Source organism: Lolium rigidum, chromosome 3, assembly GCF_022539505.1.
Source record: "Lolium rigidum isolate FL_2022 chromosome 3, APGP_CSIRO_Lrig_0.1, whole genome shotgun sequence".
In the NCBI taxonomy this organism is placed as follows: domain Eukaryota; kingdom Viridiplantae; phylum Streptophyta; class Magnoliopsida; order Poales; family Poaceae; genus Lolium; species Lolium rigidum.
Genome location: NC_061510.1, coordinates 164559871 through 164690824, shown reverse-complemented (window position 1 = coordinate 164690824; position 130954 = coordinate 164559871). Strand labels below are relative to the sequence as shown.

Here is a 130954-nt window from a genome sequence, read left to right as displayed (position 1 = left end):
GTATTGTATGGAAGATGATTGTTTGCAGAGAAAATAGTAAAAACAAGTATTGCAAGCAGATTTGTATTTCAGTATTAAAGAATGGACCGGGGTCCACAGCTCACTAGAGGTGTCTCTCCCATAAGATAAAAGCATGTTGGGTGAACAAATTACGAGTCGGGCAATTGACAAATAGAGAGGGCATAACAATGCACATACATGACATGATAAGTATAGTGAGATTTAATTGGGCATTACGACAAAGTACATAGACCGCCATCCAACTGCATCTATGCCTAAAAAGTCCACCTTCATGTTATCATCCGAACCCCCTCCAGTATTAAGTTGCAAAGCAACAGACAATTGCATTAAGTATGGTGCGTAATGTAATCAATAACTACATCCTCGAACATAGCATCAATGTTTTATCCCTAGTGGCAACAGCACAACACAACCTTAGAACTTTCTCATCACTCGTCCTGGTGTCAATGCGTGCATGAACCCACTATCGAGCATAAGTACTCCCTCTTGGAGTTAAAAGTAAAAACTTGGCCAGAGCCTCTACTAGAAACGGAGAGCATGCAAGATCATAAACAACACATGTATAATAACTTGATAATTAACATGACATAGTATTCTCTATCCATCGGATCCCGACAAACACAACATATAGAATTACAGATAGATGATCTTGATCATGTTAGGCAGCTCACAAGATCCGACAATGATAGCACAATGGGGAGAAGACAACCATCTAGCTACTGCTATGGACCCATAGTCCAGGGGTAGACTACTCACTCATCACTCCGGAGGCGACCATGGCGGTGTAGAGTCCTCCGGGAGATGATTCCCCTCTCCGGCAGGGTGCCGGAGGCGATCTCCTGGATCCCCCGAGATGGGATCGGCGGCGACGGCGTCTCGCAAGGTTTTCCGTATCGTGGCTCTCGGTACCGGGGGTTTCGTCACGGAGGCTATTTGTAGGCGGAAGGGTAGGTCAAGAGGCGGCACGGGGGCCCCACACCACGTGGCCGCGCGGCCAAGGGGGGCCGCGCCGCCCTATAGTGTGGCCCCTCCGTGGCCCCTCTTCGTCCCTCCTTCGGACTTCCGGAAGCTTCGTGAGAAAATAGGCCCCCGGGCTTTGATTTCGTCCAATTCCGAGAATATTTCGTTACTAGGATTTCGAAACCAAAAACAGCAGAAAACAAAGAATCGGCACTTCGGCATCTTGTTAATAGGTTAGTTCCGTAAAATGCACGAATATGACATAAAGTGTGCATAAAACATGTAGGTATCATCAATAATATGGCATAGAACATAAGAAATTATCGATACGTCGGAGACGTATCAAGCATCCCCAAGCTTAGTTCTGCTCGTCCCGAGCGTTAAAACGATAACAAAGATAATTTCTGAAGTGATATGCCATCATAACCTTGATCATACTATTTGTAAACATATGTAGTGGATGCAGCGATCATAACAATGGTGATGACATGAGTAAACAGGTGAATCATATAGCAAAGACTTTTCATGAATAGTACTTCAAGACAAGTATTAATAAGTCTTGCATAAGAGTTAACTCATAAAGCAATAAATCAAAGTAAAGGTATTGAAGCAACACAAAGGAAGATTAAGTTTCAGCGGTTGCTTTCAACTTGTAACATGTATATCTCATGGATAATAGTCAACATAGAGTAATATAACAAGTACAATATGCAAGTATGTAAGAATCAATGCACGGTTCACACAAGTGTTTGCTTCTTGAGGTGGAGAGAAATAGGTGAACTGACTCAACATAAAAGTAAAGAGAATGGTCCTTCAAAGAGGAAAGGGCATCGATTGCTATATTTGTGCTAGAGCTTTTATTTTGAAAACATGAAACAATTTTGTCAACGGTAGTAATAAAGCATATGAGTTATGAAAGTTATATCTTACAAGTTGCAAGTCTCATGCATAGTATGCTAATAGTGCCCGCACCTTGTCCTAATTAACTTGGACTACCGGATCTTTGCAATGCACATGTTTTGACCAAGTGTCACAATGGGGTACCTCCATGCCGCCTGTACAAAGGTCTAAGGAGAAAGCTCGCATTTTGGATTTCTCGCTTTTGATTATTCTCAACTTAGACATCCATACCGGGACAACATGGACAACAGATAATGTACTCCTCTTTTATGCATAAGCATGTGGCAACAATTATTATTCTCATATGAGATTGAGGATATGTGTCCAAACTGAAACTTCCACCATGAATCATGGCTTTAGTTAGCGGCCCAAAGTTCTTCTCTAACAACATGCATGCTCCAACCATGAAGGTGGTAGATCTCTCTTGCTTCGACAAGACGGACATGCATAGCAACTCACATGATATCCAACAAGAAATAGTTGATGGCGTCCCCGTAAACATGGTTACCGCTCAACAAGCAACTTAATAAGAGATAAAGTGCATAAGTACATATTCAATACTACAATAGTTTTTAAGCTATTTGTCCCATGAGCTATATATTGCAAAGGTGAATGATGGAATTTTAAAGGTAGCACTCAAGCAATTTACTTTGGAATGGCGGATAAATACCATGTAGTAGGTAGGTATGGTGGACACAAATGGTATAGTGGTTGGCTCAAGGATTTTGGATGCATGAGAAGTATTCCCTCTCGATACAAGGTTTAGGCTAGCAAGGCTATTTGAAACAAACACAAGGATGAACGGTACAGCAAAACTCACATAAAAGACATATGGTAAACATTATAAGACTCCATACCGTCTTCCTTGTTGTTCAAAACTCAATACTAGATGTTATCTAGACTCTAGAGAAACCAAATATGCAAACCAAATTAGCAAGCTCTAAGTATTTCTTCATTAATGGGTGCAAAGTATATGATGCAAGAGCTTAAACATGAGCACAACAATCGCCAAGTATCAAATTATCCAAGACATTTTAGAGTTACTACATGTATCATTTTCCAATTCCAACCATATAACAATTTAACGAAGGAGAAACTTCGTCATGAACACTATGAGTAGAACCTAAGGACATATTTGTCCATATGCAACAGCGGAGCGTGTCTCTCTCCCATAAAGTGAATGCTAGGATCCATTTTATTCAAACAAAACAAAAACAAAAACAAACCGACGCTCCAAGCAAAGTACATAAGATGTGGCCGAATAAAAATATAGTTTCAGGGGAGGAACCTGATAATGTTGTCGATGAAGAAGGGGATGCCTTGGGCATCCCCAAGCTTAGACGCTTGAGTCTTCTTAATATATGCAGGGGTGAACCACCGGGGCATCCCCAAGCTTAGAGCTTTCACTATCCTTGATCATATTGCATCATACTCCTCTCTTGATCCTTGAAAACTTCCTCCACACCAAACTCGAAACAACTCATTAGAGGGTTAGTGCATAATAAAAATTCACATGTTCAGAGGTGACACAATCATTCTTAACACTTCTGGACATTGCATAAAGCTACTGGACATTAGTGGATCAAAGAAATTCAACCAACATAGCAAAAGAGGCAATGCGAAATAAAAGACAGAATCTGTCAAAACAGAACAGTCCGTAAAGATGGATTTTATTAGGCCACCAGACTTGCTCAAACGAAAATGCTCAAATTGAATGAAAGTTGCGTACATATCTGAGGATCACTCACGTAAATTGGCATAATTTTCTGAGTTACCTACAGAGAATTAGACCCAGATTCGTGACAGCAAAGAAATCTGTTTCTGCGCAGTAATCCAAATCTAGTACTTACTTTTCTATCAAAGACTTTACTTGGCACAACAAAACATAAAACTAAGATAAGGAGAGGTTGCTACAGTAGTAAACAACTTCCAAGACACAAATAAAAACAAAGTACTGTAGGTAAAAACATGGGTTGTCTCCCATAAGCGCTTTTCTTTAACGCCTTTCAGCTAGGCGCAGAAAGTGTGTATCAAGTAACATCGAGAGATGAAGCATCAACATCATTACCAGCGGTGTTGGGAGTTTTATCAATTTTAGGCCTATAGTAATTCTTTGGTTTAGGCACCTTAGAGACATACATGAATTTTTGCTCCTTACCCACATAAGCTTTCTCATTAAATTTAAGAGAAGAAAAAGTTGAACCCAATTTTCCCATAGCCTTTTCAAGTTTACCAATTCTATGGGTTTGATTATCATGGATAGCACAAGTTTCTAGAGTAGCAATTCTTTCATTAATTCCTCCTAGGATTTTATCAAGTTTATCAAGTATTATCAAGTAATATTTCCAATTTAGTTTCAACGCTACAATTTTTCTCTATGGTTTCCAATTTTCTCATAACATCCTCAAGGGAGGTTTCACTTTTAGTTTCATTAACAGGTGGTGTTCCAAATAAACTCTCAATAATGCAACTAGCTTCTAAAGCGGGAGCACCTAGAAAGTTACCTCCCGCGAGACAATCAAGAACATATCTATTCCAGCTAGAGATACCAACATAAAAATTCCTGAGTAGGATAGTGGTGGAGTGTTTCTTAGTGCACCTATTATGGGCATCACTAATTCTATACCAAGCATCTTTTAAACATTCTCCCCCTTGTTGTTTAAATGAACGAACTTCAACTTCGGGATTACTCATTTTAACGATAGCAGATAAGGCAAACTAGATAAAGTAAATGCAAGTAACTAATTTTTTTGTGTTTTTGATATAGCAAACAAGATAGCAAATAAAGTAAAGCTAGCAACTAATTTTTTTGTGTTTTGATATAATGCAGCAAACAAAGTAGTAAATAAAATAAAGCAAGACAAAAACAAAGTAAAGAGATTGAGAAGTGGAGACTCCCTTGCAGCGTGTCTTGATCTCCCCGGCAACGGCGCCGTAAAAAGAGCTTGATGGCGTGTATTTCACACGTTCGTTGGGCAACCCCAAGAGGAAGGTATGATGCGCACAGCAGCAAGTTTTCCCTCGTAAAGAAACCAAGGTTTATCGAACCAGGAGGAGCCAAGAAGCACGTTGAAGGTTGATGGCGGCGGGATGTAGTGCGGCGCAACACCGCAGATTCCGGCGCCAACGTGGAACCCGCACAACACAACCAAAGTACTTTGCCCCAACGAAACAAGTGAGGTTGTCAATCTCACCGGCTTGCTGTAACAAAGGATTAACCGTATTGTGTGGAAGATGATTGTTTGCGGAGAAAATAGTAAAAACAAGTATTGCAAGCAGATTTGTATTTCAAGTATTAAAGAATGGACCAGGGTCCACAGCTCACTAGAGGTGTCTCTCCCATAAGATAAAAGCATGTTGGGTGAACAAATTACAGTCGGGCAATTGACAAATAGAAAGGGCATAACAATGCACATACATGACATGATAAGTATAGTGAGATTTAATTGGGCATTACGACAAAGTACATAGACCGCCATCCAACCGCATCTATGCCTAAAAAGTCCACCTTCAGAGTTATCATCCGAACCCCTCCAGTATTAAGTTGCAAAGCAACAGTACAATTGCATTAAGTATGGTGCATAATGTAATCAATAACTACATCCTCGAACATAGCATCAATGTTTTATCCCTAGTGGCAACAAGACAACACAACCTTAGAACATTCTCGTCACCGTCCTGGTGTCAATGCGGGCATGAACCCACTATCGAGCATAAGTACTCCCTCTTGGAGTTAAAAGTAAAAACTTGGCCGAGCCTCTACTAGAAACGGAGAGCATGCAAGATCATAAACAACACATGTATAATAACTTGATAATTAACATGACATAGTATTCTCTATCCATCGGATCCCAACAAACACAACATATAGAATTACAGATAGATGATCTTGATCATGTTAGGCAGCTCACAAGATCCGACAATGATAGCACAATGGGGAGAAGACAACCATCTAGCTACCGCTATGGACCCATAGTCCAGGGGTAGACTACTCACTCATCACTCCGGAGGCGACCATGGCGGTGTAGAGTCCTCCGGGAGATGATTCCCCTCTCCGGCAGGGTGCCGGAGGCGATCTCCCGGATCCCCCGAGATGGGATCGGCGGCGACGGCGTCTCGCAAGGTTTTCCGTATCGTGGCTCTCGGTACCGGGGGTTTCGTCACGGAGGCTATTTGTAGGCGGAAGGGTAGGTCAAGAGGCGGCACGGGGGCCCCACACCACAGGCCGCGCGGCCAAGGGGGGCCGCGCCACCCTATAGTGTGGCCCCTCCGTGGCCCCTCTTCGTCCCTCCTTCGGACTTCCGGAAGCTTCGTGAGAAAATAGGCCCCGGGCTTTGATTTCGTCCAATTCCGAGAATATTTCGTTACTAGGATTTCTGAAACCAAAAATAGCAGAAAACAAAGAATCGGCACTTCGGCATCTTGTTAATAGGTTAGTTCCAGAAAATGCACGAATATGACATAAAGTGTGCATAAAACATGTAGGTATCATCAATAATATGGCATAGAACATAAGAAATTATCGATACGTCGGAGACGTATCAGCTACCAAGCTTATTGGCGGAATAAGAGAGGAAGAACAAATAGGATGAGGAACACCAAATTTCTCTTCCAAGTACTAGATCTAGGGATTCCCTCACAAAGAGATGAATTTGATTGGTGGGATTGTAGATCTAGATCTCCTCTCTCTTTTCCTCAAATATGAGCAAGAACCATAAACAGATTAGAGGAGAGGGAGCTCTCAAATGTCGACAATGGTGGAGAGCAAGTTGGGGAATAAGAAGTGGTACAAAGATAGAGAAAAGGAGGCTTAAATATAGACGCCCAAGTTTCTGCACACGCGGCCAGCTGCAGGGGATCAGGAGGAGCGGGGGTCAGGAGCGAGCGCGGGAGCAACGAGGCGTGCGGGCGCGGGTGGGGAGCGTCGATCGAGCAACGGCGGAGTCAACGCGCATGAAGTAGTGACTGGGCGTGAGCGGGAGGTTGCCAGGTGCGAGGTGAGCTGGGCTTCAGCCAGGAGTGGCCCGGTAGCACTGGCCTCGGGTGGCCCGGCGGTGCCGTGGGTGGCAGCCCGGCAGTACAGCGCTGCAAGGCCGGTAGTGGCGGCAGGCCGGGCAGCAATGCCGGCCCAGCAAGGGCGGTACTACCGGGCTGCTCATAGGCAGCCAACTTCCTTATCTTTTGTTTTTGAAATCGAATAGGAGCAAACTTGCAAACACGATATCTTGAGTTAGAGAACTCCGAATGGAGTGAAACCAATTTTGTTGGTAAGAGGACGGCAAGAGCTACCCCAACAAAAAGTGGGGGATGATTTTATATGAATTTTAGAGGTGCAACCCCTCAATACGAGAAAACGAGAAAATAACCAAACTCGAAAACTCAACAAGTTATACATGCCAAATCCGTTTTCGATGAACTAGCATGTCATGGAACTAACCAAAAGCTCTAAAACACTCATGGATAAGATCCAAATAACAACCAAGAAAGATGATTGCATCTCATACTTATACATTATAGCATATTTGCCAATTTCATTAAATATTGTCCTTAATTAACAAACGATGATGTTGTTTCAGAATTTAAAGTTATCACATATCGAAGTTCTTGTCTGCATAATTTTGCAGTCAAGAAAGGAAATTTCATCACTTTTTCATGTCATTTGATAATTTTTTATAAAATTACTTGCAAAATAGTATTTGTATCATTCCTGCATTTAAAAGCAAAGTATTACGTTTACCATTATGAATATGACTATATGGTGGGAAATGGAACCATGGTATGAGTGTGGTGGAGGTTACATTGCATATGGGTTCATATTCACATAGGATTAACAACAAATTTTGTCCAATGATTCTTGCGCCGTAAATCTCATGTTAACCATAGATCTAGAGTGGGACAGAGAAGTCATTGTATATTTTCCCTTTCGCATATCAGCGGGCAATTAATAGGGGTTGTCTGGATCGTTCTATCTATAGGTTAAAGGGGAGGGCAGCGGTCCAGATCGGTCTACCTATAGATACAGGGGAGGGCAGACTTGTTAGAGGTTTACTATGGATTGTAAGGGTTGGTCCGGGTCGTGCTATCTATAGATTATAGGGCAGGGCATGTGGATGTCCATAACGGTCTACCATTAGGGTAAAGGGGAGGACATATGCCTTGGTTGTACTTATAGGATATAGAACATGACATACTTACAAAAGGGTGGTTATGCAGGGTTGCGGAGAAGGACAATTATTGGCTTGGATCTTATACTAGGCCCCGCACCAAGGAAGTGTGGACGGGAATGATTCGCCCGATTGGCAACAAGGATAAGTTCTCTTATGGGTAAAGTAACACACCTCTGCAGAGTGTACCAAATTGTGGCTTGTCACTCCCTGTTCCGGGAAGGAACTACGAACGCGACCGGAAATGAACTCCATGAAATTCTAGACACCTGGTGAAGGCTGACAGACATAGCTTTTCAGAATAAAATCAATTTTTTTTGAAGAAATGATTACAAAAATTTGCATTTTCCAATGACTTTCTGGTCTGTGGCTGTAGCTAGTGCATGATACACCTATTTCTATTATTGAACTTGTTGAGTACGCTTGTACTCGCCCGTTCCCTTTTGTACCCCCTGCTTAGATCTAGAGGCATAAAAAGAGAAGTTACCATGAATCTCAAAGACGAAGGAGTCAACCACTACAAGGGCAAGAACCAGTCAGAGGAGTCTACAAAGTCAACTATTACATACTCCATGGTGGAAACCTACATTAGTAGTAGAAAGGAAACATTTCCCTAACCCTTTAGCACCTAAATAATTAGAGTTCATCTAGTATTTCTTTAGTAAGCCAAGTAGCTCTATAGGTAGAGCTAGTACTAGGTCTAGCTTACCCGTTGTTCTTCTGGAGTTTATTTGCAATTTTATCTCATTGTAAAGTAGGAGGCTATGTTAATCTTTTGTAAAGAGTATGTGTGTAATCCTATAGACATGCCTTGGACCCGCAATGTTTCTGTTGTACCACTCTGAGAGATGTAATACTAGTGTAACGGTGTTTTATTGGTGTTATGTCAATGAATTGCATACTACAACATGCATTGGTAGGTTGGGTCACCGCATATTTCCTCCTAAATTGAAGAAGGGGGTTGCACATACCAGCATGTGATCGGCTAGAATATAGAAGTCTACACCGTCGATCTTGTGGCAAAGTCGGATAGGGGAGAGACCCGCTTTTGCCGCTCGTAGGTGAAACCCCGATAAAATTGAGGGACTGGCCTGCACAACAGAACCGTTGGAGCTTTGCACGTTGCACGCAATCAACTATGTTGTTAACTGATACGTCCAAAACGTATCTACTTTCCTGAACACTTTTGCTATTGTTTTGCCTCTAATTTGTGTATTTGGATACAACTAACGCGGACTAACGTTGTTTTTAGCAGAACTGTTCTGGTGTCTCGTTTTTGTGCAGAAATCCAACTTTCAGGAAAAACCTCGGGATTTTGACAGAAGGCCCTATTTTCCCAGAATGCGACGGAGCCGGAAGGACAAATCAAGTGGAGGCCCGAGGGCCCCGCACCATAAGGCGGCGCGGCCCTATGGTGTGGCCCCCTCGGCCGGCCTCCGACGCCCTCCTTCGGACTATATATTGCCTTCGACCTAAAAACGCACGGAGAGAAGTCGAAGTCGCCAGAAACCCTCCAGAACGCCGCCACATCGCGAAACTCCGTCTCGGGAGCCAGAAGTCTCCGTTCTGGCACTCCGCCGGGACGGGGAATTGGAGGAGATCATCGCCGCCATCACCACCGACGCCTCTTCATCAACCAGCCATGTTTCCCCCATCCATGTGTGAGTAATTTCCCCGCTGTAGGCCGAAGGGGATGGTAGGGATTGGATGAGATTGGTCATGTAATAGCATAAGATTGTTAGGGCATAGTGCCCAGTGTCCGTAATTGGTACTTTGATGATATTGTTGCAACTTGTTATGCTTAATGCTTGTCACTAGGGCCCGAGTGCCATGATCTCAGATCTGAACATGTTATTGTTTCATCATGATATTCATTGTTTATGGTCTTACCTGCAAGTTGTATACACATGTCGCTGTCCGGAACCAATGGCCCGAAGTGACAGAATTGGGACAACCGGAGGGATGGTAGTGATGTGAGGATCACATGTGTTCACGGAGTGTTAATGCTTTGCTCCGGTACTCTATTAAAAGGAGTACCTTAATATCCAAGTAGTTTCCCTAGAGGCCCGGCTGCCACCGGCTGGTAGGACAAAAGATGTTGTGCAAGTTTCTCATTGCGAGCACGTACGACTATATTTGGAACACATGCCTATTGATTGCTTTGTACTTGGACACCGTTTTATTATTATCTGCAAATGCCCTGCTATGATTGTTATATGAGTTTCTCTCATCCATGCAACGCCCGTTATCCGTCCCCGTGCCTACAGTATTTTAATCCTGCTGTTTACTATAATCACTACTGCTGTCTTTGTTACTCTGTTGCTGTTATTTCACTACTGCTACTGCTATAAAACTGTTACTACTGATAAACTCTTGCGAACAAGTCCGCGAAGACTGTTGCGATCCCCTATACTTGTGGGTCATCATTAACCACATAGCTCCACCACGCAAGGCGGCTAGTGGCAGAGCTAGCCAGATTATTCAGCTAAGGCAGGAACTAGAGTTGAGCGGCTAAGCCATTTGCCCATTTAACCTAATGAGAAATCTTCGTGTTTTACTCAAATTTCTTGGAGCTTTCCCAGCTGAGCTCGTGCAGCTGCCCGGGGTCGCCGGGAGCTAGCTCCACCTTTGAAGGCAGCCTCAACGACACCCCCACACCATGTGAGCCGCATCAGCAAGATTTTGTTATCGTTGTTTTGTGTGCCTGATGGGGACGTTCCTATTGATAATGTGGTGCTTGTAGTGACTTTGTTAATATGGTTGTGCGCATCAAGTATGTCATGGTTATCCTCATTTTCGAGTGAAAGAAAATGAAAGTTCCACAACTTCAATCTTTACCGTGTATTGTGCTAGTATGTTTTTAGGACATTTTTTTTATAAAGATGCACTCTTCTTCCAAGACCAGTTCCGGACTTAGGCATCAACAATATTTTGTTGTTGACGTCTTGTGTGTATAGGTTCCTATCGACAATGGGGCGCTTGTAGTGTCTTTGTTGATATTAAAACTCTATTAACTTCGATCTTTAATGCATGTTATGTGAGTATGTTTGTGTTATGTCGACGTGTTAAAAGCCTAAAAAGATGCACATTTCTTCGAGGCCAGTTCCGGCCTTGGGTGATTTCAGACAATACACGAACTTGCACGTGTGGCAGTAAACGCACTGTGGATTACATTTGGCGTGCCCTTAGAGCAGGAACCAAGTTCAGGACCATAAGAGAGAAATACAACGGCTTTAGCAGCACTGCAACAGCGAACCATTGAACTCAAAGATTCGAACTGGGCAGCGTGAATCTTGGACAAAACTTGAAGCAAAACTCAGGCCTCAAATTAGCAGTTTCTCATGCATACATCATCAAGTAACAAACAATTAATTACCGGAAAACAACTATTGGTTACCATGTGACCCGGCGCCGCCGCTGCCTCCGTGATGGCCAAAGCCACCTCTCCCTCCCATTGCCATATGGTGTTGGTGCTGCTGCTGCTGATGCTGTTGTTGTTGCTGCTGCTGCAACTGCTGCTGCGCCGGCGGCGGTGAGCCGTACATGGGCTGCCCCATCATCATCATCATGCCGCTGCCAGGGCCGGTGCCAGGGCTGGCGCCGCCATACCCCACGTAGCCGCCGGCATTGTTATTTCTCGGCAACTCGGCCAGCTGCGGCGTGCTGGAAGTGGAGCCTCCGCCGCCGCCTCCGCCGGTGGACGCGGCCGCCCTCTCGCCCTCGATCTCGCGGAACTTGTGGAGGTAGTGCTTGAGCGGCTCGACGTAGTCCTCGAAGCCGAGTGTGGTCATTGCCCAGAGCAGGTCGTCGCCGTTGATGGTCTTGCGCTTCTCCCGCTGGCACTTGTCGGAGGCCTCGCCAGTGATGAAGGAGATGAACTCCGACACGCACTCCTGCACCGTCTCCTTGGCGTCCTTGCTGATCTTGGCGTTGGCCGGGAGCGCCTTCTTCATGATCCGGCTCACGTTGGCGATGGGCAGGAACCGGTCCTGCTCGCGCGGCGACGAGAGCTCGCCGCCCGTCGGCCCGCCGGAGTCGTTGTCCGAGTCCGGCATGGCCCTACTCTCTCTTCTACCTCCTCTGCCTCAAATCAGAGAAACAGAGAAGGCTCAAGAGAGCAGAGCAAACAGCTGGTCACATCAAACCACTCTGATCATGCATCGGCACGAGTGTACGAGTGAGTGAAACGATATAGTCTACCCAACCAACGAAATTTTTGAAAAAAGTGTCGAGGCGTCGGTGTTCTTGAGAGATTATGTGCAACAAGGAGAGAGTGGAGCCATGGAGAGGGTGGTCGGGAATGGCCGGGTCCGTTGGATTGCGCGGATAAGAACGGATCGAGCTGTGAACGTGGAGCGGAGCCTGCCGTTCCTTAGTCGATAAGTGTGTGCCACTTGTCATGTTGGGCAACCGTCCATCGCCGCCACGTCAGACATATCCAGGCCGTCCATGTGGGACCAGTGACACGTGGGACGGTGCATTGTCTACCACGCTGGACTGTGGACACGGACTAGGCAACCAGAAAACCAAGAAAATCCTTATCCGTAAAGCAGTTCTGAATTGAAGAAGAAAAGGGGCAAGCAAATCCTAAACCCAAGACTGGACATACAGAACTGCTACTCATCAAGTTAAACATGGCTGATACAGACCCTTCTTCGTACAACAACCCTACCGGATTACATGTCCAAGCTCTATACATGCTGCATAATTTACGCTACAATCTCCTAAACTGATGCAGTTTGAAGCCAAACCTCTGACTCTACATCCTACTGGAGTACGTGGTGACTACTGCCGAAACAAGAACACAGCATAAGCTGGACCTCTCTACTACTACAGCCTACATCTACAACCTTCGGCTACAACCCTCTCACCGCCTTTGGATCCTAGGCTTGGCCGTCGCCATTAGCTATCGCATTGTCCTCAGCAGTACCATGGTTGCTTGAATCTGCATCAACTTGGACCTTCATATTCTGCTCAGCATCTTCAGCTTTACCATCATCATCCTCGCCTATTCGGCTTTGTTCAGTACTTGCATTTTCCGTGGTCTCCTTTGCGTTGCCACATTCAGCACCACATGATGGGGTATTTTGACCCTTCGCATTGTCACCCGCTTCCTGGGATTTGCCATCTTCTGAACAGTTTACATGCCCAGCCTTTTGGTTAGTGTTAGACTCTTCAGGCCCACAGTCACCAACTTTTTCTGCACCATTTCCACTTATGCATTCTTCAGTTCTGCCATCTTTAGTGCCCGCGTCTTCTCCAGCTTTCACACCTTCAGAACCTCCTATGGTGTTACCGCTGCAGTTCTTTACAGTTTCAGCTTTACCATCTTTGAAGATTTCTACACCATCATCTCCGTTTGCATTCTGCACAATGTTTGCAGCCTCACCATCCTTGGTAAAACCATCACTGTTATTTTCATTCTTTCTGTCAGCTTCAGCTTTGCCATCTTGCAAGATTTCTACACCATCATCTCCATTTGCATTGTGCACAATGTTTCCAGTTTTCCCATCTTTGAAGATTTCTACACCATCATCTCCATTTGCATTCTGCACAATGCTTCCAGCTTTGCCATCTTTGGAGATTTCTACACCATCATCTCCATTTGCATTCTGCACAATGTTTCCAGCATCGCCATCCTTGGCAAATCCATCACAGTTAGTTTCATTATCTGTCTCAACTTCACCTTTGCCATCTTGTGAACTTTCAGCAGCATCATCGCTACTTCTGTTATCGACAGCCTTCACAGAAGTCCCATTTCCAGCGTCTTTTTCAACATTATCACTTCTGTAATTCTTTTCAGCATCCTTGGATTTACCATCTTGACCAGCTTGAAGTCCATTTTCCTTTACTATATCTGATCCCACTCTTCCAACTTTTCTGCTCGCCTTGGCAGCTTGCTCAGCTCTAGCTTTTATTCCCATTGCTTCCTCTTCCAGTTCCTTCTTCTCAGCCTCCTCTGCTAGCCTAAAGAGCTCCTCCTCTATCAAGGCCCTTATCAGTGGCTTTCTCTCGAATAAATCCTTGCCGAAGTATTTGTCTAAGAATATGGAATCCAATCAGAAAGCATTTGCAGGTAGTTGTGATAACAATATTCAGGCTTCATACATGCATATAATTACAAAATAGTACTTCCTCCATCCCATAATATAAGATGTTATTACGACCAATATAAGAGTATGTTGGTTGTAATAGCATCTTATATTATGGGAACGAGTGAGTACCAAACACTTCTCGAAGAAGACATTAAAAAGGAAGAAAGCAAATACATACCAACTGCTTTTACAACTTCTCCAAAAGTCATCTGAAATGGGTAAAAACAAACGGAACAGATCAAGGTTAACTTATGCTCAAGACTTGATGGTTAAAGAATCTGTTAAAGATCAATGATTTATAATGTAACTCACCGTGGCAAAATTTGCAGTATCCAAGATGCAGAAGACTGCTTGTCTCAGCTCATCCTTAGTTGGTCTCACTGCCTGTTTTCGAGGTTTCACATCTCCTCTAGACGAATTGTTACCTTAAATATGAAAGAAAGGAAGGTTTGTGAATATATTAGGGACTAGAGTCACAGTTCAAGGTGTTTCTCTTGCATAGTAACATGAAAACTACAATTTATTAATCCCAATCTAAAGTTAAATACTGAAGATGCACAACATAAAGAAAGAGAGTAATGTAGGTTGTGGCACATGAACTCGGAACAACGAAAATTCATGCAATGCTTGTAACAAACATGAGTAGAAGCTTTGTGCATCTCATGTATCAATCAAGTAGAAGCACACATGTCAAACCAATTGCTGGTGAAGCTCCACAAAAAGTTTAGAAAGAACTACTACCACCTCTTGTGATTAATTTTTGTGGTCGGCAAACACTCCAGCCAATGGTCTATCAAAACACATCAGCATACAATATGGAACTTGTCCTAGTTACTTTTTTTTAGTTAAATTAACATTAATGTCAGAGTAGTAGTCCATTGTCCATTGCACCACCCAAATGACTACGTACAGCCAGGAACATCTTTTCCAGCAAAAAATATTTATAAATGAAAATTCTAGCAAATTATAATAATAATGCATTCCTGAATGTGTAAAACAATCTTCTTTATATGCTTACTCAACATACATACGTGCACACAATTTACCCACAACCACATGTGCGCAAGTGAAAGAAAAGCATCCAGAATCATACCACAAAATTTCTCGTTGCGATCTGTCGTATGGGTTGCCTTTTTCTTGGAAACAGAAGTAGTTTTCTTTGTTGAAGCCTTCATGTCCATGCTATTATTCTCAACATCACTAGCAAACTTTGCACATGGTGTTGTAACTAGTATTTGTTCATGTGTATGGATTGGCAGTCCTGGGAGAGGAACCACAGCTAATTTCTCCATCATGGAGCCATTTACCCCTTCAAACTGGTCAGGTTTGGCTTTTCCCTTCGAAAACTGTCCTGTCTTGTTATCAGTACATACATTTCTGTTACCCCTCAAGTGAAAATCGGAACAGTTTGTTCTATCCTTCACACACTTTTTCCCAGCTGCTTCCTCTTCACCATGAGTTTCCAGTACAGTTCCATCAGGTTTCCTTTTCTGCAGTAGTTTGGAACAAGGAAAACTAAGTGGATGCAGCATAGATGAAAATTGTGAAAGAACTCCTAGTAATACAGCACACAAGGAATCTTATGATTTCAGGTAATATTAGATAAATATGTAGTTTTAGTGGCAATAAACAAAACCAAACATAAATGCATAAACATTACTAGAGAAGGAATTAAGATGCATATATGTTATACTTTTGAAGGGTCACCACCAGATAGATCCGCACCATCCCTGTTGCGCTTTCTTTTCCTAAGCTTCTGCAAATGAATAAAACATAATGTCAAGAAAAGAATAAGTGTGCCAATGACAATACCAGCTGAACTGGCTTAATCTAACATGCAGAGGTATACACAGGCAGATAGGCTAAGGGTTATGATGGACATGGGAAAACATCGGTTATCAGCAGTAGAGGAAATGCTGTAACAACTGATATGACCAAATCGGTTGGCAGGCAAAAACTTGAACCTTATCCGGGTCTGTGCAGTCCATACGAGAACCGTGTTCCATCAAAAACTCCATCAGTATTGTCACTATATCATCCTGCAAAACAGAAAAGGAAAGGTTTTTCTTTGTGAAATTGAGTGCAGCAGATAAACGAAACTTTTTAAATACTTAGCTGGACCAACCTTCCTAGTGGATGTTGATCCTCGGACATCAAAATAACGACACATTTCAATTAGCCCGAGCTTGTTACATCCTTTGAGCTTCTCCAATAGCTCTATCCGTGATTTTTCCTATCATGGGTGACACAAAACCATGGATAGTATCAAAAAAATCTGCTATTAAAGAACAGACACATGATGAATTTCAACCATGCTATTACTAAATGATGACATACCTCGTCTTCATGGCAAGCAATCCCAGCAAGTTTGACAATTTGTTCTCTGAACTCACTTTCCTGATATAAAGATTGCCGAACTCAGGTTACTTATAAAGATTGATTAGAAAATCAATAGCTAATGCCAACTAACGAGCATGCGGGGTTTAATCCTTCTCCCGAGAGTTGAGTCTACCCTTATTTTCTTTACCCTTTTATATAGGGCATGGAATCATTTAACAGCATTAGATGTGAATCCCATGACATCTAAAAGTGAGATCCCAACTGAGGGAAACCGCAGTACTGGCATCAATGAGTGAGTGGCGCCTAAAAGCAGTTATATTGGATAACTGACGAAATTAGTAACGGCCTTGAACCGGAATCTACCGTCCTATGCCGATTATGTCTCTATCTAAGCAGGGAACAGTAGTCAACGGATCACCATCAGCTCTTCAGATTGTGCTAGGCTCGCCCATCCAACACACAAGGGGAGCAAATCACACATCCGGATTTAAGAGGGTTGAGGGACTGCGGACTGCCGGAAGGCCTGCTTAGCTCAGACATGAACGCAAAATGGGGAGAAAGGAATCGGAGCAGGGGATGTGAATGTGGGTGTCACTCACCTTCAGTCGATTCCCTACGGCGCCGACGCCGGCGCCGGCGCTGGTCCCGTTTGCGCATTCCATCGACGCCGCCTCACTTGTTCCTGGTTGGGGAACTAGGGCGAGCTCACCAAGGGAACACATGGCCAAAGGAGGTTCAGTGCGGTGGCTCTGGGCTAGCTTTACCGAAGTGTTGAGCGGTGAGCCATGGGTCATGGGTGATGCTTTTTTTCTTTTCCGTTTTCCTTTTCTCAGAACTTCTGGATACGCAGCAAGAACGATGCAGTTTTTTTTTTCTTCAGGAGCAATAACGATGCAGCTTAGAGCAACTGACAAGTGACAACCTACACTCGATGTTCATCCATCTAGACCGTTCGACCATTATTACAAGTTCACAACATGAAACATCCGCCCACAACTTTTATTCTAAACGTTTTTGTAATTTTTCTTCTTACGGTATGACAAAACAATGTAAAATAAATCACCATAACATTTCGGAGCATATATATTGTCCTGGTGTACGTAGCAAATCTCCATTTGTTATTGCAAATAGCTGAGAAAATCATCAAAATCATGTAATGCAAAAAAAAAACTTGAAACTTGCCAGAATGAAACCTCAAACCAACAACCTTCATCTTTAGAGCATGTACCTTATCGCCTCACACTCGTTGGAGCGATGTAGAAGCTAGATCATGCGATTTGGACCCGTTGTTGTGGTGTTCCATCTTTTCGAGCTTAGAACCACAATCAAACCTTGAGTTCGGTCCATGGCCGCGACTTTCCAACTAGGTGGCAGGAGGAGGAGGGACGTGGAAGGCAAATGGTGGAGGAAAAGAAATGGAGCAGCAAAAAATGTGATCAAATAGTCACATCATAAGCCGAAAGCGAAGAGGGGGCGACGCTTCCTGGGCATTTTGCTGATCTAGACGCCTTTGACAAACGCAATAGGCGAGCCCCGCAGTTTCAAGTGAGTTCTAGCTCTGGACCGATTAAAAGTTAGGTTCTTGAGAGCCCCGCAAAATGCATTAAATAAGATAAGTGGGATTGTAAATTATAGAGAGGACCCCATGAAAAAGGAAATTAGATCATAGACCTCTTCTTTTCAAAAGGACCCTTAGCATAAGATGAAGATTAAAACTGGGTCCTTCTCCACTAACCCTGGGTTGAGGCTTCCGAGCACGACAACCGGCTTCATCTTGGAAAGTTTTCCACTTGTACGGGACTTTCATGGGGCTACTGAAGTCAGCAATCCTCCCTTTTGGCACGCTAGCGGAAGGAAGAGAGTACTATGAGGCAAAGTGGAGAGGGTCGACATCCAGCACTAGAGCTCAAAGCGGATGTCCAATCGATAAAAGTATGTAGTAGATTGATAGTGAAGGCTATCTCAATGCCACTTGGATGGAGCTCCAAAGAAAAAAAAAATGTCGTAGCTTCAGCATCCTTCCCTTGGAGCTCTAGATCCAGGCTAGTCATCCTCTCTTCCACCATCGTGACAGCAGGAAGATACAAAGCATGCGATGAATCAGAACTCAATACTCGTAGCATAATGTAAGGTTGTTACTCATACCACGACCCTCGTCACGATCATAGAGTCGGCAGTAGATTAATTATCAAACCATGAAAGCCACTAATTTTCATTTTTGGAAAGGACTTACGATGTCTAAGGATGGGTTATTTAACAAAGAAACATTCATTCTTAGAAATGGTTCCAGCACAAACTTTTAGGCGGACACATATGGATATGCGATAACCCACAATATGTTATCAATATCCAATGCCATATAACATTTTTCAGCGGAAAACATATCTTAGTAGCGGATGCCATGGTGCTTACGTTGAGTATAGATTTCCAGCTATGCTAACTGTTGACAAGTGGAGGCAATGACTTCACATAACTCAGCGTTCAATGTAGGCCATGCATCTAACACATGAGTTGGATGTATCCCGATGTAAACTTCACATGTATAAGAAATGTTCGGTCAAATTTATGTATGTATACATGATTAATGTGAATAGAAAAAAATCATTTTGAAACTCAAAGTCTCATTAATAAAGATTATGATATGTATGTGGTATCTTTATCGAGATGTTGCTTTTGTGATGAGTATGAAACAATCCCAATACTTGTTCCCCTCATGTCACTTTGCATGACTACCATGGCTAACAGTGCTCATTTGTTTTTTCGGCATTTTTTATAATAAGTTCATATGCACATATGAACCAAACATCACATCCTCATTCATATAATTTACCACCTCCAATCAGTATTCGCAATATGTTTGGAAATAAACAACTTAATACTCAAATATGGATAGAGCCATAGAGGTATGAACTTTATGTTTGGTTATTTGAAACTACCAGAAATGTTCCTAGTTCTTGAAGGTGTTATATTGTGGTCCAAATTAGAAGGCTAACGACGGAGCAAAGCGAGGCCCGTCGCCTGTACGGATCATCATCACCACCTATATATACCTCTTGTAAGCCGTCATCTAGGGTTTATCAGATTATAAGATAACCCATTGCGTTTGTAAATACTCTCCGATATGGTGAAGTTTTGTTGGCTGGCGTCCATGGTTTTTCCCCTCTGTGTTGGACGTGGTTTCCACGTTAAAATCTTGCATATCTCGCTGTGATTTCCTTTTTGTTCTTTGTTATTGCTTTTCGTGTTTATAACAAGTGATATCAGATCATGTGTTTTCAGTCTAGGGTTTGCGACATGTCTTACTTGAAGGTAGATCTACCGCAGTTGGACTACACCACAAGATTTTCCTTGTGGCAAGTGAAGATGAGGGCCATTCTCGCCCAAACTTTTGATCTGGATGAAGTGCTCGAATGATTCAGCAAAGTGTCTACAAAGACATGGACCGATGCGGAAAATAGGAAGGACCATAAGGCTTTGTCTTTGATTCAACTCCATCTATCCAATAATATTTTGCAGGAAGTGCTGCAGGAGAAAATTGATGTGACTCTGTGGCTGAAACTGGAATCAATCTACATGTTCAAAGATCTAACCACTAAGATGCCCGTGAAGATGGAGTTGTTCTCGCACAAGTTGCAAGAAGGTGCATCGATGATGAATTACCTATCGATCTTTAGAGAGATCGTTTTTTATTTGTTGTCCATGGAAGTAAAGTATGAAGATGAGGATATCGCTCTTCTACTATTAGTCTCATTGCCTAGTTTATTTATGAATTTCCGAGACACAATATTATTAAGACGTGATGAACTAACCCTTGCCAAAGTTTATGAGGCCCTCCAGCAGGGGGGAAAAGATAAAATCTATGGTGCAGACGGAGGGGTCGCCATCTAAGGCAAAAGCACTACAGGTTCAGGATAGGGTCGAGTAAAGAAACAAAAACTACAACAACAAAGATAAGAGTAAGACAGACAAAGGTCGCTCAAAGTCCAAGGGATGAGACAAGTTTGGTAGGCATTGTAAGAAAACTAATCACAATATTGATGATTGTTGGAAGGTACAGAACAAGGAGAAAATAAACGGCACTTACGAACCGAAAAACAAATTTGATGGTGATGGTAAGCCTGTTGTTGTTTCAAGTGATTATTCTGATGGTGACTCCCTATTTGTGTTTGTTGGTTGTGTTTCTGGTAATGATGGGTGGATATTTGATTCTTCATGTTCGTTTCATATTTTTTCTAACAAAGACTAGTTTAGTTCTTATGATTTTTTGTAGAGTGGAGATGTTGTGTGTATGGGAGATAAAAACCCACGTGAGACCGTGTGCATTGGCTCCGTTCAGATCAAGATGCATGATGGCATGACACGCACACTGACAGAGGTGAAACACATACCTGGCATGGCCACAAATTTGATCTCTCTTAGTACCCTTGATGTTGATGGGTACAAAGACTCCGGTTCTTGTGGATTTTTTAAGGTATCAAAAGGTTGTCTCATTCACATGATTGGTGGTATTAATTCTGCGAAATTATATATTCTTAGAGGTAGCACTTTGTCTGGTATTGTTTCTCCTGTTATTCTTGATGAACCTAGCAAACCTAATATGTGGCATCTGTGTCTTGAACATATGAGTGAACATGGCATGGTAGAATTACACAAGAGATACCTGCAAGATGGCTGCAATTTGAGTAAGCTTTAGTTCTGTGAGCATTGCGTTTTGGTAAGCATAAAAGATTTAAATTCAATACTTGAGTTTATACGACTAAAGGAATTTTCGATTATGTGCATGCTGATGTGTGGAGACCTCCCCGCAAGACTTTTCTTGGTGGTGCAAAAGAAAGACCTTTCAATGCTAGTACACACATATGTTTTTGGGTTGAAGCAACCTCCACCACAAGTTACTTGATAAACATGTCACCTTGCATTCCTCTTGATAAGAAAAATCTAATTGAGGTATGCTCTAGTTCACCTATTAATTATTTACAGTTGAGATTTTTCGGTTGCACTGCTGATACGTGCATTTTACATCATCAATATTGTTACATATATGTTTGGTTTCTATTGATCGATATTTGCTATCATATACCATTATTTATGCATTTTTAGTTGATTTACGAGACTTTCCTACAAAGTCTCCTTCATTTTTATTTAATTCATGGGAGGCAGAAAATCTCCTTTTACATATTTTATTGTTTCAGGGACCTTCCAGACACCTAAAAATCAAAGAAAAAATACATGATTATTTTTTCATCCGAAGAAGCGCCGTGGGCCAAAGAAGCATGTGAGGTGGGGCACGAGGTCCAAAAGAGACCAGGTGGCGCGCCACCATGGCTCGTTTGGCCCTCGGGCATCCTCTCGGGTTCCCCTTTTAACCGACCCCTCCGTTTTGCCCAAAAACATAAGCCATATTTTTCTCCATAATAATTGAGGCGGCGGCGGAGGCGAAAGTCCTCTCATACTCCAGGAGAGGGCAAATCCTGCTGCACCGGTGCCTCCCGTGAAGGGGAAATCGATGTCATCGTCATCACCACTCCTCCTTAACATATTGGGGATGCATCTCCATCAACATCTCCATCCGCACCATCATCACCACCCACACCATCTACGATATCGACTTCATCCCCCTCGTAGTTTGTGTTTGATTGAACCTTGAATATTGTTTTAAGGGCTAGTTGCATGTTTGTGATTGGTACTGATGTCTACGCACGCTTCTATTCCTGTAGACAGTGTTGGGCCTCCAAGAGCAGAGGTTTGTAGAACAGCAGCAAGTTTCCCTTAAGTGAATCACCCAAGGTTTATCGAACTCAGGGAGGTAGAGGTCAAAGATATCCCTCTCAAGCAACCCTGCAATTACGATACAAGAAGTCTCTTGTGACCCCAACACACCTAATACACTTGTCAGATGTATAGGTGCACTAGTTCGGCGAAGAGATAGCGAGATGCAAGTAATATGGATGATTGCAAGTAGTAATTGTAATCTGAAATAAATATGGCAGCAAGCAAACATGTAGCAGAACTTGTTGGAAACGGTGTTTCAATGCTTAGAAACAAGGCCTAGGGATCATACTTTCACTAGTGGACACTCTCAACATTGATCACATAAACAAATAACTTCTCTTCACTTGTGCTACTTCAACACTCTCTTGTTGGATAACAAACACCATTCATTGTGTAGGGCTACAAGAGCACCCTCAAGCCGGAGTAAACAAGCTCCACAACATTCGGAATTCATATTTAAGTAACCTCTAGAGTGCATAATAGACCGTTGCAATTTAGACCGAGTACTAACATAGCATACACACTCGTCACCTTTAAGCTATGAAAGGGGGAATAGATCACATCAATACTATCATAGTAATAGTTAACTACATAATCTACAAGAGATTACAATCATAACCTACGCCAAGTATTACATGATGCACACACTCGTCAACATTACATCATGGAGGAGGAATAGACTACTTTAATAACATCACTAGAGTAGCACATAGATTAATAGTGATACAAAGCTCATGATCACATAAAGATCACATGGGAGAGAGAGATGAACCACATAGCTACCGGTACGAGTCCTTAGCCTCGGGGAGAACTACTCCCTCCTCATCATAGGAGACAGCAGCGGCGATGAAGATGGCGGTGGTGTCGATGGAGATGCCTTCCGGGGGCACTTCCCCGTCCCAGCGGTGTGCCGGAACAGAGACTTCTGTCCCTCGAATCTTGGCTTCGTGATGGCGGCGGCTCTGGAACTTTTCTCGTATCGTGGTTTATCTTTTTAGGGTTTTCGAGGCGGAGAGAATATATAGGCGGAAGGGCAGCCTCGGAGGAGCCAGGGGTGGCCCCCCATAGGCTGGCGCGCCCCCCTTGGCCGCACCGCCATGTGGGGTGGGGCCCCCAGGGCTCCCCTCTGGCCCCTCTCTGGCTCTCTGGAAGCTTCCGTGAAATATAAGATCGTGGGCATTAATTTTGTCCAATTCCGAGAATATTTCCTGTGTAAGATTTCTGAAACCAAAAACAACAGAAAACAAGAACTCGCACTTCGGCATCTTGTTAATAGGTTAGTTCCGGAAAATGCATCAAAACGATATAAAGTATGAATAAAACATGTAGGTATTGTCATAAAACTAGCATGGAACATAAGAAATTATAGATACGTTGGAGACGTATCAAGCATCCCCAAGCTTAGTTCCTACTCGCCCTCGAGTAGGTAAACGATAACAAGGATAATTTCTTAAGTGGCATGCTACTAACATGATCTTGATCAATATTATTGTAAAGCATATGAAGTGAATGAAGTGATTCGAAGCAATGGTAAAGACAATGATTAAACAACTGAATCATATAGCAAAGACTTTTCATGAATAGTATTATCAAGACAAGCATCAATAAGTCTTGCATAAGAGTTAACTCATAAAGCAATAGATTCTTAGTAGAAAGTTTTGAAGCAACACAAAGGAAATTATAAGTTTCAGCAGTTGCTTTCAACTTCAACATGTATATCTCATGGATAATTGTCAACACAAAGTAATATAACAAGTGCAATAGGTAAACATGTAAGAATCAATGCACACAGTTGACACAAGTGTTTGCTTCTAAGATAGAAAGAAGTAGGTAAACTGACTCAACATAAAGTAAAAGAATGGACCTTCGTAGAGGGAAGTATGGATTACTATTTTTGTGCTAGAGCTTTTCATTTTGAAAACATAGAAACAATTTTGACAACGGTAGTAATAAATCATATGTGTTATGCATAAGACATCCTATAAGTTGCAAGCCTTATGCATAGATTACCAATAGTGCTCGCACCTTGTCCTAATTAGCTTGGATTTACATGGATTATCATTGCATAACATATGTTTCAACCAAGTGTCACAAAGGGGTACCTCTATGCTGCCTGTACAAAGGTCTAAGGAGAAAGTTCGCATTGGATTTCTCACTTTTGATTATTCTCAACTTAGACATCCATACCGGGACAACATAGAAAACAGATAAAAGAAGTGAGCCTAGCTCACTTGGTTAGGGAAGTGGATGTACAACCCAGCCACCCAGGTTCAAGTCCCCACGGACCCAGATTTGGGTTCTTATTATTAAAAAAAACACTATAGGGGCTTTCCCTACCGTATTCCTTTCAAAAAAAACATAGAAAACAGATAATGGACTCCTCTTTAATGCATAAGCATTCAACAACAGATAATATTCTCATAAGATATTGAGGATTAATTATCCAAACTGAAACTTCCACCATGATTCATGGCTTTAGTTAGCGGCCCAATGTTCTTCTCTAACAATATGCATACTCAAACCATTTGATCATGATAAATCACCCTTACTTCAAACAAGACGAACATGCATAGCAACTCACATGATATTCAACCAAGGTGTAATAGTTGATGGCGTCCCCAGAAGCATGGTTACCGCTCAACAAGCAACTTATAAGAAATAAGACACATAAGCTACATATTCAATACCACAATAGTTTTTAAGGCTATTTTCTCATGAGCTATATATTGTAAAGACAGAGAATAGAATTTTAAAGGTAGCACTCAAGTAATTTACTTTGGAATGGCAGAGAAATACCATGTAGTAGGTAGGTATGGTGGACACAAATGGCATAGTTTTTGGCTCAAGGATTTGGATGCACGAGAAGTATTCCCTCTCAGTACAAGGCTTTGGCTAGCAAGGTTGTTTGAAGCAAACACAAGTATGAACCGGTACAACAAAACTTACATAAGAACATATTGCAAGCATTATAAGACTCTACATTGTCTTCCTCGTTGTTCAAACACCTTAACCAGAAAATATCTAGACTTTAGAGAGATCAATCATGCAAACCAAATTTCAACAAGCTCTATGGTAGTTCTTCATTAATAGGTACAAAGTACATGATGCAAGAGCTTAAACATGATCTATTTGAGCACACAAATTGCCAAGTATCAAATTATTCAAGATATTATACCAATTACCACATGAAGCATTTTCTGTTTCCAACCATATAATGATGAACGAAGCAGTTTCAACCTTCGCCATGAACATTAAAAGTAAAGCTAAGAACACCAGTGTTCATATGAACGAGCGGAGCGTGTCTCTCTCCCAAACAAAGAATGCTAGGATCCGATTTATTCAAACACAAACAAAAACAAAAACATACAGACCCTCCAAGTAAAGCACATAAGATGTGACGGAATAAAAATATAGTTTCACTAGAGGTGACCTGATAAGTTGTCGATGAAGAAGGGGATGCCTTGGGCATCCCCAAGCTTAGATGCTTTAGTCTTCTTGAAATATGCAGGGATGAACCACGGGGCATCCCCAAGCTTAGACTTTTCACTCTTCTTGATCATATTGTATCATCCTCCTCTCTTGATCCTTGAAAACTTCCTCCACACCAAACTCAAAACAAACTCATTAGAGGGTTAGTGCATAATCAAAAATTCACATATTCAGAGGTGAAATAATCATTTTTAAAACTTCTGGACATTGCACAAAGCTAATGAAAGTTAATGGAACAAATAAATCCATCAAACATAGCAAAACAGGCAATGCGAAATAAAAGGCAGAATCTGTCAAAACAGAACAGTCCGTAAAGACGAATTTTTCTGGGGCACTTAACTTGCTCAGATGAAAAAGCTCAAATTGAATGAAAGTTGCGTACATATCTGTGGATCACGCACGTAAATTTGCAGATTTTTCTGAGTTACCTACAGACGGGGCTGCTAAATTTCGTGACAGCAAGAAATCTGTTTCTGCGCAGTAATCCAATTCTAGTATCAACCTTACTATCAAAGACTTTACTGGGCACAACAATGCAATAAAATAAATATAAGGAGAGGTTGCTACAGTAATAACAACTTCCAAGACACAACAAAACAGTAGCAAAATAAAGACATGGATTATCTCCCAAGAAGTGCTTTCTTTATAGCCATTAAGATGGGCTCAACAATTTTAATGATGCTCACATAAGGATGAGAGTTGAAGCAAAGAGAGCATCAAAAAGCAAGTATGAAACACTTTTAAGTCTAACTCACTTCCTATTAAAAGGAATCTTGTAAATAAACAAGTCATGTAAGCACAAAGCAACAAGCATAGAAAGGCAACACAAGCGCAACTTCAAGATTCTCAACATAAAGAGGGGAAACTTAATATTATTAAGATGCATATAACCATGTTTCCCTCTCTCATAATAACTTTCAGTAGCATCATGAACAAACTCAACAATATAACTATCACATAAAGCATTCTTATTCACATGCATAAAAGTATCATTACTCTCCACATAAGCATAATCAATTTTATTAGTAATAGTGGGAGTAAAACTATCACAACCATCATTGTAATCATCATAAATTGCAGGCATGGTATAATCATAATAAACTTTATCCTCCATAGTAGGTGGCACCAAAATACCACTATCATTATAATCATCATAAATGGCAGGCAAAGTATCATCAAAGTAAATTTTCTTCTCCATGCTTGGGGGACTAAAAATATCATGCTCATCAAAATAAGCTTCCCCAAGCTTAGAATTTTCCATATCATTAGCAACAATGGTGTTCAAAGCATTCATACTAATAACATTGGCATTATCATGCATATAAAGTTCCATAGGTTTTTAATTTTCTCTTCAAACACCTCATGTCCTAACTCAGGATAGATACTATAAAGATCTCTAATATTTTTGTTGTTTTCCATTAAGCCTAACTAGTGTAAACAAGAAACAAAAAGATGCAATTGCAGGATCTAAAGGAAATAGCTTCGAGCACTCACACACCGGCAACAATGCTAGGAAATAGCTTAGTAGTCGAAGGATGTGAATACCTTTTACCTTACCTCCCCGGCAACGGCGCCGTAAAAATAGCTTGATGTCTACGCACGCTTCTATTCCTGTAGACGGTGTTGGGCCTCCAAGAGCGAGAGGTTTGTAGAACAGCAGACAAGTTTCCCTTAAGTGAATCACCCAAGGTTTATCGAACTCAGGGAGGTAGAGGTCAAAGATATCCCTCTCAAGCAACCCTGCAATTACGATACAAGAAGTCTCTTGTGTCCCCAACACACCTAATACACTTGTCAGATGTATATGTGCACTAGTTCGGCGAAGAGATAGTACGATGCAAGTGATATGGATGAATATGAGTGGTAATGACAATCTGAAATAAAGATGGCAACAAGCAAACATGTAACAGAACTTGTTGGAAACGGTGTTTCAATGCTTAGAAACAAGGCCTAGGGATCATACTTTCACTAGTGGACACTCTCAACATTGATCACATAAATAAATAACTTCTCTTCACTTGTGCTACTTCAACACTCTCTTGTTGGATAACAAACACCATTCATTGTGTAGGGCTACAAGAGCACCCTCAAGCCGGAGTAAACAAGCTCCACAACATTCGGAATTCATATTTAAGTAACCTCTAGAGTGCATAATCGACCGTTGCAATTTAGACCGAGTACTAACATAGCATACACACTGTCACCTTTAAGCTGTGAAAGGGGGAATAGATCACATCAATACTATCATAGTAATAGTTAACTCCATAATCTACAAGAGATTACAATCATAACCTACGCCAAGTACTACATGATGCCCACACTGTCAACATTACATCATGGAGGAGGAATAGACTACTTTAATAACATCACTAGAGTAGCACATAGATTAATAGTGATACAAAGCTCATGATCACATAAAGATCACATGGGAGAGAGAGATGAACCACATAGCTACCGGTACAGCCCTTAGCCTTGGGGAGAACTACTCCTCCTCATCATAGGAGACAAGCAGCGGCGATGAAGATGGCGGTGGTGTCGATGGAGATGCCTTCCGGGGGCACTTCCCCGTCCCGGCGGCGTGCCGGAACAGAGACTTCTGTCCCCCGAATCTTGGCTTCGCGATGGCGGCGGCTCTGGAACTTTTCTCGTATCGTGGCTTATCTTTTTAGGGTTTTCGAGGTGGAGAGAATATATAGGCGGAAGGGTAGCCTCCGAGGAGCCAGGGGTGGCCCCCCCATAGGCTGCCCCCCCTTGGCCGCGCCGCCATGTGGGGTGGGGCCCCCAGGGCTCCCCTCTCGGTCCCTCTACGGCTCTCCGGAAGCTTCCGTGAAATATAAGATCGTGGGCATTAATTTCGTCCAATTCGAGAATATTTCTGTGTAAGATTTCCGAAACCAAAACAGCAGAAAACAGGAACTGGCACTTCGGCATGTTGTTAATAGGTTAGTTCCGGAAAATGCATCAAAACGATATAAAGTTTGAATAAAACATGTAGGTATTGTCATAAAACTAGCATGGAACATAAGAAATTATAGATACGTTGGAGACGTATCATGTACTTTGTCATTATTTGGTGGAGATATTATACGATATCATTTTTGACACTTGTGAGTAGTTCCCCATGTTCCCGAGGGCATAGAATGATATGGCTACGATTATATATGATGTGCAATAAGTATTTGGTCAAGTTTTTATCTTTTATGTTGTTTTATGATGATTTTATGTGAATATCGACTGCATATTACTTCACCTATATGGGCTCATAGGACTACACTTTAATGTAATGAATGAGTGTTGGAAAGGACGGAATGACAAGAACCGTTTTCCAATATTTTGAGTTGCATCAGAGGGGTTTATGTCGGGGATCAATGATCTTATTGTTATGCTGAGACATTTATGTCTTAATGATTCCTATACCTGCACATGAAAATAGCTCTAGGATCCATCATAAGGGGTGTGTTTGCTCACATCTATGGTTGCACATAATTTAGGCTTCGGTCCTAAGGGGATGAAACATGACAAAATATTTACATGTTGTGTAGAACTCCAATGCTAGTAAATTCATACCGTCCTCGGGGACACTTGTCTCATATAAGCACACACACACACTTGAGCTTGTCCTCTTGCTGCATGGAGGATTGGGATTTCTCTCATTGAGAGCATTTGCACATTGCTATTTACTTTATGCACTTTATTTTGTTGCAAACTATACACTCAAAACACCAAAACTACTGCATTATTATTACTGTTTGCTTTTCAAATCCACTAACCAATACCTTCGGCTCCTCGTGGGGTCGACAATCTTTCTTATTGAGAAGTACTACAATTAATCTCCTGCACTTGGGAGCCATCAAAACACTTTTCTGGCGCCATTATCGGAGAGCGTAGCGCTATTGGTAAAGTGGTTTGGTAAGGAAGCTTTTACTGAAGGTTTTCTTGTGCTCGGAGAGGAGGATTTTGTTTGCAAGTTAAAGAGGTACCTTTATGATCTGAAACAATCTCCAAGATAGTGGTACAAAATGTTTGATTCATTTATGTTTGCACATGATTTTAAGAGATATCAGTATGATAGTTTTGTTTACATCAATTTTGTTAATGGATCACCTATATACTGTTTGTTATATGTTAATGATATGTTGATTTCTACCAAGAGCAAGAAAGATATCACTACTTTGAAAGCACAATAAAGTAGTGAGTTTGAGATGAAGGATCTTGGTGCTGCTAAGAAAATACTAGATATGAAAACTACAAGCGACGAAAAATCTAGTGTGTTATTTCTTAATCAACAAAATTAAATTAAGAAAGTATTTCAACATTTTAATATGCGTGAAGTAGTACTCTTATTGCTCCGCATTTCAAGTTATTAGATATTGAGTACATGTCAAGAGTTCCATATTCTAGTGTTGTTGGTTCGATCTCCTAGATCTGACGCGGCATGCAGACAAAGAGGCCAACACACCGCGCCATCAGCTTGCCGCAATCCCGCCGCCCGCACGGTCAGGGATGTTGGCCAACACTCACGCCCGCTACAAAGCCAACATCGTCACCACCACCCGAAGCCGCTGCTCCGACGTCCAAAAGCCCCCACCTTGGGTTCCACCTGCAAAACCTTCGCCGCCAGAGACCGCATCTCGTCGTCATCCCGGGAGCCGCCCGCCGCCACAAGGTGAAGGGGCAACCGTTGGGTTCCGGCCTAGGGGGAAACGCAGAGGAGCACGAAGAAACCACCGAGCAACGCCCTCAGACATGGCGAGCTCAACGTGGCAGCCACCCTCCATATGACCGCGCTAAGGAGCCAAGGACCGAGGATCAGGAGCCTAGGGCCAAATCCCCACTGCCCTCTTCAGCGGCGTCCGGGGAAGACAGTGGGCTAGGGTTCGCCCCCCAGTCGCCATGAGGAGACGACGTGAATGGAGCGGTCCGTTTTCTTTCCGGACGCTGCCTCACCGCAACATGTAATCTTTGTCGCAAATGTTTTATTTTCTGAGAAACCTCGGAACAAATCAACAAATGATAATTGTTGATGATGGGTGACTGCGTGCATCGGTTGTCTATACACGTTCCTCCTTTTCAGAAAGAAACCAATGTGACAGAAAAAACAATTACGGCATGGACTTGGTGTGTTCGTCAGACCACTAGCTAGAAGGATCCGTCGCTGCTGATGTCCCCCCACCTGACGTTGTAGTTGGCGGCAAGGTAGTGCGCGCCGACAGGTCCCCGGCTGCCGTACGGGTACAGCTCGGGCGCCACCCTCTTTTCCTCCAGCTCCCTGAGCACCGGCGTGAAGATGGCCCATGCCGCGTCGAGCTCGTCGCTCCGGATAAACAGCCGTCGCTCCCCCTCAATGGCGTCCAGCAGCAGGCGCTCGTAGGCGTCCGGTATCTCCCGCTGGTACTCCTCGGAGTAGAAGAGGTTGAGGTTGCTGCTGTCGAGCCTCATCCCGAGCCCCGGCACCTTGTTGTTGATCTTGAGGTAGATGGCCTCGTCGGGCTGCACCCGGAGCACCAGCTCGTTGGTGGCCATGTCCAAGTCCGTGCCGACGTTGCCCCGGTACAGGTTCCCCGGGACGCGCCTGAACTGCACCCTGATCTCCGCGCGCCGGGTGTGCAGCGCCTTGCCGGCCTTCATCAGGAACGGGACGCCGTCCCACCGCGCGTTGTCGATGAAGAGCGCCGCCGCCGCGAAGGTCGGGGTCACGCTGCCGTTCGGCACCGTCGGGTCGTCCACGTACGCCGGGAACGACTTGCCGCCGCGCGTGTGGCCCTTGTACTGACCCACCACCACGTCCTCCAGCTTCAGCTTCCTCATCGATCGCAGCACTTTCACCTGAATGAACACAACACCAGATGCTCAGAGCCTCAGAGCAAGCTAGGCTAGCCACGTTACTGTAGCTTAACATTCAAGTTGCCTGTTGTTCATCACAACCTTCTCGTTGCGGATGTCCTCGGCGGCGAGGCTGACAGGGGTTTCCATGGCAAACAGGGCCAGTATCTGCAGCAAGTGGTTCTGCATGATGTCCCGGATGATCCCGTAGTTGTCGAAGTAGCTGCGACGCAAAACCAACAAATCGAAGCCATTATCTGCTGAATCGATTGACTAATTATGTTTGTAATAATATTGGATGAATCGAAAGTAGCGCAGACCCGCCTCGACCCTCGGTGCCAAAGTCTTCGGAAAATATGAGCTGCACATTCCGAATGTAGTCCCTCGACCACAGTGGCTGGAAGACAAGGTTGGAGAAACGGAGGACCGACAGATTTTCAACCAGCTCCTTGCCCAGATAATGGTCAATCCTGCACAGGAGATTGTAGTAAATCCTAAGAATGGGACAGAGTCTCTGAAACTGTTGATCATTGCACATTTAGTATATACCTGAAGATTTGCTCCTCCTCTAAGTACATCTTCAGGGATCGGGTGAGCTCCCCTGAGGACTCGTAATCGCGGCCAAATGGCTTCTCCACTATGAATCTCGTCCAGCCAGCCCGAGAAGAAGCAGTGCGGCTAGCAGATCGCACCACATCCACAAATATGTTTGGTGGAATCGACAGGTAAAATAACCTGTTTGGTTGCTTCCCAGCCTGATGACAAACATTTGCCATGAATTCATTTTCTATGCAACATTTTTCATGAATTCAATTCAATTTTAGGGAATATTTTCCACGAGTTCTGCAGTGCTACTAATTTGTATCTCATAGCAAGTACAAAAAATATGCTTTATGAATTTAGTATTACCTCTTTTTGTGTAAGTTTTCGATCTAATTCGCAAAATCCTTCCTCTGAGTTGTACTGTCCAGACTGATAGAAGCATCTCTTCAGAAATTGCTCCATCTTATCACTACAGTTCTCCCTATTTCAGCATTCCAATATAACTTGTTACATCAGGAAAATACCACTAGAGATTGTGAGTGACTGTGAAACAGTGTATGAAAGTTAGCCCATTATGATAGGCAAATTTTGGTAATGAAATGCAAAATCAAACAAATAAACGAGACTATATTATGCCATGTCATTGCACATAGTACTAATTTTTTTATTGCCAAATTTTGCCTCACAAATCAGACTACTACAAATAATTGACACCCAGGGCAAGGTGCAAAATCAGATAGTCTTCTACAAGTAAGACCAACACAGACAACTCACACGGCAAGGGATCAAGTATGAAAATACTTAAGCGGTACCTCTGATCAATCCGGCAAGTCAGGGTCATGCTTATCATGTTCCTCAGCTCTTCATCGCTCATCTTGCTACGAGCATAGCCAAAAACTGTAAAATGCTGCATTAACAGAGGTTAACTAAAAGAAAGAACTAGCATGCTCCAAAGCTGAATTGGAGAACAGTACTGTAGTTAACTGAATTAAGAGAGGTAAACCGCAGTTCGAAACCTTGGGGAGCCAGTCCTCGTAGAACAAGGCGAAAAGCGCCGGGAAGATCTTCTTCTTGGCAAGGTCGCCGGAGGCTCCAACGACCGTGATACTGACGGTGTTCTCTTCCTGCTCCGGCACGACGGCTCCAGCTCCAGAGGACTGACCATCTAGCACCCCTGCAACAACCACTTGTCGGTAGAGTGTTCTTGTATGCAATCGGCAGCGAGTTCAGAACTTCAGACAGCCGTGCTAGTTGCAGGTCCGAGTACCATCACTGAAGGAGGCACCGATCTGTGGGCGGCCATTTGAGGACTTCACTCTAAGAAGGCACCTTCTTCCGGCAGCATGGGTCCTCTGAGGTGGGCAATGGCGGTGCTGTTGGTTGCTTGCGTTGGACGGCTGAGCCGAGAAAGTAGCGGCGGGATGGAGATGGCAGCCTAAGGCGATGCTTGCCATTGGCGCAGGAAAGAACGAGAAAAGTTGGAGTACCAAGCTATCAATCCATCTGAATCTGCCGTCGACAGATAGATTTGGAAGCTTGGGTTGGAGAATGGGGCTCGATGTTGTTGATAATGTCTTCCTGACAGTTGGGCTGGGGGATTGTCGGTAGTGGTCCAACGACTCGTGGTCATCAATAAATCATCCAACCCCTTCAAGAAAAATATTAATTGCTCCAAGATATTTTCTTCTCATTATTTATCATTTTCTTCCTCTTTGGTTTAGGAATATTAGATGACCCACTCCGCCACCTCTTCCTCCTCCGACCCACCTCCTCCTCCTACTCGCCACCAGGTGCCAGCAACACCTCGACATATCTGGGCCCGGGCCAGGCTTTGTGCCGAACAAAGCCCGGTGCAGAAAACCCAAGCCTAGGCATGGCATGACACGACGGTCGTGCTATAAAATAAGGCCCAGCCCTAGCCTAACTGGTGGAAATCCCAACGGAACGCGGTTTACGGTCCAGGCCATAGTGTTATCCCGCATATCTGTGAGGCCGAGACCTGGCCCGTCCTGACCATCATGTCGGAGCAATGCCATCGCAACGGACATTCGCTTTAGTGGATGCGTGGCGGCCGCGGGTGGCTCGGTGGTGTGCGGTCCAAATCTGGCACAAATAATGAAAGGGACTAAGTCCCATAAATCAACTAAAAAGGCATAAATAATGATAAATCATGGCAAATATCTTTCAAAACAGATCATATAGGTCCTATATTGATGATGTAAAATGCACGTATTAACTCCCGAGGCTTTCTCGAGGAGAGGGCTGCAGAAACACCAAAACACCAAAACAGAGCCAGAACCAGCAAAATTGGAGGGGGAAACTCTGCCGGAGCCGCCGCCAGAGGGATCTCTACCTTCTCCAACATCTCCACCATCATCACCATGATGAAGAGAGAGTAGTCCACCTCTGGACTTTGGGTTTGTGGCGGTAGTTTGATCTATATCTCTCTTGTTCTTCATAGATCTAGTACCATATGAGTTATCCAACATGATTATGGTCATATATGTAATTCCTATGTGGTGGATCTTTATTATATGATTTGATATATGATATTGGAACCTATTATGTGTGAGATGTATTGATAGATGCATATCATGTACCCTGTTATTAAGTACTTTGTTCTGATCCAACTTATATGCAAGAATATGTGTGAACAGAAGTGTGTATTAGATGGCGTACCATGGTGGAAGTGATTGAATAGTGACAACAAATTCAAAATCTACTATGGTATTTACCTTTGTTTTGCTGCCTCACTAGGGTTAAAGTGAATTAATGTGCTACAATTATCATGTGACAGTTTGATAATCTTGTTTGGTCAAGGTAGCATATTTGTGATTCAAACATTATGTCAAATTACCTAAGACTATACTAATATGAAACCTTGTGCTTGACCAGCACACGGTGGAGTTGGGGACACAAGAAGAAAAACTTTGCTTTGCAGGTTGCTAGAAGACGAGAAGAAGAAACAACCCGTTACCAATTCCTTGAGAGTTCGGCATAAATTCTCGAGTCACCCTTGTGGGGGGGAAATAAGCTTGCTACAACACTTTGCACTTGGATGCCCCAACGAGTTGGTACACACAGAGTTGTTTCCATCACCATGATAGCAAGTGAAAGTGCAATGTATATATTGTCATACTTTGATCTTTCGAATCATGTATATGTTTATATTTGTGGACACTTGAAGAAGTAGAAAGTAAGCATGGATTATGTACAAGTGATATTTAGCTTCCAAAACACTACCTCTTAAGTTTATGCTTAACCATAGTACATCACCGTTCCATTGCACCCTATTTCTTGGCACTCTTATTTTTGGACACCTTTTGCTTCTTTCCACCCAACACACATTTGTTATGGCTGGATACATTTGTACCTATAAATTTTATAAATTTGCTGGCACACTCACCCTCTTACCTTTTGAATCATTTTTCGAAGGCCTTTTGCCTTCATATTTTGTGGATGCACCCTTTCTCAAAGGGTTTTTTCACTTATCTTTCGGGTGTACATTTTTTATTCTACTACAAGGTTGCTTGTACCTATGAGTTCGTGGTCATCCCACAACCAACTTCTCTATGGAAAACACAACCATAAGCAATACCATTTGTAAGCTAAATAAAACCCACACATGATAAATATACTTGGAATAACATTTTTCTATATACGTATATATGGTGCCCACTACTGATATACCTTGATTTAAGGGATCATGGATGCACAATTCTTTGCTTGATTTTATTGTTTTTATTATTTTGCTAGCAAGAGGGTATAGTTGACCATATACAAGCATGCAAACGTGTCCATAGTACTAATCATTTCTTAATAGGCAAGATCAACCTAAAGGTAAACATATATGCTATAAATAAGATCTAGCACTAAATAAGACGTTTCCAACCTGTCACTCGCTCAAATAAATGAACAAAATAACAAAGTGTGACAACATGCACAACATGTAATGTAACTTTTATTCCCCTTCCCCTTTCTCTATTAGCAATTGAGCATCCAACTTAAACTTTCATTTTATTCCGGTAGCTCATTCACATTCATTAAATACATCTTCATATTGTGGTATTTTTATTCCAAATATTTAAATTGCAAAGAAAAACATAAAAACTAGATACATACGCTCCAAGCTTATGTAAAATCAGATTGATGCATGAAAAACAATGTTAAAAGGTGTGCAAACCGAGAGTTTGATTGGTCTAGTGGGGTGTTATGGGCATCCCCAAGATGATGGATTAAAAATATCTTGAATGCCTCCTTGTTGTTGGTCCTTCCTTCCATGTGGAAAAACTATACGACACAACGCTTTTCCATTTCTTTTATGTGGGGATGACATTAGTGGTCATAAAGATAAAATGCAGGTCGCTATAAATCCTCCAAATAAAATTTGGTTTGAAGTGTCAAGAGAGTAAGTTGCAAAATTCACAAAATATCAACATAATTAAAAAATTCAAGTTGAAACTCAAAAGAATGGATTAAGCAACAAAAGATAGAATTTTTCCATAAAACAGCAACAACAAAAAGTAATTATTTAGCCCACATAGGGATGTCAGGATTTTTTGCTGATTTTTGTGCATACATAGGATGACAATTCGCAACTTCAATATAAATTTCAGCTCATCCAAAGTTACGAAGAAAAAAATCAGAAAATACATTTCGTGAACAACAACGTGTAGGAATATGCAACTCCAAATAGTTTTGTCAACTTTAAAACATTCAAATAGGTAAAGCTTGGTACTTTATTGAAAACTCCTAAAAGAAACCAAAAGAAAACTCTCCTGCAACAGCAAGAGTGTAAAAATAAAAACCAAAAGAAATATGAATGGGTTGCCTCCCATAAAGCGGCTATAGCTAGGTTTACTTACCTTGAAGATCATGTGGACACTTGTACCTCTGTGCCACCTTCTTCTTCCCTAGAAATTGCTCCCTGCTCTTCCTGTGAGGAAACTGAAACTTTACATTTCCTTCCTTTGAGTCAATGGCAGCCCACGTGGTTCTCAAAAAAAGGTCTTAGAATATAGGGCTGGAGGTTTTACTCCTCATATGCATGCCAATAAAATCAACAATACAAAATGTCATATGTAAGTCAACCATAATATCATTTACTCTACCTAAAAATATGTTTGGTATAATCATCAGGAAGTACAAGATCTATAGTGCGTTTTCCATAATTTTAAGTTCAAGCAAGTCATATAATTTTTCTTTTGACAAAACAGAAACACTAGATCGTAGATCTAATATAGCATGTCGAGTTTCTATGCCAATAGTAATTAATATCTTGGGGATCCAAGTATCCCAAGCTTAGATGGTATCATAGATCTGTTATTATAGCTTTCAATCCTTTTAAAATATATAGTTAGTTGTGTATGATCCAAATCCTGCTTGATGGACCTAAACGAGGGACGTACTGGATGCACCTACTGGATGCACAATCCTAAGCTGTGTTGTCTAGACTTGTTTGGCACCCCTAGCCTGCCCCGAAGGAAGGAATGTTAGAAAGTTATTTGGCGGCCGCAACAAATATAAGGGGCGATGTTGGCCTCTTATTAGGCCGACTGGGAGCAATTACATGATATAGGATGTTGCCAGACTCAATCGTATTTGGTAAATACTGATGCTATTTTATAGTTTTAGAAAACTGAAATAATTCACGCACGTACATATTACCTTGATACTTAATCATGCAAATTTTTCAAATCAAAATATGATGGTATGTGGCCTACGGAAGAAATAGGATTTTTTCTTTGTATTTTCTTTTTGAGAATACAGTACAACGCAGACGCTCACAAACACGCACGTACAAACACCCCTATGAACGCACGCACGCACACCCTACCCCTATGAGCACCTCCGAGGGACTGAGCCGGCATATCTTGAGGTTGACGAAGTCACCACTAATGTCTCGCTGTTGACGGGCACATCACCTACCACTAAAAGCATAGCGCCGATTAAATCCTGGAATAAATCCAGGTAAATGCAAACAACCATGCCAAGTCTAGGACTTGAACCTAGGTGGGCTGGTTCCACCACAAAGGACCTAACCACCAGAGCCAACTTCAAATAATTATAGTGTTACATGGATATTTTGTCATTTTTATGTAGGGTAGGTCATATAACCATAATTTTTGTTAAAAAATTGCACAACTGAGTATGAAGGTAATATATATGTATATGCAAAATTATATTCTAATTCTTTCTGAAGTTTTAGAATATACTAGCATTTTTTTTTAGTTTTTGAAAATCTGGGTCCACCTAGACCCTGGCTTCAGTGGATATTTTCCGCTGTGGGACTAGATCAAAGTAAGAAATCAGCCGCATCGCATGCGTGGGGGTTGATTGACCTGGGAAAGGGAGGGCGTGTCTCCTTCTTCCGGACGCTGAAACAATTGCCTGCTCGGCAGGGCAACGCGTCTCTCCGTGAGCCACGCCCACCGTACCGCAGGCACCCTGCGCCGAACCGTGGTGGACTTGATCCGGTCTCCATCGCTGTCAGTCCTAGGTCACTCAGGTCAGGTGTGAAAATATTCCGAATTCACATGGGCCCCATCCCAACCCGACCGAAAGAGTAGACCGACTCGGAGTCCTACTGGCCAGACCGCTTTGCTGGACGTATTAAACCCAGACGTGGACGCGGTCACCCCGTCGCTCCCCATGTTCTCTACACACTTTGGAAATTTCCAACCCGTTCAGGTCGTTGCAGTCGTCGCGCGCGTCCCCCACTCAGTCCGCCCGTGCTACACTGCTACTTCTATATAGGAGTGCACACCAATCAGCGGCTTCAGTCATCGGCCATCACACCACCAGCGACCGCGTGATCACCATGGCGGGGAGAATGGAGGCCAGGATCACCGCGCTGCTCTCGCTCCTCGCCGCCGCCCTCCTCGCCCACGCGCTCCTCCTCCAACCGCCCCGAGCCGCCGCCGTCTTCGCCGACCGCCTCCTCTCCGCGCTCCGGTTCGACGCCCGCCAGCTCCTCGGGCTCCTCAACCGGAGGAACATGATCCTCCTCTGCCACGCCATCCTCCTCCTCATCCTCAGGGACGCCGGCCTCCTCGCCGCTCCCGCTCGACGACGCACCAGCTCTGCCACCGCGCACGGCGGCGACGACGCCTGCTCCGAGCCTCAGCCAAAGAGCATCGTCGAGGCAAGGCGGAGCAGCAGGGCGGCTGCTGCCGCGTCTTCGGACGCCAAGAGCGCGACCCTCGCTGACGACGGTCGTCTCAAGCTTGAACGACGACGAAGCCCTGGGCGTGACAAGGCAGCGGCGCGATTACGGCGCGGGAAAACATCTCCCGTAGCACGAGAGATCATCGGTCCTGCGGTCGACAAACACAGCTCTGAACGCCGCTTCATGGATCACAGTGGTGTTGGCATGGAGATTGTTGCGGTGGAGGACAAGATCTCATATCTGCACTCTCAAGAACCGGTCGCTGATGACGGCAGAAACAGAGGAGAGATGGCGCGTCAGGAAACAGAGCCCGAGTGCGCTGACGACGTGGACGAGATGAACAAGAAGTTCGAAGACTTCATCGCCACCATGAGGAGGAAGATGCAGCTCGAGAGCCTGCAGCTGGTCACGGTGTAGAACAGAATGCAGACCAAGCAATGGTGCATACGTAGAGTGAATATGTCAAGCTGATGGAAACGATCGTGCTAGCTTTAGTACTTCATGTGAAGTTTGAATGGAACTCTATGCCTTTCTTCATGTTGTCTTGCTTTTCTTCCGCGAAATTTCACTGAACCACCTGTGCAATTCGCGTTAAAGAAGACTCGACAAGCACGACACCAAAATCACAACTCCTAACATCGACCTACTAGAATGATGACAGTTTTTGCGTCGTTCCTTTGTGTGGAACCTGATTGTCGCCAGATATGACGAGATAAGAGCGATAATAAGACCAGCTAGGGTCGTTGTGCGTACGACCCACGCTAGCAGCTACTTGATTCCCAAGTCGTGCTTGGACTACTTCTTTACCTTTTTTTTCTAGCTGAGGAAGGCCCCGAAGGGCTTTTTTTTTTGATAATAACACGATCTTTTTTTTTTTCGAAATGGGGAAAATATTGTCCCAGCTTCTGCATCCAAAGGATGCACACAACTTTTTTTATTAGATTATTCACAAAACCTTACAAGAACAATACAAAAGATCAACCTCGAAGCCACCTCACTAAACCTACAATGGGATGAAGGGGGTGACAATACACCAACTCTCATCATCCAAAAACCAAATGCCTTCCCAAACCGCCCAATAGCAGGTGAGAAGCACATACAGTCAAGCAGACGCTCCGCGCACGCCAACACACACGCCACAGAAGTTGCTACCGCCGTCTTCCTCGACTCCATCTTCAAGATAGATCATCCCATTAACCTTGCAAGACCTGCCGTCGATGCCACCATGACGCCAGACGGCTCCACCACCCTGCACGCATACATCATCCCGCATCCGTCGTCGATGCCCTGCAGCACCATGCCACCGAGACTCAACGCCAACAATGTGGTAGATGAATGCCACTCCACCAACATCCACCAACATCCAGCAGCTGCTCCAAAAACGATGCCCTAAGAGGTAGAACGACGCAGGGCGCGCCGCCATCGTCCGATCCGGGAAACCCGGACCTAGGGTTTCCCCCGGAGCTGCATGAGTGAGAGACCGTAGACTGCGACGACGATGCCTTCAAGAAGGTAGCGGCACGACACGTCGCCATCGTCCGCCAACCGAGGTTGGAGCACGGTGCCGGTAGCCGCGCATCCCCAAATCGTCGAGTGTAGTGCCAAGACGGGCAAAGATGACGCCAATAACACGACCTTTATTAATTCAAAACCATAGAGTTACAATCAGCCCTAAGACTGTGTTCGAGAAAAGTCGGAGGGTCAGCATCCCATGAGAACGATCCATCATATAAACTCGCAAACTTTGCGCAGGAATGGGCCGCCTGGTTAGCTTCACTACGGGCATGAATAATGCGATAAGAAAATAAAACACTCACTAGCTCACTAATCTCATCTAAAACTGGCCTGATCACAGATCGATCATCCAATCTACCATGCCAACTACGAACGAGTTCAGCGCAGTCCACTTCGAACACCACTCTACTAAAATCTTTCTGGACAACATAAAATGCTGCATCACGTAGCGCGAGAGCCTCAGCTGTGAGGGGATCAGATATTCCCTCATAAAACTTTCCAAGTGCTCCACGAAAAGACAGTGCATCCCGTGCTACAACTCCCGTTGCCGCAGAGCTGTTTTCCACCCGAATAGCTCCATCAGAATTGATCTTGACAACATCCACCGGTGGTCTCTGCCATTTACAAGAAGGCCTAGCTGACTTAGGCATATCCTTGTCAACAGGTAATTCAAGTGCATGCAGAGTCTCCCTGATAACTTCCATAGTCTTCACTGGATTAAAACCAGCTTCACCATGTGTCAGATTATTTCTCGAAAACCATATAGAGTACATCACTGTGATAATTACCACTCTTGCCTTTGGACTAATCGATGGCTCACATAATATATCCCTTGACCATGTCAATGGGTGCAGTCTCAGTAACTTCACCAATAGCAGCTCCTTTGGCATATCCCAAAACAATTTTGCATGGTTGCACTCAATCAGCGCATGCATCAATGTTAACGATTCCGACTTACAAATTCCACATGTGCTGTTCTCCCTTATATGTCGCCGTGACAGAGTCCTATAATCTGGTAAAATACCTCGAACAACTCGCCACCAGAATACACGCACCTTTGGTACCACTGGAAGCTTCCACAGACGCTTCCAAACATTAGTGTCATTATTAGAAGAGGAAGGAGTGTCAACATGTCTCAAGACCTCCTCCACCCGATTCTTATCAATAAGATCTCTGTAAGCTGATCGAACCGAGTAGACACCAGATTTCTCCTTGTCCCAAGCGGTCCAGTCCTCTCCAGCTGATCGTCGCAAAGAAATGCTCAAGATCGCATCAACATCAGGAGCGAAAAACAGCTGGCGGATCAAAGGAACGTTCCACTGATGATCAACCATCAACTCATTTACAGTGGTCACGCGTGCCTCTCAAACGGCCAATGGGTCGCATTGATGCTGAATTCGGGATCCAGCTATCCTCCCAGATCGAGATAGAATCGCCCGAGCCCACTCTCTTAATCAAACCCAGTTTCAAAGCCTCTCTTCCCGCTAGCACTGCCCTCCAAGTCCTCGACGCTGCTTTTGGTGCAGTTGCAGACATCGGGTCCTGGTTCTGCAGATATCTAGTGCTCAATACCTGGGAGCAAAGAGAAGTTGGATTTGTAAGAATCCTCCAAGTTTGTTTGCCCAACAAAGCCACATTAAAAATATGCATGTCTAGGAAGCCCATACCACCTTGGCCCTTTGGGATAGCAAGTTTGTCCCATGCCACCCAATGCATAGATCTCTTGTCTGAATTTCCACTCCACCATAAGTTACTCATGAGGGATGTTAATTTCTTGCAGGACCCCTTAGACGTTAGGAAACAACTCATGTTGTGGCAAGGCTTTGCCTAGATCACTGATTTGATCAATGCTTCCTTCCCCGGGTATGCAAGGTTTTTCTCGCCCATCCATTAATTTTCCTCCTGGAACTTTCGACAATATACTCGAACGCACCACTAGTCAATCTACCAACTGTTGTCGGCAGATCTAAATATTTCTCACTAAAGGCCTTAGATTGAATATCCAACACTTGCTTCACCGCCTCTCTGTGATCATCCGGAGTACAAGGACTAAACAAAATTGCACTTTTATCCTTGTTCACCTTCTGCCCCGACGCTTCATTATAAATAGTTAAAATATCATTCAACCTTGTAGCGCTAGCAGCATTAGCATTGATGAAAATTAAACTGTCATCAACAAACAACAAATGGAAAACCCACGGAGATCTATTACAGACCCGAACTCCTCTGTCAATAAACCCCGTGTTATAGTGGTGCAGTAACGCTGTTAAACCTTCAGAACATATCAGGAATAAATATGACGACACCGGATTACCTTGTCTGATTCCAAGTGAAGGAGAAAAAGGATCCAACAACACCCCATTCACCTTCACTGAAAATTTGACTGAAGAGATACATTTCATGATCACTCGAATTAACCTAGGTGGAAAACCCAATTTGGTCATCATAGCTTGAACAAAAGGCCACTCCACCATGTCATACGCTTTCATCATATCTAACTTGACAACGCACTGACCTTTTTTCCCTCTCTTTTTTCCTTTTCATTGAATGAATACATTCAAAAGCGACCAGAGCAGTGTCAGAGATCAACCTTCCAGACACAAATGCACTCTGCTCTTGACTAATAGTATACTCCAACACCGGCCTCATTCTATTAGTTACTGTCTTCGTTGCAATTTTGTAAAGAACAGTACACAAACAAATCGGCCTATACTGTTTAATGGATTGGGGCTGCCGTACCTTTGGGATCAAAGTAATAGCTGTATCATTAATCGAAGCCGGCATTTCTCCACCATTCAGAAAACCCAGAATAGCAGCACACAAATCAGGACCTACCAAGTCCTAGTGTCGCTGGTAAAAACCCGCAGTAAACCCATCAACACCAGGTGCTTTTGAAGGATGCATCTGAAATAAAGCCCGCTTGACCTCATCTTCAGTAAACAGCTCATTCAACATGTCATGGTCCTCATGTACAACCTTCTCTTGTACCAGGTTCAATAACCCACCCATATTTGGTGGCCCATCCGATGTGTACAAGTTCTTATAGAAACTCTGCACTTCTTCCTTGGCACTTCCAGGTTCATCACACCACGTACCATCCTCACGTTGTAGAGTCGTACTAGCATTCATCCTCCTCCGCTGAGCTACGTGTACATGAAAATAGGTTGTATTGCGATCACCTAAGTTTAGCCAATTAATTCTGGGCCGCTACTTAACCCAAATTTCTTCCTGGAAAAGAACTTCATTTATTTTTTCCATCAGTATTTTCTCCTCGAGGGATGGGCCGCGACCCATGGATCCTCGTCGGACACGATCCAGCTCTCTTCTAAGGTTATGCAACTTCTTTTTGAAATTTCCGAATGTTTCTGTACCCTAGCTCGATAAGCCCTTCTCGACACTAGTTAGGGATTTAGCGAAACCCCCCAAACCAGGCTCCTTTTCTGCATTATGCCACAACTCCGCTACAACCTTGTCATAATCTCCGTGGGTTTGCCAAACATTTTCATAATGAAAAGTGCGTCTCCCGGCAATCCTCTGCTGATTACATTTCTTTTTTTTTTGAGGGGGAAAAACAATTAATCAGCTCACAAAGTAGTTTACAGAGTCTTGATTACATAATTCCCTAACAGCTTCTGGGACAGGGGAAAGCCAAATATTACTAGACCCAGAGGAAGTAGCAAGATGTGCCAGTCTATGGGCAGCTTCATTACAATTTCTACCAACTTTAGATAAGATACAGTTAGGCAGCGCGCTCGTATACAACTTTATGTTCTTGTAAATATGCCAGTTCACAGAAGAAATAGCTGAGTGATTGTTGACAGCTGCAACCGCATTAGCACAATCAGACTCCAGGGAAGAGGGTGTCAGGTTGTACTCCACAGCAATCTTCAAGCCTTCATATATAGCAGTAGCTTCTGCTTCTTCCGCATCTCTGCACTTTGTTCCAACCATACTTGCTGCTAGGATGATGGCACCCTTGTGATCACGGATAACTACACCGGCCGCCGATTCTCCTGAGGCCGGGCAGAAGGCAGCGTCCACATTCATCTTTGTTTCCCCTTCACACGGTGGCGACCAGGATGTTTGCTTGCTGGGGTTGGCGGCAAGCGTTCAGCTATCTTCGGTAACCTGCACAGGGTCAACAGTAGACGAACCAAGACCAGAGGATTCCTCATGGCTCTGATCCTGGAGAAAATTGTTATAATTTACGAGGAAAACAGCGGATCTGGCAATGGTCTCGTCCCCTTTACCGTGGACAATATCGCATCTCAGGTGCCAAGATCTCCAAAGCAGCATCAGGATTTGGCATCTTTGGGATTTGGTAGAATTGATAAGCAGGTTTTGGAACCATTACATTTCTGTAGTTTAGTCACGATCAAATAGTGATCAGACTCAACCATGCTCACATGCTTTACTTTCACAACTTGAAACAAATTCAGTAATGCCTCATCGCCAAAGGCCCGGTCAATTCTGGCCTTAACATTGGCTAGTTCATCTTGCCTGTTGTCCCAAGTGTAAGGTAGGCCCGACAACCCTAGATCCTGCAATTCACAGTCCTCAACAGCTTCTCGAAAAGCTCTCAAAAAGCTCTCATTTGCCATTCCTCCCTTCCATGCTCACTGAAATGCTCCGTAGTATACAATGTCTCATTGAAATCACCGTTGCATAGCCATGGGAGATCTCGGGGTTGATGTAATCTGCGTAACAACGTCCACGTGAGGTGGCGGTTCTCTCTACGAGCTTCATTCTAAATTCACGTGAGGTGGCGGTTCTCTCTACGAGCCTCACCATAACAACGTCCACGTGAGGCTCCGAAGGGGTTGGGATACTGCATGAACTCATCAGCGCGTGCGGTACAATTTAGAATGAGGATCCCGGAGAGTTCAGAAATTAGGAAACAATCCTCAACTTTTACAACATAGACCTTAAGAGAATGTCGTGGCCCAGGAATGGGAAGCACGGCAGATTCAGTAGAATACAGTGGATTACCACGATTTGAGAGGAAATCAGATGAGAAATCAGAGAGAACAGAGGTGAGGAACAGAGAACGAGATGAGAGGTTCAGACTTCAATTCATTTTCAACATAGCCTCTGTTTGGTGTTCGGGACATACTTCATTTCCCCCCTCCTAGGCTCTCACACGCCTACAGTACTTTGAGAGTCGCTCGCCGCTGGCCGGGCCGCCGACGACTGCTCCGCCGGAATAGCTGGCCAGAGTGAGTATAGTTAGGGCGCCGGAGTAGTTGAGGGTTAGGATTTCTTCTGTTGTTGGCGTTATGCCAGAGTTTGGGCTGTCGCCCCGTAGTGGAGGTGGAACCATGGTGCTGCTGCTTTGCCTTCTCCGGTTGGAGGCGAGTAGGGGAGGAGGAGGATCCACCTTCTCCAATAAGGTAGCGGCAACGGATCTTAGAAGCCGATGTAGTACCAAGATCTCTGAAGCTCTTCTAGTCGGCCATGGCGGAGAGGGGATGAGCGACGAGCTCCTGGTGTTTCAAGCTTCTTTTCTCCTGGCCGGCCTTGGTGGCGAGGGGGGGGGGGGGGGGGCGGGAAGCCTCCCTCTCTGCACTCCGGCGACTAAATCCAGGTTAGTGGAGGGCAACGGCAAGTTGGAGATGAAGCTTCTCTGTTCTTCCCTGCCTCACCACGGTGGTGAGATCGAAGAGGATCTTGAAGCTGAAGCCTTCCTGTGTTGAGGCCTTCCTTTGCCGGGGAGGTGCTATTCGTCTGAGATCAACCAAGCAGCTGGTGACATAGGCATCCCCAATGGGCCTGCCGAAGAAGGTACCCGGGGTTTACTGAAGGCCCATGACTCGAAGAATATGAAGCCCGGAAGCCCAATTAAGTGTCGGTATGGAAAGATAGAATTGTATTAGGAATAAGGACTTGTAACTATTACGGGACGAACTCAAAGAGTCTCCCGCTATCTGTAACTTGTACATTACGAAACCCTCGGCTCAGCCTCCTATATAAGGGGGAGTCGAGGGAGAAAGATGAGATCGATTCATTGTCAACACAACCCTAGCTTTTTACCAGTCGAGTACTTTTCCGGCTGAAACCCTCGAGATCTACTTGCCCTCTACTTCCACGAAAATCCTAGTCTACAACTTGTAGGCATTGACAAGTCGATACCTTGTCAGCTGGCGATCTCGCCGTTGCTATCCAAGGCCGTGAGGATGACAACTCTACAACCTCCGTTGCGGAGGCCATGGCTTGACTCCGTCGTGGGTGCTCGACACTGCTCTCTTGTGAAGTGATTTGTTCCCCACAGGATGGTGGTGGACCGCGACTGCGGGTTCTCGTCGGAAGGAGGCTCCCGAGCAGTTGGCTCTCGTTCCTCGGCGGCGACGCCTTGAGGACGCCGACGATGAGTGGCATAGACACTCTTGTCCTTGATTGCTTCGATCTAGTTCTTTCTAGGGTGTTTTCTATAAAATGTAGGCCCCTATCTTCAAATATTAGGTTCTTAGAGCAGTTGTTGCAAGGGGCTTACTACAAATTGTATTCCTGCCACTATAATGAATGATTCTCTGGGGTCTTAGACCTCTCCTTGCGTGCAAAAACAAAACATAGCCTCTGTTTTGATTACAAGCCTACTAGTACCCCACGCACAGAACGGTGGCCAGTGACCCATGTCGTACCCGAGGCCCAGGTTACAAACCGTATAGGGATAGCCCATATACGGGGTGTTACACTCTCCCTCCCTTGAAATTCGATTTTGCCCTCAAGCCAACGAACAATCTTGAATCAGGAATGCCTTCAATCTTGTATAGCCAAAGAGCAAACCCACCTAGATCATATGGTAGTAGCAGGTTTGTGTAGATGATCTTAGTGTCAATCTCAAGCTGGTGAAAGAAATGGCAATCCTCCTCATATATGTGCTTGGTAGTGTTTACCGTTTAGTATTCCCAAATTAATGCAAGTCCTTTGGGTGTATACCAAGGTTTAAAATAGCGTGCTAAATGAAATAGCGACAACCTCCTTCAAACCCTATGGACGTTATATCGTAGCGTGGTATATTTCAAATAACGTTTTCAAAATATAGTAAAAATAGCCTAAAAATAAATAATTTTACTAGAACGAATGGATATATAGTCCAAAAGTGACTAAATCATACATACATAACCACATATAAAAATAGATCTCAAATATTTTAGAAGACTAACATCAGGATTTCACAAGGCAACAACATAGTATAAATTTATTTATTAAAAAATATTAGCATTAGCGATATTATCTTCTGATTAGAAGTGGAACCAACATATTGTAGTTCATCACCACGAAAAAGTGAAAGCAACCTGCCTGAAAAAAATAGGGTGCTAACGCTATGAAGTTTTAGCACGATATCATGCTATTTCACAAATAGCGCCACAACTAGCAAAATTACTAAAATTTCCGAGTTGTCCATCCAAAGTGTAACCTCCAGGGTCCACCAATTTCTGCAACAAATAAATTGCAGGACAACGATATAGAAGGACATGGCACTAGTTCCATCCTGATGCTAGGAAAAAAGATACAGCACTGTAACTTCACAGATTTTCTCGCACTACAAGTAAACTGCTCACCATGCCCTTGATCAGAACTCAACCTGAATTCACACCTCAGCATACATGTGACGCAACACTTGTCCATCAGTTCATTCCTTGAACAGATCCAATGCACAATCTCAGCCATATGTTTCAAACTACCTGCCATCCATTTCTTGTGATTGCGAAAAAATTCTGGCACCGGTGGTGGATAAGGTGGTCGCAGTAATCGAACTCTTGAGAAACTATTCAAATCTGCACGAACATCTCCCATAAACCACTCTCTTGCCTGAAGTTCCAGCACTGAAGCATTGATAATGACTTGCAAAGAAGTTCTAGTAATATATTGTTCACACAAAACTGCAGGAGCATGATAATGACTTGCAAAGAAGTTCTGTATTTTGAGACTGCATCTTTCAGCTTTGACATTGCGGATAACACAAATTTCCCGGCGATACATGGCATATGACATTACATATTCTCATGCATGAAAAACTGACGGGTCACCGAATTTTCTAGTTAACTTATTCTGATGTCTCCTTACTTCTGGATTTTTTTCACAGAGAAGTAAACGAAATGTAAGATTTGGTATTTTTAGTTTGCTCACTGTTTCTATAATATGTACCATTGTGGTTTACAAAATTCCTAGTGAGTACCATTTGATGCAATATCCACAAGTGAACATGTTTCATAACTTTTCACATTAGTAGAATGTGTTATGAAATGGAGAATATGAATGCATGTTTGCAATATGACATAACAGGAGATAACATTCAGTAACCCAATCAGTACTTAGGAACCTTAAAAGTTAAAAGTGCAGCTAGTAAGTGTCAGCATACATAATTAGTCATACCCAAATGGAATTGACTGAATCGTTTATTTCAATAAAGTCAAGTTACATGATGACTAAAGTTTGTTACAAAACAAAAGCAGATATGCATGAGAAGCACAAGAAAAAATAAAGAAAAAAGATTAACCTAATCTGCTGCTCTATTGTTTAATCTGGTCACAGCTCACAAGTCACAACCCAAGAGTCCTAGTTGCAAAGACACCAGTATGCATGATTTCTGTGGTCTTTAACTCTGTGAGTAGCATATCTATTGATGATTAGTCAATGACTCTGTCTATGTGAACAAGGGAACATATGGAAGATATGGATTGTATCGCTCATCAAAAGGATCTTTGAGATTGTGGATAACACGAACTTTCCCGCGATCCATGTCATACGACAGTAGCAAATTCTTACCATTCAAAATAATGAAAATCAGGTTGCAGTCCGGATGAATTGCAATCAAAGTATAGTTTCGTGAAAGCCTGAATCCCTTATGCCCGAAAAGCTTGGAAGTGCTGATATTGTACTTGAAGATCCATTTACCGCTGTGATGGCTGTCTAGGATCCAGACTGATAGTGTGGAGGCATCTCTGTCCCTAGCATTCACATAATGCAAGCGGCCCTGAGATTGGCCAATTAGAGCTTCATTTGAGACAAGAGAGATCTCAACAGCCATAGTTTCCAGCAAAGGAATGGTCTTCCATGTCTTCCCCTCCTTGTCCACGGTAACTACCGCCGAATCATAGGATTTGAAATACAGCATGCCATTGAGAAAGACGCTTCTGTCGTACAACATAATTTCTTGGGACCAACCATTCTCCTTGTGACTCCACTCACCTGCTTCCGACGAGTATATCTCCACGTCAGTGATGCAATCATCCACATCCTCTAGAATGGAGAAGACATGGAAGCGGGATGAGATGGCCGGATCGAAGCACAAACGTCTTGCAAAGACCTCGTTGTGGCGGCCGGAATCAGGCAAGATTAGCCATTTCTCTGTAGCTGGGTTGCACACCACGTAATTGCGTTCATTGCTGGTGCTATCCTTGGAACAGAGGCATAGGAGGAGGCCATTGCAGCAGTCTACGGGCCTAACAGTCCTATAGCCGGGCAAGAAGGACAATGATGGGTCAGAAACATGCCGCTCCTGTACTCCCAAGATACTGTCGAAACGGGGCCCGTCGCCCTGGCTAATGTGGCGGCTGAAGAAGCCGGAGAGAGTCTGTGGGAGCTTCTTGCGGTGGGCGCGGTGACTGATGAGGCCGTGCCAGTACCGAGAGACGCACTTGGAACGGCAGACGGATTTGACCGGGAGACGGGAGAAAATCTCCACGAGGAGGTCGTCGGTGAGGTCGGCAAGGGAGCTGCCCATCTTGTTGGAGTGATCCATCCGTGGAGGCTGGCCAATCTGAGGAATACATGACAGATATTATAGATCCGTGGAGGAAAAAAGGAACTGGAAGATAATCAGGGAAATAAAGGCATCAAGCGTAGCACTTGTGGGCTCTCTGGTGGCCGCAGAAGGCTCAATGTGGCGGGGCAATCGCCGGCGCCGGCCATGGAACTACGCCATGTAGTGGAGTAGTGGGACTGTCGTGGAGGAGTCGGGGGAGACAGGAGACGACGGATTATCAGTGGCGGCTTCCGTTGGGCGTGAGGCGTTGCCCAAAAAGTGGATCCTGATTTGACCGAGTCTCGGCAAAAATAATACACCTATTTAAAAAAAAACGAGACCAACCCAAGCACTAGCTTTCCGTTGGCATTTTATAAAAGAAAAACTTCATGAGCGCGCCTGTCGAATGCAGGATTCGAACCACGATGGACGGGGTGCACTCTCGCACCACAAGCCACCGAGTCACTTTGTTCTCATAATACACGTATCTTAGAGCAAAAAAGGGCAACACCCCTATTTCATCCATTCAAAGGAAACAAATTATATCAGGTAAAAAAGGACAAATTATTCAGTTTGTAGTGAGAGTAGAGTTTTGACTCCTATAGTCCTATGGGCATATGCTCCTGGGATAACAATTAATAAATTCAAAATAAATGAACATAAAATTAATTTCTATAAAATTTTGTTTACTTGTGCTACCTCATCGATGCATGGATATAAAGCAAATGAACTAGCTGTGGTTGTAATCAAAGTCAATTAAATAAGAACGGAGGAAGTATTTGTTACTATGGTCTGTATTCATGCAAATTTGCATTAAAAAATATCCGATAAAAGAACAAGTTCAGTGCTCTAAATAAGCAATGAATATGGCACTTAATTTGCCTTTTTAGCGCATATCACAATATTTGTGTTTTCTCCATTAATAGTTGCAGACGACCAAGGAAAACATGTATGAGTCTATTTCTTTCACACTTTTAAACATTCTTTGAACTATTTTCCAAATGCATGAGCATATGCTCTCGAGAGCCGAGTTGGATTTCTGGTTTGCCATCTCTTTTCACCCACACAAGCGCAAGCCAAGCATACCATTATACCACAATGCATTTAACCTTTTGAAACTGAATATAATTTCTGAACTTATACACACTCCATAAAGCAGCAGCTGTAACCATTTTAAATACAACCATTTAGCAATCATGATCAACTTGCAATGTTTCGAAAGAGGTTGGCACACAATTTCACGTGATCCAACAAATGCAGCCACTATTTCCTTCCCATTAATCTCTATTGGTGGAAAATCCCTTTGTTCCCGCCACTTATTTCTTCCCTTAGTTTTATATTTACTATTTCATCCATTCTACACTCTCCATCCTATAAAGGTTGTCTAAAATTTATTAAAATTTGAATGTATCTAGACACTAAATAGCATCTAGATACATCTAATTTTTGACTAATCTCAGACAGCCTTCATGGAATAAAGAAAGTAGAAATGATGTTTTAATTTAGTCTAAAGTTAATTGTATATACACTGATTACATACATTCAAATTTTGACAAATCTAAAAATATTTTCTCAGATGGATGGAGTATTATATTTTCATTTGGCCACACTATCCTAAAGGTTTTCACATTGCCTGTTATGGACTCTGCCTTTTTCACCCTTTCCTTCTGGAGCCGCAAAGAATGTAGTACTTCAATAATAGAGAAATCTAGCCGTACAAAGGAGTAGATTAAAGTTCTAATTCTGGTAACATGTTGAACATATAGTGATGGAGATTTTGTGTGTAAAGTGCATTTCTGTGTTTGAGATCAAAGACTGTACAAACAAATATATGCACTTGTTGACGTATCAGATGATCTACATCGTGGCAAGCCAGTTGATAGACAAGATAACCAAATTAACAAGTAAACGTGTTTGGCCCGTCTAGCAGGTTATGTAACAAGATAACCATTTGGAACAGTAATCACAATCCCATTTGAGACCGCACGGTACGTTAACACGTCCACAATTCACTAGTCAATCTGACGAACTGCCGTACGAAACAACCTAACAATAGAATATTCATACCTAGCACGGCAAGGCTACTACAAAAACGATGTGCACACAATAATTCCAAAGGCAGGCAAGCAACAAAGCCAAACTCATCAGGAGTCAGTAACAGAGTGAGAAGCTAATCTAAGGGAAGCTAAAATGGCCACCATCAGAGCTCTAGCCACCATGGTCGTCTTCCTCCTGGTCACGCTCTCCATGTCTCACATCGCCTCCTCACTTCGCCCCGGCCTCGGCGTCTGCCGCGCCAGCGGCTATCTCCCAGGCAAGTCCGGCCACTGCGAGAAGAGTAATGACCCAGACTGCTGCGAGGACGGTAAGAGATACCCACAGTACCATTGCTCGCCGCCGGTCACCTCGACCACCAAAGCCGTCCTTACACTCAACAGCTTTGAGAAGGGCAAGGATGGTGGTGGTCCGTCGGAGTGTGACAAATCCTACCACAGCGACAAGGAGCTGGTCGTCGCACTCTCCACCGGCTGGTTCAAGAACATGGCACGCTGCGGCCACCGCATCAAGATCACCGCCAACGGCAACTCCGTGTACGCTAAGGTTGTGGACGAGTGCGACTCTGTCTATGGCTGTGACAACGAGCACAACTACGAGCCGCCGTGCGCCAATAACATTGTCGACGCCTCGCCAGCTGTGTGGAACGCCCTGGGGCTCGACCAGAACGTCGGTATGGAGGATATCACCTGGTCAGAGGATTAAACAGGACAGCTGTAGAGCACGCAAACAAGAGCAGTCAGCACGAGATATAAAAGCATGTACAGAGTTACTGCAGGAAGATACATTGTCCATGTAAATATGATGTCGCTTTAATATATAATTTCCATTAAATAACTTAGAGGGACTTCTAGTACGTTATCAGAAAAGAGGGATTACACATATACCATGTCTCGCTGATTTTGGGAAGTACGTTCACCAGGTAATCTATTGAACTACTTTGCAATGCATGGACAAACCTCAAACTTCCAATGCCTTTATCTTAAAATGAAATTAGTGACTCTACGCAGGGTGTAAAAAATCAAGACATCTTGTGACAAGGCGCAATCACGGAAAACTTTTCATAGACAGCAACAATTAAAGAAGTTTTGAAGACCAATGCACGTGATGCTCTTTTGACTACTCCAGCTTCTATGTATGTGGCACTGGCAGTATAGATATCAAGTAACATGTTCTAAAAGTTGAAGTGACTCAAACACCTCGAAGTCTCGAACTATAACAGCACAAGGAAATTATTTGGAACAATAGAAAGATATGCGAATAGAATTGAAAGAGCTGGGAGGAAAACAAAAGAAGCAGGTCTAGTATAAATCCAGAAACATGCACCACGAAATCTTTTTTCGAAAAAACGCAAAGGACCTTTGTGTTTCATTTCAATGAAAAGAAAGAGTTTGGGTTACATCCTCCTAGGAGGGAGATTACAGGGATTAGACCAAAAATCAGCGCACGTCCCAAGTGGGAGGCAGAACTACTCTAAGCCCTTGTGCACCAGCCCGCGCCCAGAGCCTGCCTTCCTCCTTGATCCTTGTCACCAGAGAGCGGACAGATGGCTGGGCGCCTTCGAAGACGCAGTCATTTCTATGCTTCCATGTCATCCAGGGGATCAGGAGGGTGGTGCTGGCCAGGCCTTTGCGCATAGGGCTGGGGGTGTCTTGCTTTGCTTTGCGCCACCATTCCATGAGGGATAGCTCGTCGTCAGGTGGCCTAGCTGTCATTCTGAGCCAGACAATAATTTCATGCCACACCTGCCTGGTAAAGGGGCATTCCAGCATCAAGTGCCGCATCGACTCAGGTGCTTGATCACAGAGGAGGCATCTGGAATGGTGAGGCAGCCCATGGCGAGCCAGACGCTCCGCGGTCCAACATCTGTCAAGGTTGGCCAACCAATGGAAAAAAATTCAACTTGGGCGGCGCCCATGTTTTCCAAATCAGCTTCCATAAACAAGTGGTTGATCCATGGAAGGTAGATAGGTAGCATGAATTGGCCGTATAGGTGCCAGAGGTGGTCCATATCCAAACGAGCTGGTCAGGCTGGGTGTTCAGAGTGGTGTTCTGAATCTTCTGCCATAGCTGAAGGTACTGCCCAACTTCATGTATGCCGAGCACTCCCTGGATGTCTAGGGCCCAGCTATTCCCTTGGATACCATTGTGGACCATCCTGAGCTTTCTTCTCCTCTTGGGTATGCAGTTGTACAGGAGCGGCGCGATTTCATGAACGGCTTGTCCGCTGATCCAGCGGTCCTCCCAGAACAGCGCTTTGTGGCCATTGCCAACATTCATGGAAGTGGAGGCGAAAAATAGCGCGCACTCATCTGCCGAGAACTGCAGGTCAAGGCCACTCTAGGCACGGCTGTCATCAGTGAGTGATAGCCAAAGCCATCTCATTCTCAAGGCGAGGCCAGCACGCTTGAGGTCATGGACACCCAGGCCTCCAAGGGAGATGGGCCGGCAGACACGTTTCCAATTGACGTGACAGTGGCCGCCATTGGCAGCTGCACGACCAGCCCACAAGAATCCGCGCTCAATCTTCTCCATTGCCTTCAGGGATTTCTTCGGTGGTGCAAAGACCAAGAGCTGGTGAACCGAGATTGCACTGAGGACGGACTTAACCATGGCGAGGCGGACAGATTTCTTCATAAGGCCAGCCTTCCATGTTGGTAGCCGCCCAGCAATGTTGTCGATGACTGTCAGATAATCGGATCACCTTTTCAGTATAACTGTTACAGTCTTCCATTACATCTTTGTGCTAAAGTACTTGATAGCATCTAATACATGAACGAACTAACTGAAAGCAGGACACACATGTTGCATTTCTTGGGCCAAAATATTTTCCTCTGTAATGCACTCAAATTTCCATTTATTTTATTTTTCTTCTATTAGTCTCTCTGTTAAAATGGCCAGCCTTCTCAGTTCCATCAAAATTCTTTCCTTTTTTTAGAGTAGAACTGTAGAACAACACAAATTTACAAAAAAAACATAAGATGCTAGTTTCAATTGGTAAAATGAGCTACTCGCAATTTTTCAAATATCAATCTATTCAAAATAATACTTAATAATACCAAAGCTAGTAGAGATTAATATTGTGATTCACCTTATTTCAATTTTCACCATTCACAGGGGAACATGTGATCACGATGAATCAACTACACATCAATTTGCTTGCTCAGAAACTAACATTGGAGTTGACAAACCAGGAAAAAGAGACAGTATGTTATGTGCCCATTAAACCAGTGGTATAGTTCAGTGACAAACACACACAGTGGCATAGGAATCGCTGAATTGTTTTGCTCAGAGCACTATGTGATCACTTGGTCTGATGTGTGAGTGGCACCATTACATGTCGTGCTACTCTACACTTAAGGGTATACAAAAGGGAACTGTATGTTCCTTACTTATATAAAGCATATGGTGTGTGTGATGCTACTGTCGGTGATATTTTCTAGTTGAAGAAAAATAATCTATTTGTAATTTACGAAAACTATGGGTGTTACTGTATTTTCATTAAATTGCACCTTAACATAATGCACCAGTATGTGTGTGATGCTACTCTTAGTGATGAGGCAGCTGCTAACAACTCGTTATTTTCCCAAAGCTATGAGTAATACTATAATGCCATTAAGTTACTCCATAATTACAACCAGTATTTTGTATGTAAGTTGGTGATGCACAAATATTTTGTATGTTAGCAAGTTGGTAATGTAATTGATCTTGTGCCGTGAAAGCTCATTTAGTTTTCAGATATTTGAACAGTTTGGCTATTTGAAACAAAAGTTAATTTGAAGGAGAACCACGCAACACCAGGTCAAATTTTGGGTATTACAGATGCTCCCTCCATTTTGGTATTACAATGCCCTGAGTATTTTGAGTGTAAGGTTGAACATGAATTTGATTATTAAAATATGAGTTATATTCTATAATAAAAATATATCATTGATTCACATTTCAAAGAAGTTTTTAAATTCAATTGTGTATACTTTTTTATGGCATTTAACTCGCATTTGTCTGTTCACCTTCATGATCAAAGTTCGTATCAAAATAGAGGGGGCATAGTACAAGGAAATGAAGCGAGTACATCCTTGGACACCTGCCCAAACTTGTTCTTAGTCTAACAAGCATCAGAGTAGCCAATTGCCTATACCCTTCTCTGCACTAGTTACAAGTTTACAACAACTAGTAGCTGAAACTGACGAAAGAATATCAATGCATCTGGACGCTACAGGTATCACCAGTTAGTATACTAGAAGTCTAATCGGTTATAGTTATACCATTAATTTTGTTGGTGCACCTACAATATCGGGGATCCAGCTGTGGTTAACCGCAGCTGGATCCCCGATAACCGCAGCTGGATCCCCGATATTGTAGGTGCACCGAGCGTCCTAGCACTGTGGCAATACGTCCAGCTATGGGGTAGACTCAGGGACATCCAACTATTGGGGGACGCGGACAGGTTGGTTTGGCGTTGGACGACGGATGGACAGTATTCAGCTGGATCCTGCTATGACACCCTTTTCCAGGGGGCAATCATCTCAGGGTCCTGGAAGCTCATCTGGAAATCCTGGGCGCCACCAAGGGTGAAATTCTTTATCTGGTTGGCCTGCCTCGACAGGTGTTGGACGGGTGAGAGACTGGCACGGCGGGGGCTGCCGCACGCGCCGAGATGCCCGTTGTGCGATCAGTCTACCGAGACCATGAGGCACCTTCTTACAGGATGTTCCTTCTCCAGGACAGTGTGGTTTGAAGTCCTATCGTGGATCCGATCCACCTCAGGCCCACCCACGGCTGAGGGTGACTTCGCGGAGTGGTGGTCGCTGGTGGTGCGGACCGCCCCTCACCAGCTGCGCAAGGGCACGTCGTCGGTTATCATGCTCACGGCATGGTGGATTTGGAAACACCGGAACGCGGCGGTCTTTGACAATGCGCGACCTTCGGTGGCATCCGTGTTTAACGACATCGCTGCCGACGCGAGGCTTTGGGCGGACGCGGGAGCCCGGGGTGTGCGCCAGCTACTCCCCTAGTCTAGGTTTTTCCTTTTTCTTGGGTCGAGTTGTACGGCGTGGTGTGTCCATCCCTCGGACTTGTATATAAACTCTTCTTTATCTATCAATGCATCGAAACGCAAGGCTTTTGCGTTTTCGCGAAAAAAAAATTAATTTTGTTGGCCCACCTAGCATGCCAATCGACCAGACAACTATTTGGCCCGGCATTAGAAGTTAAAACTCATTTGAAACAGTACGAACACATCAAGATCATCTATTTAATCTAAACATCGCAGTGCTAGCCTCAATTTTTTCCTTCTATTAAGAACAGGTAGTTTCCTATAGGATCATTTCTTCTGTTTGTTTCCTTTCAAATGAAATTCCATGAAGATTAGCTTAGCATCTGTATCTTCTATATTCTATTAAAGAAGCGACAGGATACCCTAAAATTAAGTCTTTTGCCGCAGCACATTCCAGTTCTTTTTCGAACAAACGCCTCCAAAGTGTGGATTTTACTAGAAAGCCAAATAGGCAAGAAAAATACAAGTACATTCCAGTTTCCGGGAGGATTTTTATCCACTGCTCAAATATCAGCCCATGCTATTCATCTGGTTCTGTTGATAAATCTGATAATCCAGTTCTCAAGTACTGATATTTAGATAAAACAATGCATCTGTGGAAGAGAATAAATATATATTTCCTTGAAAAATGCCCCTTATAGTGAAGATTATACTGTAGGATCCTTCATTACTTATCTAACCATCTAGGAGACTCATCAGCCATGCATGGACAACGCTAACTTTTGACACCTCTATCTGATAATGGCATTAGTAGTGAAACCAAATAGAACGTATCAAAATCAAGATAGCTGCCAACAATTCACCACTTCAAAATGGATATTTATAGATCATGGAAATTAAAGAGTTTTTAAAAATCACTGAGTGTTTTTGCAGTGGAACGGCACAAACTTAGCAAACCCATAAGGAGTTCGGTTTTGGTAAGTAAAATAAAGTACTTGTCATTTTCCAACTATTTCTTCTACTTGAAATACGTATCGCTAATATAAAAAACTAGTAGAGGGGGGCATTGGAATCCACATTAGAAAATATTACAACCTCCATGATTCCATCTCCAACGGATACAGGGAAATATGTGTATGGTAACGGAACACCATCTCTACGCAAGTAGACATAAAATTTCATGCTAAGAAACAAACATTTGGGCTGAAGAACCAAGAGAATGGACACCACGTAACATGTAAAGTTAAACCAGTGGCATAGATCTGGAAAAAATCTAGTGGCATTGTAGTTGCTGAAATAGTTTTCCTGTAGCTCTATAAAACGCCATGTCAAATATGTGGTCAGAATTTGTATCCGATTAAAGAAAACATCCACCACTTCCAGTGCCAGTCGCCCTCTACTCAAACAAATTAGCAGTGTGCTTAGGAATGTACTGAACTACTGATGCCGACTGGTACTGCAAAAATATGAATTAACTCGGTGCAGGCAATTCCTGCCCGCATCTGTTACAATCGAGATGCACAATAAACGAAGAACGAAAAATAAAACACTGCAGGGGACACGAGATTTTAACGTGGAAAACCCTTGCAACACACAAGGAAAAAACCACGGACGCCAGCCAGCAAAACTTCACTATTTCGGTGGTGTTTACAAACGCCGTGGGTGTACAATGATGCGACGAACCCTAGCGGCGGCTTACAGGGAAAATATATAGACGGTGGCAACGATCCGTACCCGGCGACGGGCCTCGCTCCGCTCGTCAGAAGTTAGCCTCTTCTTGGAATTTGGATCACAATATAACAAACTCCACCTTGAGACAAATTCCTTGTAGCATGAACTTCAACAATCACCTGAATCAACAAAGAAAACACTTGCTGGCGCCAATAGCCACTTGGGCTAAACAAGTTATACCAACCAAGCTTGAGCAAAGCTCAAACTTGGACACAGAGACAGGCTTAGTCATCATATCAGCGAGGATTATCATGAGTACTAATCTTGCATACCTTCACTTTACCTTTTGCAACCACATCTCTGATTGCGTGGTACTTAATATCAATGTGCTTTGTCCTCTCATGGAACATCTGATCTTTAGTAAGATAAATAGCACTTTGACTGTCACTGAACAACTTAATGCAAGAATTATCTCCACAAAACTCAGCATATAAACCTTTCAGCCAAACAGCCTCTTTACCTGCCTCAGCAATAGCCATGTACTCAGCCTCAGTAGTAGATTGTGCAACGAGCATCCCGCAAAGTAGCCTTCCAGCTAACAAGCACATCCACCAACGAGTAAACACATAACCTGTGAGGGACCTTCTCTTATCCAAATCGCCGAGCATAATCTGAATCCACGTATCCGGCGAGCCCCTCACCAATCCTGCCAAACCTCAAGCAAGCTTTTGATGTGCCGCGAAGGTACACGAAAATCCACCGAACAACTTTCCAATGTTCTTTACCAGGATTAGCCATGTATCGACCGACCAAACTCATAGCATATGACAGATCGGGACGTGAACAAACCATGGCATACATCAAGGAACCAACGAGCACTAGAATAGGGAACTCGAGACATGTACTCAATATCATCTTCAGAGCTAGGACATTGCAAAGCTGACAACTTGAAATGAGAAGCAATAGGAGTAGTAACTGACTTTGCATCATTCATATTAAAACGATGAAGAACTTTCTCAATGTACTTTTCCTGTCTAAGAAACAACAAACTAGACTTTCTGTCCCTTTTAATTTCCATGCCTAGTATTTTCTTAGCAGGACCAAGATCCTTCATCTCAAACTCACTACTTAATTGATTCTTTAAAATAGTGATCTCTTTCATGCTCTTGGCAGCAATCAACATATCATCAACATATAGCAGCAAATAAATAGGTGATCCATTAACAAATTTGATATACACACAACTATCATACCGAGATCTCTCAAAACCATGTGTAAGCATAAATGAATCAAACCTTTTATACCAATCGTCGTGGCGATCTGTTTCGAGACCATAAAGGGACCGCTTTAATTTGCAAACAAGATCCTCCTTTCCGGGCACAACATAACCTTCGAGGTTGGTCCATATATATCTCCTCCTCCAACTCACCATGCGAAAAGCAGTCTTTACATCTAGCTGCTCAAGCTCAAGATCATGCATAGCAACAATACCAAAGAAAGCACGAATAGAACTATGCTTCACAACCGGGGAGAATACATCATTATAATCAACACCTAGAATTTGACTGAAACCTTTTGCTACTAACCTTGCCTTAAACCGTGGAGGCTCATTAGGAGACAAACCTTCCTTTCTTTTAAATATCCACTTGCAGCGGACAGCCTTCTTTTGTTTAGGCAAGTGCACAACATCCCATGTGCCATTCTTCTCGAGCGATGGCATCTCTTCTTGCATCGCACCTACCCACTTCTCTTTATCAACCGAAGCAATGGCTTCAGTATATGTAGCTGGTTCAATATCATGCTCCACCTGTTCAGCACAACTCAAAGCATAATCAACAATATCACATTCTTGAATTAATCGGGTAGGAGGTGCAATATTTCTCCTAGGGCGGTCAGCAGCAATAGACCGTCCTTGTCGCTGAACAATAGGTGGTGAAGGTGGAACATCATTATCATCATTGTTGGTTTCAGGAACCATATTTTCATTCTCCTCTGCGTGCTCCACCTACACGCCAATTCTGTGCTGCTCATCATCACAAACATCAGGAGAATCAATAGCATCAGAAATATCGATAGACGGACTATCATTAAACATAACCGCCTCATTAAAAACGACATTCCTGCTCAACACAATTTTCTTAGTTTCAGGATTCCATAATCTATATGCCTTAACTCCACGAACCATAACCAAGGAAGATGCACTTAACAACCCTTGGCTCCAACTTTCCATTATCAACATGAGCGTAAGCGAGTGCAACCAAAAACTCTCAAATCTGAATAATCAGCGAGCGAACCAGACCATACCTCAATTGGAGTTTTCTTATCAAGTGGAACGAGAAGGTGACCCGTTGATGAGATAACATGCGGTGGAGGCTGCTTCAGCCAAAAACTTTTATGCATCTTTGCATTAGACAACATGCAGCGAGCCCTCGAAATAATGGTCCTGTTCATGCGTTCAGCCACGCCATTCTGTTGAGGGGTGTACGGAATGGTATGATGTCTTACCATCCCATCATTGCTGCAAAACTCATCAAATTCATTTGAAAAAAATTCCATACCATTGTCGATACGGAGTATCTTAACCTTCTTTTCGGTTTGGGTTTCTACCATAACTTTCCACTTCTTAAAAGCATTAAAAACATCAGATTTATGTTTCGGGAAATATGGCCACACTTTCCTTGAGTAATCATCAATAATAGTAAGCATGTAATTAGCACCACCATTAGAAGTTCTACGGGACGGACCCCAAACATCAGCGTGTACATAATCTAAAATGCCTTTGGTGGTATGAACGGAAGCATTAAATTTTACTCTTTTATGCTTACCAAAGATGTAGTGCTTCGATACGTCTCCGACGTATCGATAATTTCTTATGTTCTATGCCATATTATTGATGATACCTACATGTTTTATGCACACTTTATGTCATATTCGTGCATTTTCCGGAACTAACCTATTAACAAGATGCCGAAGTGCCGGTTCTCTGTTTTCTGCTGTTTTTGGTTTCGAAATCCTAGTAACGAAATATTCTCGGAATTGGACGAAACGAAGACCCAGGTTCCTATTTTCACCGGAAGCATCCAGAACACCCGGAAAGGACCAGAGGGGGGGCACTGGGCCCCCAGACCATAGGCCGGCGCGGCCCAGGCCCTGGCCGCGCCGCCCTATGGTATGGCCCCCTCGTCTGGCCCCCGACTCTGCCCTTCCGCCTACTTAAAGCCTCCGTCGCGAAACCCCTGATGCGAAAAACCACGATACGGAAAACCTTACTGAGACGCCGCCGCCGCCGATCCCATCTCGGGGGATTCGGAGATCTCCTCCGGCACCCTGCCGGAGAGGGGATTCATCTCCGGAGGACTCTACACCGCCATGGTCGCCTCCGGAGTGATGAGTGAGTAGTTCACCCCTGGACTATGGGTCCATAGCAGTAGCTAGATGGTTGTCTTCTCCTCATTGTGCTTCATTGTTGGATCTTGTGAGCTGCCTAACATGATCAAGATCATCTATCTGTAATACTCTATGTTGTGTTTGTCGGGATCCGATGGATAGAGAATACCATGTCATGTTAATTATCAAGTTATTATACATGTTTTGTTTATGATCTTGCATGCTCTCCGTTTCTACTAGAGGCTCTGGCCAAGTTTTTACTTTTAACTCCAAGAGGGAGTATTTATGCTCGATAGTGGGTTCATGCCTGCATTGACACTGGGACAGAGTGATGAAAGTTCTAAGGTTGTGTTGTGCTTGTTGCCACTAGGGATAAAACATTGGCGCTATGTCCGAGGATGTAGTTGTTGATTACATTACGCACCATACTTAATGCAATTGTCTGTTGCTTTGCAACTTAATACTTGGAGGGGGTTCGGATGATAACCTCGAAGGTGGACTTTTAGGCATAGATGCGGTTGGATGGCGGTCTATGTACTTTGTCGTAATGCCCAATTAAATCTCACTATACTTATCATGTCATGTATGTGCATTGTTATGCCCTCTCTATTTGTCAATTGCCCGACTGTAATTTGTTCACCCAACATGCTTTTATCTTATGGGAGAGACACCTCTAGTGAACTGTGGACCCCGGTCAATTCTTTTAATACCGAAATACAAATCTGCTGCAATACTTGTTTCTATCGTTTTCTCTCGCAAACAATCATCTTCCACACAATACGGTTAATCCTTTGTTACAGCAAGCCGGTGAGATTGACAACCTCAGCTGTTTCGTTGGGGCAAAGTACTTTGGTTGTGTTGTGCGGGTTCCACGTTGGCGCCGGAATCTCCGGTGTTGCGCCGCACTACATCCCGCCGCCATCAACCTTCAACGTGCTTCTTGACTCCTACTGGTTCGATTAAACCTTGGTTTCTAACTGAGGGAAACTTGCCGCTGTGCGCATCACACCTTCCTCTTGGGGTTCCCAACGGACGTGTCAACTACACGCATCAAGCAAATTTCTGGCGCCGTTGCCGGGGAGATCAAGACACGCTGCAAGGGGCGTCTCCACTTCTCAATCTCTTTACTTTGTTTTTGTCTTGCTTTATTTTATTTACTACTTTGTTTGCTGCATTATATCAAAACACAAAAAAATTAGTTGCTAGCTTTACTTTATTTGCTGTCTTGCACTCTATATTAAAAATACAAAAAAAATATATTTAGTTACTTTTGTTACCATGTCTAGCTCTGAACCTGTTACTTCTTCACCTGAAGAATTAGTCTTCACTTTTAAACAAGGGGATGAGGAGAGTTTTAAGGATGCTTGGTCTAGAATTTTTACTTCTTATCGTGAAACTGAACCTCAAATGACTCTAAGTTTGCTCCTTAGTAATTTTTATTTTGGTCTTATGGTTCGCTATAGATATGCTTTGGATACTTTAGTGGGAGGAGATTTCCTCCATTGCAATGGGGATCAAGCTTTTAATACCATAAAGAAGTTGGTTGCATCACATGATTCAGCTAATAATTTTGATTCAGCCCTTATCAGCATTCATAATAGATTAAATACTCTTGAGACAAGTGCATCTCGCTTAAATGAAAATTATGGATACATTCGTAACCGTCTTGATCAAGTTTTAGTGAACTCTGAGCTTTCATTGTGGGATCCTGCTGTTAAAATTGTTATCGGTGATCGAACTCTTCATGCCTACTGTGATATTATGTATGAATTTTGCCTTATACCTGAAAGCATTTATAAATCTTTGAAACTTTGGGGAGTCGATGAAGGAGGAGAAGAAATAACTCTCATTGATAACTCTATTATAATTCCTAAGGGAGTAGCTGCAGGTGTGCATACAACTATACTTGGAAGAACAATATCCATTGATGATTATCTTGTTATTGAAACAGGAAAAATCATACTCGGGAGATCCCTGTTGAAACTATTGGGAGCAGTCATTGATGTGGGAGAAGGCACTCTGAAATTCACCTCTATACCAGGGGGAAATCATATATTTCCTAAACCAAAGGGAAAGAAAAACAATAAGAAAGGTAAGGGTAAAGCCCAAGGTAAGGTTGACGCACCACCCTTCGATAACACTTGAGAAACACTTTCTGCGCCTAGCTGAAAGGCGTTAAAGAAAAGCGCTTATGGGAGACAACCCATGTTTTTACTACAGTATTTTTGTTTTATATTTGTGTCTTGAAAGTTGTTTACTACTGTAGCAACCTCTCCTTATCTTAGTTTTGAGTTTTGTTGTGCCAAGTAAAGTCTTTGATAGAAAAGTAAGTACTAGATTTGGATTACTGTGCAGTTCCAGATTTCTTTGTTGTCACGAATCTGGGTCTATCTCCCTGTAGGTAGCTCAGAAAATTACGCCAATTTACGAGCATGATCCTCAGATATGTACGCAACTTTCATTCAATTTGAGCATTTTCGTTTGAGCAAGTCTGGTGGCCTAATAAAATCCATCTTTACGGACTGTTCTGTTTTGACAGATTCTGTCTTTTATTTCGCATTGCCTCTTTTGCTATGTTGGATGAATTTCTTTGATCCACTAATGTCCAGTAGCTTTATGCAATGTCCAGAAGTGTTAATAATGATTGTGTCACCTCTGAACATGTGAATTTTTATTATGCACTAACCCTCTAATGAGTTGTTTCGAGTTTGATGTGGAGGAAGTTTTCAAGGATCAAGAGAGGAGTATGATGCAATATGATCAAGGAGAGTGAAAGCTCTAAGCTTGGGGATGCCCCGGTGGTTCACCCCTGCATATATTAAGAAGACTCAAGCGTCTAAGCTTGGGGATGCCCAAGGCATCCCCTTCTTCATCGACAACATTATCAGGTTCCTCCCCTGAAACTATATTTTTATTCCATCACATCTTATGTACTTTGCTTGGAGCGTCGGTTTGTTTTTGTTTTTTGTTTGTTTGAATAAAATGGATCCTAGCATTCACTTTATGGGAGAGAGACACGCTCCGCTGTAGCATATGGACAAATATGTCCTTAGGCTCTACTCATAGTATTCATGGCGAAGTTTCATCTTCGTTAAATTGTTATATGGTTGGAATTGGAAAATGATACATGTAGTAACTCTAAAATGTCTTGGATAATTTGATACTTGGCAATTGTTGTGCTCATGTTTAAGCTCTTGCATCATATACTTTGCACCCATTAATGAAGAAATACTTAGAGCTTGCTAATTTGGTTTGCATATTTGGTTTCTCTAGAGTCTAGATAACATCTAGTATTGAGTTTTGAACAACAAGGAAGACGGTATGGAGTCTTATAATGTTTACCATATGTCTTTTATGTGAGTTTTGCTGTACCGTTCATCCTTGTGTTTGTTTCAAATAACCTTGCTAGCCTAAACCTTGTATCGAGAGGGAATACTTCTCATGCATAAAATACTTGAGCCAACCACTATGCCATTTGTGTCCACCATACCTACCTACTACATGGTATTTATCCGCCATTCCAAAGTAAATTGCTTGAGTGCTACCTTTAAAATTCCATCATTCACCTTTGCAATATATAGCTCATGGGACAAATAGCTTAAAAACTATTGTGGTATTGAATATGTACTTATGCACTTTATCTCTTATTAAGTTGCTTGTTGAGCGATAACCATGTTTATGGGGACGCCATCAACTATTCTTTGTTGGATATCATGTGAGTTGCTATGCATGTCCGTCTTGTCTGAAGCAAGAGAGATCTACCACCTTCATGGTTGGAGCATGCATATTGTTAGAGAAGAACTTTGGGCCGCTAACTAAAGCCATGATTCATGGTGGAAGTTTCAGTTTGGACATATATCCTCAATCTCATATGAGAATAATAATTGTTGCCACATGCTTATGCATTTAAGAGGAGTCCATTATCTGTTGTCCATGTTGTCCCGGTATGGATGTCTAAGTTGAGAATAATCAAAAGCGAGAAATCCAAAATGCGAGCTTTCTCCTTAGACCTTTGTACGGGCGGCATGGAGGTACCCCATTGTGACACTTGGTCAAAACATGTGCATTGCAAAGATCCGGTAGTCCAAGCTAATTAGGACAAGGTGCGGGCACTATTAGTATACTATGCATGAGACTTGCAACTTGTAAGATATAATGTACATAACTCATATGCTTTATTACTACCGTTGACAAAATTGTTTCATGTTTTCAAAATAAAAGCTCTAGCACAAATATAGCAATCGATGCTTTCCTCTTTGAAGGACCATTCTCTTTACTTTTATGTTGAGTCAGTTCACCTATATCTCTCCACCTCAAGAAGCAAACACTTGTGTGAAGCTGTGCATTGATTCCTACATACTTGCATATTGTACTTGTTATATTACTCTATGTTGACAATTATCCATGAGATATACATGTTACAAGTTGAAAGCAACCGCTGAAACTTAATCTTCCTTTGTGTTGCTTCAATGCCTTTACTTTGATTTATTGCTTTATGAGTTAACTCTTATGCAAGACTTATTAATACTTGTCTTGAAGTACTATTCATGAAAAGTCTTTGCTATATGATTCACTTGTTTTCTCATGTCATTACCATTGTTTTGATCGCTGCATCCACTACATATGTTTACAAATAGTATGATCAAGGTTATGATGGCATATTACTTCAGAAATTATCTTTGTTATCGTTTTACCTGCTCGGGACGAGCAGAACTAAGCTTGGGGATGCTTGATACGTCTCCGACGTATCGATAATTTCTTATGTTCTATGCCATATTATTGATGATACCTACATGTTTTATGCACACTTTATGTCATATTCGTGCATTTTACGGAACTAACCTATTAACAAGATGCCGAAGTGCCGGTTCTCGTTTTCTCGCTGTTTTTGGTTTCAGAAATCCTAGTAACGAAATATTCTCGGAATTGGACGAAACGAAGACCCGGGTTCCTATTTTCACCGGAAGCATCCAGAACACCCGGAAAGGACCGAGAGGGGGGCCTTGGGCCCCCGGACCATAGGCCGGCGCGGCCCAGGCCCCGGCCGCGCCGCCCTATGGTATGGCCCCCTCGTCCGGCCCCCGGCTCCGCCCTTCCGCCTACTTAAAGCCTCCGTCGCGAAACCCCTGATGCGAAAAACCACGATACGGAAAACCTTACTGAGACGCCGCCGCCGCCGATCCCATCTCGGGGGATTCTGGAGATCTCCTCCGGCACCCTGCCGGAGGGGGGATTCATCTCCCGGAGGACTCTACACCGCCATGGTCGCCTCCGGAGTGATGAGTGAGTAGTTCACCCCTGGACTATGGGTCCATAGCAGTAGCTAGATGGTTGTCTTCTCCTCATTGTGCTTCATTGTTGGATCTTGTGAGCTGCCTAACATGATCAAGATCATCTATCCGTAATACTCTATGTTGTGTTTGTCGGGATCCGATGGATAGAGAATACCATGTCATGTTAATTATCAAGTTATTATACATGTGTTGTTTATGATCTTGCATGCTCTCCGTTTCTAGTAGAGGCTCTGGCCAAGTTTTTACTTTTAACTCCAAGAGGGAGTATTTATGCTCGATAGTGGGTTCATGCTCGCATTGACACCGGGACAGATGACGAGAAAGTTCTAAGGTTGTGTTGTGCTTGTTGCCACTAGGGATAAAACATTGGCGCTATGTCCGAGGATGTAGTTGTTGATTACATTACACACCATACTTAATGCAATTGTGCTGTTGCTTTGCAACTTAATACCGGAGGGGTTCGGATGATAACCTCGAAGGTGGACTTTTTAGGCATAGATGCGGTTGGATGGCGGTCTATGTACTTTGTCGTAATGCCCAATTAAATCTCACTATACTTATCATGTCATGTATGTGCATTGTTATGCCCTCTCTATTTGTCAATTGCCCGACCGTAATTTGTTCACCCAACATGCTTTTATCTTATGGGAGAGACACCTCTAGTGAACTGTGGACCCCGGTCCATTCTTTTAATACTTGAAATACAAATCTCGTCGCAATACTTGTTTTACTTGTTTTCTCTCGCAAACAATCATCTTCCACACAATACGGTTAATCCTTTGTTACAGCAAGCCGGTGAGATTGACAACCTCATCTGTTTCGTTGGGGCAAAGTACTTTGGTTGTGTTGTGCGAGGTTCCACGTTGGCGCCGGAATCTCCGGTGTTGCGCCGCACTACATCCCGCCGCCATCAACCTTCAACGTGCTTCTTGACTCCTACTGGTTCGATTAAACCTTGGTTTCTAACTGAGGGAAACTTTCCGCTGTGCGCATCACACCTTCCTCTTGGGGTTCTCAACGGACGTGTCAACTACACGCATCATGCTCACAGAACTCAAGCTTACCTAAATCGCAGCCATCAATTAGCTCTCTCTTTGCCAATTCTGCCATGCCAAGCTCACTCATATGTCCAAGACGCTTATGCCAAAGGTTAGTCTTACTAGATTCATCGGAACTAACGAGCGACAGCAATACCAGGCAAAGTGCTACCTCTAAGGACATATAATTTCGCAGAATTCATATCACCAATCATAATAATGAGAGAACCTGATGATACCTTCAAAAGTTTGTTCCCACCTTTGTACTTGTACCCGTCACAATCAAGGGTACTCAAAGAGATCAAATTCCTCGCCATGGAGGGTATGTGTTTCACTCCTCGTCAACGTGCGTGTCATCCCATCATGGGTCTTGATCCGAACAGAACCAATGCCAACAATGCTGCACTTGGTTGTCATTCCCCACACGCACAAAATCTCCACTCGCACGGACTCATAAGAACTGAACCAATCTTTGTTACAACAAATATGAAACGAACATGCGTATCAAGAATCCATTCATCATCACGTGAAACACATGCAGCCAAGACAGCTAAGCAATCTCCATCGGAACTATCACTACCATCATTACCAGCAACAACGACAGCCTCACCTTTACCGGTGACAACGGCAGACCTTACCATTACCATCATTATTTTTCGGTTGGTAAGTTCCGTTTCTTTTCTCCTTGTTCGCAGCCTTCCAACAACCATCAATATTGTGGTTAGATTTCTTACAATACCTGCAGAACTTGTCACGTCCTTTGGACTTTGAGCGACCTCTGTCGCCCTTGCTCTTATCTCTCGTTGTTGTGGTAGTAGTTATCTCAGCTGCTCAGGCCTGCCACGGACCTCTAATGCCTCCGCCTTTGAGGACGAACTTTCAGCCTGCACCATAGATTTCATTTTCTCCTTTTGTTGGAGAGCATCATAAACTTCCGCGAGAGTTAGTTTGTCGCGGCTCAATAATATGGTGTCACGAAAATTACTGAAAGAATTAGGCAGCGAGCATAAAAGAAGAAGACCTAAATCCTCATCCTCATACTTAACTTCTATAGACTGCAAATCGAAACAATCTCTTTCCAGGAAGATAGGTGATTCATTACCGAACCTCCCTCTTGCAACTTATGCGAGAACAGCTTCATCTTCACGTGCAATCTGCCCGTGAGATCCTTGGACAAACGAGATCTCCTCTAGTTTGACCCATAACTCGGCGGTGGTTTTCTCCCGCAACACTTCCTGCAGAATATTATTGGACGAGATGGAGTTGAATCAACGATAAAGCCTTACGGTCTTTTCGCTTCTCCGCATCGGTCAGGTATCCTTCGCTTTCTCGCCGAAAGCATCGATCGCTTCATCCAGATCTGAAGATTGGGCGAGAATCGCCCTCATCTTCACTTGCCACAAAGCAAATCTCGTGGTGTAGTCCAGCTGCGGTAGATCGAACTTCAGAGACGACATCTCGTAAACCCTAGATCCAAAGAACACGGGCTCTGATACCACTTGTTACAATCGAGATGCACAATAAACGAAGAACGAAAAATAAAACACTGCAGGGGACACGAGATTTTAACGTGGAAAACCCTTGCAACACACAAGGGAAAAACCACGGGCGCCAGCCAGCAAAACTTCACTATTTCGGTGGTGTTTACAAACGCCGTGGGTGTACAATGATGCGACGAACCCTAGCGGCGGCTTACAGGGAAAATATATAGACGGTGGCAACGATCCGTACCCGGCGACGGGCCTCGCTCCGCTCGTCAGAAGTTAGCCTCTTCTTGGAATTTGGATCACAATATAACAGCATCTGTACGAGATAAACCGTGCTATCGTTTGGGCACACAGGGATAGTCGCACATGTTCATTAGCATTTGAATGGGCAATCGAACACCTACCAAATAAGTAAATCTAGAGCTGGAGGGTAAGCAACACACAGAATGCGAACTGACCGACGACCCGCTAGGCCGGAGCCCGGCAGGCAAGTGCCGATGATGCAGAAGGAACATCGGTAGGACGGCGACGCCGCGGCGGTAGCCTGCGGCTTAGGTCTCCGGCCTCCCTGCTCCGGCCGCGACTCCGCGAGGGGAGCGACGGGGAGTCACCGGGTTCGGTGGAGAGCTTTTTTTTTATAGAATCTGGTGTGGCCTTCTGGAAAATGGAAAATGAGAGAAGACAAGAGTATGGGCTGGAAGAGAAATGGCCGAGGCGGGTAATGGATACGCCGATACGGTCTAACATGCTTAGACTATTAATGAAGGGCTCTAACGGCGATTCGGCCCATGTAAATAATTTATTATTCAACGAGATAACCGTCCTTAACGGCACGACAAATCGCCAGCCAAGTCCGTGCAGTCTAATCTCTCATCTGAACATACCAACGGATTGCCGTGGCAGACACCAAATCCATGTCCACACTTCACACCTAGTGGCAACTGGCAACACAACTATCCAATAAAAGCACATACATGGCGAGCACCCAACAATCAAGCCAAAGCAAAATAAAGTTTTCAGGAATACTGTGAGAAGGACTGTCTAAGGCAAGCAAAGATGGCTACTGCTTCAACCGCAACTACCGTGGCACTCTTCTTCCTGGTTGCCCTCTCGGCTTCGCATGTTGCATCGTCCCTTCGGCCCAGCTTGGGCGTGTGTTACGCCAGTGGTTATCTCCCAGGAAAGGTTGGCAAATGCGAAAGGAGCAATGACCCGGACTGTTGCGAGGATGGCAAAAGGTACCCACAGTACCACTGCTCGCCACGGGTTACTGCAGCCACGAAGGCCGTCCTCACACTCAACAGTTTCGAGAAGGGCAAGGACGGCGGTGGGCCCTCGGAGTGTGATAAGGCCTACCACAGTGACAAGGAAATGGTTGTTGCGCTCTCCACGGGTTGGTTCAAGAAGATGGCTCGTTGCGGACACAAAATCAAGATCACCGCCAATGGTAAGTCCGTGTATGCTAAGGTGGTGGACGAGTGTGACTCTGTGTACGGTTGCGACGGTGAGCATAACTATGAGCCCCCTTGTGACAACAACATCGTTGATGCTTCACCAGCAGTGTGGAACGCCCTCGGTAGATCAGAATGTTGGTATGGAGGATATCACCTGGTCGGAACAGTAAATACCAATGCCTTTGTGTATTACCCTTTGATCACACGCGGTTGATATGTGTACCCGAGTAGTGTAACATGTATATGTTGTATGTGTGTCATACTGCCATTAGAATGTGGTGTTGTATGTGTGTCATACTGCCATTAGAATGTGGTGTTGTATGTGTGCCATTAGAATGTGGTATACATGACATTTGGTACTATTTTATGGCAACACAACTATGAGAATATGGATCTAGACAACGAAGAAATATAGTAAGTGCATGTGCCTATTGTGTGACTGGTGCTTAAGAGGGAACTAGTTTTGTAAAAAAATGTTATCATGGGTACTAAGAGTTGGTTGGCTGGTCTTATCAAAGAATAGGTTGTCACATTGTGCTATGAGGTCCTTAGGATGCACTTTGCATGTGTTCCTCCCACCTCACATTACCAAGGTCCCTTAGATTTTGTTAGATTCTAAACATACAAGAATAGAGAAAATGTACAACTGTAACATGCCTAATTTATCCTACATGATTAAGCTTACACCAAAATTTGTTTGACCGTGTCATAAAAAAATATACAAATAGTTATTTTCATAAAGTTTGAGTCAACAAAAAGAAATATGTATGGGTAAACTTAAGAGGGGAAGAAGCAGAGATTCTATGGGATCCAATCCTAGAATCAAACATCCCACGTAGAAAGGCTTAATATGAATTTTTGTCTTTGGAAATCCCCATAAGACATGTTTGTTAAAATAGGCCATAGCATTTATACAACCACACACAATAAAATAACTACAAAACAATCTTAAATTTAGAATAAGATAAAAAAATATGATGACCAAAAACAGCAGCGTAGAAGCCACCTCATCTACATCATGTGGAATATTTAAGAAGAAAGGGAATGTCACGCCACATCTTCAATAGCACATGAATGACATCAAGGTGGCTCACTCTCCTTCGAGGACATCATCATAGGGGCATATGCCATTATTCCATCCGAACCCCAAAGTCTCATGCAAATACAAAAGTGGAGCGTGTGTGTATTGTATAGGAGTTTTTGGCATGTCTCCTTTGAAAACATAACTACCTTTTTTCATATTCACCATTCTTCGTAATGAAAGAGAAAAATGCTTGTTGGTCACTCTAAAAAAGCTTAAATGTCTATGACATTTTTTCGCGGTCCTTAAATGTGCCTTTGCCTCTTTGTTTTCCTACCACAACACAATTATTGTAGGGTACCATAGACCTTTCTGCTCATAGTTTAAAGTTTTTTTCCCCTTTTGTAAGTTTCCCCTCTTGTGTCTTTCGGCACCCTCACCCTATTACCCCTCCTGCAATTGGCATTGCCGCTATCAAAACACTACTTCGCTCCGCTCACGCCTTGATGCCATCGTCGACCCCTCACCCACCCCGTAGCAGCGCTATTTGCTCGGTTACCGTGCTCTCTGAGCTCTTGCACATCGCGAACGTGTTGGCCTCGTAGTGTCGCCGTCCAGTTATGGATGTGAACCTCACATGGAAATCTGAGTTTTCTTATGTGAAGTGGTGAATGGCTTGTACAAGAATTGGTTCACAAATACTCACATAGTGATCCACATAATTCCATTTTACATACTGTATTTCTACATCCACAAATCAGATCAAAGCACAGTAAAAGAAGAGCGCATACAGTAGAGAGGAGATAGTTAGAGCGAAGTACTACCCAGCATTCTCATATAGTTATATGTTTGCTTAACTTTACATCGGAGGATCGAACAAACTATCCTGATAACATGTCATATCTATACACGAAAGAACACATACGCTACAAACTGGCAACGGCCAGCGCCCAGCGACACGATGAAGCTGTGCGCACGATCATATTCACACACCCTGACACCAAGCAGCCACCCAAGAAAAGTAGAAGAAAACCAAGGTAACGTAATACTAGTCGCAGACTAAGTATAGATGGTTTTTCATGCGTGCTCTGCTCTGCTCACCAAAGCATGGTTGGCCATCTGATTCTGATCCGTGTTGAGTTCATCACATCACATGACGCTGCACCCGGCGCTGGGCTCCTCCTCGTAGCAGTACTGCGGCTGGTACGGATTCCTACCGTACGCACCGCCGCCGTACGCGCCGTACCCGCCGTGGTCGTACACGGGCCCGCCGTAGTACCCTCCGGCTGGTGGCGCCCCGCCGTATCCGTACGCCGGCGCGCCGTACCCGTACGACGGTGCAGGCGGCGGCACCGGCCAGATGGACGGCGTGGACAAAGCCTGCGGCATCATCGTCATGCTCGGCCCCATCGGCGCCGGCATCCGCATCGGCGCCATCGCCGCCATCGACGCTCCCTGCTGGGGGCGCGGGGCCTCGTTCCGTGCCATAGCAGTGTTGGTGGTGAACACCCTCGGCTTCTCGCCGGCGTGCCCGTGTCCGTGACCGTGACCCTTACTGCCGTGGTCGTTGCCGTGACCCTTGCCGTGGTGGGCGGGCAGGTCGAATTCGTCGTCGTCGTCGTCGTCCATGTCGAACTTGACGTGCTTGGTCTTGTCCGGCTTCCCGCCGCCGCCACCGTGGCCACCGCCCTGGCCATGACCCTGCTGGCCACCGCCGCCACCGTGGCCGCCTACGTGGGCTTGAACCTGCTGGCCGCCGCCGTAGCCCTGGCCATGACCCTGCTGGCCGCCGTGGCCTTGACCATGGCCTTTCTGGCCTCCATGGCCATGTCCTTCCTTCTGGCCGTGGCTGTCCTTCCCGGGATTCTTGGGCGCCGCCTTGCCGGCGCCGGGCATCATCATCTGGTTCCCTCTGGCGACCTGTATGTCGGTGATGACCTTTCCTGCGCTGGAACAGAGCCTGTCTGAGACCTCCTCGGCGTCGAACGACCCCGCCACCGTCACCACGTTGTTCTTCTCGTCGTACGAGATCATCTTGATGTTCTCTCTGTCTGATTAACACATAAATAAAGTTATACTTAATCGAGTAATCCACTTATCTTTTCAGTTACAGTCTGCTACGCTAGCATGTACTAAATTAACAGGCGAGATTCTGGGGCAACTAACCTTGGAGCTTGCAGAGGACCTTTCTGATCTTCTTGTAGCACTTGTCGCACTCAAGGTCGACTCTCATGACGATGGTCGACATCTGACAAGAGAACATCCAAGTGAAAAAGACTCGTGAGTCCAAATCTCAATTTGTGTTGTTTCATTCCCTAATGAACTTGTTGGTTCTAATTTATTCAGTAGCAACAAATGACATCAGGGACAAGGACTTGACAGAATCTTGTATGGAATTCTTTGTTTTTTTTCTCAGAGAAGCGGAGGATGATGAGTGAACTAGAATCCTAATTGCTGCTCTGGGGATATTAGCTACTTTTCCGACATATCTCCGAATCAACGACTATAGAGCTAGGTAGTTGGCCAATTTATAGTTTAATAAAGAGAAAACGAAGGAATATCTTGTTGCCTTGATCTCTACTTCACGTCTCCTACTTTGAAGGACAGAGTAGGAAGCGTAGTCGGCACTCGGCACACCATGTGAACAAACTTGCTGGTAAGGGTAAGTGAGAAGTGCAAACAGCAGGGTGAAAGAATCGTAGAAGAGGGAACGCATATACTTTTCGCAGTAGCGGAATGTAAGAGCTGCAAATTAACTGATACGCATAGACGTGTGGCAACCAGGAAGAAGTAGAAAAAATGATCTTGACGAGAAACGAACAGGGAGAGACGAAGGATGAAGAGAGTCGGCCGTCGTCTTACCTTTCTCTGCCCTTGGTGTTCCAAGGTTTTGCCACCTTCAATTCGCTTGCTAGCGGCGAGAGCAGGAGCTAGCCGATCGAGAGGCCGGCAGGAGGAAGAAGAGATAAGGAAGGAAGCACGACGAGAAGGAGTGAGGGTCCGGCGGTGGGTGGCAGCACTGCTTTTAAACTGGCTGGTGGCACGATTGAGCTAGCTAGCACCCAGTGACGCGCATGATTAAGCTAGCGCAGTGATGCCACGCTCTCCCGCGGATCATTGCCCTACGCCACCAGAAAATAGGGGAGGGAGCGGCCACGTGGGCCATCCTCGCCACCCACACGTAACAACTGCTGCACCGCTATCCTGGCCCAGCGCGTACCCAAGTGTGTCGGCGTCGGCGAGCTCCCGTGAGATAAGCTTCACAGGGTTTAACTAATCACTTCTGCTTGGTACACCCCTCCGAGAACGTCACTAGCGCACCAGATCACGAGCATTGTGATGTTAGATTTAGACTTGAAACCACGTCAACAAATACGAAAATCATTGGCAAAAAAACAAATACGAAAGTTGACTACATACTAGGAGATCCATGATATCCAAGTCTACGTGCCCTTCGCCGGTGCTATACGCACCACCAAAACGAGAATAGAGTAGGAAGAACCTTATTTGAACTTTAAAATGTGTAGCGCACTACTGCCTCACCATGTAGAAGGCAATTTTGAAAAAGAAAAACAAGAACCCTCATATCGACGAGGGTTTACACGGTATGCCACACCTCCAAGGTCACAGAGCAATCAGAGGCAATGAAGTGGGGAAATCCTATATGGCTTTACTTTTAGGATAGCCTATCTTATCTAGGACAATACGAACCCATATGATCCAATTAAATATGTACTATACGTGTATGTATTCATATACATGTGAAATTTGTACATCATGAACATCATGAGCTCATCCTCGTTGTTCATGTCCATGGTCGTCTTCCTTCGTGTGCACAAATAGAATGATTGGAGGGTTAGACAAATAGCTATTTGTGTTACCAGGGTTTAAAAAGGATTTGGGGCACGAGAATAGTAAACCTAGATAAATATGGATTCATAGAGACCTAGATCAATACTAGTACTCCTTAACAACAACCATGGTGGTCAACAACTTCTCCTTCCAATTTCATCAATTCTAATGCATTCTCCTCTTTGACTTCTACGGGAAAATTGTTTAGAATTCAAAGGGAGAACTCATTCATGAAATTACTTCTATGCTTCATTGCCCTTATTGCTCAAATCGAACCGGCGCCCAAAATGATGACAAGGGAAAGTGTTGGGCCGCAGAGACAGGACGGTGACGACATTTTGTGCAGAATCAGGCGGTGGCCTGGTCCTTTTGTGGTGCGATGTAGGTTCGGCTAGGAAGAGCCCCTCCTCCTCCCCCTCTTCTGAGCGGCCCTAGGAGAGGGGACCGCGGGAGTGCACGGCCGATTTCTTCAACCCGAGTGACGACGAAGATCTCTATATAGGTGTAGACGGAAGATGATCGATGGGAAAGGAGACAAGTAGGATCGTCGTCGTGGCCACCTTTGTGCAGGTGAACAAAAAAATATTTGTCTTATTAGTTTTTATACCTACGGACGTACGAGTATGGATCACGGCGAGCTAATAAAGTATAGTTTGATTAATAACTAATTAGTAGTAAAAGACTAGTTTACTTGTTTGGGTTTGAAAGGGGTGTACTGAAGCAGGGCTCATAAGTAATTAGTTCAGGTATTTTCAACCACAATAATTAACTTAGGTTCCTACTACACGGAAGTGGAACTTACTCGGCGCTTCACCTTAAGTACTCCCTACATACCTGGTCAAATAGAGGTTTTGAAGATATACCGAGATATTAGGCTAAATTATGTATTAACTACCCCCAATTTACTCCCCTAGGTGCATCCCTTTCTCCAAAAAATTCTCCCGGCTAATCCCTCTTCCCACAATTTACTCTCCATTTTGTTGCATGCCGTGAACCAATCTGAAGTAGTGAACTAACCAATGCATAGAGGGAAGGAGGAAGAGAGAGCGGTCATGCATGCGCTAACCGTGGGCCTAAGAAACTCCTTCGGCTTCGTAACATATTAACCGCAAAAAACAAGGCTACATTCCTACATCAACCATCGCCAATGAGGAACCTAGGTCCCAGCGCTGACCTAATTTAGCCTAATAATTCGGTATGGAGGGAATAATAGTATTATATATTAGTCCGTTCCGAATTGTAATAGGGAGTATGTTTTATCTTTTTCAAATTGCATGTATGTAGACGGTATTTCAGTTAATTTGCAGCGGGTAGTGCGTCAGCGAGGTCCCTTTTGCTTGCGAGTTTCCATGGGCCGAAGAAGCCGCGTTCCTTTCGGTTTGAGGAATTTTGGGTGGGCATTCCCGGTTTCTTTGAGGTTATCATTAAGGCTTGGGCCGAGCCTTGTTACCATTCGGACCCCTACCATATCCAGCAAGATCACCCTCACCGGCAAGCGCCTCATGCTTTGGAGTAGGGGCCTCTTCTCCAACGCAAAGATCCAACTTCACATGGCCCTCCACGTCGTTTTGCATCTCGACTTGGCCATGGAGAATCGACAACTCTCCCGGAAGAAAGGGATATTCGTGCCCGTCTAAAAAGAAGGGTGGTTGGTTTGGCGGCCCTTGAGAGTAGGAAGAAACAAAGGGCAAGAATAAGTAATCTCCGTCATGGTGACGCAAACACCAAGTTCTTTCATTGGAAAGTGAATACCCGAAAGAGGAAGAACTTTATGCTCAAGCTTCGTCATAACAATGGATGAGTGACTACACATGATGAGAAGCAAAAGGTGGCCCAATCTCACTTCAAAGCGTCCATTGGGCGCGCCAATCCCCGCTTCATCTCCTTCAATTGGGACGCTCTTAATCTCCCTTCTCCAAACTTGGACGGGTTGGATGATGCCTTCACGGAGAAGGAAGTCAAATAGGCCATCATGGACATGCCATCCGATAAGGCCCCGGGGTCGGACGGTTTCAATGGGAGGTTCTTTAAGGCATGTTGGGAGATTATTAAAGGTGATGTCATGGCGGCTATGAACCGTTTCTCCAATCTTCGCGCTAGGAATCTTCATTGGCTGGACACCGCTAGCATTGTGCTCCTACCAAAGAAGGATGGGGCCAAAGGGATCACCGATTTTAGGCCTATTAGCCTCATCCACGGGTTCGCCAAGATTGTGGCGAAGGTTCTCTCTAGGCGGCTGGCCCCTCGGATGAATGACATCGTCTCGCAGGCGCAAAGTGCGTTCATAAAGTCTAGAAGCATCCATGACAACTTCATGTTTGTCCGCAACTATGCTCGTTGGCTTCATCGAAGGAAGAAGGCTTCTCTCCTCTTCAAGCTTGACATTAGGGAAGCATTCGACCAAGTCCGATGGGACTACATCCTTGAGCTCCTTCAACACCCCGGCTTCCCTCCTCGATTCCGGGATTGGCTCATGGCTCGTTTTGGCTCCTCCTCATCAAGGATCCTTCTAAACGGCATTCCCAGGAACCCCATAAAGCACGGCCGTGGGTTACGGCAAGGAGACCCACTTTCTCCTCTTCTCTTCTACATTGCCATAGACCCACTCTAGCTCATTCTTCAAGTAGCTACCGACATTGGCCTCCTTAGCCGCCTTCCCGGGAGAGGTGCTAGATTCCAGACCTCCCTCTACGCCGATGATGCGGCCATATTCATGGTTCCTATTCAAGAGGAGATCTCCTCTCTCGCGCAAATCTTGGGCAACTTTGGCATGGTCACCGGCCTCTTGACAAACTTCGAAAAGAGCTTTGTCACCCCAATTAGATGCAATGATATCGACCTCGCTCAGGTTCTCAATGGGCTTCCGGCCACTACGACATCATTCCCTTTGAAGTACCTTGGCCTTCCTCTTGGAGTGCGAAGGCTCAAGAGAACCCACTACCAATATCTTGAGGATAAGGCCGTGGCTAGCCTTGCTCCCTTGCATGGGAGATACTTCAACATCGCCGGAAGAAAGGCCCTTGTCAAGTCGGTTCTCACCTCCCAAGTGGTTTACCCTCTCACGGCCCTTCATGTTCTGGTGGAGCCGGTGCAAGCTATCACTAAACTCATTCGGAGTTTCTTTTGGGTGGGTTCCGAAAATGCGACCGGGGGGAAGTGCAAGGTTAACTAGACTGTCGTTTGCCGCCCCACTTCTCTTGGTGGCTTTGGCATCCTCAACATGGAGAAATTTGGGAGGGCCTTACACCTCCGTTGGCCTTGGTTATCTTGGACGGCGCCGGAGAAGCCTTGGGTTGGGATGGAGAACCCTTGCAATGAGGAGGATATGGAGCTTTTCCACGCGCTCACCAAGGTCAACATTGGAGATGGGAATAAAGCGAGTTTTTGGCATGATCCTTGGGCGGATGGCCTCAGCGCCAAATGCGTAGCCCCCCTCCATCTTTGCCATGTCCAAGAAGAAGGGCTGGAATGTGAGGAATTCCATTGCCGACAATGCTTGGGTCCTCCACCTTGATACTTCGGCGGGCCTCTCGGTACAAAATCTGCAGGAATTCATCACGCTTTGGTCGCACACCTCCCAGATCACTCTTCATGATGATGTTCCAGACTCCATCATTTGGAAGCTTAGCAACAATGGTGCCTACTCTTGCTCATCAGCTTATAAAGCGCAGTTCACGGGGATAATTCGATCATGCATGGATTCCATCGTTTGGAAGGCTTGGGCTCCTCCCAAATGCAAGCTCTTCTCCTAGCTCATCATCCAAAACCGCGTTTGGACGGTGGACCGGCTTGCAAAGCGGGGTGGCCAAATGGGAGAGTTTGTCCTCTTTGTCGGCGTCATGACGAGACGGCATCTCACCTTCTCTTCAAGTGCCGCTTCTCTATTCGGATTTGGAAGATGGTCAAGGATTGGCTTCACATACACGACTTCGATCCTTTCTCATGGGAAGGGTTTGACAATGTCGAGCTTTGGTGGACCTCCGTCGTGCTTGCTCATGGAGGTCGAAAGAAAGCTATGGCCACCCTCTTCATGTTGGTTGCGTGGGAGTTATGGAATGAGCGCAACGCTAGGACTTTCAAGCATGTGGACACCGTGCCTACCATCATCTTCGATCGTATCAAATCGGAAGCTAGAACTTGGGTTATTACCGGTGCCAAACATTTAGATTTTTTCATGGCGGGAGACTAGGCTTTTGTGACCTCGGTGTGGTTGTAAGACTAAACTAAAACTTGGCTTCCCAAGCTTCTTCTTTACTAATAAATTAAGGCAAATTCGTTTGCCTTTTCTTCAACGAAAAAAAGGTCCCATGAGATAAGATTGATAGGGTTCAAATTAGGCTCCTCCTCCATGGAAGTGGAACTCATCACCCGGTGTTTCACATTAACTTGTGCGAAGATTTTCCATCGAGGACAGCCGTCTTTTTCATACACCACTCGCTCGGCGGGGAAGGAGGAAGCAGTAGAGCCGTCGCTAGCGGGGTACGGGATGGATCAAGAGAAGGAGCTAGTGCACCGTCGAAAGAAGATGGCCGACGCACCCAAGGCTTAAAAGATACGGATCTGTAGAAGAAAAAAGGGTAATTATAAGAAAAGGACGAGTTAAGAAAAATATCACCTGATGAGATTGCTACTTTGCTGTACTTTGTATCTTTGTGCGCTTACGCAGCTCTCTCACGGCTCACGCACACCCAAAAAGCGAGAAACGTGTGCTATCGCAGCCAAATTAACACGAGCCGTCAGATCTCAAGAAACAGCGTAACCACTGATCAACAGCAGCACTGACCTCGACGAGCTGAAAATAGTTTTTTTTTTTTAACAAGGGGAGCCCCGAAGGGCCTGGATGCATTATATTAAAGTACAAACAGTGGAGGTGTACAATATTATGGAGGACCCCATAAGAAAACGAAAATAACACATGGATCCCCAATTTATGTGGAGAAGACCCCTCTGAAAGATTTGAGAAGCAATCAGGTCCCTCCCTATCTCCGCTGCCGAGCCAAGGATCAGCTGCACCGCCGCCAAGCACCGCCGCGGGGACGGAACCACTTGCTTCGATGCCGACGTTGAACGCGGTCGCTGACCCAAAAGAAAGCCTCCGATGGAGGTTTGAATTATGCCGGAGCTCACCGGCTTTGACGGACGGCACTCAGCCGTTAAGATGATGCCCGCCGATGTTGCTTCCAAGCTCCGGCAGTCCCCAACCCAAGAGTCCTCGCTAGCTCCGTCTGTGTCAAGCGACCCGCACTCCATCACATCACTCCTGCCACGGGTGGGTGAAGGCGGGCAGAAGTGGTCGGAGAAACGAGGAGAACTCCGGCGGAAGGGGAAAGACCGAAACTCCCCTGAGCGCTCTGGCCACGCCCTCCGTTCACTTTCACCCTTTTCCTCTTCCTCGCCGCCACGGCCGGCCAAGAGGAACAGGGGAGAACAGCGGCCATCGAAGCTGGGCGAGCACTAGACTGAATGAGCAGATATCCCGAGCCGCGGACGGCGCTCCACCTGCAACTAGCTTCCACCGCGGAAGCGTCATGCCGGGAGCTTCGCTGCAACCTCCCAACGCTGCTCCAGCGCGCTGAGGAGTAGCTCGGCGTGAAGCGGCCGCACAAGAGACAGCAGCCACACCCGGTCGACGACCTGCAGCAGCGCACCAGTCTCTCCACCTTCCCCTCGCCACCACGGCCGGCCCGAAGGAGAGAAACAACGATAGCGCTGCAGAAGCAGAGCATGTGACCAGACACGCACTTATTGAACAGCTTCTCATCCACATGCAGCACCACCAGGAATCCCCGCCGAAGGAACTCGTTCGGGATGCACTTGGAAGGCCTGCCGGCGCCGCGCGGACACGCCAGAGAAAAGAAGCTGACCAAGAACCGAGTAGGAGATGACCTTCCGCAGCCCACTCCTCCCTTGCCACCACAGCCGGTCAAGGAGCAGAGCATCAGCCACTCACAGCTCAGCCTGGCAGAGGCCTTATTGAGAGAGGATCTGATGGCCACGCTCAACGCCGTTTCAAGAACGGCGACGGAGAGGCAGATCAGCAGCCGCCGGTACTGGCCAAAGGAGCCCGACAGCCACCTCCCGGCATCACGCCGAAACCAGGCAAACAGCCTAAAACTACACCTAGTATAAACACTACTTGCACCGGCATCTCTCCTCCGCCTCCCTCGACCGGCAACGCCGGCGAGTTTGGCTAGCTGAAAATAGTTTGAGGAAAGCTAGCCCGAAAGCAGCAGCTACGGTGCATGCACCAGCGGTGTGGGCACACCCATTATCGCTCCGTTCTAAAGTACTACCTGAGTCCTTGTTTTACGTGTCTTTTGTTTAACCAAAAATTACTTTAAATATATAAAAATGGTTTGTATGAAATTAACATTATTAGAAAGTGATTTTCAATACGAATCTAACGGTTCTAATTATATATAATATAAATAAAATTTTGTTACTCAATTTTTATGGTTAAAATTTGTCTCAGAATATGTGTGCGTATTGTTCCTTGAAACGGAGGTAGTACTAAGGGTATATTTAGCTTTATCTGAAGTCAATCTTAGTTAAATTTGACGAACTTTTTAAAAAAGTAGAAACATTTATGGCATTAGATCGGTATCACTAGACTCATCTTGACATGTAGTTTCAAAAAATACTAATTTGATATCACATATTTCGTTACTTTTGTGTAAAAAGATAGTCAAATTTTTAGAAAAAAGTTAAAGCACTTAGGACATCTCCAGCGGCCTGACGCAAACGGATCAAAGTATCTGTTTCGGTCCGCACGGACAGAAAATGGGTAAACCTCTAGCCCATCAGCTTGACGCACTGTGACAGGCCTATCAGCACCGACGCAGTCATGACTCAAATTTAGGTTCGAATTGCTTCACCGGGATGCATCATGGACGCACCACCCGTCCGCTCCCTGCTGCCTCGGGCCCGCCTCGCAATGAAACATGGCCTGAATCGTGTCCTCTCTAGCGATGGCCTGCGATGACGCGTTTTGGCTTCACCACCGCTCCAAGACGTGCGGGGGGGGGGGGGCTTCTACGCCGCCATCAAGGGCACACTCTTGGATACCCGCGGAGGAATTGAAGGCCGGTGCTCGGTCGTTCTTTTTAAGATCATCAGAAACGCCCCTGTCATCGCCCCATTTTCACATTCACTCAAGCCTTCCAATTTCGCTGGCAACTTCCAGAAGACACCATGGGCAAAAGGGTGTTTCCATGGAGGAAGCCAAAGAAGAACGACGAGGAGGCCGTGTTCTCATTGGCTACCACGCGAACGCGTGTCTAGCCGCGTCCATGTGGCCGCGGAGGAGCCACCAAAGCCCGAGAGGCAGCTCTTCTTCGGCGAGGAAATCTCAGGCAAGGAAACCCAGGATGACACTGACGACTTCGTGGGCTACCTCGCCTACATGGCCGAGGTCGCCAAGGAGGAGGGAACTCTTGACCGGCTCCCAGCCCAGCCAAACGACATGGACGAAAGGAGGCGAAGAGGCCCGCAATCCTTGTTTCCGAACAGCTGGAGCCACCGTGGCCACAACCCAGCTATGCTAGTGCGGTCATGTTGGCAGGCGTCTCCAAGGAGGAGGCAGTCAGGCTGGCCTTGCAGGTCTCAACCACACCGCCCACGCCCTCGCCATTGCCTGCTCCTGCCGCAGTCGCTCCTCCTCCTGCACCGGTGATCACCATGGACGTGTTGGTGCCTAACTGGCCATGGGAGATGCCCGTGCTCGTCGTCTTGACCCAGCTTCCCAACGATGACGAGTAGTGGGCTAGGGTTTAAAGTCTTTGGAGTATTGTGTTTTCAAGTTGTATGCATTTTCTTGTTTTGTAAATTATGTTATCTTATCTATGAAATATATGAAAACCAATACATTTGCACGGGGCAGCCTGGACAGTCTCCCGACTCAAAGTCTCAAATGGACATATGATGCAACGAGTCTAATTTCATATCCGCGGTCCGATCCAAATAGATCGAAACGGATGCTTTTCGTATCCGCCGGCTGGCCCATGGAGGGAGTAAACGGAACAAGTGCATTGCAACAGAAGCCGGCCGGCCAGACAGAAGTGCGCCAACTGCCAAAGGATTCTCAACGTACGCACGCGCACTGTTTGCACGGAGTTGGAAGCCGTATGCATAAATAAAGTTCCCATAAGCTTCACACACAGAACAGTGCAAAAAATGATTCCCGCTGTTTGCACGGAGTTGGAAAGGCGTACGCACAAAGTTTTCCAGATGTCCTGGTTAGGCAGTCGCGGTGTCCCACCACACAACTTTGATACTTCCTGCTACCCTGAAAAGAAAGCAAGTTGTCCTTGAGCTATTGATCGAGCTCGAAATCGCAAGTATTTCTAGTGGGGCACTGACATCTACCACTGACGTTAATCGTTAGTGGAAAAAAGGAAGGAATTGAAAGAGCAAGGTCGCTCTCACGGGCAAAGACATATGGAAGAGGAGTTGTTGGCCTTTGGCCATGGAGTGGGCACACGTTGGCTAGGTCAGGTGTACCGTGTACGTGCAATCAAACCCAACTTACCTGTACCGCAATGGCGCAATGTCTAATGTTGTCACGCCATATCGAATTGGTGTATTTTACTTTCTCAAACTATCGATTTGATACTATACTATCTATTGCTATGGCTGTTTCGTTTCGTTCCTTTATTATTTTAGGAGAAGAAGAAGAGGAGGTGCTCTGCTTTCGCGTTATGTACAAATGAACAGCTGTAAAATGTCAAGTGCCAGGAAAGGAACCGAAAAAAGAACAAGAAAACTAAAGAACCTCCCAGCAACAGGAGGGTTTAGGGTAGGGAAGACTCCTAAAAAGGTTATTCTGTTCCTTTCATTCCGAAGATGCCAAATCGGACAAACGACACCCGTTTTCGTTCTCAAGAGCGGTAAACCCAATATGCTTCAAAGAATAGATCGGCAGGCATCTCGAAAAATAGATCAGTGGACTTTCCAAAAAATAAGAAAAGAAGACAATGCAGCTAGTGACCCTCTGACCGGGCAACAACCGGAACCGCATGTAACTGCTCAGCTCAGGCTTTACTTACAAGCAAGCGAGGTAAGCAGCCTACTACTATGGGCACCACATCCTTTCTCGTACTTGTTTTCCTTGATAGCACATCTGCTCGTGCCATTCGCGTCGAAAGGGGCAACATGCGCCAACCAAGATGCATGGCCTCAGAGCTTTCCATCAAGCTTTACTGCCATGATCAAAACGAAGAGAGCATCTGGACGGTTTTATAGATATCAAGTCGCCATTCGATCGGTTACATCGTCATGACATTAAATGGCACGTTCACGTCCGGTCCCTGCCCAAGCCACTATAACTAATCATTACGACCCCTTGCTAAAAAATCAAAGACTATAATCATCACGAAATGAAATGCCAAGCGAGATGTCATGATGGCAAACAAAACACCAGGAAGGCACATCAATTATCGAGTGATACGGACACAAACCCACCAAGCAACGCTTCAACAACCTTGGCCGATGAGTGCTACCCATTTTCCACACTGTTAACCTCATATAGCAGGAATAATCAGACACGAGGAACCAAACAAAATTGTGGTATAGTGACACAAACTTCTCCATCCGAAACAAACCCAATTTTCCAGAGCAGCAGAGGCACAGTACATATGATTTGAAGTATAAATGCCACTGGTAATAATTAGGCCAATGACCCGCACGAATTCCAATTACACCAGTGATAGATAGCTGAACTTTTAACTGACTGTTGACATCACGGGATGTTCCGGTGGATCCTTTGTAGGGTTACTTGACATGGTGACCAGCATTGTTGTAGCGGTGGAAGTCCCTTGTGAAGCCTGCTTTGTTATCCCGGCCGGTTCCAGGCACCTTCCGATCAGCTTCCTTCACCTTGATGTTCTTATCACGGTGCCCGGATGTAGCTAAAGCTTCTTCTTGCTTCTTTCCCCGAGATGGCGCTGCCCAGTGAGGACCAAGATAAATGTTCTCCGTGTCCTTGGTAGGCTCTTGCTGAAGGCATCAGATATAAATAAAGTAAGGAAAAGGGAAGACGACAATTATCCACCCAGCGACAGCCAGATTCCCCAGCTTTGGTACTGCACAATACAAGTTACTTGTTTTGTGGAATTAAATTCCACCTTATGTTAGGGCAGTTATGTTTCCTAAAGCAGGGCACTATGTTTCTTGCTACTTTACAGTGCAAGTTGGTCATCGTTCATGCACAAGCAAATAAAGATATGCCAGTGTTGTTACTTTGGTAAAGAGTTCCAGAATAGAATAGCGTGATTGGAAAGAGACCTTTGGAGGTGGTTGAGGTGCAGAAGCCTGTGAAACTTCCCAGTCACCCTGATCAGATTCTTCAACGCTCAAGCTTGGAATCACAAAGTCGTCATTATCTGTCACATGTAACAAGTTGAACCTGAGAACATGTATCCAAGGGAACAAACTGGTGTCCTGTCCACCCCAAAAGGTACTAGATAAGGTAAACTGGAAATTGGTCAACAGTTGCTATTTATTTTATCAGCATAGCGATAGCACAAAAAATCTAATATGAAGAGATTGACAAGCAGAATCCTGAAACAACGAAAGCTGATGAATACATATCAGAGACCTATGTTTTGTGCACACTCCGCACATAATCATTTCACTTTCAAAACTCTAAAAGGCACGTAGACAGCACACAGTTATCTTCAAACTTTTTATAACTATCCTGAGTCTAACTTCTATACAAGAGATCTTCAGGAGGTTTTCTAATTTTCAATACTATATAGATGAGATGACACCACACAGCGTAAGATCCATGGTAGTAGAAATACTGAACCCAGACGTAGAACTTGCAGCATTCATGTACAAACTTGCGGGGCTTCAAAATGTCGAAACAGGCGTGAAAGTTGACAATTCTGATCCTTCTCAGGAACTGTAGGTATAAATGATCCCATCCTAATATTTCAATCAAACCTGATTATTTAGGTCAGTGCCAGCCACTGTGGCGGTATGCTTACACATGTCAACGTCAAGGTCATCCGAGCGAAATTTTCGCGGATTTCAGCTCCTCTCCATCCCTAAATATGTTATCTTATTTTGGTAGACTTTGGTGGAAACGAAATGTGGCATAGATCACGCAGCGTAGATGAATTGTTCAGATTAGAGCACCTACGGCAATGGGCTGCTGAAAAGCTTCATTCAACTGGGAAGACTGTACAGTTGAAATGTTTCTCGTCCTAAGGGTAATGTTGTGTGGGGCATTTGTGTATCCTAAATCATCAATCCTTTTGTTTCGAAGAAGAAGAGGAAAGAACTTAATACGGGGCCATTTATTTCCCTCTTCGTGAATATGAAGTTTTACCTGCATTACTAAGGTCATTGCATGAAACATGGGTTCGAGAGACTAATATTTTTCTTTTTCTGTGTGGTGAACACACCGTGACCTTGCTTGACATGCTTCTAATATCAGGCCTTCCTTTATTTGGAGATCATCCTTGTTCCTACATGGCCTGATCAAATCGATCATCTTCCGTCGATAAATATGTTAGATCCTTCTAAGTTTCTATTCCCAAACTTCCAAATCCTACCGTTCATTTAGGAAAAAAAAATCCATCATCTCACTCTAAATTTAATGGAGGCGTGACTTTCCAAGTTTGCTGTGATCGTTTTCACGATGAATAAGAATACCCTTTGTGTTTACCTCCTCCCAAAAGAGTACATATATAGCTTCCATCGCCCTCTGACATTGTTTTTACGTGGTTCTTGGTGGAGGACCATATATTCGCTCGAGTGTCCTTATAATGGCATCTTGGGATCATTTCAGGGAGCAGGATAAAAACGTCTCCTCTAGCACGTTGCTCCCTATATTATTCTATTTGAAAATTTAATATTAATCTGTTGCTCCTTCTTATGAAAAGAGAAATTGGCCAGTGCAATATATTGAAGGGCGGATGCGTTACTATTTAAAGAAACCATTTGAAGACAAAGTGAAATGAAAACGTCGCCCCGATGTTAATAAACTGCTAATGCAATCAACCATAGACAACACTATGTTCCGGTTTCCAATTTCTTACATGCGATTTTATTCAAGACCGAGACAATAATATTTGGAATCCCTATAGCTCGACCAACCTAGTTGGACTGTTGGAGTGGTTAAAATACAGAAAGCTTTCACAACTTCTTCCCATCGAGGTAGCTTCAATGGAGGGGTGCTACTGAAGACCTATACATAGCTGAGAGGCTGAGCCAAACCACCCTAATTTGGTCAGCTTATACACAGCAGAGGCCATTCGGATTGCATAAAGTGGTCGCATTTAATAGAAAAAATTCCTTATTTGACAGTAGTTAAAATGTTGATTCCCTGTTTGACACTGCGAAACTTTTTCTTCCCTATTTGACACTTGGGCTAAATTTAGTTCCGTATTTGACATCACCGTCCATTCCATTACACTTTGCCGTCAGGTTCTTTTTCCTTGGACCAAGCTACCCCTCCGCTAATCCGTGTGCAACGCTGGAAAAAAAAACTAATCCAATCATCCCGTCCTGTCGAGAAATAATGCCACCCATGTACCCGAGCCATAGCGGCGGCACGAAACATAGTGGCGGCGGCGAGAGCTATGGGAGGCCACAGGGTGGCTGCGGAGGGCGCCCAAGACGGATCAAGGCTCGGGACGGCGACCCAGGCATGACGGCGGAGGGAAGGCAAGGCACGGCAGCAGAGCACCCGTCAGCAAGCTCAGATGCAGGCTCAGGCCATGGCAGGGCTGCGGAGCGCCCGTTGGCGAGATCCGCTGCAGCCTGCAGTTATGGGCCATGGCACCTCTTAGGAGTGCCCGTACGTGAGCTTACCCGCAGGCAAGGGCCATGCCGCGGCTGTGGCTGCAGGGTTGGCGGCGGATGCGGGCTCAAGCTCGAGCTTGGGGACTACTTGATCGACCATAAGCGCTAGCCTATCTTCAAGGATCTCTTACGATTTTAATGGACAATTTTTGCATAATCTAGTCAATGATTTTTTCCATACAAAGTGTTGCATACAGTTCTAGTGTGTTTCTTGTGGAGTTGGTCAGTGGAGGGGGGATGTGTATGATAGAAAGCATTATTGATGTGTCAATTCTATTGATTGTTCAATTCCTCATTTTCTACAGAGAATTTTATTCTCATCCCATAATATCTATCATCGTATATGTACGAAATTTTCAGCATCAAGATGGCGTAGAATGGAGCTGTTAGCTTTTATGTCTCCATTTTTTCACTATTACTTTCTTTTAATAGTGAGTCGGCTTGTCGGCTGTTAACTCAAGTATACAGAAAAGGAGCAGCTTCCAGCTTCCTTTTCATCAGCCTGGTTTCTTATCTTCATTAATTTCCACATGTTTTAAACATGTACAAGAAAGAATGGCAATTCTTTTTGTTAGATCATTATGACATCAGAAGGGTGGCGCCAAATAGGGATTATTATATATCTGTACTACAATAGTTTGGCATATTATTTTCTGGGAATATTTCAGAAGATCCGTTCCTTGGAGCTATGCCAGCTATGGTCAAATTACAGGGAAGGTTCTGCCAAGTTTTTGAATTTTTTGAAATAAAATCTGAGGACTATGTTTTTAAATTTGAAGTCAGTTAAGTGACCAAATGTATGGGTTTCATTTGGCCATTTAACCTCGAGCAAATATGTCACAGTTTTCTTGTTTTTGTTTTGTGCAAAATTTTGGTCATATAATGCACTAGGGGCAAAATCATCTTTACATATCCCTATTTAATACCGTTCATGCTCAAAATGAACTAGAGTGTCAAATAAGGAACTAAATTAAGCCCAAGTGTCAAATAGGCAAGAAAAAGTTTTGCAGTGTCAAATAAGATATTCTCTCCATTTAATACGCCATGACCAAGGGGAGTCTAGTATCTATATTCTTCAGGCCAATTTGCTGGATTGAATTTATAAACATGTTACACCCTCCGATTCAAATTAATTGACTCAACTTTGTCTAGATACGGGCATGTTTGTTGACTAGATACATCTATGTCTAGACAAAGTTGAGACAATTAATATGAACCGAATGGAGTAGTAGAAGGCTTCATAAATTCAATCCACCAATTGGCCCAAGCCACAAAAGAATACCCCACATGTACGTCATTAAGTAGATACTACAACTCCACTTGGTCCTGGATTACGACTGGCATGCCCTTGTCATGTACAAGCTGACCAGTGGGGTGTATGGCACTTGTTGCCAGGTGCCACACACTGTCGGAACCCTCGTTCAGAGTGGTGTGGCTCAGCAATCCATAGGTCGTCCACATTAGTACCATGTGTGCATGCATACCCCGATGGGAAGAAAATGTGAAAGCTTTCTGCAAGTGACCTACTCCTAAAAAATGGGGTACGCACTCTGATAATAGAACTTCAGAAGAATCCAACTTATCTAGACAAAACATATTCTTCGTATGAATGTGATCTCCAAATAAAAGAAGGCCCGACATTAGAAGGTGTCAAGCAAGATCACAATGTTTTCACCACACAAAAAGTACTCCCTCCATCCATAAAAGGATGTCTTAGATTTGTCTAAAATTGGATGTATCTATACATTAAATAGTGTCTAGATACAGCTAAATTTTAACAAATCTAAGACATCCTTTTATGGATGGAGAGAGTATTAATCTCTCTATCCAGTAATGACCTTAATAATGCAGCGCAAACTTCATATTCAACAAGAAAGCAATAAATGACCCCAAATATATAGCATGTGCTCCCCTCTTCTTCCTTCAAAAATAAAGAACGATGATTTAGGAAACAAGTGCCCATCCCACATAGCCTTTAGGATGAGAAAATTATTTCAACTATCAGAACTTCCCAATCTAGACCTTTTGCTGCTATCCTAGTCCCTTGAGTAGGATGGTAATGGATCAAAGGAATAAGCATTAAGCGAAGATCCTAATTGCCCGCCAAGAGGATGTCTTGCAAGATCTCTTTGTGGTATTTGTTTATGACATCAAGGTCTACTGAATAATTTCATTTGAGCATCTATTAGGTTGGAATTCTCTAGCATTTGACTCCTTACTAAGCAATCTGGTAGACTAGAAAGGTACTACAGAAAAGGAAGAGTTCGCTAATTGGCTTAGCTGGATCCTTCATTGTGGATCTCAAAAAATAGGAGAAATATTGCCAGAAATGGACAAGGTAGCATTTTTTTTTAGAGAATGCAATGACATTGCGTTTCTTTTCATTGCAGAGAAGAGTTTGTTACAGTTTCACACCTCCTAGGAGGCTGTTTTACAGTTTGGCATTACAAATGATCAATGGACATCCCAGTCTGCAGGCAATATGGCACGAAGGCAAAGCGCCTCTGCTCAGGCCCAGAGTGCTGCCTCGGCTCTGATCTTCTCGTTTAGTCATGGGACTTAAGGGCGCTCTCCATCAAAGAAGCATGAGTTGTGCTGCCTCCAAGGCTTCGGCGTGGTCTGTCTCTGTCTCGCAGCGACCCACCAGTCGTTGAGGGAGAGCTTGTTGTCAGGCGGCCTGCAAGCGAGCTGTAGCCAAGACAGTGTATCATACCAGACCTGCCTCGAGAAGGGGCATGTTAGGATCAGATGCTGCATTGACTCTGGCTCTTGATCGCACAGCCGAACGATTGCAACGACGCGGACTACAACACCACAAGGTAGCATTTTCATTGCCTCTCCAAGAAAACAGTTCCTTTTATGCAAGAGCTGCCTCAATCACGAGTACACACCTAGTAGACATGATTGTTTTTCCTTCTAATCCAAGGTTAATGTTTTTCAGTGTGATTGTCTATCACAGCAAAAAAAAAAAGATTGATACTTGTGTAGTAAGCCTAGCTATGCAATATTCGGAAAGTAGGATAAGGTCAAGTGATATCAACTTGTTTGTCCACCAAAGGAACATGTTTGGCTGCTCCTGTTGGTGATTAGGCACAAAGGAATCAACCACCAGATGTACACATTGAAAGATTTGTACTTAGAAAGGTTCCGAGTTTTCCAAAACAATCAGCCTATTAGTTGAACTCTTTTGTGTCATCTGTCTAAATATTTTCACTGAGACTTATAAGACATGTCAACAGCTCAATAGCTAGATAGGTTATCTCAAATCAATAAATCCTGCTACCTCCACAGTCCTTTGTATGAGGTTCTTATGTCATTCTCATATAGTAAACTACTAAGAAACTTAATGGGTCAGCGGATCAAACATTGCACCCAACTACTTATCCTCATTCTCTTTGTTCTATATTTCTGAAATAGAGCTGTTTATTATCCGTTCTGTCGCTTCTTCCATTGGCTTGCCCTGCAGCACCAACTGCTGATAGACTTCAGCCCATAGTCTCCCCAGCCATGGCACCTGCCCCATGGGTTCCCATGTCCCAGGAACCGGAGACAGCTGAGTAAATTTTCACGTGCTGCCCATGGTCACGACAACTTTGGGGTTTTGCCCTCAGCTGAGCTGGCCATGGCTCTCCTGACTCCACTGGGATAGAATCATAGAATCCCCAGAGGAGTGGTAGCTGAATATGCACAAGAGCAGATCTCAGCGCAAAAAGAAGGATTTTGACACCATGGTACCCTTTATGTCTGGTCCATTTGGTGGGAGTGTCATAACATGGTTTTACAGGGGGGTCACGCAGTACGCAACGACAATCTGCTGGCAGATGTATTACCTAGTATCGCATGGTTTGAGTACAGAAAATGCGAGCAAATTTGTGAATAACTAATTGGCTTGAATAGACAAGTCACTTGTACTCCAAAACACCAAGGTTGGAACTATGCAGCAGACGCAGCATGCATATCTGGACCTGCGATTTTCATATAGAGCTCCCACAAGCAATACTACTGATAACTAACAACTTCGCAACTAGAATCCATAACTTGGAGCAATACCAATGATGACCAACAATTTTTCCATTCCCTCCACTTTACTCCCTATCAATATCATTCTTTATTGTTGGTGTTACTATTATGGATGGTGTTTTGGTTTGCATCCACCCCAGAACGCAGCAGAGATTAGATCACGCGCGCAGGATGATTCCATGGAACATTCACACATCAATATCACAAGCCACATGCTACTATTTTTCGAAAAACAAGCATGGATGTAAAGAAATCGAAGCTGCGAGGAAATAGTGCCCTGCGATTACCCCAGTCCTCGGTGTCGGCGGTGTCGGCCGCGGCGGCGGCGGGGCAGTTCAGGCGGTGCGGATCCATCGGGTACAAACGGACATCGAACTCCGGAGGCGGCGGGGCGCGAGAGCCCGAGCTGCAAAACTAGCTGCCCTGCCAAGATTCCGGCGGCGACGGGGAGAAGAAGACGGCCGCCAGCCTCGGAATCCTGGTGGGGAGGAGGAGATATAGCGAGCGAGGGGCTTCCGGATGGAAGCAAAAGCAACGGCGAGAAGAGGTTTGGAATTTGGAATCTGTGGCCTATGGGTGATTTCCCGCTTTTACCCTTTGTGCTTTGTCCAAGAGTGAAGAGCAGAACCGTTCGATCTTGCCATTCCTCCATGGTCTTTTGCTGGCGAGTTTGCAAGAATGAACTTTTTTTTTGGGGGAAACAAAATATATTATGCTAGCAAGCCGTCTTATTAAAAGCCTTTCGGTCCTCTTAGGTATCCTGGTAAAAAAAAAGGGTGCGTCTAAAACTTGTTGCAACTATCACATAATTGTTGCATCACTTGCGAGCTTGCTAAGAATGAACCTGGGGGTTCATCGACCCAAGTACAAGAACTACCAGAACTAAAACAGACTTTAGCAAGCTCGTGGGCTACCTTATTTGCTTCCCTATCACAATACTCAATAGACACATCACCAAAGCCACTCCGAAGGATAATACAACCGTCATATATAGCAGCTGATGTTGTAGCTGAGAACCCCCTGCTTCATAGTTTCCACCACTTGAGCACAATCTGTTTGAATAATGAAATTATTACAGCCAATCCTTTGCGCCAAAATCAGGCCTTCACGGAATGCTTATGCTTTCGCCATATGAGCATCCACTACATGGGGTAAAAACAATTGTGATGATGCCACACATTGTCCCGTGTAGTCTCTAATAACCACTCCCATTGCTCCTTTTCCCCCATTGCTCCTTTTCCCGAGTCCACATCAAAAGCCGCATCAATATTGAATTATTGATCATAAGTTCCCTTCTAGCGGCTTCTTTCATCCTTCCTTCTTCTTTGCTTGTGGCTGTTTCGAAGAAATCATATAGTTTCTAGTCATAACCACTATTGATATTGATGAACCGAAAGGGGATTGCACATTTTCACCATGCACTATTTGCATCCTCTCCCACCAAATGTACCAACCAGCAGTTAAGACCAATTCAGCAAAACCAATATTATCCAGATCTTGTAACCGGCCTCCTCTCATAATAATATCTTGTACCACAACCGATCCAGATCGATCCAGTTTTAGTACTTCGTTCAATTGATTTGTTATACCCAGGCATCTCCAAATCTCTTCCGCTCTAGCGCATGTAAAGAGCATATGCTTAATGTTCTCACAACCTACCCTGCAGATAGGGCATCCCCTTGATTACCAATGTGTCTATTAGTAAGCACACCCCGGCAAGGAATCATACCATGCAAGACTCTTCATCCAAAAATCTTGATTTTACTTGGAATAGAGGTTTCGATCCCTAATCTTACAAGTATGAATCTCTCTCTATCTCAGTACAAGTGGGTTGTAATGGATGAGGTGGTGATCTTGATGAGATTGATCTTCAATGGAGTCGAGGATGGTCTTCTCCTTCTTCAGATCTGGTCCCTTCTGTTCTGGGAGCGAATGGTGACTGTTGCGTTGTGTTTCTCGTCTGGTGCCCTTCACGAAAAGGGTTTGCTTTGATAAGGGGAAGGCGGCGCCGCCTAGTACGAGCGGGCGATACGGTCACCCCCGCCTGTAGTGATGCCCGCTAAAGCCCCTAGATCGTCAGGATGGATTTGGCCTCAAAAGTAAATGTCTTTATTTTGTTGCAATTAGCCCATAAATGTCCTTGGATCCTCCAGAAATGATGGTTTCGTGAAATACATAATTCAAAAACAAGGTTTCACCTGGATTGCGATATTAGCATTAGTTGAAACGCAAAATCCAATGAAAACTCAACGAAACCAAGAGATAAGTGATGGTGGTCTACACCGTTGGGGAACCCAAGAGGAAGGTGTGAAGAGCACAACAACAAGTTTCCCCTCAGTAAGAAACCAATGTTTAGTCGACCAGTAGGAGAAAGGCGTGACTTCTGAAGGTGTTGCTGGCTGACTATTGGTAGGGCGCACTACCGGCGTCAGCAACAACATGGAACCTGCAGACAACACAACCAAAATACTTTGCCCCAACATACAGTGAGGTTGTCAATCTCACCGGTTTTGCTGAACACAAAGGATTAAACGTATCGAGTGGAAAGAGATGTTTGCAGTACTTAAAGAGGACAGTGCTTGCAGAAAGTAAATAAAATATGATTTTCAGTAGATGAATTTATCGGTGTAAAGGAAAGGACCAGGGTCCACAGTTCATTAGAGGTGTCTCTCCATAAAGATAAATAACATGATGGGTGAACAAATTACAGTTGGGCAATTGACAGAATAAAGACCATACATGAAAAGATGATTACTATGAGATTCATTTGGGCATTACATCATAATACATAGATGATAACCCACAAGTATAGGGGATCACAACAGTCTTCGAGGGAAGTAAAACCCAAATTTATTGATTCGACACAAGGGGAGGTAAAGAATACTTATAAGCCTTAACAACTGAGTTGTCAATTCAGCTGCACCTGGAAAAGCACTAGTAACAGGGGTGATGTGAAAGCAACAGTAATATGAGAGCAATAGTAACAAGTAACACGAGCAGACAGAATAATGATAATACGGAGGCAATGGCACCAGAAAATAGTTGATACTACTTCCAATGACATATAGAACGAGTATATGATGATAAGAGATGGACCGGGGTTCCCAGCTATCTACACTAGTGGTAACTCTCTAATAACAAGTAACAAGTGTTGGGTGAACAAATTACACTTGGGCAATTGATAGGATTGAAATAGCATTAAGACAGAACATCAAGTCTATTAATCATGTAGGCATGTTTTCCATATATAGTCATACGTGCTCGCAATGAGAAACTTGCATAACGTCTTTTGTCCTACTAGCCGGTGGCAGCCGGGCCTCAAGGGAATCTACTGGTAATTAAGGTACTCCTTTTAATAGAGCACTGGAGCAAAGCATTAACACTTGGTGAAAACATGTGATCCTCATATCACATCCTTCCCCTCCAGTTGTCCCAATTTCTGTCACTTTGGGGCCTCGGGGTCCGGACAGCAATATGTGCAAACAACTTGTAGATACAATCTAAGCAATAAGTATAGAGCTTAAATCTAAGATCATGCCACTCGTGCACTAGTGACAAGCATTAAACACAACAAGATTGCAGCAACAATAACTTCACAAACTTATAGATAGACTAATCATAATGTAACAATCCATCGGATCCCAACAAACACAACACCGATTACATCAGATGGATCTCAATCATGTAAGGCAGCTCATGAGATCATTGTATTGAAGTACATGGGAGAGAGAGTACAACCTAGCTACTGCTAGAACCCGTAGTCCATGGGGGAACTACTCACGGAGCATGATGGAGGCGGTGGCGTCGATGGAGATGGCTTCCGGGGGTACTTCCCCGTCCCGGCGGCGTGCCGGAACAGAGATTTTGTCCCTCGAAACGGAGTTTCGCGATGGCGGCGGCGCTCCTGGAGTCTTTCTGGAGTTTCGTCAATTGGTCTCGAGGTTTTAGGTCGCGAGGGACTTTATAGGCGAACAGGCGGAGTCGGAGGGGCCACGGGGCCCCCTCCCCATAGGCTGGCGCGGCCAGGGGGCCACCCGCGCCGCCATATGGTGTGGGCCCCCTGCTGCCCGCCTCCGACTCTCCTTCGGTGTTCTGGAACCTTCCGGGGAAAATAAGATATTTGGTCTTTGTTTCGTCGAATTCCGAGGATATTGCCCGAACAGCCTTTCTGGAACCAAAACAACAGAAAACAGGAACTGGCACTTCGGCATCTTGTTAATAGGTTAGTTCCGGAAAATGCATGAAATCATTATAAAGTGTGAGCAAAACATGTAGGTATTGTCATAAAACTAGCATGGAACATCAGAAACTATAGATACGTTGGAGACGTATCAAGCATCCCCAAGCTTAGTTCCTACTCGCCCTCGAGTAGGTAAACGATAAAAAGAATAATTTCTGTAGGGACATGCTGCTTACATAATCTTGATCATACTGTTGTAAAGCATATGAGATGAATGAAGTGACTCAAGGCAATGATCTATAGTTTGCTAACAAATAGATAACATATAGCAAAACTTTTTATGAATAGTACTTTCAAGACAAGCATCAAAAGTCTTGCATAAGAGTTAACTCATAAAGCAATAGATTCAAAGTAAAAGGCATTGAAGCAACACAAAGGAAGTTTTAAGTTTCAGCAGTTGCTTTCAACTTTCAACATGCATATCTCATGGATAATTGTCAACACAAAGTAATATGATGAATGCAAATAAGCAAGTATGTAAGAATCAATGCACAGTTGACACAAGTGTTTGCTTCTAAGATGGAAGGAAGTAGGTAAAATGACTCAACATAAAGTAGAAGAAAGTCCCTTCGCAAAGGGAAGCAGGCATTAAATCATGTGCTAGAGCTTTTTAAGTTTTGAAATCATATAGAGAGCATAAAAGTAAAGTTTTGAGAGGTGTTTGTTGTTGTCAACGAATGGTAGTGGGCACTCTAACCCCCTCATCAAACAGACTTTCAAAGAGCGGCTCCCATGAAGGACGTTATTTCTACCAGCAAGGTAGATCATCCCTCTTCTCTTTTGTTTACACATGTACTTTAGTTTTTATTTATGGTTGACACTCCTCCCAACCTTTTGCTTTCACAAGCCATGGCTAACCGAATCCTCGGGTGCCTTCCAACATTCACATACCATGAAGGAGTGTCTATTTGCAAAATTAAGTTGCTTACTGATGAATCAGGGCAAAACATGTGAAGAGAATTATTAATGAAAGTTAATTAATTGGGGTTGGGAACCCCGTTGCCAGCTCTTTTTGCAAAATTATTCGATAAGCGGATGAAGCCACTAGTCCATTGGTGAGAGTCTGCCCAACAAGATTGAAAGATAAAACACCACATACTTCCTCATGAGCTATAAAACATTGACACAAATAAGAGATAATAACTTTTGAATTGTTTAAAGGTAGCACATGAAGTATTTACTTGGAATGGCAGAAAATACCACATACTAGGTAGGTATGGTGGACACACATGGCATAGGTTTTGGCTCAAGGTTTTGGATGCACGAGAAGCATTCCCTCTCAGTACAAGGCTTTGGCTAGCAAGGTTATTTGAAGCAAACACAAGTATGAACCGGTACAGAAAAACTTAAATAAGAACATATTGCAAGCATTATAAAACTCTACACTGTCTTCCTTGTTGCTCAAACACTTTTACCAGAAAATATCTAGACCTTAAAGAGACCAATCATGCAAACCAAATTTCAACAAGCTCTACGGTAGTTCTCCACTAATAGGTTTAAACTACATGATGCAAGAGCTTAAACTTGATCTACTTGAGAGCTCAAAACAATTGCCAAGTATCAAATTATCCAAGACAATATGAGGCATTTTCTGTTTCCAACCAAATAACAATAAGTGCAATAGCTTCCAACTTTTTTCATGAACATTAAAAGTAAAACGAAGAATACCAGTGTTCATATGAAAAAGCGGAGCGTGTCTCTCTCCCACACAAGGATTGCTAGGATCCGATCTTATTCAAACACAAACAAAAATAAAAGCACACAGACGCTCCAAGTAAAGCACATAAGATGTGACCGAATAAAAATATAGTTTCACTAGAGGTGACCTGATAAGTTGTTGATGGAGAAGGGGATGCCTTGGGCATCCCCAAGCTTAGACGCTTGAGTCTTCTTGAAATATGCAGGGATGAACCACGGGGGCATCCCCAAGCTTAGACTTTTCACTCTTCTTGATCATATATCATCCTCCTCTCTTGACCCTTGAAAACTTCTGCCACACCAAACTTCTCATAAACTTCATTAGAGGGGTTAGTACTCAAAAAAATTAATCCACTTTGGTCCTGTAGTGACACATTGCAAGAACTCAATAAAACATTAGCTACAGCACTCCACGCCTAGAAAGCCTTACTTAAAGTCCACAAGAGACAATGCAAAAAACAGAGACAGAATCTGTCAAAACAGAACAGCCAGTAAAGACGAATTTTTAAGAGGTACTTCCGTTGCTCAAATCAGAAAACTCAAAACTAATGAAAGTTGCGTACATATCTGAGGAACACGCATGAAAATTGGCAGATTTTTCTGAGTTTTCTACAGAGATACCTACTCAAATTCGTGACAGAATCTGTTTCTGCGCAGAAATCCAAATCTAGCATCAACCTTCTATTAGAGACTTTACTTGGCACAACAATGCAATAAAATAAAGATAAGGAGAGGTTGCTACAGTAGTAACAACTTCCAAGACACAACAAAACAGTAGAAAAATAAATACATGGGTTATCTCCCAAGAAGTGCTTTCTTTATAGCCATTAAGATGGGCTCAGCAATTTTAATGATGCTCACATAAGGATGAGAGTTGAAGCAAAAGAGAGCATCAAAAAGCAAGTTCAAAACACATTTAAGTCTAACCCACTTCCTATGCATAGGAATCTTATACACAAATAAATTCATGAAGAACAAAGTGACAAGCATAGGGAGATAAAACAAGAGTAACTTCAAAATTTTCAGCATGTAGAGAGGTGTTTTAGTACCATGAAAATTTCTACAACCATATTTTCCTCTCTCATAATAATTTTCAGTAGCTTCATGAATAAACTCAACAATATAACTATCACATACAACATGCTTTTCATGATCTACAAGCACATAATTTTTATCAAGTTCAAAAATAGTGGGACCAAAACTTTCAAACCCACTTTTTAATAATCTATAACAAGATGATTGATCATTCTCAAGAGATATAGGACTCCTAGATAAAGTCAAGACCTCTCCAATCCCATTTTCATTAGTAGTACAATTAATATTATCAAGTAACATAGGACCATCATCTAGAGCTTTATCATAAACATTTGCTAAGCAAAACTCTTTAGTACCATGCATTTCGACATCGAGCACAAACAAAGCATTATCATAAGATTTATCAAAATAGCATGGATTATCATAGATAACAGTAGCATAATTATTCTCACAAGTTTTACTCATAGGGAATATTTCAAGAGAATCCACAAGCATATAACATTCATCCTCCTTTGGTAAGCATGGAGGACAATCAAATAGTGTAAGAGATAAAGAGTTACTCTCATTAGAAGGTTGGCATGGGTAGCTAATCCATTCTTCCTCCTTTTGTTCATCACTCTCCTCCTCTTTTTCATCCAATGAGCTTTCGGGTTCATCAATTTCTTCTTCCACGAGTTCCTCGCAAATTGTGAGTGCATTCTTGTGCATTAATGAGTCTCTCTTTATAATCAATGATATAAGGATTATCGCTGTAACTTTCTATGCAAAAATTAAGGATAGAAGAGACATAATCTTTAAGGTCCTTACAAACAATACAAGTTTCATAATTTTTAGCCATGAAGGATTCTATCTCAGAGGCTCCCATAAATAAGACAAATTGTTCTACCTCTTCGAACCCAAAATGAATATAGTTATTCCAATTATAGTTCTTAATTAAAACTTCTTCACTAAAGCCACATTGGAATTTCAGATGTTTAGTATCCTGTTTAGAGCAACAGTTTATATCATGGCGTTTAAGCAAGATTTTAGCAATTGTATTCAATTTTTCTATCACATCACTCATGACTTTACCCGTTCTTGATTCTCTATAATTCATATATAGTTCAATAAGCTCCAAATAGGTTGTGGGTTCTCCCATAACAACAGTTTTTAATTTTTCGGTTTTTCAAAATTTTATGGATTTTTGGGTATATAAGAAAAATAAAACAAGACAAAAACAAACTAGGCAAAAGTAAACTAAGCAAAATAATACTAGACAGAAATAAACTAAGCACAAATAAACTAGGAAAAAGTAAACTAAGCAAAACAAAATAAAATAAAAACAGAGAGAGAGAGGTAGAGTGTACTCCCCGTGTGAACTTATGAGTAGAGCTATGCCTCCCCAGCAACGGCGCCTTGAAAATAGTCTTGATAACCCACAAGTATAGGGGATCGCAACGGTCTTCGAGGGAAGTAAAACCAAAATTTATTGATTCGACACAAGGGGAGGTAAAGAATACTTATAAGCCTTAACAATCGAGTTGTCAATTCAGCTGCACTGGAAAAGCACTAGTAACAGGGGTGATGTGAAAGCAACGAGTAATATGAGAGCAATAGTAACAGATAACACACCAAGCAAGTAATTGAAGAATACGTAGGCAATGGGACCGTAAAATAGTTGATACTACTTCCAATGACATATAGAATGAGTATATGATGATAAGAGATGGACCGGGGTTCCCAGCTATCTACACTAGTGGTAACTCTCTAATAACAAGTAACAAGTGTTGGGTGAACAAATTACACTTGGGCAATTGATAGGATTGAAATAGCATTAAGACAGAACATCAAGTCTATTAATCATGTAGGCATGTTTTCCATATATAGTCATACGTGCTCGCAATGAGAAACTTGCATAACATCTTTTGTCCTACCAGCCGGTGGCAGCACGGCCTCAAGGGAATCTACCGGTAATTAAGGTACTCCTTTTAATAGAGCACCGGAGCAAAGCATTAACACTTGGTGAAAACATGTGATCCTCATATCACAGCCTTCCCCTCCGGTTGTCCCAATTTCTGTCACTTTGGGGCCTCGGGGTCCGGGCAGCAATATGTGCAAACAACTTGTAGATACAATCTAAGCAATAAGTATAGAGCTTAAATCTAAGATCATGCCACTCGTGCACTAGTTACAAGCATTAAACACAACAAGATTGCAGCAACAATAACTTCACAAACTTATAGATAGACTAATCATAATGTAACAATCCATCGGATCCCAACAAACACAACACCGATTACATCAGATGGATCTCAATCATGTAAGGCAGCTCATGAGATCATTGTATTGAAGTACATGGGAGAGAGAGTACAACCTAGCTACTGCTAGAACCCGTAGTCCATGGGGGAAGTACTCACGGAGCATGATGGAGGCGGTGGCGTCGATGGAGATGGCTTCCGAGGGTACTTCCCCGTCCCGGCGGCGTGCCGGAACAGAGATTCTGTCCCCCGAAACGGAGTTTCGCGATGGCGACGGCGCCCCTGGAGTCTTTCTGGAGTTTCGTCAATTGGTCGCGAGGGACTTTATAGGCGAAGAGGCGGAGTCGGAGGGGCCACGGGGCCCCCTCCCATAGGCTGGCGCGGCCAGGGGGCCACCCGCGCTGCCATATGGTGTGGGCCCCTGCTGCCCGCCTCCGACTCTCCTTTGGTGTTCTGGAACCTTCCGGGGAAAATAAGATATTTGGTCTTTGTTTCGTCGAATTCCGAGAATATTGCCCGAACAGCCTTTCTGGAACCAAAAACAACAGAAAACAGGAACTGACACTTCGGCATCTTGTTAATAGGTTAGTTCCGGAAAATGCATGAAATCATTATAAAGTGTGAGCAAAACATGTAGGTATTGTCATAAAACTAGCATGGAACATCAGAAATTATAGATACGTTGGAGACGTATCAATAGACCGTAATTCAATTGCGTCTATGACTAATAATCCAACTTCCGGTTATCATCCGAACCCCTTCCAGTATTAAGTTGCAAGCAACAGATTATCGCATTAAGCAATGTGTGTAAAGTAAACAATAGAATTACCCTCGGATAAAACATTGTTGTTTTCTCCCTAGTAGCAACATCACATCTACAATCTTAGAAGTTATTGTCACTCTTCCAGAAAACTAGAGGCATGAACCTATTATCGAGCATAAATACCCCCTCTTGGAGTCACAAGCATTTACTTGGCCACAGCAACTACTAGCAACGGAGAGCATGCAAGATCAGAAATAACATATGACAAGAATATATAATCAATCTCAACATAGTATTCCATATTCATCGGATCCCAGCAAACACAACATGTAGCATTACATAAGGATGATCTTGATCATGTAGGGCAGCTCACAAGATCTAAACATGAGGCACAAATTGGAGAAGACAACCATCTAGCTACTGATATGGACCCATAGTCCAGGGATAAACTACTCACACATCACTTCAGAGGCAGGCATGGCGATATAGATGCCTCCGGCGATGATTTCCCCCTCCGGAAGGGTGCCGGAAAGAGCTTCAGAACCCTCCCGAGCTAGGGTCTGCGATGGCGGCCGCGACGGAACTTTTCGTGGATGGTGGCCGCCTAGGTGGGCCATACCACCCCTTGGCGCGGGCCCACCCTTGGCCGCGCCATGGGGTGGTCTGGCTGCCCTGTGGCGCCTCTTCGACCCCCCTCTAGACTCTGTCTTCGTTACTATAAAATATTGGCTTTGGCTTTTGTTTCGTCCAATTTCGAGAATATTTCCTGTACAAGTTTTCTTAAATACAAAACAACAGAAAAACAGGGAACTGGCATTGTGGCATCTTGTTAATAGGTAGTGCTGGAAAATGTATAAAAGTGCAACGGAGTATGAGCAAAACATATATAAATTGGTATAAAACAAGCATGGAGCGTCAAAAATTATAGATACGTTTGCAACGTATCAATAAGTGGTGGAAAATCCATGGTGAAAAGCATAGAAATTTGGATCTATCACCGGCGGGTAGGCGTTCAAACCACACGCTTCGCTAAACATCCGGAGAAAACATGAAGTAAACGTCCGGAGACAACAATAAGTAAAGCATGGCATTCATGGCATAGGCAAATAAAATCAAGGTTGTGGCCCCCTTTTCCACAGACTTGAGAAAATGTAATGGGTGAGGGGGTCCTAGTAGTAATCCCGCGTACGGGTAGAGCTCTCAATCCCGGAACAGATAACAAGAATTCCGGTCCTAGGGGACATTAGCGAGACAAATAGCCGATGATTTCACAAATGGGCTCACATATGTCACTACTTAGCAATTTTAGTTATTAACATTAAAGTAAAGGGTTTTCTGTTCTCGTGCCCCTGGTTCGTTAGTTGTACTCAGTTTTCCCCAGCCGCTTAACTTTTCCTCAGTTTTCCCCTCCCTCTAGTTTGAAACCCCTCGCAGGCGCTCGGACGGGAGGGTTGCCGTCTGGTCAGAGGCCTTGACCGTTACCGGTGACGGATAGGGAGCCGCGGTGGTTTTGAATTTACCGTTGCTTTCGAATTGTGTTGACTGTTGACTGGAGGAGCTCGCCCAAAGTTTTCCCCTCCGCCCGAGACTGGAGGAGCTCACACACCGCCCCTCCGCCGCCACGCCGTCCCGCCCACCTAACTTATGGCGTCGTCCGCCGCCGAGCCGCCCCCTCCCCCACCACCACCCCCGGGAGGTGGAGAGGGCTCTGCCTCCACCAGATCTAGATCTACCCCTATCGCGGTAGAGTTTGTATATCCGTCTGGTGTGCCGCCTCATCCCGTCAGCCGCGAAGAAGATTGGGAATCGGAGGGATCTAACGCATGGATTCCATCTGGGTAAGCATCGTCTGCCTATGTGAATTAACAGTAGGCAGTTTTTGAGCGCCAATCGTTGTTGCTCAACTAACTGTGTTGCTTTTCGAATAGGATTGATCCAGCGCTGGCTTTTCGGCTGGTGGTTAGGCTGGATCTAGCTTTACGCGTGATTCTAAACGCCATAAGAATGGGTTTTACTTGCCTGCGGTGGTTGTAACCACCATCTCGTTGAGGGATTTGAAAGCTACCATCTACAATAAGTACTCCTGGAGCTCTCGCGATGCAGTTCATTCCGAATATTTCAACAGCATGGAGCGAAGATTTGTTCCACTAATTTCCAACGACGATCTGGGAATTCTTTTTGCTTTGAATGCTTCTTGCCGTTTCGGTAAAATTTGTATCCATGTGGACAGGGGCCAGGCATCATCTGGTGTTGGGGCATCATCAGGTGGTCGGGCATCATGTCTCTCTACTGCTGCTGCCTCTGCTAATAGAGTGCGCCGCGGCGCTCCTTGTAGGTCCACAGCAGCACCATCTGTCCCCAGTGCGAGTGGTAGCCAGATCGTTCCTGTGGTCGATGTGGAGGACGATGCCGAGATTGGGGATCAGTCTCCTCAAGACGATGAGGATGAGTTGATGTTTCCTGAATTGGTAGATCGATGCAGTAAGCAGGCAATGGAGGATCAATACATGGAAGATATTGCTTTTGGTGCCAGATTTGATGACACTGATGATGAAGAGAAGAATGAGAACAATGACAGCCTCGTTTTAGCCGATTACGAAGGTGAAGACTTGCCAACAATTGAGTGGAACAGGGAGGATCCTCAGCTTGCACCAGACACCGTATTTCAAACGATGATGGATCTCCGTAATGCAATTACTACATTTTGCCTTCGCTCTAAGAATAATTATGAGGTTATTAAAAGTGAGCCAAGTAGGTTCACAGTTAAATGCCCATACAAGAGGTGTAGGTGGAGGTTGCATGCATCCACAATGCGCAGACGCACCTTGGTTCAGGTACTACGCCAACCAGTTGTGTATTTTAGATCACGATGTAAAATTTGTTAACTGTTACTGACATCCCTTATCATTATGTTTCAGATAAAGAAGAATGAGGAGATCTATAGGTGTCCACCTCGTGGGGGAGAGCCAGAGGTGAAATCAAACTAGCGAAGACAAGGTGGTTGGTAAATGCAATCCTAGATTGGTTGAGAGAAACTCTTACACTTGGTCCAACAGCACTCAATAAAAAGATTCTTGAGAAGTTTGATATAGAAGTACCTTACATGAGGATGTTCTATGCAAAGGAAATGGCTCTTGACAAGATCAATGGTCCATGGAATGAAAGCTTTCAGTTGCTTTACACTTTCAAAGCTGAAGTGGAGATGGCTAGTCCAGGCAGTGTTGTAGCGATAGACAAGCATACAGCTCCCTACAAATTGAAAAGCGGGAAGGTAATGCACAAGGAATGTTTTAGAAGGGCTTTTGTTTGTTTCAAAGCTTGCTGGAAAGGCTTTACTGGATCGGTTGCGAGCCTTATTTAGCCATGGATGCAATAGCTCTTCATGGCAGGTTTAAAGGACAGCTAGTTGCTGCTACTGCAGTTGATGGACTCAATTGGATGTTCCCTGTTGCTTATGGAGTTTTGGAGGTTGAGTCAGATGAAAGTTGGACTTGGTTTCTGCAGAATTTGCGCGACCTTATAGGTCATCCACCAGGACTTACTATCCACACAGACGCTTGCAAAGGTTTGGAGAGTGCAGTAGAAGCAGTATTCCCTGGAGTGGAGCATAGGGAATGTATGCGACACTTGGTACAGAATTTTACAAAGAAATTCAAGGGTAAAGTTTTTACTGACAACCTATGGCCAGCTTCATACACATGCAGCACTAGGAAGCATCTGTTTCATTTGGATGTGTTGTATAAACAAAAACCTGGGGTGAAGGAGTACTTGGATGAACATCATGGTAGGGTGTGGTCAAGAAGCCAATTCAATGAAATTTGCAAGATAGACTATGTAACAAGTAACCTTGCGGAGAGTTTCAATTCAAAGGTCAAGTCATTGAAAGGGCTTATGTTGTGGCAAATATTTGATAAGATTAGGCAGATGATCATGATAAAGATCGATCCGCGTCAAAGAATTGCATCCAAAAAATATGCTGGCCATCTCATGCTCCCATCTTTGATTAAGTCCTTGCATGACAGGGCAAAACAATTGAAGATGCAATGCGTCAGAAAAGGAATGGAGGCTAAGGTAACCTACACTGACAGTAAAAATAGGTAGTGGAGGTATCCAGTGAGTTTGGTTGATAGGACATGCCATTGTAGGGGATGGCAGATCCGTGGGATACCCTGCATACACGCATTGTTTTTCATGAGTGTTATAGGGGGTGAAGAAGGTGAAGTTGATCGAGATGTGTCAGAGTATTTCTCTGTTGCCAAATTTAGGGCTGCATATGCTATGAATGTTCCTACCTTGTTGGGAAAAGACCAATGGATGAAAGTCGATCCAGGCTTCAAACTGTACTCTCCAGTTTTGACTAGACCAGCAGGTAGGCCGAGGAAGAGTAGGATCAGAGCTAGTGCAGAGGGTGGTGCACCAATTCGAAAGCGTAAGTGCAAACATTGTGGAATCCCTGGACACATTGCTAGGCTTTGTAAAAATCCAGTTGACCCAGCTTTTGGAATGGAAGATCAGGCGGGAGCAGCAAATGCAGAGGAGAATGAAGCAGCAATTCAACATGAGGAGATTGAAGCAGCAATTCAACATGAGGAGATTGAAGCAACAATTCAATATGAGGAGATTGAAGCAGCAATTCAACCGATGGAGATTGAAGAAGCAATTGAACATGAGGAGATTCAACCGATGGATCGAGAGCAGAGGGAACAGATGGATGTAGAGCTGCTTGAACCGATGGATCGAGAGCAGAAGGAACATATGGATGTAGAGCTGCTTGAACCGATGGATCGAGAGCAGAGGGAACAGATGGATGTAGAGCTGCTTCAACCGATGGATCGAGAGCAGAGGGAACAGATGGATGTAGAGCTGCTTCAACCGATGAGTCCAGAGGAGAGGGAACAGTATGATCGAGATTGCTTCGAAAGTAGTATGGCCCAGATTAGTGCTAACTTCGAAGAGCAGATGGCAGAAGAAAAAGCACAAGCTTCGCAGAAGAAGAAGAACAAGAAAGAGGGCAAAAGGAAGGTAGACACCGGTAATATCCCTGGTAGGGTTACCCGGAGTAAGGTGGTGGCCCCAGCGAGTCACACCAGGAGCAAGAGAAAGATTTTATTTTGAACAACTAATTCGAATTTGTAAGAACAATTTGTATTGGGGTTCCCTTTGTATTGGGGATCCCTTTGTGTTGAACAATTTGAATTTGTATGAACAATTTGTATTGGGGTTCCCTTTGTATTGGGGATCCCTTTGTGTTGAACAATTTGAATTTGTATGAACAATTTGTATTGGGGTTCCCTTTGTATTGGGGATCCCTTTGTGTTGAACAATTTGAATTTGTATGAACAATTTGTATTGGGGTTCCGTTTGTATTGGGGATCCCTTGAATGTATGTGTTAAGCCACATTTAAGCCACATTTATCATTTTCTCTAGGGTTTAGGGTTTAAGGGTTTAAGGGTTTTAGGGTTTAGGGTTTAATTCAAAATAATTCAAAACATGGTGGAACCTTCCCATGGAGTCTTGTTATGTTACCTACAACCTAGAGAAATAATAATGGAAAAGGAAATATAGAGATATGAAGTTTTTATGCCAAAAGCTTCAAAACCACTTCCTAGTCCATGAGCTACTAGCTATGAAGATGCAGGGCTTTCTGCTCAATACTGTTGGAGATATGCCCAAGAGGCAATAATAAAGTGGTTATTATATATCTTTGTGTTTATGATAAATGTTTATATACCATGCTATAATTGTATTAACCGAAACATTGACACATGTGTGTTATGTAAACAACAAGGAGTCCCTAGTAAGCCTCTTGTATAACTAGCTTGTTGATTAATAGATGATCATAGTTTCATGATCATGAACATTGGATGTTATTAATAACAAGGTTATGTCATTAAATGAATGATGTAATTTTTGACACACCCAATTAAGCGTAGCATATGATCACGTCATTAAGTTCTATTTGCTATTAGCTTCCGATACATAGTTACCTAGTCCTTCGACCATGAGATCATGTAAATCACTTATACCGGAAGGGTACTTTGATTACATCAAACACCACTGCATAAATGGGTGGTTATAATTAGGGTGTGGCGGCGCGGCGCGCGGGACGGCGTTAGGCCCTAGTTCTTGTCGACAATTATCAAAGATTGCTTGAATCTTTTGCGCCGGGATGCTCAACCAGGAAGAGAAAGTCGTGCGCGGCTATACAGCGGGCGAGGAGGAAAACTATAATCGTCAATCCAGCAGATTGGATCGCGTAGAGCCGGGAAACCGAATCGATCAACAATACGCGCAATCGTGCATCAAACGATGGCTTCTGTTTTGCCTGGGCCCTAGGCTAGTACCTAAGTGGCATTGTGGGCTTTGGGCATTGGCTAATTGCTTCGGCCTGAGCTGGATTAGAAATTTAGAATTAGGCCTTGGGGTAATGGCCGGAGTGCGGAGTATTAAGGCTAATGCATGTATATACCTGGCCCCTGCTACATGATGTTAGGGGTGGCCGAAGCATAGGGGGGGCCTGGCCACCGCTCGCCCCCTGGATCCGCCTCTGGGTGTGCATATGAAATCATTATTATTTGTGTTTGTGAAGTCACACAACTTAGTATTTTCAGGGGTATTCATTTTAGCAATAGTAAATAAAGCAAACTAGGTAAAGTAAATGCAAGTAACTAATTTTTTGTGTTTTTGATATAGAGAACAAGACAGTAAATAAAGTAAAACTAGCAACTAATTTTTTGTGTGTTTTGTTTTAGTGCAGCAAACAAAGTAGTAAATAAAGTAAAGTAAAGCAAGATAAAAACAAAGTAAAGAGATTGGAAGTGGAGACTCCCCTTGCAGCGTGTCTTGATCTCCCCGGCAACGGCGCCAGAAATTTACTTGCTGGCGTGTAGTTGACGTGGGAGTTAGAAATCTTTGTGGTGTAACTTTTCTTCGTCCCCGGCAACGGCGCCAGAATTTAGCTTGATACGCGTAAAGCACACGTCCGTTGGGAACCCCAAGTGGAAGGTATGATGCGTATAGAAGCAAGTTTCCCTCAGTAAGAAACCAAGGTTTATCGAACCAGTAGGAGCCAAGAAGCACGTTGAAGGTTGATGGCGGTGAAGTGTAGTGCGGCGCAACACCAGGGATTCCGGCGCCAACGTGGAACCTGCACAACACAACCAAAGTACTTTGCCCCAACGTAACAGTGAGGTTGTCAATCTCACCGGCTTGCTGTGAACAAAGGATTAACGGTATTGTGTGGAAGATGATTGTTTGCGAAGAACGAGTAAAGAACAAGTATTGCGATAGATTGTATTTCAGATGTAAAGAATAGGACCGGGGTCCACAGTTCACTAGTGGTGTCTCTCCCATAAGATAAATAGCATGTTGGGTGAACAAATTACGGTTGGGCAATTGACAAATAAAGAAGGCATAACAATGCACATACATATATCATGATGAGTACTATGAGATTTAATCGGGGCATTACGACAAAGTACATAGACCGTCATCCAAGCATGCATCTATGCCTAAAAAGTCCACTTTCGGTTTATCATCCGAACCCCTTCCGGTATTAAGTTGCAAGCAACGAGACAATTGCATTAAGTATGGTGCGTAATGTAATCAACACAAATATCCTTAGACAAAGCATCGATGTTTTATCCCTAGTGGCAACAAGCACATCCACAACCTTAGAACTTTCTATCACTTGTCCCGCATTTAATGGAGGCATGAACCCACTATCGAGCATAAATACTCCCTCTTGGAGTCACAAGTATCAACTTGGCCGAGCCTCTAGTAGCAACGGAGAGCATGCAAGAACATAAACAACACATATGATAGATTGATAATCAACTTGACATAGTATTCAATATCCATCGGATCCCAACAAACACAACATGTAGGATTATAAATAAACGATCTTGATCATGATAGGCAGCTCACAAGATCGAACATGATAGCACAATGAGAAGAAGACGACCATCTAGCTACTGCTATGGACCCATGGTCCAGGGGTGAACTACTCACACATTGATCCGGAGGCGATCATGGCGATGAAGAGACCTCCGGGAGATGATTCCCCTCTCCGGCAGGGTGCCGGAGGCGATCTCCTGAATCCCCCGAGATGGGATTGGCGGCGGCTGCGTCTCTGGAAGGTTTTCCGTATCGTGGCTCTCGGTACTGGGGTTTTCACGACGAAGACTATTTGTAGGCGGAAGGGCAGGTCAGGGGGCCACACGAGGGCCCCACACAACAGGCCGGCGCGGCCAAGGCCCAGGCCGCGCCGCCCTAGTGTGTGGCCGCCTCGTGGCCCCACTTCTTATCCTCTTCGGTCTTCTGGAAGCTTCGTGTGAAAATAGGACCCTGGGCGTTGATTTCGTCCAATTCCGAGAATATTTCCTTACTAGGATTTCTGAAACCAAAAACAGCGAGAAAACAACAAGCGGCTCTTCGGCATCTCGTCAATAGGTTAGTGCCGGAAAATGCATAATAATGACATATAATGTATATAAAACATGTGAGTATCATCATAAAAGTAGCATGGAACATAAGAAATCTATTATATTATTAAAACAACAAACAACCCACGGTGGAGATTTATCATGGCAAAGTAGAAAAATACCAATGGCTGAGATTAATAAACTTGACACGTACGCGTCATCTATAGTAATCCACCGCGAGGTACCGCTGAAAATATGGATCTGAACAAGCGAATCAACCAAAAGTTTTCTGTTTAAATTCTTGCCCCCTCCCCACGTACATCGGCACGTATATATCTCCTCCTTCTACGTGTGATTCCCACAGAAATCTTAACATCGCAGGAAATGAGGAGAAGGAAGCGTGGCCAAAGCAAAGATCAGCAATGCCATCTCCCGCCGATAAAGTCAAGCTTGCGCCTGATTCCCGTGATAATGGATTGATCCCAATGCCGATTATAATTAACATTCAGTATTTATTCTCTTGGGACACTAAACACTAATGTTCGTTGTTTACGCTGCAGAGGAATAGAAAGAAAAATGCCGCAGAAAGGTGAGTGCAAACGGAGAATTCCCTAGAATTCTTTTCGTGGCAGAAGTTAATATATTTTAAAGAGCTAGAAAATTGCATACAGAGATGCATTTCAAGAAATGAGTTTAAGGCACTTAATTTCAATGAACTTGACAAACAAAATGAATGGAAGAAAAAAATCTGAGAGCATATATATAGTGAAGCATCAAATGATTTCAGTATTCAAAGCATATTAGTATATATGAGTAAAAAAGAGATGCATTCTGAAAAATGTGATATAAAATATCAATGTTCCTCTAAATCTTGGTTACGTGAAATAAAATATTTTAAATTTTTTGAAAATATATATAAATATTGGATAATGTATGTTTATTAAAAAATTGCAGCACAATATAACATACATAGGTTGTTTAACGTTTATACAATGTCTAGCCGCGCAAATGCGCGGGTCACCATGCTAGTTATAGATACGTTTGGGACGTATCAAGGAGCAAGGGGAGGGGGGCGGACACACCAAAGCCATCTTCGCCGCACCCCTTAGTGGCTGGCGCCCAAGATCCCCCTCTCCCCAAACCCTAGCCGCTCCTCCTCCACATACTACTCCCGCAGCGCATAGGTGAAGCCCTGCCGGAGTTCTCCACCACCACCGCCACCACGCCGTCGTGCTGCCGGGATTCCGAGGAGGATCTACTACTTCTGCTGCCCGCTGGAACGGGGAGAAGGACACCGTCATCAACACCGTACGTGTGACCGAGTACGGAGGTGCTGCCCGACTGTGGCACCGTCAAGATCTTCTACGCGCTTTTGCAAGCGGCAAGTGATTGACTACATCCACCATGAGATCTAATCTCGTTAAGCTTTGCGATCTTCGAGGGTTAGTTTCTTGATCTTCTCGTTGCTACCGTCTACTAGATTAGATCTTGGCTTGTGTTTCGTTCTTGCGGTAGGAATTTTTTTTGTTTTCCATGCTACGGATCCCATCAAATACACCTCCCAAATACCCACTATGCTTACAAACTTTGTCCAAATGAGTCCAAATTCATCACACTTGTGTATCTTTGAATTGCAAACAATATCACGTCGGCCAAAATGTAATATATTGTTCAAATAACACAATTTTACAACTTTTATGCCAAAAGCTTCAATTTCCCTTAGTCCCTTTATTATTTGGGTGCCCCTGTTTTACTTAGTGTTACTCAGTTTTCCTCCTCCGGGCCCACTTGTTTTACTCGAGTCCTACTCAGTTTTGCCCTTCCGATAAACATTTCCTCACTTTTCCCCCTCTTAGTTCTACTCAGTTTTCCTCACTTGTACTCACTGGCTGATCTCTGATTGGTCGAGATGTATGTCACACAGATCTTGGTTGGTTGAAAGCTCAACGAACGCTTGCACCGTTCGATCATTTATGATCGGACGGCCTGTATATCTCTCTCTACCATGATGGACGCATACGGAGAGAAGAGTAGAGCACATACCTACCAACCCTGGTAGTCGCATATTCCAGTCGCATCTTCCTCTCTCCTATTTCCTCTCTTACTCCGGCGGTCGCAGCGGCGTGGATCTAACCGTGCGTGCGGTGGCGTGCGGCGGCGCGGATCTAACCGTGCGGCGGCGTGGATCTAAGAGTGCCGGTGAGGATCTAACCCTCAGAAATAGTTGAAATGTCTCTCTCTGTCTCACTTTCATTTCTCTTCTCAGATACGTTGAATGATGAAGAACACCAAGACGGCGGCAGATCATTGAAGCCATCGCCTACAACATCGGTTCGACAACGCAGATCCAACATTCAATGTTGGAGCCTGTTGATGTCTCACTTCCGTTGCCCTCCTCAGATCCGTTGCTGATGAAGGACACTAAGACGGCGGCCGTGCCGACAGTGGTCATTGATGCCACGAACATTGAAGCCATCGCCTACAACATCGCTTCGATGGCGCAGATCCAACATTCAATGTCGGAGCCTATTGATGTCTCACTTCCGTTGCCCTCCTCAGATCCGTTGCTGATGAAGGACACCAAGACAGCGGCGGTTCCGAGAGTGCGAATCGATGCCAAGACGATTGAAGCCATCGTCTACAACCGCGCTGCAAAGCCGCCGATCCAGCCCTCCGCAGATCCGTCGCTGATGAAGTACACCAAGATAGCGGCGGTTCCGACAGTGGTCATCGATGCCACGAACATTGAAGCCATCGCTGACAATATCGCTTCAATGGCGGATGGCGCAGATGACCACCCCTCAGCCGCCCGTCGTCCCGGCCTTTCTTGCCCATCGCTGTGCGGCCGTGTTCGACGCCGCAAATCTATTATATATTAAAAGTAAATTATGGGCTCACCAGAAAATAGAGAAATCGCTAGAAAATCCCACAAAAATCCGAAACATCCAACCATTAATTTGATAGACTGTATATCCCTAGCCGTTAGATTAGACTCAATTAGATTTAAGTTAAAAAATTACCCACCATTGCCACTATATCTATCTCCTCGCCGTTCCCTTTTGTTTTTCTCCAAATCGTTTAGTCTTGAACGGATCGTGGATCATGAAGAAAAATCAGAATCTTTTATGCCCTAGGCCCTAGAGTGTCCTCATGCACACCGCCACAGCCATATTTCCTGTGTGCCCTCAGCCGGCCGGCCGGCACCACCGGCCTCCACCAAAGTATATACAAATCAGCGGCTTATGATCAATCCACCTTTTCTCATGGATTTACAGTCCCGACTTATGATCAATGCACCTTTCCTCATGGATTTCCAGTCCCGGCTTATGATCAATCTATCTTTTCTCACGGTTGTCACCAACGAAGACACATCCCTCCGTATATTTGATGCATATTTGATTCGATGACGTGGAGCAGCCGGCCGGCCGATCTTCATTGAGTTCTTTGATAGCTCTGCTGGCCCTAGCTGCTGGCCTTATCACTGGTAGAAAAAAGGGCTTCCGTCCAGCCCCATTAGTCACGAAACTATAGGAACCGCGACCAATGGGCTCTTTAGTCGCGGTTCGTGAGGCGAACCGCGACCAAAGGCTCCGGGCCCGGCGTGCTCGGTGGCCAGGCTGGTGGACGGGAGGGGCTTTAGTCGCGGTTGGCCGGGCCAACCGCGACTAAATGTCCTCAGGCCTGGCCCAAAGGCCTTTAGTCGCGGTTGGCCAGGACAACCGCGACTAAAGCCCCTCCCCTATATATACCATCCTGCCCACATCACTTAGCCATTTGGTGCCACTTCTCTTCACAAACTTCACAAGGGGGTGTAGGTTTGCTTTTGGCTCCTCTTATGCACACAAGGTGTTTGATGAAATGCCCCAAGAGCATGAAACCAACATGATATGAAGTGTCGGAGCCACACTTGATCGAGCTTCCTCATTTATTTTTTCCTCCTCTCGATCGCGGTTAGCAACTTGAACCTTTCATGTGTCATTGATAAAATATGCATGTGTGTAGTTCATTGTTTAATTTCTATTTAGTTTAACAAATGCATGATGGTTAATTATATATTTTATATTATAATAATGCAGATGAATCAGCAATGGATGTACGGTAACCGACTCTCCGGCGAGTTCACTACGGGTTTGAAAGATTTCCTCGTAGTGGCTAATGCGAACAAGCAGAAGGGTTTTGTTATCTGTCCATGTGTTGACTGTAAGAATCGGAAGGGTTACTCTTCCTCAAGAGAAGTTCACCTGCACCTGCTTCGGCACGGTTTCATGCCAAGCTATAATTGTTGTACCAAGCATGGAGAAAGAGGGGTTATAATGGAAGAAGATGAAGAAGGGGATGATTTCATCGATGAAAAATATCTTGATCATTTCGGTGATACTTTCATGGAGGATGCTGAAGGTGAAGGGGAAGGTGAAGGGGAAGGTGATCAAGAAGAGCCACGTGATGAGCCCGCTGATGATCTTGGTCAGACCATTGCTGATGCACGGAGACGCTGCGAAACTGAAAAGGAGAGGGAGAATTTTGATCGCATGTTAGAGGATCACAAAAAGTCGCTATACCCAGGATGCGATAATGGTCTGAAAAAGCCGGGCTGCACACTGGATTTGCTGAGATGGAAGGCACAGGAAGGTGTAGCTGACTCGGGATTTGAAAACTTGCTGAAAATGTTGAAGAATATGTTTCCAAAGAATAACGAGTTGCCCTCCAGTACGTACGAAGCAAAGAAAGTTGTCCGCCCTCTAGGTTTAGAGGTTACGAAGATACATGCATGCATCAACGATCGCATCCTCTACCGCGGTGAATACGAGAATTTGAATGAATGCCCGATATGCACTCGCATTGCGTTATAAGATCGAGGCGATGACCCCGGTGACGATGTTGAGGGCGAGAAACCCGGAAAGAAGGTTCCCGCCAAGGTGATGTGGTATGCTCCTATAATACCACGGTTGAAACGTCCGTTCGGGAACAAAGAGCATGCCAAGTTGTTGCGATGGCACAAAGAGGACCGTAAGTCGGACGGGGAGTTGAGACACCCCGCGGATGGAACGCAATGGAGAAAGATCGACAGAGAGTTTAAAGATTTTGCAGGCGACGCAAGGAACATAAGATTTGGTCTAAGTACGAGATGGCATGAATCCTTTTGGCGAGCAGAGCTCCAGCCATAGCACCTGGCCCGTGACTCTATGCATCTACAACCTTCCTCCTTGGTTGTGCATGAAGCGGAAGTTCATTATGATGCCAGTGCTCATCCAAGGCTCCAGCCGGCGGGGACGCGGTAGCTCGGTGGGCAAGGGTAGTTCGAGGCGCAAAGTGTAGGGATTCGTAGCATAGAAAACAAAAATTTTCCTACCGCGAACACGAAATCCAAGCCAAGATGCAATCTAGAAGATGGTAGCAACGAGGGGATTATCGAGTCTCACCCTTGAAGAGATTCCAAAGCCTACAAGATGAGGCTCTTGTTGCTGTGGTAGACGTTCACTTGCCGCTTGCAAAAGCGCGTAGAAGATCTTGATCACGGCGCCACGAAACGGGCAGCACCTCCGTACTCGGTCACACGTTCGGTTGTTGATGAAGACGACGTCCACCTCCCCGTTCCAGCGGGCAGCAGAAGTAGTAGGTCCTCTTGAATCCGACAGCACGACGGCGTGGTGTCGGTGGCGGTGGAGAATCCCGGCGGAGCTTCGCTAAGCGTGCGGGGAAGAAGGAGGAGTGGGGCGGCTAGGGTTTGGGGAGAGGGGGGCGCCGGCCATCTAGGGTGCGGCCACCTTGTGGTGTTTGGGTGGCCGGCCCCCTCCCGTTGGCCCCTCATTATATAGGTGGAAGCCCCAAGTGTTGGACTACAAGTCTCCGAATAAGACCCGAACCCAAAACCTTCCATGTGATAGGGAAACCTACCCAAGGTGGGAATCCCACTTGGGGTGGGATTCCCCCTTCCATGTGGGGGGTGGCCGGCCCCCTTTGGGGAGTCCACTTGGGACTCCTCCCCCTTAGGGTTGGCCGGCCATGGGAGGTGGAGTCCCTCCGGGACTCCGCCTTCCTTAGTGGTTTCTCCCGGACTTTTCTAGAACCTTCTAGAACCTTCCATAGAACCTTCCGGATCATTTTCAAACACAAAAAATGACATCCTATATATGAATCTTATTCTCCGGACCATTCCGGAACTCCTCGTGATGTCCGGGATCTCATCCGGGACTCCGAACAAATATTCGAACTCCATTCCATATTCAAATTCTAACATTTCTGCGGACATGGTTGAGTACTCACTCCGACCAATAACCAATAGCGGGATCTGGAGATCCATAATGGCTCCCACATATTCAACGATGACTTAGTGATCGAATGAACCATTCACATACGATACCAATTCCCTTTGTCATGCGATATTTTACTTGTCCGAGATTTGATCATCGGTATCACTCTATACCTTGTTCAACCTCGTCTCCTGACAAGTACTCTTTACTCGTACCGTGGTATGTGGTCTCTTATAAACTTATTCATATGCTTGCAAGACATTAGACGACATTCCACCGAGAGGGCCCAGAGTATATCTATCCGTCATCGGGATGGACAAATCCCACCGTTGATCCATATGCCTCAACTCATACTTTCCGGATACTTAATCCCACCTTTATAACCACCCATTTACGCAGTGACGTTTGATGTAATCAAAGTACCTTTCCGGTATAAGTGATTTACATGATCTCATGGTCATAAGGACTAGGTAACTATGTATCGAAAGCTTATAGCAAATAACTTAATGACGTGATCTTTATGCTACGCTTAATTGGGTGTGTCCATTATATCATTCATATAATGATATAACCTTGTCATTAATAACATCCAATGTTCATGATTATGAAACTAATGATCTATTAATCAACAAGCTAGTTAAGAGGCTTACTAGGGACTCATTTGTTTGTTTACATAACACACATGTATCAATGTTTCGGTTAATACAATTATAGCATGGTATATAAACATTTATCATAAACACAAAGATATATAATAACCACTTTTATTATTTCCTCTTGGGCATATCTCCAACGAGTCTCCCACTTGCACTAGAGTCAATAATCTAGATTACATTGTAAGGTACCTAACACCCATGGCATTCTGGTGTTGGTCATACTTTGCCCTAGGGAGAGCTTTAGTCAACGGTTCTGACACACTCAGAAACGTATGTATTTTGCAATTCATTTGCGTCTTCACGCATCACCCATTTTACAAATGAGTCGGCATTAAATATGTTTGGTCTTCTGGTGGAACCTTAATTCCGTATGTCACTAATATTGTCATACACAATATAGCTTCAAAATTCTGACACTACCGGAACTACACCAAGTTCTCAAAGAACCTTTTGACTTAACATCCTCAGTCATTGTCAAAACAATGACATATTCTGCCTTCATTTGTAGAATCCGTCACAACATTTAGAACTTATCTAAATCTAGCATAGACAACTTCTAGCTCATTGTGCTACCTTTTAAACAACACTTAGCCTAATTTGAGATTGAAATTTTTATTTTTATATGTGACCAAACTAATATCGGTGCAACACCTTACAGCGATTTGTTTGTCATTACTCATACAAAACTATATATCCTTGGTTCTTCTAAAGCACACAGGGATATTCTTACTGTTTGTCCAATAATCATCACATGAATCATTCTGGTATATGCTCCTAACATTTTAGAGCACAGGACATCTGATTGTGTACATATTAATCGTGATCTAAAATCACTCATGTGTTTTTACTCATTGAGTGTCAGATACACTCAAGTCTTGTTAAAACTTCATATGACAAGAACATTTTCTTAATATTTCTATATTGAACTACTTCAATATCCTTTCTATGTACTTTGACTTAAACTTATTATGTGTTTCAATCTATCTTCATAGATCTTGACAATAAATATGTTTCAGTCCATATTCTTTCGTTGAAATTAATTTTTAATGAATCCTTTTATAATCAAGTATATAATTACATCATTTATAACCAACTATATGTCATTTACACAAGTATTATAAATATGTCTCAGCGCTCCCACTTAATTTCTTGCAAATGCCAGCATCTTCATCGTTTCTGATGAAATCAAAAAACTCTTTGACTATTTCATCTGGTGAAGATTCCAACTCCGCGATACTCACTTCATCCAGTTGAAGTTTGTATACCTATCTAGTATTCCACGGACTAACAAAACTCTTGGTTGTATCTTGTATACACCTTTACTACACACTTCTGTTAAGTAATGTATTTTGCCATCCTACTATCATATCTCATGAAAGAAATATGCAGTGATTACTAGAATAATCCACATAGACTATAAGCATTGCTACGGAAGATCTAATCTTATCATAGTCAACTCTTTGAACTTTGTCGTAAACAACTTTTCGACAAGTCAATCTTATTCAAGGATATTCCATCCAAGTCCATCAATTTTATAGATCCATTTACTTTCAAAAAGTATTCATCTATCTTGGATTTCATGGCGTATAGCCATTTTAACGGAGTTAGGGCCCATCATAACTTCTTTGTATGTAGTTGGTTTATCATTGTTCAAAAAACAATCCTTTGTTCACAAATCATTTATTTGATCACAAAGTAAACCATACCTACAAGGTTCAATAAGTACTTCGATCTCCATGACTATAACATTTTGTAGACATGGGAGCCATGATCGTCGTGGCCGCTTCCGGAACCAATTCCGATGCTGCGCTACTCTGATCATTATGCTCAGGTTCATAAACATTATCAAGTTCTATTGTCCTCCCACTCAAATACTTCGCTAGAAAACAATTTCTTGGAAATAAGTAAGAAACATCGACAAACACTTTTGTCTTTGTCTCCATAGTGGAAAGAATTCCCAATCAATTCTTTGGGATAACCAACAAAGACATTCATCCGATTTTGGTTGTAAACTCTTAGACCAAAATTTAAAGAAAGGACTATTAGGGTTCATACCCATGCCATAACTCGTATGGTGTCATTTCAACAGATCATGATGATGCTCTATTCAGTGTAAAAGCGGTAGTCTCTAAAACATAATCCACAAAAATTATAATGGCATCAATATTTTATCTCATCATTGATCCAACAAGATTTGGATACATCTCTCGGATACTCTATCATTACTATGATACTCCAAGAAACGTGAGTTGTAGAACAACTTCATAACTCTCTTAGATGTTCACTAAAACTCGTAATTCAAATATTTCCACTATGATCCAATCATAGATATTTGACTTTTTCTATTACGATGATTTCCACCTCATGCTGAAATTTATTTGAATCCATTCAAATGTTTCAAACTTCTTCCTTATCGAATATATACATATATACTCAATTCATTGTTGGAAGTTTTCATGAAGTAGAAGAATCTCCCGCACACAACTATGCCCAGTGAACCACATACATCATCATGTATTTTTCCACTAAGTTAGTTGCCCGTTCAACTCTTGGCCTATGAACGGTGTTTTAATCATTCTATTTAGAAAAGATTTGCAAGCGCCAAACGATTCAAAAATCAAATGACTCCAAAAATCCATTTGCATGGAGTTCCTTCATGCGTTCCTCTCTAACATGACCTAAATGGCGGTTTCCACAAAATAGTGGAATTCAAATCATTTGCCTTATGGCATTTTAGCGTCAGTGTTTATGTATGTGTGTTTTCACCATTAAGATTTATAATAACTTATCCATCGTACATGGAGTAATGTCATAATTTGAACAACTCATTGTTTTCATTTGACCAGAGCAAAATAACAATTATTAAGTTCTTTATTATAAATTCTAAGGGCTAGATAGAATGCCAACGACGAACATAATAACACTTTATTTTTGTTCTAGACGTGCATTTCTATCATATTCCTTGTCAGTCACTTAGGCCATTGTATTCTTGTATTGCGTTGTTTTGTATGACACTTCATACCAACCAATATGGTACAAATACCCAAGAATTTCATTGAGTGACCAAACTAGGAATACAACCATAACATGAATATCTTTTATATACACCTGAGCTAGACTTTCTAGTCTTTTCTTTTCTTTCTGCCAAAATATCTTTTGTAGTTTCTCTTTTAGTTTTCCTCATTCTCAGAAAACACTTCACCTTCAATAACTTCTAGGTTTGTTGGTCAAATACCAATAACCTTGAGATTTTTATTTTGAAGTTGATCATCATATGACAAGTGTTCCAGATTTCACTATTAGTAACTTTGTAATATGATGAACAATTTCACTCATAATTTTATCCATCATGACGACTTTCCGAGACCATGTCTGTACATGCTAGGCTCGTAAAGCTTAACCTCAGTATTCGCATGTGCAAATCTAGCTTGCACCCGTTGTATGCACACGTAGAATCTATAACACCCGATCATCACGTGATGCTTCGAAACGACGAGTCTTAGCAACAGTGCATACTAAGGACGATTACTTCATGGATATGCGAATATCGTTAGTGCCCCAATAGTTGGAGGATTGGGACGCCTTCCATCTTCAACCTTCGTACATTCCCATAAAACTTATGAGTTTATGTAGTCTCACCAAATTATATTCTATCATCTTGCAATAAGGTCTTAGATATCACATATATCTCATACCTTGATTATTTCGAAAACTAAATTTTCAGCTCCTTACTTTTCAAACAGATTTGAACTTCAAGTTTCATGGAGACAAGATAATTTTAGGTACTAATTGAAACCATAGCTCTTTGAATCAACAATGTGAGGTTTACTAAAAGTTTGCAATAGGACTTAATCATTTCTTGATTCTTTAACAATACGGTACCAGTCCGTAAAGTTTCTTGTCAGATTTTATCAGTATTTCTATGTCAATAACAAGACTAGCGCTTGGTAGAAAACGGATGCCAATACTACAAAATTAATTCAAAATACTACTCAGACTATGTTTATGATAATTAGTTCATGTTTTAATCTAATTACTAATGAACTCCCACTTAATACAACATCCCTCATAGTTGTTAAGTGGTACACGATCCACATCCACTACACCAAAACCGATCATCACGTGAGATGATATAGTTTCAATGGTGAACATCAACATGTTGATCATATCATCCATATGACTCGTGTTCAACCTTTCGGTTTCCGTTGTCCCGAGGCCATGTCTGTACATGCTAGGCTCGTCAAGCAAACCCAAATATTCCGCGTGTGCAACATGGCTTACACCCGTTGTATGTGAACGTTGAGTCTATCACATCCGATCATCACGAGATGCTTCGAAATGACGAACCTTGCAACGGTGCATACGAGGGGAGAACACTTTATTATCTTGATATTAATGTGAGGGATCATCTTATAATGCTACCGTCGCGTTCTAAGAAAAATAAGATGCATAAAGGATTAACATCACATGCAATTTATATGTGATATGATATGGCCCTTTAGTCTTTGCGCCTTCAATCTTCATCTCCAAAGCACGAACATGATCTCCATCATCAACGGGCATGATCTCCATCATCGTCGGCGTAGCGTCAAGGTCCATGGCGCCGTCTTCATGGTTGTTCACCTCATGTAGCAACTATTACAACTACTTTGAAATACTACTCAACATGAAATTTAAAGACAACCATAAGGCTCCTGCCGGTTGCCACAATACAATAATGATCATCTCATACATATTCATCATCACATCATGGCCATATCACATCACCAAACCCCTGCAAAAACAAGTTAGACGTCTCTAATTTGGTTTGCATATTTTACGTGGTTTAGGGTTTTCGAGTAAGATCTAATCTACCTACGAACATGAACCACAACGGTGATACTAGTGTTGTCAATAGAAAGAGTAAATTGAATCTTTACTATGGTGGGAGAGACAGACACCCGAAAGCCACTTATGCAATAAAAGTTGCATGTCGAACGTGGAGCAAGTCTCATGAACGCGGTCATGTAAAGTTAGCCCGAGCCGTTTCATCACTACAAGAAAATTTCTGATAGACAACTTCTCAAAATCGTCCGCTAAGGGGTATTTTTCGTCGCCTATGGGCCTAACCCGATGATATGGGTTCTGTTGTGGAAACTGCGTCAGGCAAAGTCCTACGACGATTTTTTCGGTCCGTCACGCTTGGGCGCCCTTCCGCCACGGAAAATCGGACCGTTGCCCAAGTGTTTCCGGGGCCCGTTGACTGCCGACGTCATGCAAGCCGACACGTGGCGTACGCCGTTAACCGCGCGTTAACGGCGTTAACCGGCCGAAACCCCGTGGTAGATGGTAGGCCCACACGAGGCCCGCCACGTCTTAAGCGGCCGGCCCATTAAGTTTACGGGCCGGGCCGGCTAACTTAGTTTGACCGGTCAACTATATGGCTGGGCTGGTTCATTAGTTACGTGGGCCGGGTCTAACCTCTAAAGTTGATTGGTCAAAACTTTAATGGGCCGGCCCACTAAGCATGTGGGCCGGGCCGAATGCACTCGTTTGACCGGTCAACAGGCAAAAGGGCCGGCCCACAAGACATGAGGGACCCACTTTCCTGTTATCGGGCCGGCCCATTTAACAAGTGGGGTCCGCCTTAAAGCAAGTGGGCCGGCCCAAAAAATTATTGGGCCGACCCAATTAGCATGTGGGTCCCACTTCCTACTATCGGGCCGGCCCATTTAGTACGTGGGGTCCACACTAGATCAACTGGGCTGGCCCAACAAGCCAGTGGGCCGGGCCAAAAGCACATGTGGGTCCCACTTTCCTGTTAAAGGGCCAGCCCATTTAGTATGTGGGGTCCACCATATAGCAAGCGGGCCGGCCCAACAAGATAGTGGGCCGGGCAAAACACGAGTGGGTCCCACTTTCCAGCTTAAAGGGCCAGCCCATTTAGTATGTGGGGTCCACCATATAGCAACTGGGCCGGCCCAACAAGATAGTGGGCCGGGCCAAAAACACAGGTGGGTCCCACTTTCCTGCTAAAGGGCCGGCCCATTTAGTATGTGGGGTCCACCATATAGCAAGTGGGCCGGCCCAACACGCTAGTGGGCCGGGCCAAAAACACAAGTGGGTCCCTGATACGTCTCCGACGTATCGATAATTTCTTATGTTCCATGCCACATTATTGATGATATCTACATGTTTTATGCACACTTTATGTCATATTCGTGCATTTTCTGGAACTAACCTATTAACAAGATGCCGAAGTGCCGGTTCTCGTTTTCTCGCTGTTTTTGGTTTCGAAATCCTAGTAAAGAAATATTCTCTGAATTGGACGAAATCAACGCCTGTGTTCCTATTTTGCCCGGAAGCATCCGTAACACCCGAGAACCGCCGGAGAGGGGGCACGGGGCCACCAAACCCTAGGCCGGCGCGGCCAAGGGGCGCCCGCGCCCCCTATAGTGTGGCCACCTCGTCGGCCCTCCCGCGCCGCCTCTTCGCCTATTTAAAGCCTCCGTCGCGAAAACCCCGAGACGTTCGACGAAACCCACGAAACCTTCCGCAGCCGCCGCCATCGCGAAGCCAAGATCTGGGGGACAGGAGTCTCTGTTCCCGCACGCCGCCGGGACGGGGAAGTGCCCCCGGAAGGCTTCTCCATCGACACCGCTGCCATCTCCACCGCCATCTTCATCACCGCTGCTGCTCCCATGAGGAGGGAGTAGTTCTCCATCGAGGCTCGGGGCCGTACCGGTAGCTATGTGGTTAATCTCTCTCCTATGTACTTCAATACAATGATCTCATGAGCTGCTTTACATGATTGAGATCCATATGATGAGCTTTGTATCGCTACTAGTTGTGTGCTACTCATGTGATGTTATTAAAGTAGTCTATTCCTCCCTGCATGGTGTAAAGGTGACTAGTGTGTGCACCATGTGGTTCTTATCGTAGGCTATGATCATGATCTCTTGTAGATCGTGGAGTTAATTATCATTATGATAGTATTGATGTGATCTATTCCTCCTTCATAGTGTAATGTGGACAGTGTGTGCACTATGTTAGTTCTTGGTTTATTTTGCAATGATCTATTATGCTCTAAGGTTATTTAAATATGAACATTATTGTGGAGCTTGTTAACTCCGGCATTGAGGGTTCGTGTAATCCTACGCAATGTGTTCATCATCCAACAAAAGAGTGTATGTAGCACATATGAGAAAGAGTTATTTATTATGCGATCAATGTTGAGAGTGTCCACTAGTGAAAGTATGATCCCTAGGCCTTGTTCCTAAATATCGCTATCGCCGCTTGTTTACTCGTTTTATCGCGTTACTACTCGTTGCAATACTACCACCATCAACTACACGCCAGCAAGCTATTTTCTCGGCACCGTTGCTACTCGCTTATTCATACCACCTGTATTTCACTATCTCTTCGCCGAACTAGTGAAACTATTAGGTGTGTTGGGGACACAAGACACTTCTTGCTTTGTGGTTGCAGTGGTTGCATGAGAGGGATATCTTTGACCTCTTCCTCCCTGAGTTCGATAAACCTTGGGTGATCCACTTAAGGGAAAACTTGCTGCTGTTCTACAAACCTCTGCTCTTGGAGGCCCAACACTGTCTACAGGAAAAGGAGGGGGCGTAGACATCAAGCTATTTTCTGGCGCCGTTGCCGGGGAGGAAAGGTAAAAGGTACTCACACTCTGGATCTCGGCTACTAAGCTATTTTCCGGCGCCATTGTAAGTACTCGAAGCTATTTCCTTTAGATCCTGCAATTGCATCTTTTTGTTTCTTGTTTACACTAGTTTGGCATAATGGACAAGAATGAGCTTCTTATTCTATTTCCTGATTTAAAACATGGATTGTTTGATGCGAAAATTAAAAAACCTATGGAATCTTATTTGCATGCCGGTAGTAATATTAGTATGAACGCTTTGAACACCATTGTTGATAATAATATAGAAAGTTCTAAGCTTGGGGAAGCTGGTTTTCATGATCTTTTTAGTCCCCCAAGCATTGAGGAGAAAATTTTCTTTGATGATACTTTGCCTCCTATTTATGATAATGATATTGGTCTTTTAGTACCACCTGTTATGGAGGATAAATTTGATTATGATTACAATATGCCTCCTATATTTGATAATGAGAATAATAATGATAGCTACTTTGTTGAATTTGCTCCCACTACAACTAATAAAATTGATTATGCTTATGTGGAGAGTAATGATACTTTTATGCATGTGAAGAAGAATGCTTTATGTGATACTTATATTGTTGAGTTTGTTCATGATGCCTCTGAAAATTATTATGAGAGAGGAAAATATGGTTGTAGAAATTTTCATGTTACTAAAATGCCTCTCTATGTGCTGAAATTTTTGAAGCTACACTTGTTTTATCTTCCTGATCTTGTCATCTTGCTCTTCATGAATTTATTTGTGTACAAGGTTCCTTTTCATAGGAAGCATGTTAGACTTAAATATGTTTTGGATTTTCTTCTTGATGCTCTCTTTTGCTTCAACTACTATTTCTTGCGAGTGCATCATTAAAACTGCTGAGCCCATCTTAATGGCTATAAAGAAAGAACTTCTTGGGAGATAACCCATGTGTTATTTTGCTACAGTACTTTGTTTTTATTTTGTGTCTTGGAAGTTGTTTACTACTGTAGCAACCTCTCCTTATCTTAGTTTTGTGTTTTGTTGTGCCAAGTAAAGTCTTTGATAGTAAAGTTCATACTAGATTTGGATTACCGCGTAGAACAGATTTCTTTGTCTGTCACGAATCCGGGCAAAATTCTCTCGTAGGTAACTCGGAAAATTATGCCAATTACGTGAGTGATCCTCGGATATGTACGCAACTTTCATTCAATTTGAGCATTTTCATTTGAGCAAGTCTGGTGCCATTTTAAAATTCGTCAATACGAACCGTTCGTTTTGACAGATTCTCGCCTTTTATTTCGCATTGCCTCTTTTGCTATGTTGGATGAATTTCTTTGATCCATTAATGTCCAGTAGCTTTATGCAATGTCCAGAAGTGTTAAGAATGATTATGTCACCTCTGAACATGTTAATTTTATTGTGCACTAACCCTCTAATGAGTTTGTTTCGAGTTTGGTGTGAAGGAAGTTTTCAAGGGTCAAGAGAGGAGGATGATATACTATGATCAAGAAGAGTGAAGAGTCTAAGCTTGGGGATGCCCCGGTGGTTCATCCCTGCATATTTCAAGAAGACTCAAGCATCTAAGCTTGGGGATGCCCAAGGCATCCCCTTCTTCATCGACAAATTATCGAGTTCCTTCTCTTGAAACTATATTTTTATTCGGTCACATCTTATGTACTTTACTTGGAGCGTCCGTGTGCTTTTGTTTTTGTTTGTGTTTGAATAAATTGGATTACATCATGCTTGTGTGGGAGAGAGACACGCTCCGCTGGTTCGTATGAACACATGTGTTCTTAGCTCATAGTATTCATGGCGAAGTTTCTTCTTCGTTAAATTGTTATATGGTTGGAATTGGAAAATGCTACATGTAGTAATTGTTATAATGTCTTGGGTAATGTGATACTTGGCAATTGTTGTGCTCATTTTTAAGCTGTTGCATCATATGCTTTGCAACCATTAATGAAGAAATACATAGAGCATGCTAAAATTTGGTTTGCATATTTGGTCTCTCTAAGGTCTAGATAATTTCTAGTATTGAGTTTTGAACAACAAGGAAGACGGTGTAGAGTCTTATAATGTTTACAATATGTCTTTTATGTGAGTTTTTCTGCACCGGTTCATCCTTGTGTTTGTTTCAAATAGCCTTGCTAGCCTAAACCTTGTATCGAGAGGGAATACTTCTCATGCATCCAAAATACTTGAGCCAACCACTATGCCATTTGTGTCCACCATACCTACCTACTACATGGTATTTCTCCGCCATTCCAAAGTAAATTGCTTGAGTGCTACCTTTAAAATTCCATCATTCACCTTACAATATATAGCTCATGGGACAAATAGCTTAAAAACTATTGTGGTATTGAATATGTACTTATGCACTTTATCTCTTATTAAGTTGCTTGTTGTGCGATAACCATGTTCCCGGGGACGCCATCAACTATTCTTTGTTGAATATCATGTGAGTTGCTATGCATGTTCGTCTTGTCTCGAAGTAAGAGAGATCTACCACCTTATGGTTAAGCATGCATATTGTTAGAGAAGAACATTGGGCCGCTAACTAAAGCCATGATTCATGGTGGAAGTTTCAGCTTTGGACATATATCCTCAATCTCATATGAGAAAATTATTAATTGTTGTTACATGCTTATGCATAAAAGAGGAGTCCATTATCTCGTTGTCTAAGTTGTCCCGGTATGGATGTCTAAGTTGAGAATAATCAATAGCGAGAAATCCAATGCGAGCTTTCTCCTTAGACCTTTGTACAGGCGGCATGGAGGTACCCCATTGTGACACTTGGTTAAAACATGTGCATTGTGATGATCCGGTAGTCCAAGCTAATTAGGACAAGGTGCAGCACTATTAGTATACTATGCATGAGGCTTGCAACTTGTAAGATATAATTTACATGATACATATGCTTTATTACTACCGTTGACAAAATTGTTTCATGTTTTCAAAATAAAAGCTCTAGCACAAATATAGCAATCGATGCTTTTCCTCTATGGAGGACCATTCTTTTACTTTCAATGTTGAGTCAGCTTCACCTATTTCTCTCCACCTCAAGAAGCAAACACTTGTGTGAACTCGTGCATTGATTCCTACATACTTGCATATTGCACTTGTTATATTACTCTATGTTGACAATATCCATGAGATATACATGTTACAAGTTGAAAGCAACCGCTGAAACTTAATCTTCCTTTATGTTGCTTCAATACCTTTACTTTGATTTATTGCTTTATGAGTTAACTCTTATGCAAGACTTATTGATGCTTGTCTTGAAGTGCTATTCATGAAAAGTCTTTGCTATATGATTCACTTGTTTACACATGTCATATACATTGTTTTGATCGCTGCATTCACTACATATGCTTTACAAATAGTATGATCAAGGTTATGATGGCATGTCACTCCGTAAATTATCTTTGTTATCGTTTTACCCGCTCGGGACGAGCATAACTAAGCTTGGGGATGCCGATACGTCTCCGACGTATCGATAATTTCTTATGTTCCATGCCACATTATTGATGATATCTACATGTTTTATGCACACTTTATGTCATATTCGTGCATTTTCCGGAACTAACCTATTAACAAGATGCCGAAGTGCCGGCTCTCGTTTTCTGCTGTTTTTGGTTTCGAAATCCTAGTAAAGAAATATTCTCGAATTGGACGAAATCAACGCCCAGGTTCCTATTTTGCCCGGAAGCATCCAGAACACCCGAGAACCGCCAGAGAGGGGGCACAGGGCCACCAAACCCTAGGCCGGCGCGGCCAAGGGGGGGCCCGCGCCCCCCTATAGTGTGGCCACCCTGTCAGCCCTCCTGCGCCGCCTCTTCGCCTATTTAAAGCCTCCGTCGCGAAAACCCTGAGACGTTCGACGAAACCCACAGAAACCTTCCAGAGCCGCCACCATCGCGAAGCCAAGATCTGGGGGACAGGAGTCTCTGTTCCGGCATGCCGCCGGGACGGGGAAGTGCCCCCGGAAGGCTTCTCCATTGACACCGCTGCCATCTCCACCGCCATCTTCATCACCGCTGTTGCTCCCATGAGGAGGGAGTAGTTCTCCATCGAGGCTCGGGGCTGTACCGGTAGCTATGTGGTTAATCTCTCTCCTATGTACTTCAATACAATGATCTCATGAGCTGCTTTACATGATTGAGATCCATATGATGAGCTTTGTATCGCTACTAGTTGTGTGCAACTCATGTGATGTTATTAAAGTAGTCTATTCCTCCTGCATGGTGTAAAGGTGACTAGTGTGTGCACCATGTGGTTCTTGTCGTAGGCTATGATCATGATCTCTTGTAGATCGTGGAGTTAATTATCATTATGATAGTATTGATGTGATCTATTCCTCCTTCATAGTGTAATGTGGACAAGTGTGTGCACTATGTTAGTTCTTG

The 130954-nt window shown here is 43.8% G+C and overlaps 7 protein-coding genes and 1 pseudogene across 8 annotated transcripts; 2 read left to right on the top strand and 6 right to left on the bottom strand.

The window, feature by feature from the left end:
- Nucleotides 1-11192: 11192 nt before the first annotated feature.
- Nucleotides 11193-12362, bottom strand: LOC124702644 (nuclear transcription factor Y subunit B-8-like). The gene has a single exon (XM_047234806.1). The coding sequence runs from the start codon at nucleotides 12098-12100 to the stop codon at nucleotides 11432-11434; it is 669 nt and encodes a 222-aa protein (XP_047090762.1). The 5' UTR covers nucleotides 12101-12362; the 3' UTR covers nucleotides 11193-11431.
- Nucleotides 12363-12645: 283 nt separating this feature from the next.
- Nucleotides 12646-17271, bottom strand: LOC124698580. Its single transcript, XM_047231064.1, has 9 exons — nucleotides 17080-17271; nucleotides 16478-16537; nucleotides 16266-16373; nucleotides 16105-16179; nucleotides 15834-15896; nucleotides 15234-15630; nucleotides 14453-14565; nucleotides 14319-14349; nucleotides 12646-14085 (listed from the first exon to the last, which is right to left on the bottom strand). The coding sequence occupies exons 1-9, from the start codon at nucleotides 17200-17202 to the stop codon at nucleotides 12929-12931; spliced, it is 2127 nt and encodes a 708-aa protein (XP_047087020.1). The 5' UTR covers nucleotides 17203-17271; the 3' UTR covers nucleotides 12646-12928.
- A 13431-nt stretch (nucleotides 17272-30702) lies between these two features.
- Nucleotides 30703-33704, bottom strand: LOC124702643 (glucose-6-phosphate 1-dehydrogenase, chloroplastic-like). Of its 2 annotated transcripts, XM_047234804.1 has the most exons (8): nucleotides 33375-33704; nucleotides 33124-33281; nucleotides 32920-33014; nucleotides 32474-32588; nucleotides 32114-32319; nucleotides 31885-32034; nucleotides 31667-31787; nucleotides 30703-31567 (listed from the first exon to the last, which is right to left on the bottom strand). In XM_047234804.1, the coding sequence occupies exons 1-8, from the start codon at nucleotides 33559-33561 to the stop codon at nucleotides 30881-30883; spliced, it is 1719 nt and encodes a 572-aa protein (XP_047090760.1). In that variant the 5' UTR covers nucleotides 33562-33704; the 3' UTR covers nucleotides 30703-30880. The 2 variants fall into 2 exon arrangements, with proteins under 2 accessions (XP_047090760.1, XP_047090761.1); XM_047234805.1 differs by lacking the exon at nucleotides 33375-33704 and having other exon boundaries at nucleotides 32920-33004; nucleotides 33124-33229.
- LOC124695768 lies at nucleotides 33656-39698 on the top strand. The gene is made up of 2 exons (XM_047228584.1): nucleotides 33656-33707; nucleotides 39022-39698. Exons 1-2 carry the CDS (start codon nucleotides 33656-33658, stop codon nucleotides 39690-39692), a joined length of 723 nt encoding a protein of 240 aa, XP_047084540.1. The 3' UTR covers nucleotides 39693-39698.
- Nucleotides 39699-49437: 9739 nt separating this feature from the next.
- LOC124700886 (F-box protein At5g07610-like) lies at nucleotides 49438-50535 on the bottom strand. The gene has a single exon (XM_047232944.1). The coding sequence runs from the start codon at nucleotides 50533-50535 to the stop codon at nucleotides 49438-49440; it is 1098 nt and encodes a 365-aa protein (XP_047088900.1).
- A 2193-nt stretch (nucleotides 50536-52728) lies between these two features.
- On the top strand, nucleotides 52729-72089 carry LOC124695767 (annotated as a pseudogene).
- A 2000-nt stretch (nucleotides 72090-74089) lies between these two features.
- Nucleotides 74090-75908, bottom strand: LOC124695765 (glycine-rich cell wall structural protein 1.8-like). Its single transcript, XM_047228582.1, has 3 exons — nucleotides 75803-75908; nucleotides 75107-75188; nucleotides 74090-74991 (listed from the first exon to the last, which is right to left on the bottom strand). Exons 2-3 carry the CDS (start codon nucleotides 75186-75188, stop codon nucleotides 74090-74092), a joined length of 984 nt encoding a protein of 327 aa, XP_047084538.1. The 5' UTR covers nucleotides 75803-75908.
- Nucleotides 75909-86353: 10445 nt separating this feature from the next.
- On the bottom strand, nucleotides 86354-94146 carry LOC124698579. The gene is made up of 3 exons (XM_047231063.1): nucleotides 93907-94146; nucleotides 87074-87171; nucleotides 86354-86785 (listed from the first exon to the last, which is right to left on the bottom strand). Exons 1-3 carry the CDS (start codon nucleotides 93971-93973, stop codon nucleotides 86561-86563), a joined length of 390 nt encoding a protein of 129 aa, XP_047087019.1. The 5' UTR covers nucleotides 93974-94146; the 3' UTR covers nucleotides 86354-86560.
- Nucleotides 94147-130954: the final 36808 nt, after the last annotated feature.

Excerpts from the sequence above, each read along its gene's own strand:
- LOC124698580 (XM_047231064.1), bottom strand. The coding sequence starts at position 17,202 with ATGTGTTCCCTTGGTGAGCTCGCCCTAGTTCCCCAACCAGGAACAAGT. Across the intron at positions 15,897-16,104 it reads ACTGCACAGACCCGGATAAG|AAGCTTAGGAAAAGAAAGCG; the intron begins GTTCAAGTTTTT and ends ATTCATTTGCAG. Across the intron at positions 14,350-14,452 it reads ATACTGCAAATTTTGCCACG|ATGACTTTTGGAGAAGTTGT; the intron begins GTGAGTTACATT and ends TACCCATTTCAG.
- LOC124700886 (XM_047232944.1), bottom strand. The coding sequence starts at position 50,535 with ATGGATCACTCCAACAAGATGGGCAGCTCCCTTGCCGACCTCACCGAC.
- LOC124702644 (XM_047234806.1), bottom strand. The coding sequence starts at position 12,100 with ATGCCGGACTCGGACAACGACTCCGGCGGGCCGACGGGCGGCGAGCTC.
- LOC124702643 (XM_047234804.1), bottom strand. The coding sequence starts at position 33,561 with ATGGCAAGCATCGCCTTAGGCTGCCATCTCCATCCCGCCGCTACTTTC. Across the intron at positions 32,035-32,113 it reads GAGGAGGAGCAAATCTTCAG|GATTGACCATTATCTGGGCA; the intron begins GTATATACTAAA and ends TCTCCTGTGCAG. Across the intron at positions 31,788-31,884 it reads GGCACCGAGGGTCGAGGCGG|CTACTTCGACAACTACGGGA; the intron begins GTCTGCGCTACT and ends TTTGCGTCGCAG.
- LOC124698579 (XM_047231063.1), bottom strand. The coding sequence starts at position 93,973 with ATGGATCCGCACCGCCTGAACTGCCCCGCCGCCGCCGCGGCCGACACC. Across the intron at positions 87,172-93,906 it reads CGCCGACACCGAGGACTGGG|ATAATGACGACTTTGTGATT; the intron begins GTAATCGCAGGG and ends TACATGTGACAG. Across the intron at positions 86,786-87,073 it reads CACCTCAACCACCTCCAAAG|CAAGAGCCTACCAAGGACAC; the intron begins GTCTCTTTCCAA and ends TGATGCCTTCAG.
- LOC124695765 (XM_047228582.1), bottom strand. The coding sequence starts at position 75,188 with ATGTCGACCATCGTCATGAGAGTCGACCTTGAGTGCGACAAGTGCTAC. Across the intron at positions 74,992-75,106 it reads GGTCCTCTGCAAGCTCCAAG|ACAGAGAGAACATCAAGATG; the intron begins GTTAGTTGCCCC and ends TGTGTTAATCAG.
- LOC124695768 (XM_047228584.1), top strand. The coding sequence starts at position 33,656 with ATGGGGCTCGATGTTGTTGATAATGTCTTCCTGACAGTTGGGCTGGGG. Across the intron at positions 33,708-39,021 it reads GACAGTTGGGCTGGGGGATT|CCGCCGCCGTCTTCGCCGAC; the intron begins GTCGGTAGTGGT and ends AACCGCCCCGAG.